Source organism: Bufo bufo, chromosome 6, assembly GCF_905171765.1.
Source record: "Bufo bufo chromosome 6, aBufBuf1.1, whole genome shotgun sequence".
NCBI lineage: Eukaryota > Metazoa > Chordata > Amphibia > Anura > Bufonidae > Bufo > Bufo bufo.
The window spans coordinates 125,328,618-125,472,796 of NC_053394.1; the positions used below are offsets into that span (position 1 = coordinate 125,328,618).

At 43.9% G+C, this 144,179-nt stretch overlaps 1 protein-coding gene across 1 annotated transcript; it reads right to left on the bottom strand.

Moving 5' to 3' along the window:
* Positions 1-34,555: 34,555 nt before the first annotated feature.
* Positions 34,556-94,543, bottom strand: TM9SF3 (transmembrane 9 superfamily member 3). The gene is made up of 15 exons (XM_040437478.1): positions 94,293-94,543; positions 80,122-80,317; positions 78,775-78,897; positions 71,415-71,575; positions 69,067-69,144; positions 68,229-68,360; positions 62,917-63,083; positions 61,414-61,508; positions 59,713-59,843; positions 49,939-50,078; positions 45,424-45,492; positions 43,638-43,784; positions 42,142-42,225; positions 41,661-41,737; positions 34,556-35,029 (listed from the first exon to the last, which is right to left on the bottom strand). The coding sequence occupies exons 1-15, from the start codon at positions 94,362-94,364 to the stop codon at positions 34,962-34,964; spliced, it is 1,740 nt and encodes a 579-aa protein (XP_040293412.1). The 5' UTR covers positions 94,365-94,543; the 3' UTR covers positions 34,556-34,961.
* Between the last annotated feature and the right edge of the window lie 49,636 nt (positions 94,544-144,179).

Consider the following 144,179-nt stretch of genomic DNA (forward strand, 5'->3'; position numbering starts at 1 on the left):
TCTCTTTTTAATGGCCATTTTGCATCAATTTTTAAATGTTGTTAGAACAGCCATTAAAAATGGATGTAGTTCATAGTTGTTGTTTTTTCGCATAAAAATGCAACTCCTGAAGTGCCCTCAGTATACCTAATGTCCCCCACTGTACTCCCTGGACATCAAATCCCCCCTTACTGCTCCCTCAGCATGAATAATGTCCCTCTTAGTGGCTCCCAGTACATATAATGCCTATGTATAATGCCCCTCTTAGTGGCCTCCAGTATATATAATGCTCCTCTTAGTGTCCCCATTTGACGTCATCACGCTGGGAGCACAGTTCCTGCTGCCACAAGAGAGGAGCAAGTGTTCCACTGTGTGCAAGTGTTTGAGGTATTTTTTTTTTTATTTGAACCCCTGAAAGGCCTTTTTTTAATTTATTTTTTTACGGCGTACCTGTTTTTAATGGCCGTTAGTGTTTCTCTTTTGTAAACATTTTCATACTCAAAAAAATAAATAAAATAAAAGTACAACCATTTACCCTTTAGCATTTGTACAAAATATGCCACCTTTTTTCTTATTGCTTTTTCTTCTGGCTCCAAGATTGTTTCCTTAAAATGTTGTGCCACCCATAGAATTCCAGAAATGCCCAAGCCTCAGATGTCCCCAAAGTTCCAGGAACCGCTCCATGCTGACCTCCTGCTCTGGATTTCTTCACAGTCTCTGAAACATGTTAAAGGGCTATTCCGATTGTTAAAAGTTATCCCCTAAACACAGGACCCCCATGATCACTAGAACTGGTACCCTGTATCTCTCGGAGCTCCCCAAAATGAACATAGCGGCAGATTGGGCATGCAAGCTGCAGCTCCATAAATTTCTCCGGAAATAACCAAGCACCGTACTCAGCTGTCTCTGAAACTCCTGCAGAGATCAATGGAGTGGCAGGGAGCATGCTCGACCTTCCACTCCTTTCATTTCAGGACACTCTAAGAGGTGCTGGGTACCCATTCTCGTGATCAGTGAGGGTCCCAGCAGTAGGATAGTTACCCTCTAGCTAGGGATGAGCGAATTGACTTCGGGAGCTCCATACAGTATTAGAATGTACTGGCTCCGATGAGCCAAAGTTAATGCTTCGCAAAGTCTCGCGAGACTTTGCGCAATAACTTCATAAATTGATTTGTACTGTAAAAAACAATTTCCCGAACTCTGTTTTGGTTCCAAAGTACCACTTGGAATCGAACCCGAGTCTGGGAAATATTTTTTACAGTACAAATTTATTTATGAAGTTATTACCTGAAGTCTTGCGAGACTTCGCTAAGCAATAACTTCGGCTCATCGGAGCCAATACTCCTGCTCCGTACAGTATTAGAACTAAGTTTTATGCGAATCGACTTTGGATGTTTCATCCGAAGTCGATTCACTCATCCCTACTTCTATCATTTGGACAGGAGATAAAGGTGTATTCTGATTGTTAAAAGTTAAAGGAGTTAACAGCTCTGAACCTGGACATAACCCCTTCTTTACCCAAGCAGCCCCTCCAAGTTAAGCATCTGCACTGAATTGTGCAGGGCAAGGGCATTTTCTTCAGATCCGGTGACGTCATGCTTATCTCAGAGGGGCTGCCTGGGTAAAAAAAGGGGATATGTCCAGGTTCAGCTCTGAACCCCTTTAAGTATGAAGTCCTCTGAAGTTTAAATAGGACTTGTCACCTCTCCTGACATGTCTGTTTTTAGCAATTTCTTGCATCATTCCCCATGTAATAACAATTCTGGAGCATTCATTCTTATGATTCTATGTTGTGCCATTCCTTTATTATTTTTTCTGGAAATTATGAATGAATTGCTAGCAATTTGCAATAAAGGTCCAGCTAAGTGTTACCAGTTGAGGTACAGTTTGACATTATCCAATCAGTGCTGCCAGACTCACATTCTGATTGCTCTCTACATTTTGTGTATATGCTGGAGAAGCCTCCTAATGTATGCTGTATGACCTACGTTACCCATAGGTTCCAGTGTCACAAATAAAAAAAATAACATGGTACAGGTTTTTTTATTTTTTATTTTTCAGTGTCCCAGTGTATAGGAAAACACAGCACACTATACAATAAGTCATTTTGTGATGGTGAATTCATAACTTGGATATGTCTGTAGTTCTCCTTTAAAAGTAAGGAGGTGGATGTTGTAAATATTTCACAGACTGAACATCTCGCCTACTATTAATAGTAATTGGTGGACATTTTTTATACTTTTTTTGATAATATACAGGGAGTGCAGAATTATTAGGCAAGTTGTATTTTTGAGGATTAATTTTATTATTGAACAACAACCATGTTCTCAATGAACCCAAAAAACTCATTAATATCAAAGCTGAATATTTTTGGAAGTAGTTTTTAGTTTGTTTTTTTGTTTTAGCTATTTTAGGGGGATATCTGTGTGTACAGGTGACTATTACTGTGCATAATTATTAGGCAACTTAACAAAAAACAAATATATACCCATTTCAATTATTTATTTTTACCAGTGAAACCAATATAATATCTCAACATTCACAAATATACATTTCTGACATTCTAAAACAAAACAAAAACAAATCAGTGACCAATATAGCCACCTTTCTTTGCAAGGACACTCAAAAGCCTGCCATCCATGGATTCTGTCAGTGTTTTGATCTGTTCACCATCAACATTGCGTGCAGCAGCAACCAAAGCCTCCCAGACACTGTTCAGAGAGGTGTACTGTTTTCCCTCCTTGTAAATCTCACATTTGATGATGGACCACAGGTTCTCAATGGGGTTCAGATCAGGTGAACAAGGAGGCCATGTCATTAGATTTTCTTCTTTTATACCCTTTCTTGCCAGCCACGCTGTGGAGTACTTGGACGCGTGTGATGGAGCATTGTCCTGCATGAAAATCATGTTTTTCTTGAAGGATGCAGACTTCTTCCTGTACCACTGCTTGAAGGTGTCTTCCAGAAACTGGCAGTAGGACTGAGAGTTGAGCTTGACTCCATCCTCAACCCGAAAAGGCCCCACAAGCTCATCTTTGATGATACCAGCCCAAACCAGTACTCCACCTCCACCTTGCTGGCGTCTGAGTCGGACTGGAGCTCTCTGCCCTTTACCAATCCAGCCACGGGCCCATCCATCTGGCCCATCAAGACTCACTCTCATTTCATCAGTCCATAAAACCTTAGAAAAATCAGTCTTGAGATATTTCTTGGCCCAGTCTTGACATTTCAGCTTGTGTGTCTTGTTCAGTGGTGGTCGTCTTTCAGCCTTTCTTACCTTGGCCATGTCTCTGAGTATTGCACACCTTGTGCTTTTGGGCACTCCAGTGATGTTGCAGCTCTGAAATATGGCCAAACTGGTGGCAAGTGGCATCTTGGCAGCTGCACGCTTGACTTTTCTCAGTTCATGGGCAGTTATTTTGCGCCTTGGTTTTTCCACACGCTTCTTGCGACCCTGTTGACTATTTTGAATGAAACGCTTGATTGTTCGATGATCACGCTTCAGAAGCTTTGCAATTTTATGAGTGCTGCATCCCTCTGCAAGATATCTCACTATTTTTGACTTTTCTGAGCCTGTCAAGTCCTTCTTTTGACCCATTTTGCCAAAGGAAAGGAAGTTGCCTAATAATTATGCACACCTGATATAGGGCGTTGATGTCATTAGACCACACCCCTTCTCATTACAGAGATGCACATCACCTAATATGCTTAATTGGTAGTAGGCTTTCGAGCCTATACAGCTTGGAGTAAGACAACATGCATAAAGAGGATGATGTGGTCAAAATACTCATTTGCCTAATAATTCTGCACGCAGTGTATTGCAGAAAATTAAAAGTAGAGAACAGAACATACAACCAAGCTAAGAGTCTCACATAGAGCTCTAAAGTGGGTCTTATCTGAGGTCTGTTATGGGGGGCTCTGACATGGAGGTGTAATGGAGATCTGATCTGAGGTCTTATATGCGGGTCTGACATGGAGGTCTAATGGGGGTCTGATATGAGGTCTGACATGGGAAGTGTTTAACATGAACGTCTGATGGGGGATCTCATTTGAGGTTTGATATGGGGGTCTGATCTGAGGATCAAATATGGAGGTATAATATGGGGGTCTGATCTGAAAGGTAAGGGGGTATTTTTTGTACTGGCGTAAAAAAAACTAAATATCCCATTTAGCTTGGACTCATTGTAAAAATTGACCTGTATTGTATTACAAATTTACCACAAACAGTGTTATAGTTCATCTATGTAAAAGGTTCACAAGCCGGCAATAAGGGTTTTACAACCTCGGGTTCAAGGGAAAAAAAATTCACAGTAACTGGTGACCTCCTTTTCTTCTGCAGATCCATCAATTCCTTGGCTCCTCTTCTGTCATCCAAGATGACTCCACTGTTTTTCAGACTATATGACATATACTGTGCATTCAGCAGAGGAAACTTCCTGCTTGTTCTGCCCTACTGATGGATGGGCCAGCACTGTTCATGTGAGCATTGTTGGCCAATCGGAGGGCAGTAGGAAGTGTCTTGAGCTACCAAGTCCACAGTATTCATCAGGTAGTCTGAGAATTAGTGCTGCCATTTTGGATGGCAGAAGAGGAGCCTGGGAATTGGTGGATCTGCAGGCGAGAAGATGAAAAGAAGGGCATCAGGTAGTTGTCCAGTTTGGGTCACTTTAATTACTTAAACAGTTTACTCCATATTTAAATTTAAAATTTAAAAACAGGCACTCACCATCTGATAAATGTTAAAAATAAATAAATTAAATTGAGAAAAATGCTGTGTTGCCCTTACAATCCTAATATACTGAGATTGTTGGACACCAGTTTCTGAACCTCACACTTCAGATGTTACAATCATGTGAGCTAAATGTGCAATAGTGCTTAAACAATGTATCTAAATTGGTTGAGTGACAGCTTTTGCAAAATACTTATTACAATATATATATTCTTTATACCCTAATATAAATCCATAGTGTATCAATAATAGTAATACAATAATAAAACCATATATTGTGATATAAATGTGAATAAAAAATGTATCCTCCCAAGGATGGTTGTCACTATTGGTATGTGACGCTGTAGAGAATTACTTGCTGAAATATAAAAATGTATAAAAACAGGTGAAATCGGTCTCTTGGGAGGCCAGGTATCGATAATAAGGCTGGCGTCTGGGGCGTCCCCCTCGCACAGCCTCTTACCTGTCACCTCCGTTCACTGATCACCAGGCTGTATCTCCTTAGCTCTATGTAGCACACGGGTGTCACACAGTCTTGCGGTCCTTCTGGTTGTTCGGTATGTTGATTACTATCACCGTAGTGTGAACTTTCCAGCTATGTTTCCAGCTATGTGGAGCGCGGACCTCAGCGTCTAACGTGGAAGAGTTTGCAGTCTTTGCCGTAGAATAGCAGCTTGGTTGTATCACGTGACGTGACGTCAGCCGGATCAGGTAATGTTTTCACTCTGTTTAAGTGTGAGTTATCTTTAAAGGGCCCAGTGCCCCAAATAAAATTCCAATTAAAGATATGAAGTACAATCTCTTTAAGATGGTTTTAGGTGGGTAGTTATAAGTCCAAGACGGCCAGACGCGTTTCGAGGTGACAACCTCTTCTTCAGTGGCCTCGGTTCCTAATACAACTACCCCCTTCTTATATAGTCAATGACCTTGAAAACCCACCTAAGACATGGTCTGGATTTTAGGGATTTTAGATACATTGTTTAAGCACTATTGCACATTTAGCTCTTGTAACATCTGAAGTGTGAGGTTTAGAAACTAGTGTCCAACAATCTCAGTATATTAGGATTGTAAGGGCAACACAGCATTTTTCTCAATTTAATTTATTTTAATAAAATTTTTAACATTTATCAGATGGTGAGTGCCTGTTTTTAAATTTTAAATTTAAATTTGCATTTTATTTGGGATGATTAGGTGAATCATCTAAAAACAGAGCACCTTAACCATAGATCGGGTTTGGGTGAGCCACTATATACCTGTTATATATCTAGTCTTTTTCACCCATATATCGTTGAGCTCCCCAATATCCGAGACTATGGACATCTGGCATTTTATAGATAATCAAAATGCTAGAATTGAGACATTCTCTTTTGATGATCAGAATCCACAAAATGAAAGTGTTGAAAAATCTGTTACAGAATCTTTTAGAGAGTTGGAATCCCTACTGATTAAAAGTGGGAAATTAAATCCCTTACTAGACATCTAGAATTGGGGATTATACCGAAAGGTCTCCAACTCTCTAAAAATCCAGCACAGGATTTAATAAATGACTCCTTTAAAGAGGAATGGGAGAATCTTTTAATCAAACAATCTACATTATTAGTACAGCTGACCATCAAGAGAAGAAAACAAATTTTGGAAGAAACCATTGAGGGAATCTCCACAATCAAGGAGACTATACAAAAATTTCCTGTTAATGAGGAGACCACGGATTAGCAGCAGAGAATCTGCAAAAATCTGGGAACAATAGAACAGTATATAATAACAAAAAAGAGTAGGAAAATTTAACTACCCGCAGAACGGGAAAACCATACATTACAATTCGAGGGAGGAGAACCATCAAAATCAGGAGAGGAGGGAAACATATACCCCAAATCGATACAAACATCAATATGCACAAGAACAAAGAGAACAAGAAGGGAAAAGGGGGGGAAGAGGAAGGAGGAAAAATTACAGAGATTAACGCAAACAAACACAGATGTAATTGTAAATTTGAGCCAGGTTGCGCTGACCCAGCACAATCTAGTCTACTAAATAACACAATAAATTCGACATTTATATGGGAGTTGAAAAATTTGTGAGGAAATTATGCCTTAAAAAATATTTTATGAGAAACCCTGTAGTAGAGAACACTACACAATATAGTGTCTATACACATACAGATTTGAAACCAAAAAGTAAAATGTATCCCCGACAACAAATAGGACAAGAAATTGCAGCCTTTAAAAAAACGGTGGAAACGGATATAAGGAAGTTAAAGATAAATTCTAGGAAGGGTAATAATCTATCAACACAAGAAATTCAAGCCATAAAACAATTACAAAAAGAGGAAAAAATTACCATTAGACCGGCAGATAAGGGGGAGGGGGAAGCGATCGTGATTTTGGAGACTGAAAAATATGAGTCAGAATGTTTGAGGCAACTATCGGATACTACAACATATCTCAAACTTGTAAGAGATCCGATAAAAGAATATAACATCGAACTACAGAACTATGCCAGAGATGGTTGGGATCGAGGAATTTTAAAGGAACATGAATTTAAATTTATTACCAACACTCAACAAAGATAACCAGTATTTTATTGTCTCCCCAAAATCCACAAAGATTTATATAACCCTCCAGGGAGACCAATCATCTCTGGCATAGATTCTCTTACATCGAATTTGTTGCAATATATCGACAACCACCTGCAACCTAGTGTAAAGAAAAATTTCTCTTACATTAGAGATACAACGCAAGTGATTAAGCTAGTGGAAGAACTTAAAGAGGACCTTTCACCGATTATTACACTATGAACTAACTATACAGACATGTAGAGCGGCGCCCGGGGATCTCACTGCACTTACTGTTATCCCCGGGCGCCGCTCCGTTCTCCTGCTATGCCCTCCGGTATCTCCGCTCACTAAGTTATAGTAGGCGGAGATTCCAGTCACTAAGTTATGGTAGGCGGAGTCTGCCCTTGTTCTGCTCTAGCGCTGGCCAATCGCAGCGCAGAGCTCACAGCCTGGGAGGTTATTTTCTCCCAGGCTGTGAGCTCTGCAATGCGATTGGCCAGCGCTACAGAAGAACAAGGGCAGACTCCGCCTACCATAACTTAGTGAACGGAGATACCGGAGGACATAGCAGGAGAACGGACCGACGCCCAGGGATAATAGTAAGTGCAGTGAGATCCCCGGGCGCCGCTCTCCATGTCTGTATAGTTAGTTCATAGTGTAATAATCGGTGAAAGGTCCTCTTTAAGTAGGAATCCAATTGGATATTGGGGACATTAGATGTAAACTCCCTGTATACGGTAATCAACCATAATCAAGGGATTCAAGCATTAAAGACACAGTTGAATATACATAGTAACTTTCCACAAGAAGAAATAGATTTTTTGGCGGAGGGTGTCAATTTTATTCTCACGCATAATTATTTCTCCTACTGTATGGATTATTATCTTCAGGTTAGGGGAACAGCTATGGGCACCAGGTTTGCCCCCAGCTATGCAAATTTATTCATGGCACAGTGGGAATGTGAGTATATCTTGCCCAGGCTGGGGGCAAGCCTGGTACTCTGGCACAGATTTATAGATGGTGTTCTATTCATCTGGAGACGTACCCAGGAAGAGTTAAATCTAACATGCAGCACATATCAAAAGCAGTCTCTAAAAACAGTTATATCCTTTTCTCCAGCTGCCAGCAGGGCAATTTAGAAGGATTAAAAGAAACTGTACAGAGGAAAACGAATTTCATATAGAAGCATTATGTATGAAAGAACAGTTTCTGGAGAAGAAATACCCTCAGGATATATTAGATAAGGCAATAACAAAAGTGGAAAATATGGAAAGAGAGGCTTTTTTTGAAGATAAAACAGTACCAAATATAAGTGAGAGTAAGGAAGACAAACTAAGAATGATACTGCCATTTAATAAGGATTATAAGAAAGTGGAGAGAATTATGGCCAAGCACTGGCACCATCTATTGAAGGACAGATTAGTGGGGCCTTTGTTGAGTGATAGTCCTACTATCACCTATACGAGGGCACCAAGTCTGTCCTTAAAAATAGCTCCAAAAATTAAGAATAAAAAGAAGAACCTAAGCATGCAGAATTGGTTGAAGCTAAGCGGTTTCTTTAGATGTGGGAAATGTAACATTTGTAAAATTACCCAATTTCCCAGGAAAACCGACAGAATTCAATCATGTAGTAACAGCTTTACATGGAAAATACAGGACTTTTTGACCTGCAGTTCAAAAACCATTCTATACATTATAGAATGTCAATGTAAAAAACTGTATATTGGAAGGACAAAGCGTTCTCTCAAAAAAAGGATTGCAGAGCACTTAACCAACATTAAAAATGGATGGGATAAACATTCGTTGTCCTTACATTACAAACAAGTCCACAACAAAGATCCGAGTAGTATGATTTTCGCAGCTTTCAAAAAAATAGATGTACACTGGAGAGGTGGAGACCATACTGCCAGAATGTCGCGCCAAGAATCTAGACGTATCTTCGACTTCGAAACACTTTCACCACGAGGCCTTAATTCAGACTTTATAGTATTTGGCTTTTTATAATTTGGGCATGGGTGCCTTTATCTGATGAGCAGGCCTTTTTTTCTGGCGGAACGCACCGGAACGGCGTTCCGCCACCTATTTTGCCGACTCGCCCCGCCCCCCTTTAGTTCGGGTTTGGCAGCCGCCCGAGGCGCTGTCAGACGGGGGGCGCCGGCAGAGCACAGCAGGAGATGAGCGCTGCGCTTCCATTGTGGAAGCGCTCACTCATCTCCAAAGTCATTGATCTCATCTGTATGGCCGTCCTCAGGACGGCAATACAAATGTCTGTATGCGGCAGGGCAGGGAGAGGTGTGTCCCCTCCCTGTACCTCTGATAGGCTGCCAGCACTAGGCCGGCAGCCTATCAGAGGCCGGTGCAGGCGGCGCGATGACGTCATCGCGCCGCCTGAGCCAGCGAGGGACACAGGCCGGAAGAGGCCTGCATCGCATCCTGGAGGAGGTAAGTATACGTTTTTTTTTTATGTGTAAAAATCTAAAATGACAATCCTGGTACATAAGGGGGGCTGCTGGCACATAAGGGGGGCTACTGGCACATAAGGGGGGTTGCTGGAACAGACATAAGGGGGGCTGCTGGAGCATAAGGGGGGTTCAGTTCTGGCACAGACATAAGGGGGGCTGCTGGCACAAAAGGGGGGCTTCTGGCACAGACAGGGGGGCTGCTGGCACAGACATAAGGGGGGCTGCTGGCACATAAGGGGGGCTACTGGCACATAAGGGGGCTTCTGGCACATAAGGGGGGCTTCTGGCACAGACAGGGGCTGCTGGCATAGACATAAGGGGGGCCACTGGCACATAAGGGATAAGGGGGGCTACTGGCACATAAGGGGGGCTACTGGCACATGATAGGAGGCTACTGGCACTTGATAGGGGGGCTACTGGCACATGATAGGGGGGCACTCAGGCTACTGCCACATGATGGTGGGGGCTCTTATTACTGGCACATGATTGGGGGGCATCTATGGGGGCACATCTTACTGGCACATAATATGGGGGCACATCTTACTGGTACATGATTGGGGGGCATCTATTGGGGCACTTATTACTGGCACATTATTGGGTGGCACTATAGGGACATCTACAGAGGCTAAAAAGAAGGGGTATTTTATATGGGGGCTCTGTATAGGGGCATTTTATACTGGGACACATTATGGTGGGTACTATGGGGAAGGGGGGAGAGGAGCACTATGGGGTCATCTACAGGGGCACTGAGAAGGGTTATTTTATATTGGCACATTATGGGAACATTAGCTCAACTGGGGGCATTACAAGGGGGTATGTTTTGCACATTATAAGGAGAATTATTACTACTGGGGGGCATTATGGTGGGCTTTATTACTCCCCCATGGTATGACCCCCTAGTAGCAGCACCAGCCTCTATCTGCTCTGCTATCCCTCTGCCCCTTAATCCTTATTATAAAATCTTTCTCATTAGGATAAAACACAACATCAGCTCCGCCGAGCCCCTGGCCAAAGTGTTGAAATGGTGGCCGAGATCCCCAAGGGCCAAGCCAAGTAATTGTAAGTTTTCATGTGAAATATGTTTATGTTATAGACATATAGCATACACTGTGCCCCACAATGTACAGTATACCCCTGTTCTCTAAAGGGGCGGTTTTAGGGGGCGGTCCTAGGGGTGGGTAGGGGCGTGGCCAGGGGAGGGGGGTGAGTTCCACCACCTTTTCTCTGAGAAAAAAAGCCCTGCTGATGAGACATCCTGAGTCTGGCTGTTTTATCAGCACCAGGATCTCTCCTCGGTTGAAGGCTCCCTCCCCTAACTCTACACATTCAACATTTATATACAATATGACTGAACATGATTCAATTAACAATACAAAAGGAGACAGCTAAAATAGAGGAGATCAAAATGTATTATAAATGTATTATAACTGTAACAAAAATGTAGGCACTCTTTTCCTCCTTGCTCTTCCTCCCCTACCCTATTGCCAATCATATATCAAAACCATCAATATTAAAATTGCATATAAAAACTAATAATATAGTGAGGGATTACCTCCTTAAACTGTCAGGATGAATAATATGGAATATCTTGTAAGGAACGAAAAAATGCATCAAAAACGCTGAGAAATCGCAGGTGCGTTTTTTGGATGTCCTCTTTCTTAGCCCTTCTTGTTTCTTTTATCCCCAAAGAGGACATTCTATTCAGCACGCATATATTGATATGAACATAAATGTAGGATATAATATAGATTTATGCATCTTATCACTTTATGGATCTAATTATATGCGTTTTTCAACTGAATAATGGGTTTTCTTTAAAAGTCTTGCCATAATCAAAGATATACTGTATGTAACAACATGAATGGAATATCGAAAGAAAATGAGAAAACGCATTACAAACGCAAAGAAACTACAGAAGTTTTTTTGCCTCTTTTTGCTCTTTTCCCTTTTAAAGATGGTCTTCTTGATTGACATGCAAGACGCAAGAGACTTAGGCATCTTGTTGCCTTGGAGAGTTAACTACATGGGTCTTGAATCTATATAATCTATATAAAAGCCCTTTTCTATAAGAGCAAAAACTTCACCATAACAGGTGGGAAATAAAATACTGGGATTGGATGGAAATCCCTAAAATCCAGACCATGTCTTAGGTGGGTTTTCAAGGTCATTGACTATATAAGAAGGGGGTAATTGTATTAGGAACCGAGGCCACTGAGGAAAAGGTTGTCACCTCGAAACGCGTCTGGCCGTCTTGTGGTGACAACCTCCTTAAAGAGACCACCTTAAAGAGATTGTACTTCATATCTATAATTGGAATTTTATTTGGGGCACTGGGCCCTTTAAAGATACCTCACACTTAAACAGAGTGAAAACATTACCTAATCCGACTGACGTCACGTGATACAACCAAGCTGCTATTCTACGACAAAGACTGCAAACTCTTCCACGTGAGACGCTGAGGTCCGCGCTCCACATAGCTGGAAACATAGCTGGAAACATAGCTGGAAACATAGCTGGAAAGTTCGCACTACGGTGATAGTAATCGACATACCGAACAACCAGAAGGACCGCAAGACTGCGTGACACCGTGTGCTACATAGAGCTAAGGAGATACAGCCTGGTGATCAGTGAACGGAGGTGACAGGTAAGAGGCTGTGCGAGGGGGTCGCCCCAGACGCCAGCCTTATTATCGATACCTGGCCTCCCAAGAGACCGATTTCACCTGTTTTTATACATTTTTATATTTCAGCAAGTAATTCTCTACAGCGTCACATACCAATAGTGACAACCATCCTTGGGAGGATACATTTTTTATTCACATTTATATCACAATATATGGTTTTATTATTGTATTACTATTATTGATACACTATGGATTTATATTAGGGTATAAAGAATATATATATTGTAATAAGTATTTTGCAAAAGCTGTCACTTAACCAATTTAGATACATTGTTTAAGCACTATTGCACATTTAGCTCACATGATTGTAACATCTGAAGTGTGAGGTTCAGAAACTGGTGTCCAACAATCTCAGTATATTAGGATTGTAAGGGCAACACGGCATTTTTCTCCATTTATTTTTATTTTAATAAAATTAATTTATTTTTAACATTTATCAGATGGTGAGTGCCTGTTTTTAAATTTTAAATTGAAATTTGCATTTTATTTGGGATGATTAGGTGAATCATCTAAAAACAGAGCACCTTAACCATAGATCGGGTTTGGGTGAGCCACTATATACCTGTTATAGTTTACTCCATAGTTTCCAGTTTTTACTAGCGATCCACTGAATCATATGCTTTCTGTATATAATGTTTATCCACTGCATCAGTGTCACGTTATTAATGTCACAGTAAATTAATTTTCCTAGCATGGGCGTCTGTAGTCCATTCAGGCAAAAAAGTTGAATGCACATTTTGCCACATTTCAACTCTCAACATGTTTCACCATGGCCTGCGTCATCAAGAGTATGACGACTGTGTGCAATCCAAGAAAAATAAGGAAAACTGGCTTACAACTATGGCATCATTCTGTTTGGCAAATGCACTTTTTGTCAATACTTATTGAATAAAGAGGAATATTAAAATCACATTGATGGTGGAATATATAGGATAATTGCTGTAGTAAAGGGATTATTTATGAAGTGATTTACCCTTGTTCAAATTATGAAGCTCAATACTATCCAGGAGTTTGTACTGAGAATCTCGAAACATATTTAATAGCTTTATAAATACAAGAGCCAATTTCACGACATGTGAGAGTTGTACAATAGAATCACACTCTCCATTTTTTACATTTTAGGGTATTAGACAAGTAAAGCTGGGTTCAAGGAAAGGCAAATTAGATAGATTTTTTCCTGAAAAAAGAGAGTTTTACAGGTTAAAGGGACTCGCCAGGGACTCAATGAAGATTACCTGCCATATTTAGTTTTATCCAGTCTTAATAAATGACCCCCTAAGTTACTAATAAGACTGGCATTTTAGACACCAGTCTTAATAACGCCCCTGCTCTGACGGTGGATCGCCGAAGTTATGTAGAGGTGCCACCCTCTATATAACTTCTTTGGATCCACCGCCGCTTCTAAATGTAAGACAGCTTCCTAGCATTTAGACCATTAGAAAATGATGAATGAGGCGGGCCTCCTGGTCCGTCCCTTTCCCCGTCCATGTCACACCCACTTTTGTAGACCTGGCATGAGCCGGGTAAAGTCACCGATCGCAGCGTAATCTGCGCCTGACATACGCCTAATATAGGCATATTTCAGGTTAATAAATGACCCCTTTAGAGTTTTACTTGAGGTCTAGAAAAGACATAGTGGGATTAATAATGTGAGTTTTATATAATTGGTATACATTAACTGACTTGTGTGATCTTCATTCTCCAGGTCAGTACGAATCTGGCAATACCACATATGTATGCTTTTCCTTGCGTTTTGATACTTAAGAAAAAAAATAAAAAATTGAAAAAAAAAAATTATTTCTTTGCTGTCATTAGAGATGGCCTTGCGGTTCGCCCGGCGGTCGTTTCGCGGCGAACTTTGCGTGTTCGCGATTCGTCGAACATATGGAGATATTCGCGCCTGCCATATTCTTTTACATTGTGAAGAACTTTGACCCATGACACATCCATCAGGTGGTACAGGACAGCCAATTGAGACGTTACAGCACATGGACATACCCCCTACCTTATAAATAAACCTGATCTGGCCACCATTTTACATTCAGTGTTTTGCCAGTGTAGGGAGAGGTTGCTGTGTGGACCAGGGACAGACTGTTAGGGACACCAAACGCTAGCTAATAGGGCCACAAAAGTCCTTTTAAGCACTAGTATAGGTGTGCTATCGATAGGTGCGATACACAGAGGGGTGCAATATACTTATAATATACTTTTATAATGAGTAAAAAACAAATAGATCTATATAGTGATCACCTGGAAGTCAGGCAGATGTTCGTCCATCATTAGCTGTCATATTCTGACCTCTAACTTTTTTGTGGTTATTTGTGCAGAACTGTGAGAGGGCTCATTTTTTGCGGGGGGTGTGTACTTTTCATTCATACCCTTCTGGGGCATGTATGGCTTTTTATTTAATTTTTTGTGGGAGGAGAAGCGACCAAAAAATGAAAAATCGGACATTTTGACCCTTTTTTCATTTCGACTTTTTCAGTATGGGATTAATACTTTTATATTTTGATAGTATGGACATTTATGCACGCGGCGATACCCATGATGTTTAATTTTTTCACATTTTTTTATTCCCATTTTGGGGAAAGGGGGGGGTGATTTGAACTTTTATATTTTTTATTTTTTTATTTGTAGGGAACAATCAACCATTTGATTGCTATTATCATAGACTCCAATGCACTTGCATTCGAGTCTATGATGATTTTACTATTTTCCTATGGAGCCCTATTACAGGCAAGGGCTCCATAGGAAAAACTATGCAGCAGCCTCTAGTCATTCATGAAGACAGGGGCTGCTGCACACAAGCTCCGACTCCTTCGATCGCCACACAGGGGAGCCGGAGCATAACTAGAAGCGCATGCGTCTGGTTTTCAGCGTGCTCAGATGCCGTGGTCAGGTTTGACCACGGCATCTGAGGGGTTAACTATCCACGATCGGCATTACCGCCAGTCACGGACATTAGCTGCCGATATCTGCTGTAGGAATGTGGAGTGGGCGCCATCTTTAAAGACCCATGTGATGTAAGAGTATGTCACATGTCGGGAAGGGGTTTTCTCATCTTGCCATCAGGTGAGATGAGACATATTCCTGACCACCAGCGCTCTGCTGTTTCAGTAGCTCTTATTGCCGTGCATGAGAGCTACAGAAAACAGCATAGCACAATGAGCTATGTGGTTTCCCTAAGGCCTCATGCACACGACCGTTCCGTTTTTTGCGGTCCGCAAAAAACGGAAGCCGCCCGTGTTGCCTTCCACAATTTGCGGAATGGCGCCGGCAATATAAATGCCTATTCTTGTCTGCAAAGCGCGGACAAGAATAGGACATGTTATATTTTTTTAGCGGGGCCGCGGAATGGAGCCTTTTGCGGCCCCATTGAAGTGAAAGGGTCTGCATCTGAGCTGCCAAAACGGCGGCTCGGATGCGGACCCAAACAACGGTCGTGTGCATGAGGCCCAACTCAGAAACAGCATAGCTTGTTGTGGTACTCTGTTTCCGTAGCTCTCATACAAGGCATGGGAGGTGGTCGGAAATATGTCTCATCTCGTAGTGGCCGGGTTTGGGGTGGCCCCAACGCTAAACTGGGTCCCCTGGACACCGTCAAGGTGTCACCGCGTGTTGCTGCTCTCCGGAAGGGATGGTAAGGCATGGTGCACCCCAATGGGAAATAAGTCAAGAGAGTCAGGGTCTGCAGTAAACCAGGGTGCTTCTTTACTGGAGGAATTCAGGTACAAAACAATACAGGGGAGGCATTGGGCTGGCTTCTCCACTCTCCTCCCTGGCAGAAGAAGCGTTTGAATCTGAGGAAAGGCCTGAGCTAGCTGTCCCTCTTTCTCTTCAGAAGGCTGGTACCCTGGTCCAAGGCTGGTGATCCAGGGTCTGTGGCAACTTATCCCCTTCTCAGCATCTTCTTCTGGTCACTCAGTAGTCTGGCAGAGTCTCCTCAAGCACTGTTCCCTAACTGCAGCACATTAGTGGCTCTGACTGCTCTCCTTATATACAGTTTTTGCTAGACTAGAACCTTCTAGTAGGAGGGGTGGAGTGGAGAAACTCAGCACAAACAGATACATTGTTTCAGTTACTGTCTGGTATAGACTTAGCTTCAATGATACTCAATGGCAATGATACAGCAGGTTTTCCAGACAAAAACAAGTTTCCAGACATAACATAGCTAAAACCAGACATTTAAAAGTTCAGACTGTCTGTCTGCTTTTTAGTGGTAAACAAGCCTGGGTTTTTCCCTCCAAAACATGTTGGTAAACAAGTCTGCATTTTTCTCTCCAAAACATGGTCTTTAAACCCTATGGCAGCTGTGGAAAATTACCAGCTTCTCAATCAAAGCCCTAACAGTCTCTCAGCATTCATGAACCCTTTCCACATAGCTATGTAAATACAGTGATAATGAACAGGAGATATAAATATATATATATATCACAACATATACAGTTGCAAGAAAAAGTTTGCTCAATGAGGTGAAGAAGAATCCTAGAGTGTCAGCTAAAGACTATCAAAAGTCTCTGGCATATGCTAACATCCCTGTTAGCGGATCTACAATACATAAAACACTAAACAAGAATGGATTTCATGGGAGGATACCACAGAGGAAGTCACTGCTGTCCAAAAAAAACATTGCTGCACGTTTACAGTTTGCACAAGAGCACCTGGATGTTCCACGGCAGTACTGCCAAAATATTCTGTGGACAGATGAAACAAAAGTTGAGTTGTTTGGAAGAAACACACAACACTGTGTGGAGAAAAAGAGGCACAGCACACCAACATCAAAACCTCATCCCAACTGTGAAGTATGGTGGTGGGGGCATCATGGTTTCGGGCTGCTTTGCTGCATCAGGGCCTGGATGGATTTCTATCATCGAAGGAAAAATGAATTCCCAAGTTTATCAAGACATTTTGCAGGAGAACTTAATGCCATCTGTCCACCAGCTGAAGCTCAACAGAAGATGGGTGTTGCAACAGGACAACGACCCAAAGCATAGAAGTAAATCAACAACAGAAGGGCTTAAAACAGAATAAAATACGCCTTCTGTAGCGGCCCAGTCAGAGTCCTGACCTCAACCCGATTGAGATGCTGTGACATGACCTCAAGAAAGCGATTCACACCAGACATCCCAAGAATATTGCTGAAATGAAACAGTTCTGTAAAGAGGAATGGTCAATATTAATCTAATGACACACAAGAAAGGTCTAATGTGTCCTGTGAAAAATAATATCAAATACATGTAGGTTGGCTCAGATATTTGTTATTTACAGTTCGGGCCATTGCTAAAACTGAAAAATCGGCCAGTGTAAGGATACTTTCACATCAGGGTTTTTCTTTTCCGGTATTGAGATCTATCATAGGATATCAATACCGGAGGAAATCACTTCCGTTTTGTCCCTATTCATTGCCAGTGGGGACAAAACTGCACTGAATGGAAGGGAGTATACCAGAATTCATTCCGTTTCATTTGGTTGCGTTTCCATGTCGGACAGAAAAACGATGCAAGCAGCATTTTTTTGTGTGTCATGGGATGTGGAGCAAGATGGATCACAAGATGAAACACAATGTAAGTCAATGGTGCCAAATCAGTTTTCTCGGATACAAAAGAAAACGGATCCGGCTCCCATTGACTTATAATAGTTTTAGTGCCAGATCCGTCATGGCGATTTTAGAGATAAAACAACTGGATCCGTTCATAATGGATGCAGCCGGTTGTATTATCCTAACGTACCCTAAACAGTCCAGTAATGAAGCCATTGCAATTAATACAGAGATCAATATCAATCTGAGATACGAACTAGAAATTCCTATTATAACCAATACCTCTACACCCAGCTGAACAGACCTATTGATATAATTGTTTGGATCTTATGGATGGGCACAGAAAAATTGCTCGTTCTGTAATTTTTTTATTGCAGTGGATTGAAGTGTGGCAATAGTGTGAACTATCAACTTCTTGGCCTGAATTGACTGCAGATACTGGGACTACAAAAATTAATTTACTGTGACATTAATAACGTGACACTGATGTAGTAGATAAACATTATATATGGAAATCATATGATTCAGTGGATCGCTAGCACAAACTGAAATTGGAAACTACTCAATAATCTGTTTCAGTAATTAAGACCCTCAGCATAGATTCACTATAGCATTTTATTTTTTTTGTTTGTTTTACTTTTAAGTTCTTGAACACTAGACTGGTATGCGGTCCTGAAAATATTCTTTACAGTATGTAAGACATCAACTGTAAGTCACAGAATATTAATTTCGATTTTGGCCATGACTGCACAGATCGTTACTAGATTCTCTTGTATGGTCCGCGGTGCTAGCATCAACAACTACCAACATATCTTCATGATTACCTATATACAGTGAAATAGTTATCAGAGCCTAAAATTTCATAAGCATCATAAAGGTATGGCTACACGACAACACGAGTTGTGAAAGCACAGCCAAGTCGTGCATCACTTCTATTAAAGTCAATGGATGAAAAGTCACGCGTGTCTTTCGATGTGCAACACAAAATTCAACATGTCTGGATTTTTTGCGACTGTCGAGTTGCGGTATGTTAAATATTGCATTGCGACACCATTGACAAACATTACGTGAAATGACACGTGTAGCTGTGCCCTAAAAGTCTTTTCAATTACATAAAAGATAAAACCAAAACCAGAGACAAAACAAATTAGACCTAAACCAAAAGCAACTATAACACGAGGATGATGTGTTTTTTGTGTTAGTTATTAAGTTATTAAAAATGAAATACATTTCACATCCAACAGTCTGGATAACTGAATATTGCACCCTCTTGACAACTATGGACATGCCAAATGATTACAATTTTCATGTAGAACAAACTCTATGGGGAAATTTATCATGAGGGGAATATTTGAAGTCCGTTTTTTTGTCTGCGTTGGTGTATTTTATGCCAAATTTATCAAAAGTTGTTGGATACATTTGTTGCATCATTAAACCTAGAGACAACACCCTCCTACTGAAGTAAGTTTTTGACTTTAAAAAAAGTTGCAGTAATCGGGGCAGACTGGCCATAGGGAAATTTCCTGGTGGACCAATGCCCTGGGTGCCATTCAAGCCCTCCTCATGGCTGGCAGCCAGGTACATAAAGATCTGATGCTCTCAGCATTAATGTAGAAGCATCAGGCACTTATGCACCTGGCCACCAGCCACACATGTCCTCCTTAACTCAACTGTATTGCTGTCCTCAGGACGATTATACAGTTTCATCAAATTCTTCAAGAATGTAAAAAATATTAAAACTATAGAGATAATAATACAGATAAAATCATTGGTAAAAATCCACTCACTTCACAGGGGGGTCGCCTCCAGGATAAACCCAAGACACCTGTGGCAAGATACCCCCCTAAGCCGGGATCGCGTGTAAGTTGTTAGAGGTTGACGTCTACGACCCGGGTGTGCAGCCTGGTTGGTAAAGCAGCAGACAAATCCAAAGGTACGTAATCAATCCTCTTTATTGGTATAATGTAAGGCTCAACGCGTTACAGGGGTCATAATACCCCCTTCATCAGGAGCAGGATATCATAATACCCTTCACTGATTTATCTTGACTTGCCTGTGATAGAGACATGATCCTAAAGGCTGTTTCACACGAGCGAGTCCATTGCGGGAATCACGCTTATTTTGTGAGTGTGATCCTCTGTTCTGGACTTGCAGGAGCGCACGGCATTATCATGATTTATAATGCTATGTGCCACTGCTTGACCTTATTTCTACAGAATCATACTGACAGCTTTATGTCACTATGATTCTGTGGAAAAAAGGCCATGCAGAGACACATAGCATTATAAATCATGATCATGCCATGCGCTCCTGCAATCCAGAGGGGAGGATCACACTCACACATGGAGAGTGATTCCCGCAATGGACTCGCTTGTGTGAAACAGCCCTAAGGTGTGCAAGAGAAGTATCTCCGATTTCTCATAAAGGGTGTAAACTTTATTTATTTTCCAGATTTCTCAAAAGAAGTTCAAGATAAGAGACGTACTTTTTTAGATGTTAAAAAACATCTTCAGGGCAAGGATGTTAAGTACTCATTTTTTGTACCCACACAAATTAAGGATGGTATATAATGAATCAGTACTCTTTTTTGACACTCCAGATATGGCCACCGACTGGTTAGGTTAGATAGGAATGATGTCTAAAATATGTTTTCTTCCTTGATATTCTCACCTTTTGTTTTGTTTTTGGTGGATGGAGCTCCGGCTGGGGGAGTGGGGAAGGGATGGTCCAAGTTAAGAGGTCTTTTTTTTTTTTACTACAGATCAAGGGGGATATGTGGTTTCTGGGTGGGGGGTGGTGGAGGGAGGGGTTGGGTGGAGTTTAGGGGTAGGATGGGGGGGCTAGAGGGGAGGGTGTCCTGCGATGCGTCCAACGTTGAAGTGGGGAACGGAGTGAAGTTTGAGGAGGATGGTACTTGGAGACTGTAGGATTAATTAATGATTACAAGAATACTGACATCAAATGTTCGGGGTCTAGGGGAGAAGGTAAAAAGACAAGCGGTATTAGATTTGATAAGGAGACATTTGCCAGCTATTGTCTGTTTGGTTGAAACTCATTTTTCACAGGAGAGGATCCCCCGACTTGGGGGGAGGTGAGCTACACAGGTATATAACTCTACATATACTACCTACTCTAGAGGAGTCACAGTATTGATTCACAAACAGATTAACTTTCTATGTTTGGCATCCTCTATCGATAAAAAGGGGAGATGTTTTTCTGCATGGTAGGCTTGATGGAAAGTTATGTATCTTGGCGTTTATCTACACTCACCTAAAGAATTATTAGGAAAACCATACTAATACGGTGTTGGACCCCCTTTTGCCTTCAGAACTGCCTTAATTCTACGTGGCATTGATTCAACAAGGTGCTGATAGCATTCTTTAGAAATGTTGGCCCATATTAATAGGATAGCATCTTGCAGTTGATGGAGATTTGAGGGATGCACATCCAGGGCACGAAGCTCCCGTTCCACCACATCCCAAAGATGCTCTATTGGGTTAAGATCTGGTGACTGTGGTGGCCATTTTAGTACAGTGAACTCATTGTCATGTTCAAGAAACCAATTTGAAATGATTCGAGCTTTGTGACATGGTGCATTATCCTGCTGGAAGTAGCCATCAGAGGATGGATACATGTTCTCATTCTGTTTACGCCAAATTCGGACTCTACCATTTGAATGTCTCGACAGAAATCGAGACTCATCAGACCAGGCAACATTTTTCCAGTCTTCAACAGTCCAATTTTGGTGAGCTCGTGCAAATTGTAGCCTCTTTTTCCTATTTGTAGTGGAGATGAGTGGTACCCGGTGGGGTCTTCTGCTGTTGTAGCCCATCCGCCTCAAGGTTGTGCATGTTGTGGCTTCACAAATGCTTTGCTGCATACCTCGGTTGTAACGAGTGGTTATTTCAGTCAACGTTTCTCTTCTATCAGCTTGAATCAGTCGGCCCATTCTCCTCTGACCTCTAGCATCCACAAGGCACTTTTGCCCACAGGACTGCCGCATACTGGATGTTTTTCCCTTTTCACACCATTCTTTGTAAACCCTAGAAATGGTTGTGCGTGAAAATCCCAGTAACTGAGCAGATTGTGAAATACTCAGACCGGCCCGTCTGGCACCAACAACCATGCCACGCTCAAAATTGCTTAAATCACCTTTCTTTCCCATTCTGACATTCAGTTTGGAGTTCAGGAGATTGTCTTGACCAGGACCACACCCCTAAATGCATTGAAGCAACTGCCATGTGATTGGTTGACTAGATAATTGCATTAATGAGAAATAGAACAGGTGTTCCTAATAATTCTTTAGGTGAGTGTATATCCCGCCTCCGTTTTCTAGGCAGGTATTGAATTGTTTGATGACCTTTGTGGATCAGTGGCCTGATTGTTTGGCGATAGTCAATGGGGATTTCAATTGTGTGATGAATCCAGAGGTAGATAGGATCTCTTCTGGAGGGAATGGGTGTTCCCCGGTCCAGGGGTCCCCCATGGCTCGTTTTTGCCAAGAGTTGGGCCTCGTGGATGTCTGGGAATATCTATTTAGAGAAAAAAGAGCTTTTTCCTGTGTTAGTAAATCTGGAAGCTCCATGTCTAGAATTGACCTGACCTTGATAAATCAAGGTTACGGTATTTAAATTGTGTTAAATGTATGAAATATGAGGCTAGATCCGTTTCAGACCACGTTCACTTTTTAATAGAGCTAGGTATTGCAGGGAATGATTCTAGAGTGAAACCCCCATTTAGATTGAATCCCCATTGGCTATTAATAATAGATAACCATAATCAGATATAAAAGGAAATTATCTCCTTTTGGGATAGGAATTATGCCTCAACTAAATCTCAATATAGTTGGGATGCGTTTAAAGCATTCATGAGAGGGATTTTTATCAGTACAATTGCAAATCTGAGTAAGTGTTATGCGATGAAGAAGAAAGAATTAGAGGAAGCAGCCGCTGAAGGAATGGCTAGGTATGCCAAGGGGAAAACTGAGGAGGGTAGAGAGATTATGCAGAGGACAAGCCAGGCTTTCTCTGACTTTCTTCTGGATAAAGCACAACAGAAACTGTTCTTTAGAGGACAAAAATATTTTTCAGAGGCAGGCCGCCCTGGGAAGATGTTGGCTAGAGTAGTAGCAAGCCAGGATTCAAAGAAAGAGATCCGTAGTATATGTATGGCTGATGGCACTACTGTAGAAGATCAGGAGGGAATATTAGAAGTATTTATAAAATATTTTAGTGAATTGTATGAATCAGAGAGTGTCCTCCCAGACGCAGCGATTGACTCATACTTGGATTCTATTTCCCTTCCGGTTTTTACAGATGGGCAAAAGGAACGCTTGGAGATGGATTTGTCTCCCCAAGAGATAGAGGAGGCAATGAAGACCTGTTCAGGTAACTCCTCCCCCGGGTTGGATGGACTCCCGTATGAGTTCTATTGTAAATATGGGGAGATTGTTTTTCCCCATTTGTGGAGAACACTCTGATTCAATAAAAGAGGGAGTCCTCCCAGAATCAATGACAGAGGCCGTGATAACAGTAATATTAAAGAAGGGTAAAGACCCCAGGGATCTGGGATCTTATAGACCTATTTCTCTCCTTAACAAAGACGTTGAACTTTAAACTTGAATCAAAAATTTTAGCTATGAGGCTATCTAGTGTTATGACAACAATTACACATCCAGACCAAAACGGCTTTATTCCGAATAAGGGGACACACTATAATCTACATAATCTTTTTTCTAATATACAGACTGCTGGAGGGCCTTCAAGATCTATCTCGTCTATACGATGAAATAAAAACAGACGGCACTCCTCTTTCCAGGGATCCCGATGCTCGCGTCAGGGTAGGAAAAACCACTTGAAACTTCAGTAAGAAAGACCGGCACTCGGGCCGGTCTTTCTTACTGAACTATCTTGTCTATAGATGCGTCTAAGGCTTTTGATAGAGTTGAGTGGGGGTTTCTATGGAGAGTGCTTCATAGGATGGGCTTTGGCCCTAGGTTTACTAATATGGTTAAACTTCTTTATAGATCTCCTACTGCAAGACTAAATATAAATGGACATCTTACAAGAAGTTTTCCCATGACCAGGGGCACTCGCCAGGGATGTCCACTTTCTCCTCTTCTATTTGATACCTATATTGAACCTTTGGCTGCCAGGGTTAGACAAGATCCTAAGATATTAGGGTTTGGGGTATTGGGAACGGATGATCGCATTTCTTTATATGCCGATGATATTATTATTTTTTTTGTCCAACAGACAAAGTCTACTTTGTTAACTATTATGCAAATTTTTATGAAGTCATGGCAGGCTATCAGACTATGGTGTGGGGTCAAAGGTTCATTAGGATGCACTCCTTTATGGTATAACCAGCATTTACAAACCTTAGATGAACTAGCTAAGGAACAATATTGGCAAAAAAGTAATATTATATATTCAACACAGGTAGTAAGTAACATAGTAACATAGTACATAAGGCCGAAAAAAGACATTTGTCCATCCAGTTCGGCCTGTTATCCTGCAAGTTGATCCAGAGGAAGGCAAAAAAAACCCTGTGAGGTAGAAGCCAATTTTCCTCACTTTAGGGGAATAAAAAATTCCTTCCCGACTCCAATCAGAATAACTCCCTGGATCAACGACCCCTCTCTAGTAGCTATAACCTGTAATATTATTACGCTCTAGAAACACATCCAGGCCCCTCTTGAATTCCTTTATTGTACTCACCATCACCACCTCCTCAGGCAGAGAGTTCCATAGTCTCACTGCTCTTACCGTAAAGAATCCTTTTCTATGTTTGTGTACAAACCTTCTTTCCTCCAAACGCAGAGGATGTCCCCTCGTCACAGTCACAGTCCTGGGGATAACTAGATGATGGGAGAGATCTCTGTACTGACCCCTGATATATTTATACATAGTAATTAGATCTCCCCTCATTTGTCTTTTTTCTAACGTGAATAACCCTAATTTTGATAATCTTTCAGGGTACTGTAGTTGCCCCATTCCAGTTATTACTTTAGTTGCCCTCCTCTGGACCTTCTCCAGCTCTGCTATGTCTGCCTTGTTCACTGGAGCCTAGAACTGTACACAGTACTCCATGTGTGGTCTGACTAATGATTTGTAAAGTAGTAGGACTATGTTCTCATCACGGGCATCTATGCCCCTTTTGATGCAACTCATTATCTTATTGGCCTTGGCAGCAGCTGCCTGACACTGTTTTTTGCAGCTTAGTTTGCTGTTTATTAAAATTCCTAGATCCTTTTCCATGTCAGTGTTACCGAGTGTTTTACCATTTAGTATGTACGGGTGACTTGCATTATTTCTTCCCATGTGCATAACCTTACATTTGTCAGTGTTAAACCTCATCTGCCACTTATCTGCCCAAGCCTCCAATCTATCCAGATCCCTCTGTAGTAGTATACTGTCCTCTTCAGTGTTAATTACTTTACACAGTTTAGTGTCATCTGCGAAAATTGATATTTTACTATGCAAGCCTTCTACAAGATCATTAATAAATATATTGAAGAGAATAGGGCCCAATACTGACCCCTGAGGTACTCCACTAGTGACAGTGACCTAATCTGAGTATGTACCGTTAATAACCACCCTCTGTTTTCTATCATTGAGCCAGTTACTTACCCACTTACAGACGTTTTCTCCCAGTCCGAGCATTCTCATTTTATATACTAACCTTTTATGAGGTACAGTGTCAAATGCTTTGGAGAAGTCCAGATATACGACATACATTGATTCGCCGCTGTCAAGTCTAGAACTTACCTCCTCATAGAAACTGATTAAATTAGTTTGACATGACCGATCCCTCACGAAGCCATGCTGATATGGCGTTATTTGCTTATTTCCGTTAAGATGCTCTAAGATAGCATCTCTCAGAAAACCTTCAAACAGTTTACCCACAACAGATGTTAAACTTACCGGCCTATAGTTTCCAGGCTCTGTTTTTGGACCCTTTTTGAATATCGGCACCACATTTGTCATGCGCCAATCCTGTGGGACATTCCCTGTCAGTATAGAGTCCGCAAATATCAGAAATAAGGGTCTGGCTATGACATTACTTAATTCCCTTAGGATACGGGGGTGTATGCCATCCGGTCCTGGCGATTTGTCTATTTTGATCTTTTTAAGTCGCTGTTGTACTTCTTCCTGGGTCAGACAGGACACTTTTAATGGCGAATTTATTTCAACATTCAGCATTTCATCTGACAGTTTATATTCCTCAGTGAATACATTGGAGAAAAAAATATTTAACAGCTTTGCTTTCTCCTCGTCGCTCTCTGCGACTCCCCCCTCATTACTCTTTAAAGGGCCGACACCTTCAGATTTATACTTTTTAACATTTATATAATTGAAGAACATTTTAGGGTTAGTTTTACTCTCTTTGGCAATTAATCTCTCGGTCTCTAGTTTGGCCGCTTTTATTTGTTTTTTTACATGTTCTGTTTTTTTCCTTATAGTTTTTCAGTGCTTCCGTGCTACCCTCCTGTTTTAGTGTTTTATATGCTTTCTTTTTGTCATTTATTGCTTTCTTTACAGTTCTGTTTATCCACATTGGTTTCTTTTTGTTCCTTAACCTTTTATTCCCATACGGTATGTACCTCTCACAATGAGATTTTAGGATGTTTTTAAAGATGTCCCATTTTGTGGCTGTATTTTTATTTTTGAGGACTTTGTCCCAGTTAGTTAGGCCTATGGCCTCTCTTAGTTGGCTAAATTTAGCTTTTTTGAAGTTTGGTATTTTTGTTCCTCCCTGTAGAAACGCTCTTTTGAATGATAATTGGAAGGTTATTACTTTATGGTCACTATTTCCCAGGTGTCCCCCAACCTGCACGTCTGTTGTTCTGTCAGGTCTATTGGTTAATACTAAGTCCAGTATGGCCGTCCCTCTAGTCGGGTCCTGAACCAGTTGGGAGAGGTAATTGTCTTTGGCTATTGCCAAGAATCTGTTTCCTTTATGAGATATACAAGTTTCAGTTTCCCAGTCTATATCTGGGTAGTTGAAGTCCCCAATAATAAGCACCTCATTATGATTTGCCGCCTTGTCTATCTCGTTTAGTAGTAGATTTTCTGTGGACTCTGGTATATTAGGTGGTTTATAGTAAACTCCTATTAGTAATTTATTGTTGTTTTTAGCTCCATGTATCTCTACCCACAGTGACTCCACATGTTCATGTCCCTCACTTATATCTTCACGGAATGTGGGCTTTAGACAGGACTTTACATAAAGGCAAACCCCTCCCCCTCTCCGGTTTTGAGATTGAGATATTATTTCATTTGTAGAACTATCAGAGAGAAGAAGCACAGAAATTATTATGGTTTCGGTATTTACCGTTAAAATAGTCACTTTTGAGTATACAAGAAAAAAATAGGCTGCAAATACACACTTCAATACAATTTAATGAGTGGATTGGGAATCTGGAACAGAAGATGAAGCTCTCGCATCTCTATAAAATTTTATTAATAACTCGATTTGGAGGTGTTTCCTCTGCTGGTCAGAGTACTTGGCAAAATGAGTGTCCAATGACCCATTTGGATGACCAGCAGACGGTAACTTTAAAATTGGTTTCACATCATTTTAATCACGTGGTGGTGCAGTTTAATATTCTACATAAAGTCTATGTTACACCCCTCTGGCTTAATAAATGTGGGATTAGGAAAGACTAAACTGTCCTAGGTGCAATGTCCCTGAAGCAGATTATTTGCATATCTTCTGGTCTTGTCCAGAGTTGAAACATTATTGGGGGGGGGGGGGGGCTATCCATAAACACATTGAGGGAAAACTGAAGGTGCAGATCCCTTTCTCTGCTGAATGTTGGGTACTGTGTGAGTTGGCCAAGGTGAGTTGTCAACAACATAAAAAAAATCTTTTATTTAAGATAATGTTTTTGGCACGACTTTTGATAGCACGCTCTTGGTTCTCACGAAACAGTCCCACTATGAATACATGGTAAACCTGGTGAATACTACTAAGAGGTATGAATATATCCTGTATAGGCAGAGAATAAATGGATTGGAATTTGGGTAGACTGGAATTTATAGAACTTCTTGGCTCCTCACTCGTCACCACTACACCTCGGTCTTGATCGGAGTGGTGGTGAAGGAAGATATGACCATAAATGTTGATAAGATGTTTACATAATCTTTATTGTTGGATGAATAATAAAGTGTTTAAAAAAAATATATGAAAAATGAAAAAATAAAATATGGCACCCGTCGGAGTTGAGTGGGCATCATAGCTGCCAAGTGCTTGCTGTTTTAACCCTTTAGGTGCTGTGGGCAATTGCAACCATGGCATCGGAGAGTTTATTTACCAGGAGTGCGGCACTGTGGCAAGACCTAATAGGAATGCAGTGATTTTCCCATAGCCTGCATTAGTAAGTTATAGCAGTCTATGGAATAAGTGATCAGAAAAGTCTGCTAGAGCAGGGTTCCTCAACTCCAGTCCTCAGGGCGCACCTGACAGTCATATTTTTATGATTTCCTTAGGCTGAGTTCACACGAGCGTGTCCGGATAAGGTCCGGATGCGTTGCGGCAAACCTGCGCGAGTAGGTACCCAATTGCAGTCAGTTTTGACTGCGATTGCATTCCGTTGTTCAGTTTTTATCGCGCGGGTGCAATGCGTTTTGCACACGCGTGATAAACTGACTGTGGTACCGACCCGAACTTCTTCACTGATGTTCAGGTTTGGGTTCAAGGTTGTGTAGATGTAATTATTTTCCCTTATAACCATGTTATAAGGGAAAATAATACAGTGAATAGACTGTCATCTTAGCAACCATGCGTGAAAACCGCACCGCATCCGCACTTGATTGCGGATGCTTGCGATTTTCACTCAGCCCCATTCACTTCTATGGGGCCTGCGTTGCGTGAAAATCACAGCTCATGTGCACAGCCCCATAGAAATGAATGGGTCCAGATTCAGTGCGGGTGCAATGCGTTCGCCTCCCGCATTGCACCCGCGCGGAAATCTCGCCCGTATGAACATCATGAGCGGCAGGTGGGCCCTGGGGACTGGAGTTGAGGAACCCTGTGCTAGAGGGACTGAAAATAAATGAAAAAAAAATATGAAAAAAGGTTTTTAAAAATATATTTTTTTAAAATCTATAAATATTCAATCACTCCTTTACCCATTTTACAAATAAAATAAACAATAAAAAAATAAAGATTAGCATCACTGCATCCAAAATGCCCAAACTATTAAAATATAAAAGTATTTCTCCCATACAGTGAACGAGATTATGAAAAATGGTCAATTTGCAATTTTTTGGTTGCTTCACATCCCAAAAAAATTGAATTAAAAGGTTATCAAAAAGTTATACACCCCAAGATGGTATCAATGAAAAAAACTGATTGCCTTGCACAAAGTCAGCCCTCACACAGCCCTGTAGACTTCATTATAAAAAAAATTAAGTTATGGGGGTCAGAATATGGTGATGCGAAGCAGTACATTTTGAAAGTATTGTTTTTTAAGTATTAAAACACTTAGGAAAACTATAAAAATGTGGTATTGCTGTAATCCTACTGACCTTGAGAGTGATGTTAACATGTTAATGCTACTGCTTAGGCAATGCGTAGTTTTTGCCCCAATTCCATTTAATTTTTTTCTTCAACTTCCCATGACATAGGCAATAATATATGGTGCCATTAGAAAGTACAGCTTATGGCTCGTAGAAGGCAGGGAGTAAAAAACTAACACGAAAAAAACTTTAAGAAGCCACTGCATCAGGAAGGGGCTATACATAGAAACAGACACCAAACAGATAATCTGGATCAGGGAACAAGACATTTTTTTTTAACAGAGTAGATCAGGTGTCTGTTCAGATACCAGGTTAGCAAGAAGAGATACAAGGGGCTAAGAGATGACTGCAGAAACATACTATGCACAAAGTTTGTAAGCAATAATCATAGAAGCTGAGGCGTGTGCAGTAGCAGGAGGTGCAGCTGTCCATATGTTACATGGACAGACTGGATCCATCAGTGATGGACACATTGCTTGTTAGTGGCTTGCAGTTCTGGGTATATGGAAAGAGGTTGTCAAGATGAGCTAATTCTTAGGCCCGATTCACTTGACCGTGCTTGGTCCTGGAAACACGGTCCATGTGTTGCTGCATCTCCCGAACCAACTGCATCATAGTGAGTTGATCCAGTCAGTTCCTATTCAACTGTATTAACTCACTATTGTACTGTATTCACATGATGAATATAGGAACTGACTGTATCAAATCACTATGATGCAGTCTGTTCGGACCAGGAGATGTGGCCAACACATGGGCAATGTTTCTCAGACCAAGCACAGTCATGTGAATCAGCCTAAAATGCTGTATGTGAAAATCCTACAGTATACGAATAGTCAGAAATGATCTCGTTTCAGTAAAAACATTTTCTCACACAGAAATGGCCAAACTTGCTTACACCACTGATCATTTTTTCCCCCTGATATAGCTGCCGTTCTAAATAGAATATACAGTATATTATCAATGGGATAGCTATTTGTACATTCCTGGTTTAGGCAGTGGAATGTTCTCCCAGTAAATCCATAAAAATAAAAAAATATATCTGTGAAAGGAAGCTTTAGCGCCTGGACCTACTGTAAAACATTTCAGGGCACGTTTTATTGACTTGTCTTAACATTCTTCAGGTGGATAGTCAATTGGCCCTGGAATTTAACAAGGTAAAAACTAACCACGGTCCCATAAAACATTTATTATCTTCTTTTCAATACCATTTCCTGTTGTAGTGGTCTTAAATGTATCATTAGTACTACAGCAGTAAAATATTCAAACTACTTGGGTCCACCCCATTAACATGGCCAAAGCAAATCACCTAGCTGCAGTTATTTTCTGTGCACTTTTTCACCATGATTAGGTTTCAAATAAATGTAGTTGTGTTTGGTATAAAAGGTCTTTTATGCAGACCGATGATCACCCGAGTGGTTACTTGTAAGAACCTTCTTTCCTGATCATCGCCCTGAGTAAACATGTTCAGGAACAGCAAATAATAATTCACAATTTTTATCTCTTAAAAACAAGTCAAAAACAGGGGAGGCCACATGGTCATCAATGGTACATAGAGGAAACATGCCTTAACGTCTTCCCGATGCAGCCATTTTTCTTTGTGTTCGTATATATTCGCAAAGTAATAACTTCGGCTCACCTGAGCCAATACATTCTAATACTGTACGGAACGCTTGCTTCGTACAGTATTCAAAGTTTTATGTGAATCGACTTCGGATGTTTCATCCAAAGTAGATTCGCTCATCCCTAATTGTAGCGATACCAAATTTATATAGTATTTCTTATGTTTTTGTACTTTAAAAAAAAAAATTATATAAACTTTGCAAAAGAAACCTTTTGTATTACCATATTCTGACACGCAAAAGATATAATATTTCTGTCTACAGAGCTGTGTAAAGACTCTTTTGCAGGGTTATCTATCTCCGGAATTCCCATAGAAATGAATGGACCAGCTGCACGCGCGCCCCGTCAGGCCGCGCCATTCATTTCAGGGTTAGGATACAGGGGTTAAAGGAGCCCCCATTCTCATGATTGGTGGAGGTCCCAGTGGCAGGACCCCCACCGATCTAATAGTGATAATAATGGGCTATCCTGAGAATAATTAATCCTTATCACATCGGCGGGGGTCCAAATCCTAGCATCCCATCCGATCAGCTGTTTCGGGGAGCCGCTGCACTCACCAGAGCTTTGGTGAGCGATGCAGGCTGCAAGCATCTTTCCAAGGACAGTGGCATACATCGTATAGTGGCAATGCTTGAACGGGGCTAAGCTGTAACCAGGCCATTTCACCAATGTACAGCGATGTCACTGGCCTAGCAGCTGCGGCGCTCAAAGCCTCTGGTAACAGCTGATCGGCGCGGCTCCAGGGGTTGCCGTGCAAATCTGATACAGATGACCAATCTTAAGAATAAGTCAAAGTCTTTTCCTGGATAACCCCTTTAACTGTAGTGCTTAAATGGTCCTCAGCTTTTGCTCAGTTTACCTAAGAGCTTTCTTTCTTCGATCTATGCATTGGGATGGCTCTAGAAGGAATGACAGAGTTCTAAGAAAATGTGTGCCAGCATTATTTAAAGAGGAATATAAATATATAGTAATACAGTCATCTCAGGAAAGGGGACTGGCCCAAAATGTAAATTTATACCATATCGACCACTGACCTACACGGGTTATGTGTTTGCAAATATGATTGGAGCAGCTGTTAAACCTGCACTCTACTGCTTTAGTCCCTCTAATAATCAGTGGGGATCCCACCAATTCCAGTTTATTAAATAGGAAAAACTAAAATTTTGCATGGACATAAGGATTACATCTCTTTGCCACGACACTTGAAATTTAGCTCCGTGGGTCTAGCTTTTCTCCTGATCATCTTTGATATGTTTCCACACCTTGATTGAAGTCTACCTGTGGTAAATTCAGTTGACTGGATATAATTTGGAAAGACCCACGTCTGTCTATATAAGGTTTCAATGCATATCAGAGCAAAAACCAAGCCATGAGGAAGACACGACTGTGTGAAGGAACAGGTTTTGAGAAGGGAACAAAAAAAAATAAAAAAATGTATGCAGCAGTGACCTCCATAATTCTTAAATGGAAGACGACCTGCACCTACCTCAAGAACAGGACAACAGAAAAGGGCAGCGTAAGATAATTCTATTTACCTGCTCCCGCCGCTGGGTTCTGGCTCCATCGCTGCCGCACCAGCTCTGCAAGTCCCAGGTCTCCCTGCATCAACATCCAACATTGACTGCTGCAGTAAATGACTGGTGTCAAAATGGATGTTGACATGGGGAGACCCTAGATCTGCAAAGCCAGCAGAACCAAAACCCAGCAGGGAGCTCAAGTAAGTAAGTATGATTACCACTGCAGGTCCAGCCAAGCTGTGGGGTCTGTAGAAGAGCTCTACAAAAAGGTAAGCAACCCCTTTTGAAGGGGTGCTTTCAGCTCACCGGAGAGGACACGTTCCTGACCACCTCCCGGCTGGGAAACAGCAGAGCGCTCCGGCGTTTCAGTTGCTCTCATTGTGGTGCACAGGAAGCTATGCTGTTTCCATAACTCTATAAACTTCTTGTGCTACACTGTTTCCATAGCTCTCATGGACGGCAATGAGAGCTACTGAAACATAGCGACCAGAGCGCTCTGCTGTTTCCCAGCCAAGAGGTGGTTGGAACCGTCTCATCTCTTAAGTAATGGACAGAAGAGACAACCCATTAAGTCCAGTCTCTCATAATCAGCTTTATGTGAACCAACGCAAACTGCCTTTTATGATGAAAAATAGGAAATAGAATGATTTTTTTTTATTTAGAAAGGATGCCGCATTAATTACAATTGTAATTCACCAGTTTAAAATCACTTTATTTCCCAACCTGCTCTTCATTATACAGAAAGTGAGGAAACACATAATAAAGAATAAATATAGCAAAGGTTTTAGCAATGCTATTGTTCTGCAATCAGTGCAAACATTTCAAATATGAAAATGTGCTGTAAAAGTGCCACCTTTTGTTCCCTGGAACATCAAGTGCTGTACTGTAAAACATGGCCACTGTGTGGGGACGGCCAATGCAACACAATCTGCTGTTTCCAAGGCCGAGATGAAATCCCCCCAAAAAAACTAAAACAACGATTCCATCCAGAATGGTTTTGTCTGAAAATTTTATTTCAGTTTTCTGAACACTCTAAAGCCACAATGCTTCAGATGTTACACAAGTGTCCAGACAGGATTAACAAAAAAATTTAAATGTTCTAAATTACAAATCTTTCCTGTGTAAGATCTTCAGAGAGGAAACAGAGAAAAGGAAAAAAAACAAAAAACAAAGAAAAAACAAACCAAACCTGACATACACACGTCATGTAAGAAAACTAATGTCTCATGCAATGGCAGGCAAGATGTGAAAAGCCACCCGACGCCACAGATTTTTGTACATCGAATCATCTTCAGAAAAAGAAAGAAAAAAATAAAAATAGGGAAAAATATCTGTAATAAACCTGTACATCCAAATACAATTGGGATCTAAACCTAAGTTACATTATTTAATGTTATATACACATGTATTTCCCCTTTCATATTTTAAGTAAAGCCTTCATTGTGCCCCCCAAACAAAATATAAAAAAAAATTAGAAAGCATTAATTTCAAGACATGGAACAAGCCCCTCCCAAAAAAAAAAAAAAAATAAAAAAAAAATCAACATTGGAAAGAAAGAGGTTACTACGACAGAGTTAAAATGTCTTATGCAGACCACAAAGGGGCCATAAAAACAGATTCTATTCCTTTAAATGATTTTACAATTTACAGTAGACTGCAGGGCGGAGAACATTTCCTTTCAGTCCTTCTTGTATGGATTCTTAAAATGCAGTTCTCATTGTGTTCGTCCACAGATAAATAAGTGGGAAATTGGTCCAAATGCGTGAGAAACCTATAGTACATGCAGATTTCTTTATTTTCTGGGGTGCAGATGTTAATAAACACAAAAAAAAATACGTAAAGACACCCACAGGCAAAATATCGACATACATTTCTAAAGTGGCAATAGAAAGAGGAGAAAAAGAAGTTTTCTGGAACAGCGATATTAGAGAGTTTAGAAGAGACCAAGAAGACTACTAATCAACTAGTCGGAGCAGCCAAGATTCCCCTCATTTATTGAATGGAACAAATGCATTAAATAAACTGCGAGTACTCTTCACTGAAGAGAGCTAGTCTATTCATCTTTCATCAGCTAGTCGATTTTTTTAATTCTTTTTTGGGAAGATTAGCCACGTACTGCTTACTGTATATCATCCAAGCGTTTTGCTGTGACTTGTTGGAAAGAGCAGTCTGTAAGAAAACCAGGATCAATGAAATAGATGCCATTTTAAGCCATCCACAGAACAGAGACCAACACAGTTCCCAGTGTTAAAACCCAATCTCTTCTGGCACTAGTGTGCATGTTTCACCCCCCCGAGACCCAGGAAAAAAAAAAAAAGTAACTGATCCACAGTTCCCATTTCCGCTGGTTCCCTCAGTCAATTTTCACATTAGTGTAAATTTTCCGGACAAAGGCACTTGTTCCCATGTAACCAATTGCTCCTAGAAGAGAAAAATGAAAGATATCAGAAGGTGACGAATGGACTGTGAAAATAATGTAGCAGCTTCCTCCAGTCACTGACAAATGAGCGACCCGTCATCTGACCTCATTTACTACTGAGCAACACCGAGTACAGTTAGCCCAGGCTCGTGTAGCTGAAGTCCAAAAGCCGTCCCCCCTTTACTTTCATTCGAATCCTGTTGGACTTATTATTCTTGGACTTATTCTCACCCAACTAAAACTTCCTTTAAAAAATGTCGGGGGCAAGGGAGTTTTATTCGGAAACGGTTGGCCCACTTAAATTTCTAAAAATGCCATAAACAGTTATGTCTGCTCAATGCATGCATACAAGACTTTGTACTATCCCCTGCTGTAATACCCTGGTATCAGCGGTGTAAACATACAGACCGGGCATCCTCTGCAAGATAACGTCAACAGGTCATGTGACAGTCGCCATCTTGCATCCTATGGATACAGAGGATGCGCCTTCTGTATGCTTATACCGCCGACACTGGAGCAGCCTTCACGATCACAGCTGAGGGACAGTACAACGTCATATGCTTGCACTGAACAAACATGACTGTGGCATTTTTAAAAAGGCAAGTCTAAATTATCCAACCCCCTTAAAGGGAATCCATCACCAGCAGCCTCCCTAACCAGCTGTTTGCATAGATACATAGCTGTAGTTCACCTGATTAACCCCTTAACGACCAGCGTGGTACATGTCCGAGTCTTTAAAGATGGCACCCGCTTCTGAGCAGTAATGCCGATCGCGGACATTTAACCCCTCAGATGCCGTGGTGAATCCTGACCACGGCATCTCAGCGCGCTTCCGGCTATGCTCCGGCTCCCCCATGCGGCGATCGGAAGAGCCGGAGCTTGTGTGCAGCAGCCCCTGTCTTGTGAATGACAGGAGGATGCTGCATAATATTTGCTATGGGGCCCTTGCCTGTAATAGGGCTTTATAGGATAGCAGTAAAATCTTCATAGATTCCAATGCAAGTGCATTGGAGTCTATGATAATAGCAATCAGATGATTGATTGTTATAGTTCCCTATAGGAACAATAAAAAAAAAAAGTGTAAAAAAAAAAAGTGTAAAAAAAAAAAGTTAAAAAATAAATAAAAAGCAAAATAAAAACAACAATTCTTTTAAAAAAAATACACATCATGGGGTGTCGCAATGTGCGAAAACGTCCATAGTATAAATATATATTCCCCATATGGCAAACAGCAAAACGGAAAAAAAAAAGGAGTCCAAATGGTCGTTTTTGGACGCTTCATTTTCTACAAAGAAAATAAAAAGTGATCAAAAAGTCACACACCCCCCAGAGTGGTATCAATGAAAAGTTCAGATCGCCCTACAAAAAATGGGCCCCCATACAGCTCCACACACATAATTACAAAAAAGTTATAGGGGTCAAAATATGGAGACAAACTATACATATAAAAAGGTATCACCGGATTCTTACTGACCTGTAGAATAAAAGTAACCAGTCAGTTTTATTGCACATCGAACATCGTAAATAAAAAAAATAAAAAAAATAAAAATGTAAAACTGTGGCGGAATTGCTTTATTTTTTTTTAAATTTCATCCCATTTTTTATATTTTTTTCCCGCTTCCCACTACATCATATGCAATATTAAATGGTGGTGTTGGAAAGTACAACTTGTCCCGCAGAAATCAAGCCCTCATATGACTATGTGGACCCCCCCCCCCCCCCCCCCCCACCCAAAAAAAACCACCTCTGGGGCTTAAAGGGTTAAAACGCTGTTCATCTTTTGTTGATCCAAGGCTCGGTTCCCAAGTTATACTTCTTTCTAATATGCAAATTAGGCCTATGGTGCAATGAGGGCATCACCATTGCTCCTGTTGCACCAAAGCTCCACTTCTTCCGGACTGCCTGGCCTGTCGGTCAGTCAACGAGGGAGGGGCTGGCCACCGAAAGAAGTGAGAAAGGGGCTGGCAACAAAAATTAGCTGACTTTGGCTGTAACAAAAGCAAAAGTGACTCCCTCATTGCACCTGATGACTAATTTGCATATTTAGAAAAACAATGAAGCCACAGAAACAAGAGAAACTGTGCTTTAGAGCTATTTTGCGTTCCGTATACGGGCTGTTTTCTGCGTTCCGCATATGGTCCGTATACGGAACCATTCATTTCAATGGGTCCGCAAAAGATGCGGACAGCACTCTGTGTGCTGTCCGCATCCGTTCCGTGGCCCTGCAAAAATTATGAGTCCTGTCCTATTCTTGTCAGTTTTGCAGACAAGAATAGGCATTTCTATAATGGGCCTCCTGTTCAGTTCCGCATACTGAGACTGCAAAAAACGGCATGGTCTTGTGAATGAGCCCTTAATCAGATGAACCACAGCTATGTGTCTATGCAAACAGTTTAATAGGGAGGTCGCTGGTGAGAGATTCCCTTTAAATACATGTGCATTCCTGGAATAAATAAGCTAAAATTAAAAACTGTGGGAAGATTAATCAAGTGTTAGGCCTCATGCACACGGATGTTTTTTTTTGCGGTCCGCAAAACGGATTTCCGTTATGTGATCCGTGACCGTTTTTTCGTTCATGGGTCTTCCTTGATTTTTGGAGGATCCACGGACATGAAAAAAAAGTCGTTTTGGTGTCCGCCTGGCCGTGCGGAGCCAAACGGATCTGTCCTGACTTACAATGCAAGTCAATGGGGATGGATCCGTTTGACGTTGACACAATATGGTGCAATTGCAAACGGATCCGTCCCCATTGACTTTCAATGTAAAGTCAGGAGTCTCTATTATACCATCGGATCGGAGTTTTCTCCAATCCGATGGTATATTTTAACTTGAAGCGTCCCCATCACCATGGGAACGCCTCTATGTTAGAATATACCATCGGATTTGAGTTAGATCGTGAAACTCAGATCCGACAGTATATTCTAACACCGAGGCGTTCCCATGGTGATGGGGACGCTTCAAGTTAGAATATACTGAGAACTGTGTAATAACTGCCCCCTGCTGTCTGGCAGCACCTGATCTCTTACAGGGGGCTGTGATCCGCACAATTAACCCCTCAGGTGCCACACCGGATCTCAGCCCCCTGTAACAGATCAGGTGCTGCCAGGCAGGAGGGGGCACATCCCCCTCCCTCCCCAGTTTTAAATTCATTGGTGGCCAGTGCGGCCCCCCCTCCCTCCCCTGTATTACAGTACATTCATTGGTGGCCAGTGCGGCCCCCCTCCCTCCCCCTCCTAATTAACAAACCCCCCCCCAATCATTGGTGGCAGCGGAGAGTTCCGATCGGAGTCCGTTTAACAGCTGGGACTCCGATTGGTAACCATGGCAACCAGGATGCTACTGCAGTCCTGGTTGCCATGGTTACTTAGCAATTTGTAGAAGCATTATACTTACCTGCGAGCTACGATGTCTGTGACTGGCCGGGCGCTCCTCCTACTGGTAAGTGAAAGGTCTGTGCGGCGCATTGCTTATAGCACAGACCTGTCACTTACCAGTAGAAGGAGTGCCCGGCAGGTCACAGACATCGCAGCTAAGTATAATGCTTCTAAAACTTAAAAGTAACCATGGCAACTGCAGTAGCGTCCTGGTTACCGATCGGAGTCCCAGCAATTAAACTGGAACTCCGATCGGAACTCTCCACTGCCACCAATGATGGGGGGGGGATTTTAATTAGGAAGGGGGGGCGCACTGGCCACCAATAAATGTACTGTAATACTGGGGAGGGAGGGGGGGCCCACTGGCCACCAATGAATGTACTGTAATACAGGGGAGGGGGGGAGCCGCAGTGGCCACCAATGAATTTAAAACTGGGGAGGGAGGGGGGTGTGCCCCCTCCTGCCTGGCAGCACCTGATCTCTTACAGGGGGCTGAGATCCGGTGTGGCACCTGAGGGGTTAATTGTGCGGATCACAGCCCCCTGTAAGAGATCGGGTGCTGCCAGGCAGCAGGGGGCAGTCATGTACACAGTTCGTAGTATATTCTAACTTGAAGCGTCCCCATCACTATGGGAACGCCTCGGTGTTAGAATATACTGTTGGATCTGAGTTTTCACAAAGTGAAAACTCAGCTCTGAAAAACCTTTTATGCAGACGGATCTGCGGATCCGTCTGTGTGAAAGTAGCCTACGGCCACGGATGCCAATCTTGTGTGCATCCGTGTTTTTTCACGGACCCATTGACTTGAATGGGTCCGTGAACCGTTGTCCGTCAAAAAAATAGGACAGGTCTAATTTTTTTTTGACGGACAGGAATCACGCCGCGGATAAACAACGGTGCATTTTCCGAGTTTTCAACGGACCACCCATTGAAAGTCAACGGGTCCGCAGAAAATCACGGAAAACGGAACAACGCCCACGGATGCACACAATGGTCGTGTGCATGAGGCCTTATAGGATACATTCATTTATGAAAACCATTGAACAAAAAAATAAATAAATCTGTTGCCCATATCAACCAAACAGTACAGGTTTTATTTCAGTGAAGTTTAATGAGGTTTTCCAGGATTTTGATATTGATGGCCTATTCTCAGGATAGGGGGGGGTCAGACATGTATTTTCATGCTGCCCCGGGGTCCTTAGTTACAATGCCTGACACTGCACATGCTCAGTAGTGAAGACCAGAGGAGGAAGCTCACTACTGGGCATGCCTGCAGTCATCTCAGAACTGCTAGACCGAGCAGGAAGACAGCAATAAACGGGCTGGCTGGGAATAAGTAACTTTTCATAGGTGCCCGGCTCTGCTATGGAATGAATTCTACTCACCTACTGCCCGCCACTTTGGTCCTGCGAGCCGGCTCCTCTGTGTTTATCTTCTGGTCCGTTAATCCGTCCCTGGAGCGATCATCTGCTCTGCTGCAGCCAATAACTGGATTCTGCTGTGAAGTGTCGACACCGGACATTGGATGCAGTAGAGCAGACGATCATACCCACGCTGGAGAGGAAGTAAACAAGCTGCGAACCGGAAGATGGACACATAGGGGTCAGTGCTGCGGATAGCAGGTAAGTATGAATCTCTCCATAGCAGAGGCAGGCTGCTCGCACCTAGGAAAAGTTACCCCCAGAAAACCCTTTCATGGCGAGCACTGAATATAGAATACCTCAGCTCCACTCTTTACATGTTTCTTTTATTCCCAATTACATGATTCTCTGCATTTCCAGGATATACATACATACTAGGGATCGACCGATTATCGGTTTGGCCGATATTATCGGCCGATATTGAGGATTTTGAACGTTATCGGTATCGGCATCTATTTTGCCGATATACCGATAACATATGGGGAACACAGAACGCGCTGCTCTCAGCGCGTTCTGTGTTCCCTCCGCAGCACAGGGGAGAAGGAAGCAGTGTCTCCTCCCCCCTGTGATGCTGCTGCTGCCGCCAATAGCAGGAGAGGAGACAAGAGGAGGGGAGGGGCTGTGGCCGCTGCGCCACCAATGAAGATAAGCCTTTCATTCATTCATATACAGGAGGCGGGAGCTGGCTGCAGAATCACATAGCCGGCTCCCGACCTCTATGAACGGCAGCTGCGGTCCGCGGTAGTTAACTCCTCAGGTGCCGCGGATCGCAGCCACCGCTCATAGAGGTCGGGAGCCGGCTATGTGATTCTGCAGCCAGCTCCCGCCTCCTGTATATGAATGAATGAAAGACTCCTCTTCATTGGTGGCGCAGTGCGCCCCCCCCCCCCGAGCCCCCCAGTATTAATCATTGGTGGCGCAGTGCGCCCCCCACCCCAATGCCGGCCAATAGTAAAAACATTGGTGGCGCAGTGCGCCCCTCCCCCCCACCCAGTATTACTCATTGGTGGCAGTGGCCACAGGATCCCCTCTCCCCTGCTCCTCCGATCGGAGCCCCAGCAGTGTAAGCCTGGGGCTCCGATCGGTTACCATGGCAGCCAGGACGCTATTGAAGCCCTGGCTGCCATGATAAGCTCCATGCTGCTGTGTGCACAAAGCACAGAGCAGCAGGGACAGTGTGAGCTCCTATTCACTCTGATAGAGATCTATCAGGGGGAATAGGACAAGGGTTCTAGTCCCTAAGGGGGCTAAAAGTTAGTAAAAAAGATTTGTGTATGAATTTTTTTTTTTTCTCAAAAATGAAAATTCCCAGAATATCGGTATAAATTATCGGCTATCGGCCTGAAAGTTCACAAATTATCGGTATCGGTATCGGCCCTAAAAAATCAATATCGGTCGATCCCTAATACATACATATACAGCTTTTCTAAGGAAAATTTCATAGATTTATTTTTTAATTAAGTGTATAACAGTGTCTATTTTCCAGTCATTAAATGCATATTGCAATGCAGGTTTACTTTAGAAATGTAGAAAATGTTGGTTAAGATCTAAGTGTTACCGCTTTACTACAGTAAACCTGCTATTACTAAATTATTGGCCATTTAAGAAGGAGTCGCAGCTGAAGTCGGAGTGTAAAATGACAGGAGTTGGAGTCAGAACTTTGGCTGATGGACTCCACAGCCCTGGAGAGGTGACCGGTAAGTGACCAGACAACCCTTTTAATAAGAATGTACCTCATCTCTCCATGTGAAACAGATTACATTCATGCATTTTCCGTAGTAGCCGATCAAGAAAAACTACATAGGTCAAACTTGTTGGACCAGCGGCTAAATACTCACCGCACATAATTCCCAAGGTTGTGCTAAATACTGCCATATATCCAAAGTAAAATGACGTCTGAAACAATCCATACATTCTGGTGGAAGGAAAAAAAGAGGAAAAAGAAAATAAAAATGATTATTTAAAGTATATTTAAAATGCAGTATACTATTTAGCGCCCATTGACATGATATGAAACAGTCTCTGCCCAGAGGTCACCGATAACCAGCTCCCCGCTCTGGACCATGCGGCAGCCATCTCGGAAACTGCGAATCGCCTGGACACTAAGGCCTGTATTACACCGACAGATTATCTGACCAATAATTGGTCAGATGGCCTATTACACACACAGATCTTTTGTTATACACACCAACGATTGGTCTGATTACAGCTCTATGTTTAGGAGCCACCCAGAACTGGTCCCTAATGACAGGCTTTAATTCAAAATATACGTAATTTCACATTACAGTGATATAAACAGACATCAGAAAAGGCACTCACTTTGTTTTGAAAAAGTAATAGTAAAAGGAGTACATGTAAACATAAATAGCGGTGGAGGCGGCAGAAAGAAAACTTGTCCATTGCCTGAAAATAAAAGTTAGGAAATAGTTAATCCCCATGGCCACATTACAAACAAAGCTAAACAAACAATATGCACAAACCCCTAACAAAATGTAATTTCTTCCTTTAAACGCAGTGCACCGTACAGTATATAAATGTACAAATTAAAGTTTCAGACTTTTCCCACAAAACTATATATATCAATCTGCTCAGCTCCTCCTGCTCTATAACGTACTGTATTTCATAGCGACAGGTTCAATGAGAATAGGTTACTGTTAATATTTACATAAATAACTGGCACTGCTGTTATTATATTTGCTTGACTATTAGACGCACTTTTTCTCCTCCATCTTATGCTGCCATCTCTTGGTGCGTCTAATAGTCCAAATGTCGGCATTAGGAGCAGGAGTCTGAGCTCCGTTATGGACGGGTCACACATCGGGTACTGTGCTCTGGGCGCATAAACGGGATGTTATCTGCTCACTGAACTGTCAAATATATTTCACATATGGGGAGAAATATCAAAACTGATGCAAAGGAAAGCTGGCTTAGTTGCCCTATCAGATCCCACCTTAAATTTTTTACAGCTCCTTTAGAAAATGAATGGCTCAATCTGGTTGCTATGGGCAACTAAACCAGTAAATCTCCCCCATATTTCTGGCAAGTGTTAGTGTTCAGTGTGTACACACATCAGAGTAAACGTGTGCAGCGTCTGTCCTGCCAGGATCTTTGTTGTCATGTTCCCCTCCATGCTCCAGACTACTACAACTGCATCTGGCTGAGAAAGCTTAGACTAATTTCACATTTGCGGCTGCCGGAGTTCTCCCCAATTCAGTATTGCCGAATGTAACTGAAATGCCCCACGGCCCAATTAACTATAATGCGGCCTGGGGGAGATAAGGCTGCTACCCGGAAAATATGCTGGGATTCGGCCACACAAATACCTCGGAAACGCAATTGTGTGCACGCTAATTTTGTCCGTGCCAGAACAGCCTGCCGGAGAGCACAGGCACACATGTGAAAGCCTTAGGCAGCAAGCAGTGACAGTGCTCTGTGCCTGGCACAGTCAGGGGGCACTGTGATGAAATACTGTGGTTTGCCATTTGATGAGGCACTGTGACTGCTAATGTGATGAGGCATTGTGGATGGCACAGTCAAGGGGGCATTATGGCTGCAAACGTGATGAGGCACTTTTGCTGGCAATGTTATGTGGCATTGGCTTTTGTACTGTGTCTGAACCATATCAACTGGTATGTCACCCATAGGATATATACAGTAAAAACTGTATTTTCTATTTTATGCATTTAATTGTGGGGGCGTCTTAGTCCCAAAAATATGGCAAGTTATTCATTTAGTAGCGTGTACCCTCTAAGCCACCCCGCAATCTGGTAACACATATGTACACAAAGGTTTCCGGCTCGAGTTTAATAACTTACCACCTATAGTCTTCGGCGTTTAGCAGGAAGTATGTGCATACAATAGTTACACAGACGGTCACAATGCAGAGAATGACCAGTACCAACATCATAAAACCATACACATAGTAGATCTTATATGCCCAGAAGGAAGTGAAGATGAAATACCTGCAAGTAAAAAATAAAAAATGTCCCATTACTCAATGAACTCGAAACTGTAAAACTACTTAAAAATTCACACTCGGCTATCTGCCACCATCAGCCTATCAATGACTGAGGTATGCAAGTATGAAGGCGCTGCAGCACTTAAAGGAGTTCTTCAGCTTTTTCTTACTGATGATCTATCTCTGGATTGATCATCAGTAAGAAAAAGCTACAGAGTGCCTTCAAGTACAGCATATGAATTAGACTCAAAACAGTAATCAAAGCAATCAATACTACAAGCTCTAGGAAGACTAGAAAGTACTATGATCTGGGATCCAGTCTCACTGCTTGGAGACAAACATTTGCATGCCAGACAAACAGGAGATTTAAAGGGGTTGTCTCACTACAGCAAATGGCATTTATCATTTAGAGAAAGTTAATACAAGGCACTTACTAATATATTGTGATTGTCCATATTGTCTTCTTTGCTGGCTGGATTCATTTTTCCATCACAATATACACTGCTCATTTCCAATGCAACAAAGATACAAGGTGGCCTAGAAGAGAGCTGATGCATGTGTGTACCTAAGGGCTTTCCCATGGTCCCGGCCACTAAAGATGCAGTCACTTTTTCCTATTGTGTACGAGCACGTCCACCACTACTGGATTGCAGGGTGGTCGTAACCATGGAAACTAGCAGTGTATAAGGTGATGGAAAAATGAATACAGCCAGCAGAGGAGACAATATGGAGAATCACAATACATGAGTAAGTCCTTGTATTAACTCTCTACATGATAAATGCCATTTGCTGAAGTGAGAGTTGAAGGGGTTGTCCGGGTTCAGAGCTGAATCCAGATATACCCATATTTTCTCCCAGGCAGCACCCACTAAGATGAGCATCGGAGCATTTAATTTAATGCTCTCTTTTGCCCTGCGTTAAATCGCGCAGGGCAAAGGCATTTTCAAGAGATCCGGTGACGTACCAGGCTCTCAGAGCTGCCAGGCGGAGGCTTCCGCCCAGCAGTGAGCCTGGTGAAGTCACCGGCACTGATGAGAGGGCTTTAGCACTGCCCTAGCCTGTAAAACGGCTAGGGCAGCGCTAAAGCCGGCCCATCAGAGCCGGTGACGTCACCGAACACACTGCTGGGCGGAAGCCTCCGCCTGGCAGTGCGCCAAGGTAAACAAACCAGGCCCTTTCCCTGCATGATCCAACGTAGGACAAGGGAGAGCATCGGAGCATGAAATGCTCCGATGCTCATCTTAGTCGGACTGTCTGGGTGAAAATATGGGTATATCTGGATTCAGCTCTGAACCCGGACAACCACTTTAACCATTATACTCTCAAAAGCTTTGTACGGCTGTTTTCCACACTCTAAACACTATTTTCCAATAGGTAAGTAAATGTATTAACTATTACAAAATCAAGCACTACAGTACATATGCATCATTTATTATTATTATTATTATAATAATAATAATAATAATAAACGGGGCGACTTATTCTTGATCCGAGTATCCTTTTTATCGTTTGCTGTACAAGTTTGTACAGACTCTTTCCACTTATTCATAGCATCATTGCAATGGAGAAAAAATAATAATGCAAACTATGGAGTGTATGACAGACACAAAATGGCGATATTGGAATATGCAAACACCACTTACATTTCAATAAAAATGGATCCAAATGGTAGTATTCCACCCAGGCACACAATGACAGCCGGCTCCATGAACCTGTGAAGACCATAAACATTTTAATTCTTCTGCATCTGGTTAAGAATCAAGCTGCACAAGCTTAGGCCCAGATCACATTCCTATCAAAGCATGGAGTATTCCTGACAAGTGTTGAGCAAACCCGAACTTTGCCGGAAAAGTTTGGGTTCGAGTTCAGTGTTCGGGCATTTAATAAAGCTTGTTGAAAGGCTGCAGGGCAGCCAATCAACAAGCTTTTAAAGGGAACGTGTCACTGGGATTTTGGGTATAGAGCTGAGGACATGGGTTGCTAGATGGCCGCTAGCACATCCGCAATATCCAGTCCCCATAGTTCTGTGTGCTTTTGTGTAAAAAAAACAATTTGATACATATGAAAATTAACCTGAGATGAGTCCCGGTGACAGATTCCCTTAAGCTGTGTGCCCTTAGAAGTCATCTCAGCCATGCCTACTAATGGCATGGCTGTGATTGGCCGGTGCATCATGTGACCCAGCCTCTATATAAACTGGATCACGTGTAGCACTGCCCATCAGCTCTCAGTAGTGAAGGGACAGAAAGCAAGGAGCTGAAGTGAGGGACAGTGTTAGTATGATTTTTTGTGGGTGCAATACACCATCTTTGCACCCGACACAGAAAGCTAATCATAAATCTGTCTGTTAATTCTGTGGGTGACCTACAGCGATTATTTTTTTTTTTTTGAGGGTGCAATGCAACATTGTACTTTGTACCCCTGACACACAAATATAATAGTTAATCTGTTAGGTGCACGTCACATACCCATTTATTGCGTGAAGTTCCACCTGCACTACATACGTTCAGTAGGTGACCTCAAAGAATGAGGAGAGCCTCAAATAAAAGACGTGGCCCTGGTCGTGGTGCTGCTGGGGTTGGTGGAGCTCCTGTTTCAGGGAGAGGACGTGGTCGATCTGTGCCAGCTACACACCCAAAGGAAACACCTTCCACAGGTGCACATAGGCGACAGAACGTTCAGCGTTATTTTGTAGGCCCGAATACCGGTGTACGAATGGTGAGGCCAGAACAAGTAGAGGCGGTAGTAGATTGGGTGGCAGACAGTGCCTCCAGTTCATTCACATTGTCTACCACCCAGTTCCCTGCTGAAAGCGCAGAATTGGCACCTGCAGCCCATGGGCATCTGTCTTTCACCTCACCACCTTCCAAATCAGCCAAGCAGTCTGAACCCAAAGTCATGCAGCAGTCTCTTATTCTTTTTGATGACTCTGCTAGCAGGGTTTCCGAGGGCCGTCCACATAGCCCTGCTCCAGAAGTAGAAGAGATTAAGTGCACTGATGCCCAACCACTTATGTTTTAGGATGTAGACATGGGAGGACCACCGAAGCACAGCACCAGCCGCACAGCAAAAGAGGGAGCATTGTGCAAAAGCAGAGTGGCCGTCCCCTAGCTAGTACGCCCGCTACTGCCCACCGCACCCAGGGACTAAGCACACCAAAGCCAGTTCCAATGAGTTTCCTGGCGTGGTTGTTCTTCAGACAATGTGTTGACGACAAAACGCAAGTGGTTTGCACGCTGTGCAATCGGAGCCTGAAAAGAGGCATAAACGCTCTCAAGCCGAGCACAACCTGCATGACCAGGCATCTAAGTGCAAAGCACAAGCTACAGTGGAGTAGACACCTTAAAAACCACGAAAGATCTCAGGCTCCTCCTGGTCCCTCTTCTGCTGCAGTCTCAGCCTCTTCCTCCCCCTCTGGAGTGACAGTGGCACCTGCCACCCCGCAAACAGAGGATGCCCAAGCATCACAAAGCTTCCGCAAACAGAGGATGCCCAAGCATCACAAAGCTTCTCCACAATGTCCCATGGAAGCGTTCAGCTGTCCATCTCCCAAACACTGGAGAGAAAAAGGAAGTACCCCCCTACCCACCCGCCATCCCCGGCCCTAAATGCAAGCATTTCAAAATTCCTGGCCTTTGAAATGCTGTCATTCCGTCTGGTGGAGACAGACTTAAAAAAAAAAAAAAACTTATGGCAGTGGCTGTCCCACGCTACGTTTCCAGGCGAGCCATCCCCGCCCTGCACAACAAAGTGGCGGACAAAAATTAGAAGTGCACTGCACAACACCATCTGTGGCAAGGTCCACATAACCACCGATACATGGACCAGTAAGCACGGGCAGGGACGTTATATCTCCCTAACTGCACACTGGGTTAATGCAGTGGAGGCTGGGCCTGAGACAGATAGCAGTTCAGCACATGTCCTTCCGCCACCGAGGATTGCAGGACGTTTCTTTTTGCCTCCTGTTGCCTCCTCCTCATCTGGTCAGCGTAACACCTTCACCACCAACTTCAGCACAGCCAGGGATACCCATATTTTGCTTCCTTTGGCAGCCCTTAGCCCTTTCTATGACTTTTTTTGAGCCATTTTAGTGCCCCAAAGTTTGGGTCCCCATTGACTTCAATGGGGTTCGGGGTCAAGTTCGGGTCTCAAACCTGAACTTTGCAGCGAAGTTCGGACGAACCCAAACTTCCAGGTGTTCGCTCAAACCTATTCCTGACGTAAACCTTTGACAGAAGGTTCCATAATCATACAGTCACATGTCTGCAGCACAGTATACATTATTTTGCAGTATCTCACTGTACAGGAAAAAGTGCAATCGCACAATTCTCAGAGAGCAACGTAATCTCAGTTTATGACTATTGCACAGGGAAGGGTTTACCTGCAACTACTCATTATAATAGGTGAAGGACTGCAACAACTGACAGTATGACTGTCCTATTATTCTCTACATACAGTCATGTGAAAAAATTAGGACACCCTTTGAAAGCATGTGGTTTTTTGTAACATTTTTAATAAATGGTTATTTCATCTCCGTTTCAACAATACAGAGAGATTAAAGTAATCCGACTAAACAAAGAAAACTGAAGAAAAGTCTTTTCAAGATCTTCTGTAAATGTCATTCTACAAAAATGCCTATTCTAACTGAGGAAAAAGATAGGACACCCTTGCCCCTAATAGCGAGTGTTACCTCCTTTGGCTGAAATAACTGCAGTGAGACGGTTCTTGTAGCCATCTACCAGTCTTCGACATCGGTCTGAGGAAATTTTACCCCACTCCTCAATGCAGAACTTTTTCAGCTGTGAGATGTTTGAGGGGTTTCTTGCACGTACAGCCCTTTTCAAGTCACCCCACAGCATCTCAATGGGATTCAAATCTGGACTTTGACTTGGCCATTCCAGGACTCTCCATTTCTTCTTTTTCAGCCAATCTTTGGTTGATTTACTAGTATGTTTTGGGTCATTGTCATGTTGCATGGTCCAGTTCCGCTTCAGCTTTAATTTTCTAACTGATGGTCTCACATGTTCTTCAAGCACCTTCTGATACACAGTAGAATTCATCGTGGATTCTATGATGGTGAGCTGACCAGGTCCTGCTGCAGCAAAGCAGCCCCAAACCATGACACTTCCACCTCCATGCTTCACAGTTGGTATGAGGTTCTTTTCTTGGAATGCTGTGTTTGGTTTACGCCAAACATGTCCTCTGCTGTTGTGTCCAAATAATTCAATTTTGGACTCATCTGTCCAAAGAACATTATTCCAGAAGTCCTGGTCTTTGTCAACTTTATCGCTGGCAAATGTCAGTCTGGCCTCGATGTTTCTCTTGGAAAGCAAAGGTTTCCTCCTTGCACACCTCCCATGCAAGTTAAACTTGTACAGTCTCTTTCTGATTGTAGAGGCATGTACTTCTACATCAACAGTAGCCAGAGCCTGCTGTAGTTCTCGAGATGACACTTTAGGGTTTTTGGATACCTCTTTTAGCATCTTGCGGTCTGCTCTTGGGGTGAACTTGCTGGGGCGACCAGTCCTGGGCATGTTGGCAGTTGTTTTGAAAGCCCTCCACTTGTGGACTATCTTCCGGACAGTGGAATGGCTGATTTCAAAATCTTTTGAGATCTTTTTAAATCCCTTCCCAGACTCATAGGCTGCTACAATCTTTTTTCTGAAGTCCTCTGACAGCTCTTTTGCTCTCACCATGGTGCTCACTCTCACTTCAACAGTCAGGAGCACACCAAACTAAATGTCTGAGGTTTAAATAGGGCAAGCCTCATTCAACATGCAGAGTAACGATCTACTAATTATGTGCACCTGGTGTGATATACCTGTGTGAGATCTGAGCCAATTTAAGAGGGAATACATGTGAGGGTGTCCTATCTTTTTCCTCAGTTAGAATAGGCATTTTTGTAGAATGACATTTACAGAAGATCTTGAAAAGACTTTTCTTCAGTTTTCTTTGTTTAGTTGGATTACTTTAATCTCTCTGTATTGTTGAAACGGAGATGAAATAACCATTTATTAAAAATGTTACAAAAAACCACATGCTTTCAAAGGGTGTCCTAATTTTTTCACATGACTGTAGGCCGAGAAAACATGGCCACAGAGGAGCAAGAAGCCCTGACCAGCCATACTACTTGGATGGCATAGAGGTGTGGTGCTCACCATTTCTTCTCTGGAATAGGCCGGGGCACTGCATTGACACGACAGGGAAAGTTAGGCTGTCCTGCCAGATTTCGACCAAGGATTGTGCCCACCAGGTTCAGTGGAAGAATCACAAAGAAACAAATGCAGCACACAGCGACCTAAGATAGCAGAATTCAGAGAATTAGTGGACGCTCATTTACAACAGACATTTGGTATCAAATATTCATTCCCTGCAGGTCAATCTGAGTAGTAAACTTAGAATAACTACATGATGGAATTTCTGTATACAGTAATAATAGCAAGGCTGTGAATGGCAGAGTACATGACATGTCTCTTTGCTATCTGAAAGGAAATACATGGGAGAATATGAAAGATCAAGAAGCATATAAAAGATATAAAAGACCTAGAGCCAGTGCAAAAATTGCAGGATTATATACTTTTTTGTTATGTAGTGACATTGAAAATTCTTAAAGGGGTTCTCTGGGCTTTTAATACTGATGACTTATCCTCAGAATAGATCCTTATTATCAGACCGGCGGGGGTCCGACATCAGCTGTATTATCAGACCGGCGGGGGTCCGACATCAGCTGTATGAAGGGAAGGCGCGCGTGTGGAGTCTCTCTTCCTGCTAGTCAAAGACATAGCAGCAGCGAGCAGGAAGAGACAAGGTAGATGGCACGCGCCGCCATCCCTTCATACAGCTGATTGGTGGAGGCCCGGCACCTCCACCTCTGATATTGATGACCTATCCTGAGGATAAGTTATCAATATTAAAACCCAGGAGAACCCCTTTAAAAATGTGTTTAACATAGGTTATTTTCTGATGACACATTCCCTTTAATTTTTAAAAGGGCCTGCTAATAGGAGGCTGAATTATAAGGGGCCATTTAGCTCCTAGTTCTTTTGACCGTTTACATATGCATTTCATTCCGCTGGCCTGTTTGTTTTTTTAAACTGAGTCTGTCACCAGCATTTCACTTTTTTAACCCTTCCCACAGCTCCCTAGCATGCTTACAGTTAATAAAAACATTACCTCTGCCATCAATCCTGGACTTATAGAACCCTCAAAAACGATCTTTATAAGATATGCAAATGAGGGCTCGCAAGTGCCCAGGGCGGTGTTTCTCTCTTAGGTGCCCTGCTTGCTCAGCCTTCTAATTGCGTCCCTCCGCCCCTTCCTACCCTCTGCCCGCCCATCCTTTCCCTCTGACCGCCTTTGTACTAACTTGTTATGCTGCCGATATCCCGCACCGGCGCACTCATTCCGTTGGCCAGCGCATGTGCACTGCGATGCCCATTCCTTGTACGGCATCACAGTAACTATTGCGCATGCGCCGGCTAACGACGTGAAAATCGGTGTCGTTAGCCGGCGCATGCGCAATAGTTACTGTGATGCCGTACAAGGAATGGGCATCGCATGCGCCGGCCAAAGGAATGAGTGCGCCGGCGCGGGATATCGGCAGCATAACAAGTTAGTAGAAAGGCGGTCAGAGGGAAAGGATGGGCGGGCCGAGGGTAGGAAGGGGCTGGGGGACGGCAATGAGAAGGCTGAGCAAGCAGGGCACCTAAGAGAGTAACGCCGCCCTGGGCACTTGCGAGCCCTTATTTGCATATCTTATAAAGATCGTTTTTGAGGGTTCTATAAGTCCAGGATTGATGCCAGATGTAATGTTTTTATTAACTGTAAGCATGCTAGGGAGCTGTGGGAAGGGTTAAAAAAGTGAAATGCTGGTGACAGACTCCCTTTAAGTATCTTTTCTATAACAGTGTCTTAGATTTCCGGTTTAAAGGCATAATGTGCCATATACATCGCCCTAGTGTTCCCTACACAGCTAAAAAAAAGTTATGCAGAAACCACCCTGATGTGGGCTAAACGTACAATCTTTTTGCCTCCATTGTTTTTTGTTTTTTACACAGACCCATAGAAATGAGTGGCTCTGTGCAATACACCAAAAATCTGGATTGGCTGTGGACCCAAACAATGGTCATGTGCATGAGGACGAAACAAATTGCCATATGGTTCATAATGCAAAAAGAAACACAGGAAACTGTAAAAGGGACTGTAAATATAACGCTGCAGTTCACAGCTCACAAAGTCATTGCAAGCTTCATTATACACACAATGGCTTTGGACAAAATAAAAAATAAAAATAAATATCCTTAGGTGACCCTCATCACCATGCAAAATAAAGAACGGTGCACACTAGGTCAAACATGATCTTGTGTACTGTGCAAATGAAGAGCAGGATTATACAGAGTCATAAAACCAAACCGCAATATTTAATGCAGGGGAAAGCCGTGCTGCGAGCGCTCCTGATCTGTGAATCAGATTACCGTACTAGCAAGGAATGGAGCATTGGTAAGGCTTAGATTCAGCACGTATCACAAGTAGTCTTTAGCAGCTTTCCTGCAATGAATAGCGATGTTTGCGTGTATTATCAAGAATATTAAACTCATGTATAAGAGGAAAAAAAAAGAAAAAATAATTAAAAAGAAAAAACCTAATAACCCTTCAGCCATATACAGGGGGGAGAATTTTCATTCCCTACCTTCATAATGACAGATCTACTTTGTGATTAGAAGGAGCCCTTCTCGTTTCCAGTCTGCTGGCTTGAGGCCGCAATGTGTTCACAATGGACACAGCGCCACCTCATGGAGAAGATAAAGTCTGAACTCAGGGGTCATCTAGTTATACTCTAACTAGTGCACAAGCCACTTCTAAATTAATGTAAAATAAAGCGACATTTCAATCTTACAAAGTCTAGTGTCAGGAGTCTCAAACCATGAGGGAAAAAACATGATAGGCAATAGATGCTCCATAACAGGTAATATACACAATTACTCTATGTTTCGCTGCTACTGTAAAAAAAAATAAAAAAGGTAAAAAAATTTACTGCACAGAAAAGGCATCATAAGTTATGTGACACTATCTATTCATTAACAGTACTTAAAGGGGTTGAGCAGTGTGATGACCGATTGCCAAGCCTAAACAAAGGTGATCAATATATCAGCAGTCTGACTCCTGACATTGATTACCTTTCCTGAGGATTGGTCATCAATATCATCACACTGCACAACCCCTTTAAATTACTGCCATCAGGTTATAGAGCAGGAGGAGCTGAGCAGAGTTATATATAGTGTTAGGGAAAAGAATCAGTATAATTTGCAACCTATTCATGTAAATCTCTGCTCATTCTACAGTCCAGTGGTGGTCTAACCTAAAGGGGTTGTCCGGGTTCAGAGCTGAACCCGGACATACCCTTATTTTCACCCAGGCAGCCCCCCTGAGGCTAGCATCGGATCATCTCATGCTCCGATGCGCTCCCTTGCCCTACGCTAGATCGCGCAGGGCAAGGGCTCTTTTATTATCAACAACACACTGCCGGGCGGAAACTTCCGCCCGGCAGTGTGTTCGGTGACGTCACCGGCTCTGATGGGCGGGCTTTAGAGCTGCCCTGGCTGTTTTACTGGCTAGGGCAGCGCTAAATCCCGCCCATCAGTGACAGTGACATCACCGAGGTTCCTAGCAGCCCCATGGAGAGCACCGGTACGTCACCAAATCTCCAAGAAATGCCTTTGCCCGGGGGGTGCCGGGGTGAAAATGGAGGTATGTCCGGGTTCAGCTCTGAACCCGGACAACCCCTTTAAATGATTTATCGCTTGGATATGCCACCAATTTCTGATAGATGCAGGTCCCAGAGGTGGGGCACACACCTATCTTTAGAACTGAGCCCACAAAGTGAAGGAGAACGGACCGCACATGAGCAACCACCCTCCGTTCATTTCTAAGGGAGTGCTAAAATTAGCGGCGCAGCCGGCTATTTTTTGGAAGTCCCATAAACTTCAGTTTCCGGGCTCTGTTCTATAGAGATATGTGCAGGTCACTAGCGGTATGCCACCAATGTCTGAGATGGGTAAACCCCTTTAACAGCCTAACGTGTGCATGCAGATATAGCTAAAAATAACTGCCCAATGGACTCCAATGTGCAGAATGAGTAGTGATTTATATGAAATATAAAAAATTAGAGGTTATACGGAATTATAATATATCAGTGTGCTCAGCGCATCCTGCCGGCAGATCAGACACTATGTTAAGGATCCCTTTAAAGAGGACCAGCTAGGGGGGGCGTGGCCTGTGAGCGCATGGAGTGAGACGCACCGTTCACTGCTCCTGCCGATATCCTGGACTAAACTGGTGGTAGCACGCTTCGGTTTCTTAGAAAAACCTTATCTGGTGTGAGGGAAGTGTCCGGTAGCTGCGGTGACAAAGTTTGAAGCCTGAACATGCCGAGGAAATCGAGCAAAGTCATGAAACATGACAGGCTGGAGGCGGGCAAATATGGCGCCGATGGAGGTGAGGAGACGGCGCTGCAGGAGGCTGTCAGCCAGAGTGTGGCTGCTAAACTTAGCAAATACGCCCGTACAGAAAGTGGAGTGGGTGACTGGGCCTCTGATAAAGGGACTGAAACACTTACCTCTTCTGATCAAGAGGACGGTTCCATGGATGGCAACGGCTTGGATATAGCCGATCAACCTGCACCAGTTCCTGCAGTACCTGCTAAGGATTCTAGAGGCCTTCGGGCCGTGTCTACAGAGGAGCCCACTCTGAAGGACATAATGACGGCTGTGGCAAGCTGTAATAGCACCCTTAAAGTGCTTACAGTACAGGTTGGCAGTTTGAGATCGGATGTCTCCATAATAAGGCATGATTTGCATAAGATATCTGAACGAACCTCTGAACTGGAGAAGAGGGTGTCATCATTAGAGGATGCAGTCCAGCCTTTGCAGATGGCGTCCAAGACGTCTTTGAGAGATATTGCTGCCTTGTATGCCAAGACAGACGATTTAGAAAACAGATCAAGAAGGAACAATCTAAGAATTGTAGGAGTGCCGGAGAAGACAGAGGGGGCTAATGCCACTGAATATGTGGAGAAATGGTTGTACCAATTATTTCATGAGAAAGGCCTATCTACCTTGTATGCGGTGGAGCAGGCGCACAGAGTGCCCACGCGGCCGCTTCCACCAGGTAGACCTCCTCGTCCTATTCTTGCGAAGATATTACATTTTAAGGATCGGGACACTATTTTGCGTCAATCTAGAGATAATGAAGAGATGGTCCTGAACGGGGTCAAGGTGTCTATTTTCCCGGACTACTCAAATGAAGTGCAGCGGCGGAGGAGTCGTTTTATGGATGTCAAGAAAAGGCTTAGAGGGTTACAGGTTCCGTATGCCATGTTGTTTCCTGCGAAATTACGTGTTGTGGCACTCGGATCCACCAGATTCTTTGAGGATCCGGAGGAGGCGGCACAGTGGCTGGACGTCCACGAAAGACAACTGAGAAATGGGGCCCCGGACACTTGAAGGAGACAGATGTGTTGCCTGGTTTAATCTCTATATATGTTTGCATTTTATTGTCACTTTAATGTTACACCAGTTAAGAAGTGTACTTTACAATGCTACCACATGTTAGATTTTGAAGTGGGAGTAGGCGGTTAGGGGAGAAAATGAAGTGTTTCCCTACTGTGGAGAGGATTCTCTGCTTAAGGGAGGGTTCTGATAGAGTTAAGGATGACTGTGATTCACTTGAGGGCAAGTTGCTCAGTGAGCGCCCGGTTTTTGGGTTTAGGGGTGAAACAGTGGAGGTAGTTGTCTCCATTTGTAGTATTCTGATAATGGGGGGGTGGGAGGGTAGGGAGTTAGTTAGGAGTAAGATAAGGGGTGAGAAATCTGAATGGATGAGGTTTGAGTGGGGTGTGAGATGCAGATATGTCATTATGTTCTACCATGACACAGGTGATTAAAGTTTTGAGCTGGAATGTGAGGGGTATGGCTGATGCAAGAAAAAGATTGAGCATTTTTCACTATTTAGGGCGTTTTCAGCCTGCCATCTTTTGCCTGCAGGAAACGCATCTGACTAGTGACACTGTACAATGGTTGAGCAAAAACTGGGTGGGTCAGGTGGTACATGCAACGCATTCCTCACATTCCAGGGGAGTGAGTGTCTTAGTACACAAGAGTATCAGGTATGAACATATGCAGCAGTGTGTAGATGATGAGGGCAGGTATGTCTGTATAGTATGTAAGATTGATGGGATTCAGATGGTGTTGGTGTCAGTTTATGTGCCACCGCCATTTGCTTCTCCTTTGGTGCGTGCAATTATGTCGTTTGTGGCGGACTTCCCTGGGTTGCCGTGGCTACTAGTGGGGGATTTTAATTGCACGCCGGATGATTGTTTGGATAGATGTCGGGTGGAGGGATCTGGTGGATCGCCTGGAAGTGCAGCTTTGAAGAATATTATGACTGAAACTGGTTTGGTGGATGTGTGGAGAGTGCCCAACCCTAGTAGGCGCGAATATTCGTGCAGATCTGCTACGCATCACTCATTGTCACGCATAGATCTGGCACTTGTTAATGACTCTATGCTGCCCCTGATCCGGGGAATTGTTTATCATCCTCGGTCGTTGTCTGACCACTCCTTGGTACAGATTGATGTGTGCTTGGGGGAGCTTAGACAGGGACCGAGGTTGTGGAAATGCAACCCACATTGGCTGAATGTTTTGGGAGATTTATCTGAGGTATCTCTGGCAGTTAGAGAATACTTTACAGTTAATGCAGGGACGGCCTCAATCCATGGTGTCTGGGATGCTATGAAAGCGTTCTTGAGGGGAGTATTAATAAAAGAAATCAGTAAACACAAATCCAAGTCTAGAGAAGCGGATGTTAAGGCGCATTTACAAGTTGCTGAAGCTGAAAGGGTGTTTGGTAGGTTGCCCTCCATGGTTAATAGTGAGATGTTGGCGGTTGCTCAGGAGCAGTTGTGATGTCACTTAATTCAGGCCGCGGAGCGGAAGCGTAGTTTTTACCGCCAAAGATCTTTTGAGGAGGGTGAGAAGGTAGGTCATCTGCTGTCTGTAGTTTCCCAGGCTTAACAGGGTTCCTCCTGCATACAGGAACTGAGGGACGGAATCGGAAATAGTAGGCAAGATACAAAAGGAATACTGGATATATTGAAGGGTTTCTATGTATCCCTGTATGAATCTACTGTCCCTAGTTCTGGGGACGCTCTGTCTGTCTTTTTAGAAGGGGCGCAGCTGCCGGTGTTGTCTGATGAGGACAGGGAGAGACTGGAAGAGCCGATTACACTTGAGGAACTGGAAGCTGCACTGGGTGGTATGGCGAATGGTAAGGCCCCCGGGGCTGATAGATTACCTGTAGAGATATATAAGAAATTACAGGGGGTGCTTCTTCCTGAACTGCTTAAGGTACTGGAACACTCACTGGAGACGGGTTCGCTACCACACTCGATGCAGGAGGCTATAATTGTAGTTATTCCCAAACCTGGGAAAGATCCCAAGTTTCCTGACTAATATAGGCCGATTTTCACTTTTTTGGAGCTCGGTTCATACAGTGGGTACAGGTATTATATTCAAGTCCCAGAGCCCGCATTAGAGCCAATGGGGGATTGTCAGACAATTTTAATTTGGCCAGAGGTACCAGGCAGGGATGCCCACTGTCGCCCTTATTGTTTGCATTGGCCATTGAGCCATTAGCAGCCCTAATACGCCTGTCACCTCATATTGTGGGGTTCAGATATGGTGAGGTTCAGAACAAGGTGGCTATGTATGCTGACGATACCTTGCTTTTCTTGGGCGATACTGGGTCATCCTTGGATGCTGCCATGTCACTTATAGATAGATTTGGAAATTTCTCTGGACTAAGGATTAATTGGCAAAAATCTGCTTTGATGCCGGTGGATGGACAGGACTTTTCAGTGGAGAGAGTGGATGATAGAATTCCCTGGGTGAACAAGTTCAAATATTTAGGGCTATACATGACGCCTAGATTGCTGGACTTTGAAGAACTAAATCTGACCCCCATGCTTGCTACTTTCAGACTCAAGGTGAGAACTTGGTGTAGACTATTTCTGTCAGTAGTGGGAAGAGTGAACCTTTTAAAAATGGTAGTATTGCCTCAGCTGCTGTATGTACTTAATAATGCTCCTGTCTGGATCCCGCTAGACAGATTCAAGAAAATACATTCCATATTTAGAGATCTTATATGGAAGTATGGTCAAGCAAGGATCAAATTAGAGACGCTGCAATACCCTAAGACAGAAGGGGGTTTGGCAGTCCCTAATGCTTGGATTTATTTTCTGGCATCTCAGTGCCAGCACTTTAAGGGCTGGATGGATCTTCAGGTTCCAGATGTGACAGGCAAGATACTGCAGCATTGGTTGGGCAGTAGAGACCTTATGTGTATTCTGGAGGGGGCGGGAATGCATGGAGGGAGAGAGAAAGTTTTACTTATTGAACTTATAAAGAAAGTATGGGCGAAGGTGAAGCAGCTCAGAGGTGTGGGAGGAGTTGGAGAGCTTTCCCCAATATGGAATAATAATCTATTGCCAGAATTCATGTCCTTGTCAGGATATAGGAATTGGGAATCCCATGAGGTACTGAGGATAGGTCAACTAATCGAGGGTAATGTTTTTAAATCTTTCCAGGGAATACAACAAGAGTTTAAGGTCCCCACGAGATGGTTTTATCAGTATTTGCAACTGAGGCATGCCTATGAGGCCACGGTAAGGAAAGGGTGTAATATAGCTAAAATGGATGCGGTACAGAAACTTATTCTTCCCAAGAGCGTTAATTGGATATGCTTTGTGCCATAAAAAGTGTTTGGGTATATATCTTGTATTGATGCTGTATATTGTATACACTTTCAGGTACCCATGATCGATTATTCCTTACTGCTGTAGTTGGCATTTTGCCTGAAGATGCAATTTATTATTGTCTTTTGTATTTTATTTTTGTATGTTCCATGGTAAAATGTATAAGTGTCTACAGAAAATGATTATATCATAAAAACAATAAAAACGATTTGATTAAAAAAAAAAAAAAAAAAGAGGACCAGCTAGGAATTTTATAAATGCATAGCTTTTACTGTTACAATGAGAAGAGAGCTTTTTTTTCAATCTGATCTTTACACCCCACTGCATAGCTATGGCCCCCGATCCCTTTTGTGAGAACATGGTATGCTTCTGCTTTAGGCCTCATGCATACGAACGGATGTATTTTGCGGTCCGCAAAAAACTGATCTGCAATACGGATGACATCCGTGTGCATTCCGTATTTTGTAGAAAGGAACTGCTGGCCCCTAATAGAACAGTACTATCCTTGTCCCCTTGTCCGTAATGCGGACAATAGGACATGTTCTATATTTTTGCGGAATGGAAATACGGAAACGTAATGCACACGGCGTAACTTCCGTATTTTTTTTGCGGACCCATTGAAATGAACGGTTCAGTATACGGTTCGCAAAAAAGGGAACGGAAACAGAATGAAAATACGTTTGTGTGCAAGAGGCCTTACTCGGAGGCTGCCCAGTATGCTTGGAGAGCACCAGAGCAATTCTGTAGATTCCTCCTAGAGAGAAGAGAGAGGTGGTTTCCGCCCAGTTGGACGATCACTCAATTAGTATAGGGCGCCAAATAGGGTTGGAGGCTATAGCTATGCAAAGAAAATACATAAAAGGAAGATTTTTAAATGCCACTATACTCAGGGGGACTGCGCTAATGAGGACAGGTAAAACATTTGCATTTTAAAACTTACGACAGGTCCTCTTTAAGATATGTGACATACTATATGGCATCTACCAGATCAGCTGTTAGACCCAGACTAACAAAATGTCTGACTCTAAAATGCTGCTCTCTCGAAATTTCACTGTGTGAATGTTTACCACAGACCTTACCCGTCTACATATGAACAGATTATACGAAGATACTAGTGACTTACCATTGTTCCAAATGGGATTGCTCTGGAAGCATGGTAATAGATGGCAATGAAGTTGATGAAGAATGCGGTCCCACAAACCATGGCTGGTATCAGGAAAGCTCCGATGAACATTTGCTTTATCCACCTCCGTCCTAACAAAGAGTGAACAATCTTTCTTATTGTAACATGAAAGAGACACCACCTGAGTGCATTTCATCTTGTTGTACCAAAAGAGGTAAAGGTTTTCCTGCGTTTCATTTCATAACACAAACTATAATTAATCTGCACTTTTACTTTGATTTTTACATAAATGAAATTAAAATAAAATTTTACCAAACGGGACCACTTAAGGAGTTGGTCACGCTGTGGCTGGAGCAACCAAAAGCAGATTAACATATAAAAAGGGATCTAATGGTAGCACTAGCGCGTCTGATCCCAAAGAGGGGTGCTCACAGCAAACAGATTCACCCAACCTATAGTATATGCAACAAAATAAGTAAAAAGCTGGGCGCTCACACTTATCTGGAGTAGGTGGTCATTTATTTCAACATAAAATACAGATAAAATGACAAACTTTAAAATGCATGCATTTGCATAAAAAAGCCCTTAATAAAAAGAGGATCTGATAGTAGTCTGACCAGACTTAAAAGGGCTATCGATCCACCAAAAACAGAGAGACAATTGTATGACCAAACCAGTCCACCGTATGGCGAATTACACTGATCTAAAATCGAAATGCTTCATATAGTTCGTCCATCCGACTATTATAAAATCGCAACCCTGAACATATAACCACATGGGGTGAGTCAGTTTATCTATTATGTTTCCACAATGCTTGCAACAGGGAATTGTCCATAGTTGAATACCTTGGAACTTTAATCACACAATAGTAGACTCGGTGCCGAATTGGCAAGGACGTTTAAAAAATCGAGAGTCACAACCAGCAGATTACGGCTACAATTATCACAAAAGCAGATTAACGCCAACTACTGTGCTACATCTGTACTGGTAAGGGTTCCACGGTGCAAGTACAGGAGAAGCAATTAGCTGTACTCCAAGAGGATGCCACAGCTCAGCCGCAGTGCATACAGGCGCCTTAAAACAGTTGTCATGGCAGTATATGTGACCTATCCTGAGGATGGGTCATCAATATCCGATTGGCAGGGGTTCGACACCCGGCAGTCAGCTGCTTGAAGAGGTGGCACTCCGTCTCCCTTGCAGCCTGAGTGAAGTGAAACGACAGGCAGTGTAATGAAAAGGAAGTAGCGCTGATTGCGATCAGATATTGATGACCTATCCTATGGATAGGTCATCGATATAAACTGCTTCCACAACCCCTTTAAGGTCTCTGAATGCAAAATAATGTTCGCATTCACCGACTACAAACAAATATCTTATAAACGGTGAGGGACCAAAGTGAAATACATGAAAAAATTGCAGAAAATATTCTACATTGATTACACTCCATTTACATAGAACCAGAATGCCCCAGCTTCTCTCCGTGGACGCGTTAGCACAATTAGTATGATTTGCAGAACACAAAAATATCTTTTTGCAAGCAGCAGCCCTGATGGATATCTACAGTCAGTGTATAAAGGGGTTAAACAGTCTCCATTTTTTTTTTTTTTAGGAGTTCTCCTTTTCACAGATATTGTACTGCATGTAAAGCATTGTTAATGACAGCAGTAAATGTGCGTTACAAGATCATGTCAATAGCATTACCTCCTTGCCTAGCATACAGACTTCCTCCAAAGTAACCATTGACTGGTGATGTGGCAGCATAGACAAATATAGCCGTGCTCAACATTGAACCCCTCCTGCAAAAGATAAATAAAAGAAGTTTAAAAAAAATACTGAGTAATACTAGTGTAACCTTCACGGCAAGCAACAGAAGCATTCCGATGAATATTCTTAAGAAGAGGCCATCTCTACATCTCCAATACTACATGCCAGACATGGTAAAGCAAGTGCCTTACAACAATACAATCTACAGCCGATTGGGTCCTTCCGGTACCTTGATACTATGCTCATCATAGTCCACCGATATCAGAGCAGCCCCCACTGTGTCTTTTGAACAAGCGAGGGCGTGCAGCATTCACTGGAGCGCCACATCGCCTCAAATCAGCCGATCACATGGGGTGGTGGAAGTTGGACCCCCCAGTCCAACTTCCACCACCCCAAGTGATCGGCTGATTTGAGGCGATGTGGCGCTCCAGTGAATGCTGCAAGCCCTCGCTTGTTCAAAAGACACAGCTCAGTGCTATTCACTCCTTTTAAAGATGATCTTCATTTGGAAGATGACTTTCCATAGTAGCCCTCCACCCATCCACACAATCACAGTGTCTACTACAGGAGTTTAATATTAGAGGCATCCCCAACGATCAATGAAGAGAAGTGCTGCGTCCCCTTCATTGCTTCGTAAAGCACCGCCCTGTACTTTTAGTAGTGGCTATGCCTGATATTACAGCTCAGTGCCACTCTTAGGATGGGGCCAATGGGACAAGGCTGTAAAATTGTAAGACTAGGCACAGCCACTACTAAAACTATGGGGCTATGCTAGGTAAAATGATAAATAAGGCACAACTGTGACCGAAGAGCTATGCCCCCCCCCCCCCCCAGGCAGGTGATAGGTGGGGTGCTGAAAGAAGGGCCTCCACCAATCTAATACTGATTGACTATGCTAAAGCTAGGCCATCAGTTTAAAAGAACCAAAATCTTTAAAGGGGTAAGCTCATCTCAAACATTTATGGCATGTCCACAGAATACACAATAAATGCCTGATGGATGTGGGTCCCACCTCAGAGACCTATATCTAAGTCTAGAAGGAAGCACCTCCAATACTCACAGCGGCAAGATGAGGTCAGAACTACAGAAACAGCCCAGCGCACTACACAGTTTCCAATGCTCCTATTCGTCACGTGAGTAAACTGCAGCATGTTGTAGTTTTATTCCGGCCCGCTCCCATTATAGTGAATGGGGCTGGAGCGGACTTCCGGCAGCATGGTGCACTAGCGGTAGCACGGATCCGGCAGGCTGTTCCCCCGCCAGAACAGCCTTCTGGAGAAGGCTGCCGCTAGTGTGAAAGAAGCCTTGCAGGAGTTTCTGCTGTTTCCCCCATCACCCCTCCTACCCACATGAGAGCCTTCATTTCTGGCTGGAATTTCCCTTTAACAAGTGCTGGACACACTGAATGTGGCAGGATAACTGTGGCATGGTAATACTCACTCTGTATACAAATCCTCAATCATGGCTACAATTATCACAATAAGAGACACTGCAAAAATCTGACAGCCTGATCCAATGAGTGATGAAAAAATCAGCGGGTGGCTTGACGGTCTGAAAACATCTCCATGGACCTGCTTCCAGCCATACTCGTCTCCTAGGTCCCTATCCTGCATTTGAAAGAAATGAACAGAGAATTCCTTTTAAACTTTTTTGTACAACAGCAGTGAAATGAAATTCCGACCTGTAAAAATCTTCAGGATTTGTTCTTATTACATCAGCTCGATGGAGTACAGATTAGTAATATCGGGCTTAGGTTAAAGGGGTTATCCAATGTCTAAAACATGCCCCCCAATGACCGGGCCACTTGTATGGATCATACTTACCCCACTCCCCGGCACTGCTCCGGATGTCCGCGCGGCCACCGCTGCATCTCCCCGTCGCACGGATCAAAACATCTAGCAACAAGGGGGGCAGTCAATAGCAGGCCGCGACGGGGACGAGCATCGCGGGTACTAGCATCGCGGGTAACACTAGGGAGGCTCGTCCCCATCATGAGTAAAGTATAATTATATCGTGGCTCACCCTTATCTGTTAGCGTGGTTAAGGTGCTCTGTTTTTTGGATGTCTCACCCGTTCATCCAATGTAACAAATGTACTTCAAATGCAAAAATAAAAATAAAAATAAAAACAGGCACTCACCAGCTGGTATGTCTATAGTAGAATGTTTATATAAAATATCACATAAAATACAAAATAAAATGCAATGTATCATAATATGCACTGGGGTTGGCACATATATTATATCACATCCGCTCTGTTGCGCAAAATACAAATATTATAGCGATATATTTCAGAAGAGTTGCTTCAATATGATGGAAAAAGAAAAAGAAAAAAAGTGATACTATGTATGATAAATAAGATCAAAAATCTGTGACAGAAATGTCCCGTATAAGGATTAATACCTGTGAATGAAGGGTTATTCAAAAGAGAAAAAAACTGCTGAATGAGCAGCTGTAAAGAACTTGCATGTGTCTTCTTAGGTGATAATTGTGTCCATGTAGATTGATTTAGCAACTAATGTAGCGCTAATATAGAGATGTGAACCATCCGGTTTCACCAGCATACAAAGTCCGCACTCAGGGTTCAGTATATATTGAAGTAGACGGGTTTTATGAATGGGGCGTCCCCCTATCCGTGAACCCTCTTACCTTGACCTTTTAGAATGCCTGTGTGATTTATGCTGCCAATGGTCGCTGGATCCTTTATGTCACGATGTGGGATCCGGTACTTTAAATTCACTGCTTACTGCCCTCCGGTCTCGGCGTTCCACGTGATGTCTTTGCGTGTCGCCTTCCAGGAAGTGATGTGCAGGGATCGCGTAGTCTCGCGATAAGTCTAACCAGTTTCGCTTTCACTGGTATCCAGATCACCAACAATGTGCTTGTATTGACCAACGATGTATAGGTCTCTTTCCTCGGGTTAGGGTGGGTAATTTGTAGCTTGCAGGACCAGCCAGACGCGTTTCGAGGGGTCTCCCTCTTCCTCAGTGGCTATATTGCAAGTGCTACTACCCTCTTCTTTATATGCTCCAGTGTTCACAAACCCCACCCCACACCCAGCATGAATGAATTATCCTCTAATTGGGCAATTTGCCTTATCCTCAGTGCATAGTGTTACATATATATCTCTATAGACAGTTTTACTTTTATTACAACTTATATTCTTAATAAAGTTAAAATAATGCATTAAAATATTTAATTTAAGGCACAAAAAGTCAGTATTCCTTATTTTCAGACAACCTTTATTTTTATATATATGTATATATATATTTTTATATGTTTTCTTATTGTTTTAAAATCTTCCTGTTATTTAAAATTTCATATTCATATTGTATAATGTTCCCATATATAGGGTTCCTCCAATCGTATCAAAAAAACAAAAAAACGCATATGCGTTTTTAATGCGTTTTTAATGCGTTTTGGTGCGTTTTTTGCAAAAATTTATTATTATTTTTTTTTTTTGCAGATTCCACTTTCTCATGTCTATTCCTGTTATCCCTCATCACTTGGGAACAAAATTCATCAATCTTAAAGGATATTGTTGAATAATTCAATTTTTGTTCTTATTATTTTTATTTTATTTTTATGGGATATTTGCCTCTTCTATCCATTAAGTTATTCGGTATTCTGGAGTATTAATGGATAGAAGAGGCAAATATCCCATAAAAATAAAATAAAAATAAAAATAATAAGAACAAAAATTGAATTATTCAACAATATCCTTTAAGATTGATGAATTTTGTTCCCAAGTGATGAGGGATAACAGGAATAGACATGAGAAAGTGGAATCTGCAAAAAAAAAAAAAAATAATAAATTTTTGCGTTTTTTTGGAGTTAGATGCGTTTTTTTGTTTTTTTGATACGATTGGAGGAACCCTATATATGGGAACATTATACAATATGAATATGAAATTTTAAATAACAGGAAGATTTTAAAACAATAAGAAAACATATAAAAATATATATATACATATATATAAAAATAAAGGTTGTCTGAAAATAAGGAATACTGACTTTTTGTGCCTTAAATTAAATATTTTAATGCATTATTTTAACTTTATTAAGAATATAAGTTGTAATAAAAGTAAAACTGTCTATAGAGATATATATGTAACACTATGCACTGAGGATAAGGCAAATTGCCCAATTAGAGGATAATTCATTCATGCTGGGTGTAGGGTGGGGTTTGTGAACACTGGAGCATATAAAGAAGAGGGTAGTAGCACTTGCAATATAGCCACTGAGGAAGAGGGAGACCCCTCGAAACGCGTCTGGCTGGTCCTGCAAGCTACAAATTACCCACCCTAACCCGAGGAAAGAGACCTATACATCGTTGGTCAATACAAGCACATTGTTGGTGATCTGGATACCAGTGAAAGCGAAACTGGTTAGACTTATCGCGAGACTACGCGATCCCTGCACATTACTTCCTGGAAGGCGACACGCAAAGACATCACGTGGAACGCCGAGACCGGAGGGCAGTAAGCAGTGAATTTAAAGTACCGGATCCCACATCGTGACATAAAGGATCCAGCGACCATTGGCAGCATAAATCACACAGGCATTCTAAAAGGGCAAGGTAAGAGGGTTCACGGATAGGGGGACGCCCCATTCATAAAACCCGTCTACTTCAATATATACTGAACCCTGAGTGCGGACTTTGTATGCTGGTGAAACCGGATGGTTCACATCTCTATATTAGCGCTACATTAGTTGCTAAATCAATCTACATGGACACAATTATCACCTAAGAAGACACATGCAAGTTCTTTACAGCTGCTCATTCAGCAGTTTTTTTCACTTTTGAATAACCCTTCATTCACAGGTATTAATCCTTATACGGGACATTTCTGTCACAGATTTTTGATCTTATTTATCATACATAGTATCACTTTTTTTCTTTTTCTTTTTCCATCATATTGAAGCAACTCTTCTGAAATATATCGCTATAATATTTGTATTTTGCGCAACAGAGCGGATGTGATATAATATATGTGCCAACCCCAGTGCATATTATGATACATTGCATTTTATTTTGTATTTTATATTTTATGTGATATTTTATGTGATATTTTATATAAACATTCTACTATATAGACATACCAGCTGGTGAGTGCCTGTTTTTATTTTTATTTTCGTCCCCATCATGGCCTGCTGTTGGCTGCTCCCCCCCGTCGCCAGATGTTTTGATCCACACGCCAGATATGCAGCGGCGGCCATCTGAAGCGACGCCGGTGTCGAGAGCGGGATAAGTATAATCTGAGGGGCACGGGCATGGGGGGGCATGTTTTAGACATTGGATAACCCCTTTAACTTGTATGTGTCATGTAGCTCTGTGATGCCATTTTTGTGTCAGTATAAAAAATGCTTACTGTGGAACGCTCTGTTGAATGCAATATGGAGGCTGATGTAATCTGATAGTCAGTGAAGAATGTGAAAATGGATTTGTTAATATGGTCCCACATCCAAGGAAATCTCCGCACTTGTATGTAATGTTTTTGACCCCTAAACTACAGGTGTGCACATTAGCCTGTTTTCACACAAGCATGTTCATTCTGATGCCTGCATTTCTCAGATTGGGTCATATGAGAAGTAACCAATCTCACCGAATTAAAATAATATAGGATGCTGTGAGTTACAGCTAAGATTGCGGGTCTACCATCCTCAAAGCATCGTGTGAGTATAGTACATTAGACCTGCGCTCAGGAAACACCGTTGTCACAAGGAGCATATTTCCTAGGCCCAACACGCTCATGTCTAACTGGCCTTAGAAAAATATCTGGAAAACATTAGTAAGAGAAGAATATTGGAGCACTCCATGTCTTCAAAGATACTTGAGGTTTATTAACCAAGATATGTGCACATGCTTGCAGTATTCTTCTCTTACTTGTGTACAAGGGGCTCAAAGGCTAGGTCCCAACACTGCTGGCACTGCTACCTTATGGACTATGAAATCAAGAGAAGTCAGTAGTGCTGTTTTAATTCTGGATATCTTGAAAATATTAGTTCACGCCATCTGTTTTCATAAAGAACAAAAAAAGGTAATCATACTGAACACATTACAGAAACATATGGAAAAAATAAGGTGCATGTGCAACCGGAGAGTGCCATAAGGAATATTTTACTGTCATGCACATAAATTCTTATTCTAGTCTCAATTATTACACATACATAGTTATTTTAAACCATTTTCTTCCACTAAATCAATACTCTTTGGGATCACTATCCACTTCAAGTACTACGTCCTTAATGAGTACATAACTACTCATTTCTGACAAACCTGTAGGAGGGAATGTGGGTATAAAAGGTCCCTAATCATAAGAATAATGACCTTCTGAAGGGTCACTGTACTGTTACACAATTTAATTGAGAATGGTGTACTTAACAAATTTCTAAAATCACTTAAATTTAAAAAATGTCCCTGCATCCACCTGAAAAAAGCTGTAAAGTAATGGCCACTTGGGGTCTCAATTTCACCTAAGTTGCAGTCCACTACCTTTTGTTAGGCAAGATCCGCCCCTGGCCTAACAAACTCAAAATACGGCTGAGGGGAAGTGGAGGTGTGTCAGAGCCAGCTGAGCCTGATAAAACAACTGTTTGTTGTACATCAGTGTTGACAGAAGTTTGACGCCCCCTGCTTCTGAGTGAAATGCATCTAGCTGTGAAGCTAGAACAGGGAATAATATGGCTTTAAAGATCACAGAATACGTGAAGCCAATCTGTGGCGGTGCAGACATTTGTAAACATGCATACCATGTCATCCATTTCTTCTTCCTTGCTGTATCGGGCATAATCTTTCCTCAAGGTTCTCATGAGAATCATGGACACCAATCCCACCAAGAAAATAACCATCATGAAAGAATTGAAGATTGAAAACCAGTGTATCTAGGGGGGAAAAAAAATGTATAGTTAATATACCTGAGAAAAAATTAATATTCCTACTCCCCAATTTAAGATGTGTGAAATCAAAATGTTCCTTTTACTTTCAATGAATGTTCATTCTAATTGCCATAATAATGTATATGTTCAAAGTACGGCTCTGTTCGCATCCTGCCTGAAGCCTACCATACGCACCGACCGAGCATGTGACATAGGAGAAACGGTAAGGGTCTTAAACTATCACCACTCACTCAAACCTGAATGCAACTTCCAATTAAAGGCTACAAGTTGAGCACAAACAGAAATTTTTAGGCCAGTGCCATGCAGTCGTGTCAGCTTTTCATTACACCTACATTTGGTGTACACACCAGGCAAAGTTCCTGACATATACAGCAAACGTATTCATCAGGCTCCAGTCATCCAACAGAGGTCAATATCTGGCCCATTAAGCCTGTCGGGCCAGTATGAGTTGATACGCCTTTTTTTGTGATATTTGTGTTAGTATTGTAGGTGACACTATTCCATACAAAGGTATACAGCAGGCTTCCAATGTAGACCTCAGACACGGGTTCTAAACATGATGTGAACAGAGCGTAAAAAAAAATTAAAATAAATAATATGATCTAACTTTTAGATTGAAACTACAAAGTTGTGGACTTTGTTTATTCACAAGGAAACCATATGATTATTTGATCAGCTGGAAGATACGTACTCTGTGCTGGAAGAACGAGGGATCAAGGTACTTGTCAAATCTATCTTCGAATCGAACATCAGACCTTTTCCACTTAACCTAAAAGAGAAGTGGAATATCCATTTAGCATTTGCATAAAGATGGGTTAATCTCAATAATCTGTACAACTGCATCAAATGGTAAAACCCAGGGGGCAACTCATTAATCTAGAACATTACTTTTTTTGTTGCACAAATGGGTCCAGTATATCTAATCACTACAAATGTTCCCTCTCTATTGTCTTTGACAACACTAAAAAGAACACAGTACAAAACAGGAAGCCAATCCTTGTCTATTTGCTGACAATAGTGGAAACAAGTTCCTAGGTACAAACTGAAAGGGCATCTGTCAGCAGATTTGTACCCATGAAACTGGCTGACCTGTTACATGTGCACTTGGCAGCTGAAGGCATCCGTGTCAGCCCCATGTTCATATGTGCTTGCATTGCAGAGAAAAGTGCTTTAATATATGCAAATGAGCCTTTAGGAGCAAGGGGGGCGTTGCCATTGCTCCTAGAGGCTTTGTTTGCTCTGCAACTGCCGCACCCTCTGCACTTTGACAGGGCCAGGTGCAGTGTAAACACGATCACACCAGGCCCTGACCGCTGCTAAAGTGCAGAGAGCGCTGCAGTTAAACATTTTTCTCAGCAATGTGGGCACATTTGAATATTGTACCAACACAGATGCCTTCAGCTGCCAAGCGCAGAAGTAACAGGTCAGCCAGTGTCATAGGTACAAATCTGCTGACAGATGCCCTTTAAAGGAAATCTGTCACCAGCGACCTCACTATCCAACTGCTTGCATAGACATATAGCTAAGGGTTTACCCGATTAAAGCTTTTGTTGATCTGATGCTCTATTCCCCAGTTATCAAGTTTATTAATATGCAAATTAGTCCTTTGGTGCAATGAGGGCATCACCGTTGCTCCAAGCTCCACTCCTTTCTGTGGCTAGCCTCTCCCTCGTTGGTTGCTTGACAGGATAATGTAGTGGCAGAGAAGAGAGACAGCAAGTGGTGCTTGGGTGCAACAACTGCAATGGTGAAACTAGCGAAGAGAGCTTCGGATGTTACATCCGAAGTCTTTCTTTCATAACTTCAGATTAATACTGTACAGAGATCTGCATGGGCCAGTTAGTTATTCGCAAAGTTGAATAACTTCTGTAATTGATTGAAGTGGAAAACCACTTTAAAACTTGGAACAGAACTCGGGTTCGTTCCGAGGTACTAGTTGGAACTGAACCAGAGGTGGCGGGGAGAAGGGGTCTATGATACCCCCTGTTCTGCTGGAGGATGCACCTAATTTACGACAAGGCGCATATGCATCCTCCAGCAGTCCATGTGCCTTAAGCAAAATCTACGCCAGCTTCGAGCTGGTGTGGATATCATTCTTTTACGCCAGAAAACGCTTTGCACTCTCAGGGAAAGAAAATCACGCATCTTTTCCCGCACGTCTCCCGCAACTCCTGTGTGAAAGAGGCCTAAAGGAGACCTCTACTATTACATCAAACAATCTCCTCCACAGTATGAGAATGAGAAATAGTCGCTTGTCCTCATTATAGCTCCATTGTTTTTGGGTAGCTGGTCACTGTTTAGACAGCACAATCTGCCACTGAGAAACCATAATTTTGGTGCCTGCTCAAATGACATGTTCACCCGATTAGCAAGAGTTTCGCTCGTTCATCGGGTGATCTGCTGCACCTTCAGACGGGCAGATTTTTTGGAACGAGCGTTTGCAGGATAATCTGCCAATGTAAGGCTACTTTCACACTCGCGTTTTGGGCGGATCCGTCATGGATCTGCAAAAACAGATCCGTTACAATAATATAACCGCATGCATCCATCATGAACCGATCTGTTTGCATTAGGTCTTCTATAGCCATGACAGATCCATCATGAACTCCATTGAAAGTCAATGGGAGACGGATCCGTTTTCTATTGAGCCAGATTGTGTCAGAGAAAACGGATCCGTCCCCATTGACTTACATTGTGTGCCAGGACGTTTGGCTCTGCGTCATCAGGCGGACAGCAAAACGCTGCAGGCAGCGTTTTGGTGTCCGCCTCCAGAGCGGAATGGAGACTGAATGGAGGAAACTGATGCATTCTGAGCGGATCCTTTTACATTCAGAATGCATTAGGACAAAACTCAGTTTTGGACCGCTTGTGAGAGCTCTGAACAGATCGCACAAACGGAAAGCCAAAACGCGGAGTGTGAAAGTAGCCTTAATCCACCTTTAGTGTCAGGTCAGGCCCCTATTGAGTAACACAATGAAGTTCTCTGTCAAGCCGGGAAAAGAAACATGTGATAAGAACTGGAGGATTCTGCTAACTCACTGAGTAGGACATTGGAACCTTGGTGTTTGGGACCAACTTGACTTTTCCTTCACTTGTGAGATTGACATCCACAATTCGGTTTCCATTATATCCAATCTCAAGCTTTTTATATGTGAAAAGATAGTAATCTTCTCCATTTTCATCAGCTTCACCTACAATTCCTGAAGTAAAAAAAAAAAAAAAAAAAAAGATATTAGTTTAAAAAAAATATGTATGGCTTCTGAGAGTTCATTATATATTGTAATATATATTATATATATTTAGAACAGATCACCACGACTGAGCCCCACAGCGGACACTACTGTAATACCCTAATGTATTTGATCATAGAACCAGACAGCAGATTATTGAATGGTCGGTTACATCCTAAAAAGTGGTTGTCGTTGTCAGATAACCCCTCTACCATTTCTATCCTTACACACAGCAGTGCCAGTTATCAGCTACACAAGTAGCGCAATTAGAAAACGGAGCCCAATGTGTGAAATTCTTTATTGAAATAAGATCTTTTTTTGCACTGTGTTCTGCAGTGTACCCCAAGTGTGTGCATCTATATATCTATAACGAATGATGGATTCCACTGTCTAGGCAAACAATGCCATATCTCCTGTCTAGGCTTCCAATGTAAAAATGTATGCTATGCTTTTTTATTTTACTGGGCACCTCTATATGGAATAGTGCTGGCTGCTGCACTATTCCAAATAAGAAGAACCATGTATACCGGCGTATACCAAATTATGGCTTCCTTTTGGGTATTAGGGAGACAATGGATTTATGCGATAAGTGCGCTGCAAACGCACTTATCTCACAGGCCGGAAGCTGTATGAGTAATACACACAGTATTACTCATACAGCCAATGCATTCCAATACAGAAGTATTGGAATGCATTGTAAAGGATTAGACCCCCAAAAGTTCAAGTCCCAAAGTGGGACAAAAAATAAAGTGAAAAACAAAGTTTTCCCCAAATTTTTTTTAAAAAGTTTCAAGTAAAAACAAACAAAAACATCATTTTCCCCAAATAAAGTTACATCACAAAAAGTACAACAGCAAGCGATCAAAAAGACGTTTGCCCACCAAAATAGTACCAGTCACCTCATCCCGCAAAAAATTAGCCCCTACCTGAGACAATCGCCCAAAAATTAAAAAAAACTATGGCTCAGAATATGGAGACAAACATTTTTTTTGTTTAAAAAAAAGCTGCTATTGTGTAAAACTTACATAAATAAATAAAAAGTATACATATTTGGTATCGCCGGGTTCGTATCGACCGGTTCTATAAAAATATCACATGACCTAACCCCTCAGATGAACACCGTAAAAAATAAAAACTGTGCCAAATAAACCATTTTTTGTCACCTTACATTACAAAAAGTGTAATAGCAAGCGATCAAAAAGTCATATGCACCCCAAAATAGTGCCAGTCATCTCTACCCGCAAAAAATGAGACCCTACCTAAGATAATCGTCCAAAAACTAAAAATTATGGCTCTCAGACTATGGAAACACTAAAACATGATTTTTTTTGCTTCAAAAAAGAAATCAGTGTATAACTTACATAAATAAAAAATAGTATACATATTCAGTATCGCCGCATCCGTGACAACTTGGCCTATAAAAATATCACATGATCTAACCTGTCAGGTGAATGTTGTAAATAGCAAAAAAATAAAAACGGTGCCAAAACAGCCCTTTCTTGTTATATTGCCTCACAAAAAGTGTAATATAGAGCAACCAAAAATCATATGTACCCTAAACTAGTACCAACAATACTGCCACCCTATCCCGTAGTTTCTAAAATGGGGCCACTTTCTTGGAGTTTCTACTCTAGGGGTGCATCAGGGGGACTTCAAATGGGACATGGTGTAAAAAAAAACAGCAAAATCTGCCTTCCAAAAACCGTATGGCGTTCCTTTCCTTCTGCGCCCTGCCGTGTGCCCGTACAGTAGTTTACGACCACATATGGGGTGTTTCTGTAAACTACAGAATCAGGGCCATAAATATTGAGTTTGGTTTGGCTGTTAACCCTTGCTTTGTAACTGGAAAAAAATTATTAAAATGGAAAATCTGCCAAAAAAGTGAAATTTTGAAATTGTATCTCTATTTTTCATTAATTCTTGTGGAACACCTAAAGGGTTAACAAAGTTTGTAAAATCATTTTGAATACCTTGAGGGGTGTAGTTTCTAGAATGGGGTCATTTTTGGGTGGTTTCCATTATGTAAGCCTCGCAAAGTGACTTCAGACCTGAACTGGTCCCTAAAAATTGGGTTTTTGAAGATTTGTTTCTAAACTTCTAAGCCTTGTAACATCCCCAAAAAAATTCATTACATTTCCCATATGTCTACTTCATGTTTTGGATCATTTTGGGAATGATAAGTAATAACTATTTTTGGAGGTATTACTATGTATTATAGAAGTAGAGAAATTGAAACTTGGAAATTTGCAATTAAAAAAAAATAATAATAATTTGGTCAATTTGGTATTTTTTTATAAATAAAAATGAATTTTGTTGACTTCATTTTACCAGTGTCATGAAGTACAATATGTGATGAAAAAAGCGTTTTAAAAGTTATCAGCACTTAAAGTGACACTGGTCAGATTTGCAAAAAATGGCCAAGTCCGTAAGGTGAAATAGGGCCAAGTCCTTAAGGGGTTAATCACCATTTCTCTTTTGAGGAATGCCCAGACATTAGCCTGGATGCTACAAACACTTTACAGGGGTTGTACAGCGTTTTTTTTATTTATTCCTGGGACGCTGCTATGTACAATCTAAAATCTAACATAGCTGCTACCTCCGTAGCCAGGTCCATGTTTGTAAGGCTTTCAGAGTTAGAAAATCGAGTCTCTAATAATGAAGTTCTAAATGCGCTCCCCCTTTTAAAACTCGCCACGGCATTCCTAGCGGATGTCTCCGCAGAATCCGTACGTTTTGCGGCCAAGGACGCGGGACTCTCAAATGCGGCTCGGAGAGCCCTTTGGGTAAAATGTTGGTCTGGAGACAATCAAAACTCTGTTCTATTCCTTTCTCAGGTGAATATATATTCGGACCTGAATTAGATCAAATCCTTGAGAAGGCTTCTGATAAAAAGAAAGGGTTTCTAGAGGAAAAAGTCTACAAAAGGAAATATCCCTTTCGTGCCTCCTCTAATCAGAACAGACCCTACAGTGGTAAAGGGAAAACGGGGTGTTATAGCTACCCTAAAGGAGGGAGAGGAAGGGGTTTCCTCATTTCAGAAGGGAAACGAAAATCAGTGACGCCAGGGTGGGGGGGGGGGGGGTAAGGCTGAAGACGTTTTTTCCTTTCTGGGAAGAAATATCTTCAAACCCATGGGCTCTAAGAATTATCAAATCGGGCTACATGATTCAATTCTCGGCCCTTCCCCCAAGAAGATTTATAGTTTCAAAACTCTCTGCTCCAATGTATCAAAGCCCAATTTGGAATATCCAAACAGGTGATAACAGAAGTACCCACATTGGACCATTATAAACCTGAAGATCTTAAATTAATTTCCTACCGGAAATTTCGTATGGAGACCCTAACATCAATCATTCCCCTGTTACAGGAAGATTCAGTTATGTGCACGGTAGATTTAGGCGACGCATACTACCATGTCCCAATACATCACAGTTCCCAGCAATTCCTGAGATTTGTAATAAAAGATTACAAGGGCGGAATTCACCATTACCAATTTACCTCTCTCCCTTTCGGCATATCTTCGGCCTCGCGAGTGTTTACAAAACTGATAGAGGTAGAAGCATATCTGAGAAAAAAGGGATTGACAATCTTCCCTTACCTGGACGATTTCTTAATAACCAACAACTCTGCCTCCCAACTACAAAAGGACCTGGACGTTTTTCTACTGACCTTGGACAGACTGGGATGGATGGTCAACAGAGGGAAGTCGAACCTAGTACAATCAACCAAAATCAAGTTTCTAGGAGTTATCCTGGACTCTCAGAAACAGTTAACCAGTCTACCTCGGGACAAGATATCAGATATTCAAAAGAAGGTCACAGTAATTTTCTTCCAGAAGGACCTATTCCATCAGAGACTCAATGAGTCTTCTAGGTATCTTCACTTCTTGCATCCCATCAGTCCAATGGTGTCAGATTCACTTTAGACTTCTTCAAATGTGGATACTCAGAGTATGGGACAAACAAGTTTCCTCTCTAGATCAGAGTTACCATACCTCAGAGATCAAAATCCTCACTTCAGTGGTGGAGGATCCAGGGAAATATGTCCAGATGAGTAACATGGAAGAAGATACCTCACACCCAGATTACCACAGATGCAAGCCAGTGGAGCTGGGGATCGAAAGTCGGAGATTATCGTATTGTCGTATATTATCAGGGTCCAGTTGTCCAACTATCGGGAGCCGAGGGTGGTATGTTAAACTCTAAAGATTGCAGAGTCACAAGTCCGGGGCCGTCACTTAAAAATGATTTCAGACAACACGACAAGAATAAAGTACCTAAATCATCAAGGAGGTACGAAATCCATAAGCCTGCTAAAACTATCCACAAAAATATTCAGTTGGGCAGAAATAAACATAGAATCTATTTCAGCGGTTCATCTGAAAGGATCACTAAATATAGAAGCCGACTACCTGAGCCGGAAGAAGATAGACCAATCGGAATGGTCTTTGAATAAAGAGATCTTCCATACGATAACGAACAAATGTGGCATATCGGAGGTGGACCTGTTCACCTCTCTGGAAAATTTAAAAGGTTCCAACATTTTGCTCCCTAGACCCCAGGGACAACTCGTGGATTCTAGACGCCTTCTCCATCACATGGGACCAAGCACTGTACTATGCCTTCCCACCTCTTCCGATAATACCAAGAGTGATACAGAAGATTCACCAGGACAGAACAAACATCATTCTAATAACGCCTTGTTGGCCGAAAAAGAGCTGGTTTCCCGTTATTCGGAAGATGGCAGTCGAAGGTCCTTGGCTCCTCTCAAGGAGGAAGGACCTTCTACATCAGGGTCCAATTTTTCATCCGGACCTTCTAAATTTGACAGCTTTGATACTGAAACCCAAATCTTGAAATTTCAAGGTCTTTCGGATTTGGCGATTTCTACTCTCAAGGCCTCCAGAAAGAAGGTTACCTTCGCCATTTATATGAAGATCTGGAAGAAATGTTGTTCTTGGTCGGAATTATCTTCTCCTAATAAATCCGCTCCCAATATACAATTGATTATGGACTTCTTGCAGAATGGCTTCGATATGGGTTTAAGACCTTCTACCCTCAGAGATCAAGTGTTAGCGTTAATTTGTTTCTATGACACTGATTTAGCAAGTCATAAATTGATCAAGAGATTTATGAGGGCGCTTACCAGAATACGTCCAACATTAAAATCTCGTATTCCTACCTGGGATTTAAATATTGTTCTCACAGGATTATCGCGTCCCCCCTTTAGAACAATTGAGTGACTGTTCTTTAAAATTTAAATCGTTCAAGACTGCATTCCTGGTGGCCATTACCACTGCCTGAAGAATTAGCGAACTACAGGCGTTATCCATGAGGGAACCTTATCTTCAAATCAAAGATGATAGAATAATTCTGAAGCTAGACCCGGGGTTCATGCCGAAAGTAGTTTCTAAAATCCACAAGGATCAGGAGATCACGCTCCAATCTTTCTATGATAACCCCTTCAGATGACAGGGAATTCACCTTTTATTCCCTAGATGTCAGACGTGCCGTACTTGACTACATAGATTCTACAAAAGATCTTAGGAGGTCTGACTGTCTCTTTGTTCAATTCGGGGGGAGAAACAAAGGGCAGAAGATTTCTAGATCTTCCATCGCTAGATGGATTAAGAATGCCATTTCAACCTGTTATACTATTCAGAATATCTCTTGTCCAGAAAATCTGAAGGCTCACTCTACCAGAGCGATGTCTTCCTCTCAGGCAGAGAGAGCAGGTGTTTCCTTAGAAGAAATTTGTAAAGCCGCTACTTGGTCTAGTATCAATACTTTTGTTAAGCACTATAGACTAGACCTTTTAAAAAAATCCAACATGCCTTTTGGACAAAAAGTCCTTCAGGCTGTTATCCCCCCTTGATCATATTTTGTATATCTCCTTGTGTTGCCGTCGTGGCGATGCTATGGAAAACCGGAATTAGTACTCACCGGTAATTCTTTTTCCAATGAGATCACAACAACGGCATATATTTTCCCTCCCATTATGCTTTTTTCTTTTTTGGGATGCTATGAAGTAATATCTTCCCTTCTGTTGGTTTCAATACTGATAATATAAAATTACTTGTTTTCCACCACCTTTCTACTCTTGTATTTTGGAATCACTGGTGTTGGTGGTGGGAAGGGGGGGATGGGTATTTAAACCTTGCTCTGCAGAGAGGTCAGGGGTCAATCTCCTTGTGTTGCCGTTGTGGTGATCTCATGGAAAAAGAATTACCGGTGAGAATTACCGGTGAGTACTAATTCAGTTTTTTTGCGGACTGCAAAATACATACGGTCGTGTGCATGAGCCCTAAGGCAAGAACTTGGTGAGGTCCAGATACATTAGATTGGCCCATCTCACATATTGGCGGCATAATCACATTGCTAGGATATGCCCCCTACATCTGACCTCTCTCTAAAATGGTGTCCATAAAGAGAAGGTGAGCAGACTGCGTAAGTACAGCCGTCCTCCATTCATTTTTTAAGGGAGTGCCGAAAACAGCAGAGTGCCGTGTTTAGCTATTTTCGGTAGGCCCATAGAAATGAATGGGAATCGCGCGGCCACCGCTCCATTCAAATGCTATGAGCAGCTATTTTCATCAGTCCCTTAAAAATTAATTAATTGAGGGCTCCATTTGCAGCCTCCATTTTAGAGATAGATGCGTGTTCCAGAGGTGGGACCCACACCTATCAAACATTGGGGGCATATTCTAACTATATACCCTCAATGTATGGAATGACAGCCCCTTTAAGCACCCAACACTATCATTGCCTCTTAACAAATTTGGCACATTTCTAGGGAGTCTATGCTCCACTTTCTGGTGTAAATAATATAGTAAACCCTGCGGCCAGGGCCCTCCGCTAAGCCCCACCCACTTTCACACCACTTTTAAAGTGATGACAAGTGAAAAATCGCAAATTATGGCACAATTGTAGCATGTGCCATAATCTGCAACTTTTTTACTCCACAGTAGTGGCGTAAACACTTTATTAAATGCCCCTCGGTCTGTAAAACTATAGACAAGTGTAAAATACATGGTTTTCAATGACAGTCACACAGATAACATATACATTTCAGCGCACAATTTGTGAATTGCCGATTTAAAAACATGAACCCAGTGGAACAGAACAATGTATGCAGAATGTACATACTTAAACATTATGAAAAATTCTTACCCCATATTGGCAAGTCATCAATGTACATCTGATACCAGTAATGGTTCTTTATCGCATATACAAAGGCATCCTTCTTTTCTTTGTCCAGTTCAATTTCACAATAGGATGCCTGCATGACATCCACTGTGTATAAAAAAAAAAAAAAAAACACGACTTTAGGCACCAGGCATGTTAAAGAGTGTGGTTACTCTCAAGCTAAAAATCAAAAGGGGGCATCCGTACATTTTAGAACTAAAGCAGAGACAAAAGTACTTGAAGATTGGAAGAAAGAGGTCCCTCGGAACAGGTTTTGTTGTCTGGGGCCATAGGAAGGGAATAGTGTATAGTTTATACCAGGGATGCCCAACCTGCGGCCCTCCAACTCTTGCAAAACTACAACTCTCATCAGCCTACAGAAGGGCATGGTGGGAGTTGTAGTTTTACAACAGCTGGAGGGCCGTAAGTTGGGCATCCATGGTCCATACAAACAATATTGGAACCAGGTTCAGATCTATTGTGATATTGCAAAAAAATAAAAAATAAATAGAAAGAATTTCAGTTATTCCAGGATTGACATTATCGGACCTGTGAGGAAAGGCACACTTACCTGATCCCTACCACTTGGCTCTGTTTCTGGGGGTTCCAGGCTGTCTTCAACGTATTTCGGTTCCTGCATGTAAACTTCCAGCAATGATGGTGTCAACAGCTCTGCTGCAGTCACAGATTGCAAATTTACATGTAGGGACCGGAGTGCAGTGAAGAACGCCCAGGACCCACAGTGTCGGGACCACGTGGTGGGGTATAGGCAAGCATGCTTCCCTTTACAGGTTTGGTGGTGTGGAGGTGAGATTTAAAAAAATATCAACCCTTGAATAACACTAAGTGGGCAAAACAATAATTTGATCATCTACAAGCAGGAATTGGGATGGCAGCTACCTTCCAACACGTTATTCACATTGTTTCTTGATGTAGAGGAGGGAGAGCAGTGACATTCAGTTCAGGAAGGGCTCCGATAAGTGCCTCTACAATGTCAAGCCAGAGCAGCACAAGAGATCCCCCACAAACTCTGCTGCTGGTGCAGAGGCACACAATTGGGTAGAAATTAGAAAGTTGCACCTCATCTCAGTCCCTGCCGAGGTTTTCTCAGATACCCTTCTGGTAGATTAGGACCAGCCTTGCAGCTATTGTTATTTATAATAATAAATAATAATAATAATAATAATAATAATAACAACTGGTCACTTCTATGGATCATACTCATTGGCTCCATCTGGATGTACTCTCCACATTATATCCTAAATTGTCAATAAGGGCTAATAATAAAGTACAGAAAAACAAAAAAAAAACAACACTGGATGAAATACGCACCTTTAAATCTAATATCTAAGCCGCTAAACTCTAATTCAACGCCTTGAAGAGCCTCTCCTAAGGTTTCGTGATAGTGGCCAATATCTTTCTTCTTTCCAACACAGAAGGGCAGCGAGAAATATTTATACGTCTCTTGCCTATTGTGGTATGGTCCTACTGTGTTCATCCATAAAACCACCTCTTCTTTCTCATTATACTGCAGAAAGCAAAAAAGAAGCATTAATACAATACACGGCCGAACCATTCAGGAGACGTACACAGAAAATCAACCACTTTTAGCCCAACCCTAATATACTCCTATGTAGGGAATACAGAGAAGGTTGACATGTCGTTATTTGTACACTTATAGATATATATAGATATATATAGATATATATAGATATAGATATATATATAGTAAAAAACCACTGGCAGCACCACCCTAGGAAGTGTGGAAAAATAGACGGGTGCAATGTCCAAGTACGGTAAAAGGTGCTTACCCACTTATAGAAGACAAAAATCGGACTGCACTCCAAGCATTTCTTCAAAAAAGTGTGTTTTTATTCACCCATATGGTGGCAAAAGCGACGTTTCGGCTCAAGCATGAGCCTTTCTATATATAATCTCTATCTATTAGGGCTGCACGATATGGGAATTTTGTGCGATTGCGATTAGGGCCCTAAAAATTGCGATACAATATTTTAAGGGAATTGTGCTAGAGATTTTCAAGGCAAAAGCACACACAAATTACTGATAATGCTGAAATGTAGTTATGCTTAACTCCAGAACTGAAATGCACAGTGTTTTTCAAAATAAAACATCTTTTACTAAATTAAATAACATATTTGCTTTACTGCAAAAGTACAAAATACAAAACTTGCCATTTTCTTAATAGCACTGCACAGAACAGATAAATAGAATAATTTGTTCATTAAAATAACGACTTGCCTCCAGCCCCTCCTCCCTCCCTGCACTGTAACTCATGTATCGCCGGCCGCACTGTGCAGCATAGCGGCCGGCGATACATCCGTGTCAGCCACGTAAAAAGTCAACCATCGCTTTTTGGGGGAAAAAGTTTGTCTTATAAAGCGAAAAATATGGTAATACAATTGCAGCATTTTTGGGTCGGCCAATTGGCGATTGCGATATGGCGATTTATTGCGATTGCTTTGGCGATATATTGTGCAGGCCATATATATCCATATCTATATATACACACACACACATATATATATATATTATATTGATCGTCCTTTACGTTCAGGGAACCAAAACGACAAAGTTTGTGCCTCTAAATTCTTACTAAAATACTCCAGAGTGGTTTTGTAAAATATCAGCAGTCTGACGTCTTTCTGGTTTGCCCATGAGATCAGTTGCCGGTCATAAAGCACAAAGATGAAGATATACACACAAACAGAGAAACGTTATTTTTGTTTTATCTCCATAACCCGATGGGGGTCCAGCTCCCACAATCACAGATCTAGCGAGTGCTGTATTTACACCGCGCTGACAAGCAGATGATTGTCAGGAAGAAAAAGAGTTCCTTCCTCACAATTGCTGACTCTTCAGTGGAGGAGAAGAGCTGTACGTGCATGCAGTGGCCGCCTCCACAGTAGGAGGGTGAACAACGGCAGCAGAGTGCGGTTTAGACGGCATGTAATTTAGGTGTCTGCATGAATGACTTTCCCCCGATGTATGATTGTTTCTCTCATTCATTTGCTGATATACGCACCTTTAGATGAGAAAATTATTAGGAACGAGCGTTCGCTGGCCATGTAAAGTCCAGCATTAGCCTAAACCACAGTACAAATAGGTCAGCAATAGTGTTGAGCGAACTTGTGTTTTAAGTTCGGCGTCTAAAGTTCGGGTTCTCGAAGATTCGCGTTATGGATTCCGCTACTACGGACCATAACGGAATTTAGAATCCATAACAGGATTCTTCGATAACCCGAACCTGAACTTTAGACGCCGAACTTAAAACACAAGTTCGCTCAACACTAGACAGCAACTCACCAGCATCCTCTGCTCACAAATGATATGTCAGTACATGAAGGCTGTGCCACGCTGCTGTATTTAGAGGTTTGTTCCGATTTGGGTTGGGCATTATATTTACTCCTACATTTTATACTCTAAAGGCCTTTTATTATGTATCGAACTGACAAGCTGAGGGTTAGCAAGTTGAGTGGAGTCAAGGGTTTGTATGGGTTTCTATAGGGACCTTACAGACAGCAATGATAATGTCGGTAAAGCGCTACGGAATACAGCGCTCGCTATGCGAGTAAAATAAACAGAAAGGGTACCAGAAAGTAGAGATTGGTGGTAAATGTCAGGGAATCAGGCGCATTTTATCAGTAGTCATTTAGACTAGTAATTGCCTTATTGTAACATATGTCTATTTTCACTAATCATAAAACTTAACTTTTAATAGTGAGTTTGTAAAATGTCTTAATTAGACCAAATAAATCTGATTAAAACTATCAGTTGTATGGCTTTCTTTGTTGCTGTGCGAGTTTAGATATATAAACACTGTTATTTGCAACTGTGACGCACACTGGGGACAAAGCAAATTCTCATTTATTACAGACATCAGAGGGGCATTCCCCTGAGGCTAGAAAATGAAAATATGAAAAGAGATGACACTTGGCATCTGCGCATTGTGTTACCAACTCTGGTAGGCGACCTATGTAAATATCTGAGTGTCAGCGCCATATTGTAATGGCTTCACTAACAGCTGGACAGCATACATGACACATCAGGGAAGAGGGTCCTCTTGGAATAAGGCATTATTGAGAGCTGGAGGATATGGGGGCCATCTTATGCTACTTTCACACTCGCGCTTTGGCTTTCTGTTTGTGAGATCCGTTCAGGGCTCTCACAAGCGGTCCAAAACGGATCAGTTTTGCCCTAATGCATTCTGAATGGAAAAGGATCCGCTCAGAATGGATCAGTTTGCCTCCGATCAGTCTCCATTCCGCGTTGGAGACGGACACCAAAACGCTGCCTGCAGCGTTCTGCTGTCGCCTGACGAAACTGAGCCAAACGGATCCGTCCTGGCACACAATGTAAGTCAATGGGGACGGATCCATTTTTACTGAAACAATCTGGCACAATAGAAAATGGATCCGTCCTCCATTGACTTTCAATGGTGTTCAAGACGGATCCGTTCTGGCTATGTTAAAGATAATGCAAACGGATCCGTTCTGAACGGATGCAGACGGTTGTATTATCTGAACGGATCCGCACCAAGAATTATATCCACACCTCTATCAATGCTGTAGCAGTGGACTAAGGGAGGCAGGTAATTGCACGTTAGTTTCAGCCCCCCTCTCTTTTAGATCTGTCCCTAGCTACTATAGTTACATTTGGTATTTTCTTATAACCCTCAAGAAGCGTCACTCCTATTGTAAAAATCCCTCAAGCGCTGCCCCCCATGTTTCGCCAGTTGCTCTGGCGTCTTTAAGGAAACGGGCAGAGAACCCCTTTAAAACCTCCTAACAGAGCAACAGCAATTCAATAAGCCAATGGAATGAACATTTATGGCTCTACAGGTTCTACAGCTATCAGTGTGAAAACCGCACAGATCTGCAGGTTGGCATGATTTCTGCCACATCCTGGCATTGACGTGCCAGCCCGGAGAGAGAGAGTGACTGAGCTGGCATGAAGTAACTCATTGCAGAGTGTACTAGGCCATGACCACCCCACAGCCAAGAACCAGAAAAGCTCTGTTTACAGAGCAATACCTGAACATTTACTATAAAGGCAAACTAATCCCAAAGTAAAACCAGGCATAAAACGATTATAATATGGTGCCAGCGGGCATTATGTCCTAGCAGTTAATGTTTTACATCTGGGGCACTGTACATATGTAATAATCAGACCAGTAAGGCTCTGTGCACACTCAGAGTGCGATGACTGGTATACAGAACAGGAAAAGCTCCTGGCAGGTGCATCTTAAAGGGAACCTATCTCCGTGAAAATGTAGGCAATCTGCAGGAAGCCGGTTATAGAGCAGGAGGAGCTGAGCAGATTGAGGAGTAGTTTTCTGGGGGGAAAAAAGATTCAATAAAATGTGCAAATTTATTTATTTATAGAGTGATGGCCTAGCCTGTGGTCTGACAGCCTGCACCCCCGCTGAGCAGCTGGAAGTCAGCGCCAGCACTACACAGCCAACCTGTCACTGCAGCGCTACTACCACTGCAGTGACAAGCAAAATAATTAGTGATCAGTCGACCAATGTAAATGTATCCTTAAAGGGGTATTCCGGTTATAACACGTTATCCCCTATCCACAGAATTACTATCAGACCGGTGGTGGTCCTACCTTTGAGGCCCCATACACCGTGGAGCCCCCCTAAAAGCACACTGCATTAATTTCTTTGGGGGCGCCGGAGATTACAACGCTCGGCTATCTCCGACGCTCCAATAGAAAAGAATAGAGCGGCGGTGTGCATTTGCGACCTGCTGCTCTGGCCATTTAAGGGGGCTCTACAGGTTACAGGGCCCCGTTCCATGATCGGTGGAGGTGCCAGTGGTAGGACCTCCACGATCTGATAGTTATACCCTATCCTGTGAATAGGGGATAACTTGTTACAGTTGGAATACTCCTTTAAGGCTCCACTCACCAAACAGTGTATGAAAGCAGATTTTGCCTCATGGCGTCCGCAAACTTTTTTTTTTTTTTTTCTCCTCAACTGTATAGGAAGGTGCAGCAGATTGCCTTTCTTTATATAATGGGACTCTATAGGCAAGGTATGTCACTGTATAGCACTACGCTGCCGTACATCAAGGAATTTTCCCAATATATACCGCCAACATAAGGCTCAGAAACGTCTCCAGACGCCGCATTACACCCCTGCTGAGCTCATTCAGTGTCAATATTTAATCAGCACCGCCCTCCTTGTACAATTATTCTTCTCTCATCTGTCGCTAGAAGGACGACCGCAACATCCTCACCAAGAACGGCCCTGTGTATTCTCAAACTCCATTAATAAGAAGTCCTGAAAAGACCGGTAAAGCAAACACATTTCACCTGTGAAGGGCAATGACTAATAGAAAATCCACCGCCTCGCCCCCACTACAGGAGCAGAATTCAGACCATGCCAGAGAAGTAAAAAAAAAGAAAGAAATGAAGGAAAAAGATAAGGTAAAGGTTACCAATTCCATCTAGAACCAACCATACAGTAACCATATTCCAACAATGAGCAACTAACTTCATTCCTCCAGAGGGAGGCTTCTGGCACTGAGTGGACCTGTCGGGTCACTTAGGCTCTGTAGACAGTCCTGTCACATCGGACGAACAGCGTCGCACAGATCCAGAACTGGGTTGCTGGGACTGTTAGAAACTAAAGTGCAAACACAGCCTTAGGCCTCATGCACACGGCCGTGTTCCGCGGTAACCCGGCCGGGATGCCTTCTGACAGCAGGAGCGCACGGCGTCATTGGTTGCTATGACGCCGCTGCTGTACAGTGATACACTCGTAGCAACCAATGATGCCGTGCGCTCCTGCTGTCAGAAGGAATCCCGGCCGGGTTACCGCGGACCGCTCTCAGCCGCGGAATACGGCCGTGTGCATGAGGCCTCACCTGGAAATAATGCTGGGGCTGTATAACGTGCATCAGGCCTTATGGACACAGCATCTGGCTCCACATTAAGGGTTGTCCAAGTTATTTTTATTGATGATTTATCTTCAGGAATAGGTTATCAATAGGGATGAGCGAATAGACTTCGGGTGAAACATCCAAAGTCAATTCGCATAATACTTTGTTTGAATACTGTACGGAGCGAGCGCTCCGTACAGTATTAGAATGTATTGGCTCCTATGAGCCGAAGTTATTACTTTGCGAAGTCTCACGTGACTTCGCATAACTTCATGAATTAATTTCTACTGTAAAAACTTTCTACTTGGAACCAAACCCGAAATGTTTTTTTTTTACAGTAGAAATTAATTTATGCAATTATGCGAAGTCTCATGAGACTTTGCGAAGTAATAACTTCGGCTCATAGGAGCCAATACATTCTAATACTGTACGGAGCGCTCGCTCCTTACAGTATTCAAACGAAGTATTAGGCTACTTTCACATTAGCGTTTTTTGTGGATCCTTCATGGATTTGCAAAAACGCTTTGGTTACTGTAATACAAACGCATGCATCCGTAATGAACGGATCCGGTTGTATTATGTCTTCAATAGCCATGACGGATGAGTCTTGAACACCACTGAAAGTCAATGGTGGACGGGTCCGTTTTCTATTGTGTCAGAGAAAACAGATCCGTCCCCATTGACTTACATTGTGAGTCATGATGGATCCGTCTTGCTCCTCCCCACATCGCGGACAGAAAAACGCTGCTTGCAGAGTAATTCTGTCTGCGATGGGAGTGCAACCAAACGGAACAGAATGCGTTCTGGTGCACTCCATTTCGTTCAGTTGAGTTTTGTCCCTATTGACAATGAATGGGGACAAAACAGAAGCGTTTTCTTCCGCTATTGAGATCCTATGACGGATCTCAATAGCGGAATTGAAAACGCTAATGTGAAAGTAGCCTTATTCGAATCGACTTCGGATGTTTCAGGCGAAGTCGATTCGCTCATCCCTAGTTATCAACATCAGATAAGCGGAGATCCGAAACCCAGCGCCACCACCCATTAGCTGGTTGAAGAGAAGGTGCGTGTCGCGAGAGCACAGCCTTACCTTCATTGTTTACCTGCTCGCAGTCGACAGCGCCGTCCCATTCAAGTATATACTACAGAGCAGTCACATAGAAGTGAATGGTGCGGCCTGCAATTATACCTGCTCACCGCTATGCTGTCAATGGCAAGCAGCTAAACAATGAAGGGAAGGCTGCGATCACACTCTTCAACCAGCTGATCGCCAGGGGTGCCGGACTAGGGTTGGGTGATATACCAGTATTTATGATATACCGCGGTATTAAGAAAAGGCCATGTCGCCGTTTCTTAATTACCTCTGTATTTTAGTGACGTCACAGTGCTGACTGCTTCTGAACGTCCAGCGCACATTACACCAGAGCTCCTAGGGCCTCCTCTTCCCTCCAGTACATGCTTTTGGGGGGAGAGTTGGGAGACTGCTATGCACATTAGATGGGCGGCCAGTGCTACCGAAATCAGACGGTGAGGGCAACAGTCATTTTTAGGAACTGGTGACATTATCTAAACTTTACTACTAGTATTCAAAAGAAACTTAGAGAACGGCTTAACTGGTGATTTATTAAAAAGCAATAAAAGAGGCCAACAACCTCAGCAAGGAGAGGAAGAGTTCCAGGAGCTCTGCAGACGCCAACACAAGAACAATGACTGAGACTTGTGCATGTGGCAGAATACACCCGGAAGCAGCTCAGGTGTGTACAGGTAGGCAGGGAACAAGGCCACAGGTTAATATGTATGTGGAACGCGCACCAAATCATAAGACCTGTTTTACGACACGCAGGACATCCTTAGTTAATCTATACGGTAATCATCCCATTGTTTGGGAGGTTAAATGTATGGTCTTGTGTTCTGCGTGCTAGCATTACCACTGAGACCAGTGACTAGCTGCAGAGGTCATGAGGAAATACCTGCTGCAATTACACAAAGCCCAACGGGACTTAAAGGGGCATTTCAGGATTTTAATATGGATGGCCGATTCTCAAGACAGACCATCAATATTTGATCAGTGGGGGCCCTACACCCCACGCTATCAGCTGGTTCAGAGTCGCTTCAGCGCAGGCGCTACGCATCTGTCTGTAGTGTAGTGGTTGGAGCTGGTAACTGCAGCACTGCCTCCATGGAATTGAATGGGACAGAGATGTGTAGCTCCTGCGATGAAGCGACTCTGAACCAGCTGAACAGTGGGGACGTGCGGTGTAGGACCCCCACTAATCAGATATTGATGGTCTATCTTGAGGATAACAGGATAACACCAACAATATTAAGACCCTGGAATACCCCTCAAACAGGTGGGTAATAGGTATATTATTTTATAACATTTGCTGCTCTTAGGTTCATTTATTAAAGGGAATCTGCCACTACAATCTTAAGGTGAATAATTATCGGGCAGATTATCGGGAATGACTGTTCCTGCAAATGGTCGCTCCCGATAACCTACCCGTCTGAATGTAGCGTGGATCACCCGATGAAAGCCCAAAACGCCTGTGCATCGGGTGATCATGTCGCATGTGCAGGCACCACTGATCATGGCTTCTGGGCAGCACATCATGTGTTCTAAACAGCGATCTGCTGCTCAGAAACCATGAATCTGTATGAGGACGAGGGAAACCGTGAAGGAGATCACTGCATGTCGTCTTCACTGGACGAGCAGCCGACTGTCCTGACAATTGGCCGCAGCATCGCCCCATGTAAACCCAGCTTTAGACTATTAAATGCAGTAATACATGAGTACCACTGCTGATAAGGAGTCCAGATCACTATTTTTTATTTTCCTACTGCCCCTGTCAGTGCTCAGAGCAGCACTAAGTCCTGCATTATGTCAGCACAGCAGTCCGGACTGTTGAGAGCTGGAAAAACAAGGGCAGTAAGAAAATAAAAAATAGTGACCTGGACCCTGTATCTGATGTACTAATCATGTATTACTGCAGTAAATAGGCCAAGACCATAATAAGACGTTCCCTTTAAATGTGCTCCAAAAGCTTTCTACTTTCCGCTTAAAAGGATCTATTCCAGTTTTGAAGGAAACAGATTAACAAAATCTGGAGCCTGTAAGAACAAAAAAAACATGTCACTAGAAGCAAGCACAAAGGTGTGCAGGCTGCCGGGCTCCTACTGGTTACACCCTATAGATTTCAGATTGGGTGAAGACCCACAGGAAGAGTCACATTTGTGACACCTGCCACGCTGGATTTTCTGGTGCCGAAACCCGCACCAATGATACGAGGTAGAGGAGTCCAACAACGGCAGCTAACCCCACCCTCCCCCGCCTCTGGACGACAACTGACATTGCGTAACAAAAAATAAACCTGTCCATCATCGTCTGAAGGTGGGGAGGGCAGCAAGCAGCATTCGACTCATCTCTCTCACAGCGCTGGTGCAGGCAGGTCATTACTGTGAAGGTATTGAAAGCCTTCCCAGACCGCTGAAACCAGCGAGGCCAGTATACTGGTTCCCTATAACTTACAGCATTATTGTCTGTATGGATGATGACTCACAACTGGACTGCCAGAAAACGGCACCAAGCAGATACTGTACATATTGTATTGTTATTGGATATAAAATATACATATTTTATCAAATATATTATATATCTGCAGCTTAATGTTGTACACTATGGATTATCGCATTAAGGCACAACCAGCAATCGCACATCAGATACACGCTACCGAATCCTTTGAATGGTAGGGATCGTATAGGGGACAGTGCACACGGATATGTGACCTAAGGAGCTGGAACACAGATTAACACAAGGATACGTTTATAGAATCGTTTTCTGGCCGCACGGTCAAAAACCCCATTACGGAGGACAGAAGCCCCCGTCATGTTTGTTTCAGTAACTACTTGCATTCCCTTGTTATACTTCTGGACCATCTAATCGGATGACTGTGTTGAGCCATTCCTTTATTATTCCTGCTGGAATAATAAAGCAGTCTTCAATAAGGGTATATGCACGTAATTTATGCTGAATTTCGGCACAGATTTTCATACATATCTGATGCCTTTTTGCACCAAAATCCGCATGCGTTACAGATTTGTCCCAGATCCCACCCTTTGCACTGAACAGGGTGACATATCCACTGTAAATCTGCACAAGTAGTTGACACGTTGGAGGTCAATTTCTGCTCTGTGTACGTGAGATGTTGAAAACCTTATTTACTTAGCTGTACTTAGCGGTACTGTATTGGGGTCCATTCACACGTCCGCATCCTTTCCACAATTTTGCGGAACAGGTGCGGGCGGACCCATTTACTTTCAATAGGGCCGGAATGCGCTGTCCGCATGCGCACTTCCGTTCTGCAAACAAATAGAACATGTCCTATTCTTGTCCGCAGTTGCGGACAAGAAAAGTCATTTTGATATTACATGGGGAATGCAAGTAGTTAGACATGTCAGGAGAGGTGGCAGGTCCTTTTTTTATGACAAATTGCTGAGGTCTTGCCTTGCGGTAAACACAAGAAATCATAATGAAACCGCAGGTGCTTTTTAATGCGCTTTCAACTGTTCGGTCAAAAAAAAAGTCTCATCTAAAAAGTACCAGAAAGTTGGAAACCTCACACGCCAGAAGTAGATGAAGGGGAAAGACGTGCAAGTCCTTTCTTTACATTTCCCATTCTTTCCGAACCCACTGTAGCTTAAAAAAGACTGCAGCTTCATTTACAGCAATGAGAACCGCCATCTAGTCCCCGAGACCATCGCCTATAGATGGCATCTGCAGACAGACATCTCAGGAGCGCAGAGTACGGATTTAGGGTACTTTCACACCAGCGTTGTTAGAATCCAACAGGCAGTTCCGGCAAACCATATACGAACGGATATTCTTTTTTTTCCAGGTCCGGTGAAATACCAAATCCGTCTCATCCGGAATAACGGATCCGGTAATAATTTTTTTTTTTTCAAAGATCAAAAGCAAAACCCGCTCCGACTATATACCGGATGCAGCGATACGACAATTTCCGGAACACTTGGTACCGGATCCGGCATTAATACATCTCTATGGAAATGAATACCGGATCCAGCAAGTGCGGTATTTTCTGCAGTCAAATACCGTACAAGGGACGGGACGGAAGACATCCTGATGCATACTGAACGGATTGCTCTCCATTCAGAATGCATTAGGACAAAACTGATGCGTTTTTTTCCTGTATTGAGACCCTTTACCGAATTTCAATACCGGAAAAGAATAAGACTAGTGTGAAAGTACCCCAAGACCCATACAGTCCTATAGTACATAGATAAGCATCAACAAAGGAGTATGTAAATGCTCATCACCACGCACACTGGAAGCACGGTTACCCACTGGGTGCATCCCGCGTTTTCCCTTTCCGCAGGTCCCACACTCTGTAGCAAATGCATATTCTTACCCATAAAAAGGGCAAGAATAGGACACGTTCTATTTTTTTTCTTGGGACCAACAAACAGACGTACAGATGGAGAGAGCGTGCGATAACTCTGCATCCGATCTGCAAAGAATGTGTCCCGAAAATACAGCCATGTGCATGAGGCCTTAGAGGACGGGATTGTGATCTACCCCATAGGGGGTCATTTATGAAGCAAAGTCCGCCAGTTTTTGGCGTACTTTTGTCGCAGATTCGGTCGCAAAAGGAATTTGCAGCCGAATCTGCGACTTTTCCCCACTCACGACACTTTTCCGAGGTGGCGGAAAAAGGGGGAGTGGTTTCGGTGGGTAAGGGGGCGGGGCCGGCCAGCCACTCATTTATAATTTTTTATGCCTGTTTTTGGCATAGAAAAGGGCTTAAATCTACGTCAGCAAGGGAGCTGCGTACACGTAAAGGGAACCTGTCCTCAACTTTATGTTGCCCATACTAACAGCATAAAGTAGAGACCGGTGAGTTGATTTCAGCGGTCGGTCATTTAAAAAAGTTAAAAAGTAAGTGGTTGCCGAGAACCAACATCCCAAACATTGCAGACTGGGCCTGGAAAAGAGTCACGGCCACCTGAGAAGAGTCCTGGTTATTCATAGGCTCCAGCTCTACCTGCTGATGTCTGACAGTCTTCTACCTAGTTGTCTCCCTTTCTCTCTAGGAGAGAACTGCCAATCATCAGCAGATGGAGAGAGCAGGAGATTATAATAACCAGGACTCTTCTCGGGTAGATTTGACTCTTTTCAAGGCCTGCGCTGCAATGATTATGCTGCTGGTTCTCAGCAACCACTTACTTTTAGCTCATGAGTGACACACCGCTGACATCAGCATTTCTGTCACTATTTTAGGTCGCCCTCAGTACGGTCAGCATAAAGTTGATGACAGATTCCCTTTAAGCAAGTTGCAAGGCCAATGCCTCAGTTATGTAGAAACCTGTGCCTATACATAACTTAGGCGCATCAAGTGCCAGTGCAAGGGGAATTAAGACCAGCTTCTAAAACGTACCGCGCGGCTGTGCTGGTCGCAGCTTGTTAACTTATGAAGACTGCACTGTTTCGTCGGTCTGGATTGTTAAAGGGTTTTGCACGGTTTTCTATATGGATGACCTATCCTCAGGATCGGTCATTAATAACAGATCAGCGGGGGGCCGACTTCCGACACCCCCACCGATCAGCTATTTGAAGAGAATGCAGCGCTCGTGCAAGCGCAGTACTCTCCTCACTGTGTACCTGCTCGCCATCAGCATCACAGAAAGCGAGCAGTGCAATCACAGCATCTCCACCATATTCTATATCAACGGCAAGCAGGTAACAGTGAAGAGAATCGCTGCCTTCTCTTCAAACAGCCGAGCGGCGGAGTTAGGCTACTCACACCAGCATTTTAGTTTTCCGGTATTGAGATCCATCATAGGGGCTCAATACCCAGTTTTGTCCCCATTCATTGTCAATGGAGACAAAACGGAGTGTTCCAAAATACATTCCGTTTAGTTGCGTTCCCATACCGGAGAGCAAACCGCAGCATGTTGTAGTTTGCTTTCCGTCCTGGGATGCGGAGCAAGACAATGGGGACGGATTGTCCCCCATTGGAGTTCATGACGGATCCATCTTGGCTATGTTAAAGATGATACAACCAGATCCGTTCATAACAGACGTAGATGGTTGTATTAGCATTAACGGAAGCGTTTTTGCTGAACCTGGCCGGTTCCAGCAAAGACGCTTGTGTGAAAGTAGCTTTACCGGGAGCCGGCCCCCCACCTGAGGACAGGTCAACCCCTTCAACAATGCAGTCGTCCTAAGTTAAAGGGGTTGTCCTGACATTTATATTGATGACCTGTCATCTGGATGGGTCATCAATATCTGATCTGCAGGGGTCCGACACCCCCACCGATCAGCGGTTTGAAGAGGAGGTGACGCTCATCATTACACTGTCTGTCGTCTCAGAAGATTCGGCAGTGCAGTGTAATGGCAAGTACTCCCTCCATTCACTTGAATGGAGTAGGCGCTCGTAATTACACTACGCCACTGATGCACAGGAGACGACATGTATTGTGATTAACAGGAAGTGGTGCCCGCGCGGAGTGCCGCCTCCTCTTCAACCAGCTGATTGGCGGAAGTGTCAGCTTCCCCCCCCCCCAACAGATATTGATGAATATGTCATCGATATAAATGAAAGGACAATCCCTTTAACAAGATCCAGCTGTGACCAGTACGAGAGTGCGGTACTCGACCACAGCGCAGCTACACAACCGTGCCGTGGGGTCCTACCCTTAGTATCATTTACGCCAGACAATTGGAATAAATTACAACTGAGCTCCGGGGTCCAGGTCCTAGCTGACACCGGTTTCAGTTCCTCACCGACGAGGCCTGCACCTGGTGGCTTCTAACCAAGACTTCAGTAGACGGGCCCCATGGACTAACTGCAGTCAGAAAGCCAGGAACCACATTAATGAGAATCCCTCTTTAAAGGGGTTATCCAAGACGTGTGATAAAATATTCGGAAAAATCTCTGCCCCACCACTACCACCGATCTGTGTTGCTGTCCCGCAGCCATGACGTTGTGACAGCCCCCACATTACTGCAGGAATTGCCCGAGTTGTCGCAACATAATCACTGCAGGACGGCAACAGCCCCGAGATCTCCCGGATGAGCCATCATTATTTGAGCCCGTCCCCGGCGGTTTTTACGCATCCTGGACAACCCCTTTAAGCAGAACACGATGCAATCATTTGGACTCTATAAACACCAGCACGGCTCTATTCTATAGACTGAGGGATTCTTACACTGACAACCCGAGGCTTTACTTGTTGCCAACAACTGACAACCACCCTGAGGAGGTCTCATAGCCGCTGCTGGCTCTCATGTATGTGATGTCATTGGAGATGCAGTAGTGCAGACAGGGCTCGGGCCTTCCTATCACTAGTGTCTGCCTCAACTGGCTGCTAACAGGTAACAATAGCCTGCATTACCTATCCAGTGCACAGGCAGGCTCTGTGCGGTCCGGGCCCTGGAGCCTGCATCATGTAATCGCGCACAGGCCTGAGGGACAGGAGGAAGCCGTGAGGCCGCGACCAGGAGCACGACAGCGGCCTACACGAGCCGGGCGCCGCCGGCCAGCCCCCCTCCTCCCCGCATCTTATGAGCGGACATCTCACCGTGTGTTCGTGTTCATCCGCCCGGGCGCACAGCGCCGACAAGCAGAGGAGCAGCAGCCTCAGCGCTCTCATCCTTGTCCTGACGGCCGGGGACGCACAGCGGTCAATGTCTCGGTAAAGCCGCCGTCCTCCTCCTCCAGCCGCTGCAGGTTCTGCCCCTGTACTGACACCCGCCGCTTCCTCAGCGGCCGCTCAGCCACGTCATCCGGCCACGGAGCTGAAAACCGGAAGTGCCTCACCTCCTGCCAGCATCCCGGAAGTGCACGGAGCGAGTGTGAGGGCTGGGGGCGGGGCTACCTGCGCTGACACCTCCACTGAGCGCACTTCTCACCTGTCAGGCGGGCGGTGGAGACGTGTAGACCGCGTGACGTCACACCCGGGCTCTGCTGCTGCTGACAACTTCCAGCTTCAGTCCCTTGTATAAAAAAATGAATTTACCTTATTAAGGATCCCGTGTGTGCGATCCGCAGCGGCAATAAGAGCCAAGCCGCGCTCCGGACAGCAGTAACATGACTGATAATGCTCCGTGCCGCTCTGTGATCTTTATACTACAACATCACCGTGAGATAAAGTTGTCACCGTGATTTTGTAGTAAAAAGATCACAGAGGCACGGAGCTTTATCAATCCTGTTAGGGCTCTTTCACACTTGCGTTCTTTTCTTCCGGCATAGAGTTCCGTCGTCGGCCTGATCAGGATTATCCTAATGCATTCTGAATGGAGAGAAATCCGTTCAGGCTGCATCAGGATGTCTTCAGTTCCGGACCGGAACGTTTTTTGGCCGGAGAAAATACCGCAGCATGCTGCGCTTTTTGCTCCGGCCAAAAATCCTGAACATTTGCCGCAAGGCCGGATCCGGAATTAATGCCCATTGAAAGGCATTAATCCGGATCCGGCCTTAAGCTAAACGTCGTTTCGGCGCATTGCCGGAGCCGACGTTTAGCTTTTTCTGAATGGTTACCATGGCTGCCGGGACGCTAAAGTCCTGGCAGCCATGGTAAAGTGTAGTGGGGAGTGGGGGAGCAGCATACTTACCGTCCGTGCGGCTCCCGGGCGCTTCAGAGTGACGTCAGGGCGCCCCACGCTCATGGATGACGTGATCACATGGACACGTCATCCATGCGCATGGGGCGCTCTGACGTCATTCTGGAGCGCCCGGGGAGCCGCACGGACTGTAAGTATACCGCTCCCCACTACTACTATGGCAACCAGGACTTTAATAGCGTCCTGGTTGCCATAGTAACACTGAACGCATTTTGAAGACGGATCCATCTTCAAATGCTTTCAGTACACTTGCGTTTTTCCGGATCCGGAGTGTAATTCCGGCAAATGGAGTACACGCTGGATCCGGACAACGCAAGTGTGAAAGAGCCCTTACTGCTCCATGTCTCTGCTGTCCGGAGCGGGGTTTGGCTCTTATTCACGCTGCGGATGACACGCACGGGATCCTCTAGTGCAGGGATGGGCAAACTCGGCCCTCCAGCTGTTGTAAAACTACAAATCCCATCATTCCCAGTCTGCCTACAGCTATCAGACTACAGCAGGGCATGATAGGATTTGTAGTTTTAAAACAGCTGGAGGGCCGTGTTTGCCCATCTCTGCTCTAGTGTGAAACAGTAGGACTGGGTGATTTAGTAAAAAAAATAAAAATAATCTGCATTGTTTTCAATTAAAATGGGTTGTGTCACTTCAGCAAATGGCATTTATCACGTAGAGAAAGCTAATAGAAGGCACTTACTAATGTATTGTGATTGTCCATATTGCTTCCTTTCATTTTAACCATCACATTATACGCTGATCATTACCATGGTTACGACCACCCTGTGGTGGTCGTGCTTGTACAGTATAGAAAGAAGCACCAATTCACATTCCCACAGTCCTGGGCACGAGAGAGAACGGCGCCTTTTCCTATACTATGCAAGCCCGGCCACCAATGCTGGATTACAGGGTGGTCGTAACCTCTGGACATCATTTTGGAGTATGTATATATAACTCATTGCTGGCCGCAGTGGTGACCTGCTCCCCTATGGCCAGCAATTTGCTGCAGCGGTAAGTATGACCACCACTGTGGGACGGCCACTCTCGGAGCTCTGTTACAGTCTTGGGCAACCCCTTTAAAGGCTTTTTCTATTGACCTATCCTGAGGACCGATATCCATCACCCCCACAGATCAGCTGCATGAGGAGACGGCACGCGCAGTGCGCATGAGCCGTCTCCCCTTCTCTCTTCTGTCTGCTGTTCCATAGACATACAGGAAGGGAGACAGTACATGCGCACTGCACGTGCCATCTCCTCATCCAGCTGATCTGTGGGGGTGCCGAATATCGGACCCCCGCCGATCTGATATTGATCTATCCTGAGGATAGGTCATCAGTAGAAAAAGCCCGGAATACGCCTTTAAGCGTAGTGTATCTTGCTGTCAATCTTGATGCAACCCCTCTTATATATGTATTTTTGAAGATGCTATTGTTTGGATATTTTAGAGGGGTTTTTAGTGAGGGTCCGACACCAGTGACCCCCGCTGATCAGCTGTTTGAGAATGCACCGGCACTCGCAGTCGCGCAGCAGCCTTCTCACAGCTATTCCTAGGCCACTGAAGTCATGTTCATCGGTCACGTGGCCTAGGAGCAGATGAGCCCTATAGAAGTGAATGGGACTGAGCGCGATGACAAGAACAGCCGCTATACAACGTACGGTACGGTGCTTGGTAAGCAGAGAGAAGGCCACAGAGCTTGCAAAAAAACGGATCTGAAAAAATATACGGATGACGTCCGTGTGCATTCCGTTTTTTTTGCGGAACGGAACAGCTGGCCTCTGATAGAACAGTACTATCCTTGTCCGTTATGCGGACAATAATAGGACATGTTCTATCTTTGAACGGAACGGAAATATGGAAACGGAAGGCATATGGAGTACCTTGCATTTTTTTTTTTTTGCGGATCAATTGAAATGAATGGTTCCGTATATGAAATGCCCAAAAAACGGAACGGAAACGAAAAAAAAAAAAAACGTTTGTGCACAAGAGGCCTAAAACAGATCCCCACCAATCAGAGGATGGGTCATCAGCAGTGAAATCTTGGAAAAGCCTTTTAATGCTCTCTGCGTACATATACATATATATATATATATATATATATATATATATATAACCACTCAAACTGACCACGTCCTATACCCTGCAGAGTCTATGCATTGTACTAAAGCACATTCAATACCGGACTAAATCATGGAGGCCAAATTCATGTTTATTCTTCCCAGGACTCCCGCCAATCAGCTGTTTGTGAAGGCAGAGGTGCTCCAGCAGCGCCGCGGCCTTCTTGCTGTTTACCGCTGGCCCAGTGACGTCACTACTTGTATCAACTAGCTAAGCTCTGTTCACTTGAATGGAGCTTAGCCGCGCCCACGCTAGTTGGTACTAGTGGTGACGTCTCAGGGCCAGCGGTAAACAGTGAGAAGGCCGCGGCGCTACCGGAGCGCTGCTGCCTTCTCAAACAGCTGATCGGCGGGGGTCCCAGGTGTCGGACCCCCACCGATCAGATGCTGATTATCTATCCAGAGGATAGATCATCAGTTAAAACAAACTGCAGAACCCCTTTAACACAAGGCTCTTGCCAGTCATGTCTCAAGGACTTTTAAAAGATGAAACATTGACTTATATCTGGTAGCATAAGGCTACTTTCACACTGGTGTTAGGCTTTTCCCCTGCCGGATGCATACTACCGTTTGCCCACATGTGCTGCCGGAAGTCCGGCCCCATTCACTATAATGGAGATCCAGCCACAGCAGGCAAACAAGCCGAGAGGTGGCCGGACAAAAAACGTAGCGTGCAGCGGTTTATGTCCAGCCGCCTCTCGGCATGTTTGCCATCTCCGTATCTCTTAATGCCAGTGTGAAAGTAGCCTTATAGACAGGGCTTATTAAGAGCTCATTTGCATATATTCTGGCCTGTAAGAGTCCTCGTGCCATTTAAGGCGATATTATATTCCCCAAATACAGGGCTCTTACTAATGTATTGTGATTGTCCATATTGCCTCCTTTGCTGGCTTCGATAATTTTTCCATCGCATTATACACTGCTTGTTTCCAGGACTTAGGACCACCGCTGCAGCGCAGATACGAGGTGGCTGGGACGGGAGCTGCTGCACATGTGTGCCTATGTGTGATCTCACGGTCCCGGCCACCAGAACAGCCGGCGCTTATTTCTATGGTGTGCAGGCACGACCACCGCTGCTGGATTGCAGGTGGGTCGTAACCATGGCAACAAGCAGCGTATAATGTGAAGTATTTATGGAGAATCACAATACATTAGCAAGTGCCTTGTATTAACTTTGTCTACATTGCTCAAGTGACACAACCCCTTTAAGGCTACTTTACTTCTATATTATTTTATGACTTTGCCAATGAATGTTCTTAAGACTGTTGTGTATGCCGGTCTTAGTTTGTCCTGCACTGGCGTGAAATGGGCCACAATTGTGGGGGCGCATATTGGGTTTTCCGTATGCCAGAACTGACATCTACTCCAGCCAGGAGCTTTAGTAGATATCAGACTGGGGTCTGCATACCGGAGTAAGACGTGCCTAATTTATTAAGAGGCACTCCGTGCATCAGAAACTCAAATGTATGCAAGCCAAGAGCTGGCGTAGACTCCAGCTCTAACTTGGATAAGTGGCACAAAGCCCACCTCTCCTGATTAGCCCTCCCCCTTTTCACACCAGTTTAGAAGCTGAAAAAGTCCCATATTATGGCACCAACATGGCTTGCCCCATGAGTTGCAACTTTTAAGCATTAAAGAGATTGTGCCACGAAACACATTCTACATTTTTCAAACTAATACCTGGATCTGGATTCTTTAGTAATTAAAAATTATAGCATAGCCACTACATAAATGTATCTGTATAGCGCCGCCTGCTGTTTCTTCTGTTCCTTATTTCTTGTCCACCTCATTGAGGTGGTCGCACGCGCTCAATTTAAATCTGTCAACAATCATATGTTCTGTGGGAGTTACAGGGAGAGAGCTGCAGCAGAAAGGACACATTCATTGAGAAAGGACATGACCACTGAGCCTCAAGCCTGAAATAAATCTGGCAGGGGAAATGGAGCAATGAATGGGGAGATCTCTGGATCCATGTGAGGGACAGGGCTGGTTCTAGCTTTGTTAGAAAGAGGTTATCATGTACTGTATGATGTCTGATTTTCATTTTTTACATCAAGCATGTCAAACATGGAGGCCCCCCTCCCCCCGAAGGCTGTGCACCTCCTGCCCACACCTCATCTAGTGTTAGAAAGGGGAAGCTCTTCTACACTCAACTGGCATATAAGCTTAATAAATTTCTTCTAAACCGTCCACTATTTCAAGTCATAAACCAGAAATACGCCTATATTAGGCGTATTTCTGGTGCAGATTGCCTTTGCGTTGCAATCTGTGACTTTTCCCAACTCACGCCAGGTCTAAAAAAGTAGGCATGGTGGGGAAGAGTACAGGCCGGCACGCCCCATCTCTTTTACCATTTTCTATGCCTGGTTTAGGCGTTGACCGCATGGAAGCTATCTTACATTAAGAAGCGGTGGTGGATCAACCAAAGTTATGTAGAGGCCGGCGCCTCAGCTATAGGGGATATTAAAACCGTCATCTATAATGCCAGTCTTAATAAATGACCCCCATAGTTTAAAATGTGCCCAGCATGAAAACAAGTGCCTGCTGGGCGGCTCCATACCAGCTTTTGATGTCCAGCTCGGCTTGATTTACAGGTTTCTTCTTATTTGCATATAGAGTGAGACTTGTTAATCTAGGTAGACCGGGCAGAAAGAAACCTGAGTGTTTCCGAGTAAATCATAGGGGAACATTTGTTAGGATTATCAAGTAGTGGACGGAGGTCATCACTGCATCTCTGCTCCTATTGTCTTCAAGGTTGACAAAGCTGTGTAATTCCAACATCAAGTTCTGATGAAGGAGCTACACCCAAAGAGCTGACAGTGGGGGTTTGGGGTGTTGGCCCTCTAATGATCAAATAGTCATGGCCACTCATGAAGGTAGGCCATCACTTAGTAAATGCTGGGCAACTCCTTTAATTCACATGCAGTTTTCCAGTGTGGATTTCCACTAAATGCACAAGTATCCCAAGATTGGAATGTGTGAACCCTATAGAGTAAGGCCCCTTTCACACGAACCATACGGATTAGGTCCGGATGCGCTCAGGGTGGATTCAGTGAAACTCGCACCATTTTGCAAGCAAGTTCAGTCAGTTTTGTCTGAGATTGCGTTCAGTTTGTTCAGCGCAGGTGCAATGCGTTTTGATGCGTTTTTTACGCGCGTGATAAAAAACTGAGGGTTTACAAACAACATCTCCTAGCAACGATCAGTGAAAAACGCATTGCATCCGCACTTGCTTCCGGATGCAATGCGTTTTTCACTGAAGCCCCATTCACTTCTATGGGGCCAGGGCTGCATGAAAAACGCAGAATATAGAACATGCTGTGTTTTTCACCCAACGCAGAACTGATGCGTAAAAAAAAACGATCATGTACACAGACCCATCGTGTGAAAGGGGCCTAAAACTGATGAACTATACCTAGTCAAGTAATATTTGTTAGGGTCCATTCACACGTCCGTAATTCTGTTCCGCATTTTGCGGAACGTAATTGCGGACCCATTCATTTCTATGGGGCCACACTATGTGCTGTCCGGATATGCATTTCCGGATCCGCACTTCCAGGTCCGCAATTCAGTTTCCGAAAAAAATAGAACATGTCCTATTCTTGTCCGCAATTGCGGACAAGATTAGGCATTTTCTATTATAGTGCCGGCGATGTGCGGTCTGCAAAATGCGGAACGCACATTGCCGGTGTCCGTGTTTTGCGGATTCGTGGATTCGTAAAACACATACGGATGTGTGAATGGACACTTAGAATGACTTTTAAAGCGAACCTGTCATCAACTTTATGCTGCCCATACTAACAGCAGTATAAAGTGGGGACTAATGAGTTAATTTCAGCGGTCTATCATTTCTAAGTTAAAAGCAAGTGGTTGCCGAGAACCAACATCACAAACATTGCAAACTGGGCCTGGAAAAGAGTCACAGCCACCTGAGAAGAGTCCTGGTTATTCATAGGCTCCAGCTCTCCTGCTGATGTCTGACAGTCTTCTACCTAGTTGTCTCCCTTTCTCTCTAGGAGAGAACTGCCAATCATCAGCAGACGGGCGAGAGAGCAGGAGATTATAATAACCAGGACTCTTCTCAGGTAGATTTGACTCTTTTCAAGGCCTGGGCTGCAGTGATTATGATGTTGGTTCTCTGCAACCACTTACTTTTAGCTCATGAGTGACACATCGCTGACATCAGCATTTCTGTCACTATTTTATGTGGCCCTAAGTGAGGTCCGTATAAAGTTGATGACAGGTTCCCTTTAATTTGTCACACATGATAGCAAACATAAAAATATGTGGTTAGCAATCCAAATATTGCTGATGCTCTTGTGGTTGTCCATTCTTTCCCCAGCTTTATCTGATCAGCGGTGGTCTGACACCCTGTACCCCTTGCCGATCAGCTGTTCTGCAGTAGCTCTAGAAGTCAGCACAGGAGCTGCAGTAGAACAGCTGACCAGTGGGAATGCGGGGTGTCAGACCGCCGCCATTCTGATACTGATGGTCTATCCTGAGGACAGGCCGTTAGTAGTAACATCCTGGATACTTTGCAGGGAATGGCCGACTCTCAGAACCTCTGCCAATCTGCTGTTTGAAGGGTGAACACTACAGAACACAATACTTTTCATAGAGGCTGTTCTGGGTATTGTCCTGTTCACTTTGACACCCTCAAACAGATGATCAGTGGAGAGGCTGAGAGTCGGACTGCCACCAGTCTAAGGCTACTTTCACATCTGCGCTTTCCCTTTCCGCTATTGAGATCCGTCATAGGATCTCAATAGCGGGGGGAAAACGCCTCCATTTTGTCCCCATTCATTGTCAATGGGGGCAAAACTGAACTGAACGAAACCGAGTGCACCAGAATGCATTCCTTTCCGTTTGGTTGCGTCCCCATCGCGGACAGAATAACGCTGCAAGCGGCATTTTTCTGTCTGTGATGTGGTGTGGAGCAAGACGCGTCTGTCATGACTCACAATGTAAGTCAATAGGGACGGATCCGTTTTCTCTGACACAATAGAAAACGGATCCTTCCTCCATTGATTTTCAATGGAGTTCATGACGGATACGTCATGGCTATGTTAAAGATAATACAACCGGATCCGTTCATAACGGATGCAGACGGTTGTATTATCATGACGGATGTGTTTTTGCTGATCCATGACGGATCCAGCAAGAACGGTGGTGTGAAAGTAGCCTAATATTTATGGCCTATCATGAAAGCCTGTTTATGCCTTCAGATGATCTGGCCAATTATCCAGAACAAACATTTGTAAGAGCACCGGAAAAATACCTTGTGTGTCGGGTGATTGTATCTTTCATGTGGCACGAAAAATCATCATGCAAACTGTCCTGACAAAACTTACCCGGGGTGACCGATTGTAATAATGATCATTCTTCCCCTATTCACTTTGCAACAGGCTACATGAGAGGACTTTTAAACATGCACCAATCGGCTTTTATATCTTTGATCGGCACTCATTTGGAGCTGTAATTGGCTTGTGCAAAAGGATCTTAAAGGGGTTATCCCATGATTAATATAAAAAATTAAAATCAGACATCGTATAGTACATGACAACCTCTTTCTAACAAAGCTAGAACCAGCCCTGTACCTCACATGGATCCAAAGATCTTCCTATTCATTGCTCTGCTGGATTTATATCAAGCTGGAAGCTCAAGGGGAGTGTCTTTTCTGCTACAGCTCAGGGTGCGTGTCCATGCTCTCCCTATCAGAGCTCAGGGGGCGTGTCCATGCTCTCTCTATCACAGCTCAGGGTGCGTGTCCATGCTCTCCCTATCAGAGCTCAGGGGGCGTGTCCATGCTCTCCCTATCACAGCTCAGGGTGCGTGTCCATGCTCTCCCTATCAGAGCTCAGGGGGCGTGTCCATGCTCTACCTATCACAGCTCAGGAGGCAGTTGAATAATGAAACTGAGCATGTGCGGCCTTCTCAGTGAGCCAGAAAAAGAACAAAGAGCAGTTGGTGCTATACAGATACATTATATAGCTCAGTGGCTATACTGAATTTTTAATTACAGTACATGCAATTACAAAAGTGTTCAGATCCAGGTGCTGGTTTGAAAACGGTAGAATATTTTTCATGGAACAACCCCTTTAAGGCTAGTTTCACATCTCTGGCAACAATTCCAGCAGGCTATTCTTGATCCGGCACTGCCAGATGCATCCGGAATGCCCGCCAGCCCCATTAACTATACTTTTTCTCCCATCTAAGGCTGGGTTCACATCTGTGTCGGAGGAACAGACTACCGGAATTCACTGTATCCAGCGGACATGCCAGCACACGGTCGGACAAAAAATGCTACATGCAGCATTTTTGGTCCCCCCGAAAGCCGCCGGTTCCCCCCAGATCCTATTACAGTGAATGGGGATCCGGCTGTGCATGGTGGTATCCGGATGTGCTGGATATTGGTAAACTCCGGCAGTCAGTTCCTCCAGAATACTGGAGACAAAACCACAGATATGAACTCATCCCAAAAAAAACTGATCTGTAGCGGAACTAACAAAAACGGATGCAAACTGATCATAACTGATGCTAATAAAAAGACGAATCAGTTATTTTTAGTGCAAACTGATGCTCAAAATAATTGATCCATTTGTTTCTATGTTTTTTTCTGTTCTTTTGACGGATCAGAAGAACGGAAAACCAAACAGGGATGTGAATGCACCCTTATCTTGAAAGAGTGTTCATAGGAATGTTTATTCCTAATAATTGGCCTGATCCTCAGCCCATGTGAAAGGGCCCAAAGAATAGGCCACCAGTTTTACAAAGATGGAAAACCCTTTTAATTATAGACAACTTTGGATATAAGTAGAGTGGTTAGGTGTGTCTAATTTACTGTCTAATTTCCAAGCTGTGTGTAAGTTACAGATCCTTATCTTTGTGGTAGAACTAGACTATTGCATTTTAGAATTAGGTTAATTTCTTTAGTATTTGTGATAGGAATCAGGAATCTCAAGAGATACATTGCAGATTATGTCTTTAGGATATTTTACTAATCTGCACATAAGCAGCTTCTCTTCCTGGCTCTAGGGATGTGATATCTTGATGATGGCATTTTTCACAGCAGTGAACTGTAAAGCTGGACAGCAATACAAACCCCAGATCAGTCAGTGCATTTTAATTGTGTTAGTTACCTTCTATTAAGGTTTTACTTGTTGCTGATGATTCAAAAATAACATATTATCAGATATTGAGTCTTTTTGAGTCAATTGAATAAAGAACCAAATGAGGAAGAAAATAAAACATACAGTTGTGTATATAGTATGTGAATAAGTAATATAAGTAATAAAATTATCTATTCACAATATATTACATAAAATAAACAAAATGACAGTTAGGTGTACTTTCACACTTGCGTTAGAGGATTCCGGCAGGCAGTTCCGTCGCCGGAACTGCCTGCCGGATCCTGAAATCCGTATGCAAACGGATAGCATTTGTTTCCGGATCCGGCTGACAAATGCATTGAAATACCAGATTCATCTCTCCGCTGTCATCCGGAAAAACGGATCCGGTATTTATTGTTTTCTCACAGATTTAAAGGTCTGCGCATGGATACATTTCAATGGAATTTAATGCCAGATCCGGCATTCCGGCAAGTGTTCCGGAATTTTGGCTGGAGAAAATACCACTAGAGGGACTGAACTGAAGACATCTTGATGCATACTGAACCGAATGCTTTCCATTCAGAATGCATTAGGATAAAACTGAAGCGCTTTTTTCCGGTATTGAGCCCTTGTGGCGGAACTCAATACAGGAAAACTTTAAAGGGAACCTGTCATCAACGTTATACTGACTGTACTGAGGGCAGCATAAAATAGTGACAGAAATGCTGATTTCAACGGTGTGTCACTCATGAGCTAAAAGTAAGTGGTCGCTGAGAACCAGCATCATAATCATTGCAGCCCAGGCCTTGAAAAAGAGTCAAATCTACCTGAGAAGAGTCCTGGTTATTATAATCTCCTGCTCTCTCCCCATCTGCTGATGATTGGCAGTTCTCTCCTAGAGAGAAAGGGAGACAACTAGGTAGAAGACTGTCAGACATCAGCAGGTGGGCAGGAGATCATGAATAACCAGGACTCTTCTCAGGTGGCTGTGACTCTTTTCCAGGCCCAGTCTGCAATGATTGTGATGTTGGTTCTCGGCAACCACTCACTTTTAACTTTTTAATGACAGACCGCTGAAATCAACTCACCGGTCTCTACTTTATGCTGCCGTTAGTATGGGCAGCACAAAGTTGAATGCTAGTGTGAAAGTACCCTAAATCAGATTCATACACTGCAATGTATACAACTAATTGTTACTCACCTTACCCGGTCCCAGTGACTGCAGCTCCAACTCCACCTCCTCTCCTGCTCCTGTCTCCAGAGATAGCTCTTCTGGATTCGGAAGGGCTGTCCTTCTTTGCCATATTCTGACTCCCATAACTTTTGTATAATTATGTCTACAGAGCTGTGTGGGGGCTCATGTTTTGCGGGATGATCTTTAGTTTTTATTGATACCATTTTGGAGTGTGTGTCTTTTTTATCACATTTTATTCAATTTTTTGGGATAAGAGAAGCAATGAAAAAATGGCAAATAGGCCATTTTGATGCTTTTTTCCACTACGCCATTTACCATGTTGGAAAATATTTTTATATTTTAATAGTAGAGGTAAATGCAACTTTTTTTGGGTGGACGTGATGACGTGAGGACATGACGTCGCACCCTCCTCCTCCCCTAGCCTACCTCCCACAATCCTGGTGCTGCGTGCTCATGCGCCCCTCCGCAAAATGACATTCCCCGGGACGCGCCTGGTGGCCCTTGCCGTGGAGCGGTGGTACCGTCTGGACTGCTGTGTGTCTCGTAGGTCTGATTTTTTTTCTCCCCTCTGTCCTCCCACGTGAGCCTCCTGGGCTATTGGCTCTCCTGCACCTCTGTTGGAAGTTTGTTGCCGCGTGCGGCTGCATCAGAGCTTGCTGGAGGTAGGTGAGACGCCTGGCACGCCTGCTCTGTTCTGCTGTGCTACGGCCCTGTTTTGACCAGCTGTGTGCTTCCCGTGGATGTCCTCTCTCCCCCTCTCCTTGTGAATCTGGAACCTGGTCATGGAAAAAATCTCCAGATCCCCTTTCCTCCATTAAGATTTCTTCATGTCGGTGAGATCTCTCCATGTGGTTGTGTGCTCTTTTCCCCTGTGTCTATTATCCCTCTGCCCTCCCTAGATGTTTTATTTTTGATGTGTGACAACAGGGAAGGAGGGAGAAAGCAGAAAGAACTGAGAAGAGAGTGGAAAGAGGGAATTTAAGAGGGAAAACATAGATTAAAGAAAAGGAAAAAAATAATTAATTAAATTAAACAAAAAAACGGAGAAAAAACCCCCCACAAAACATGGAACTGGTTTCCCCTTAAAAGAGTAAGAACTATTTGACGTCAAAATAAAGAGAAAAGAGATGAAATAAAAGAGAGGGAGAAGTTAGAAAGAGAGGGGAGAAGGAGGGAAACAAAAATGGGGAAAGAAAAATTAAGTAGGAAAAAAAAAGGGGAGAGGAAAAAAAAAAAAAAAGAAGGGAAGCAGAAGAAAATGGGCCCTAAGCAAAATAGGCGATCAATAGATACCTCTAAAACGTCAGAGACCGGTAGAATCCCCAAAAATTGATCAGTTTCCAAAATCGCCTATTGTAAATACAAGAACAGGACAAAAAGGAAAGCAGGATACAAGATGTTGCGTGTCAGCTGGAGGTAGTCCAGTCAGACATGTCCTTAATAAGAGATGATTTAACTAAGATACAAGATAGAGTAACGGACATAGAAAAATCTGTCAGCTCCTTGGATCATGAATTAAAACTAATTAAATCTGAAACTGCCATCTTGAAAAAGGACTATAACTTACAAAAAAAAGTCGTGGACTTGGAGGACAGGTAAAGGCGATCTAATGTTAGAATTTTGGGACTTCCTGAGGGAGCAGAGGAAAAAAATCCTATTAGACTTATTCAGTCCTTGATTTTTGAGAATTTTGGAAAAGAACATTTCTCGCCTTTGTTCCTAATAGAGAGGGCTCATCGAATTCCTGGGGGAAAACCAAATCCTGGAATGCCACCCTGGGTACTTCTGGAAAAAATCTTAGTCTCCCAGGATAGACACATGATCCTAAAGATGGCCAGGGAGTGCCCCCCTATTGTTTATAATGACAGCAGACTTCCCTTCTTTCCGGATTTCTCAAAAGAGTTCCAAGAAAAGAGACGTAATTTTTTTTGCTGTAAAAAAGCGTCTACAGGCCAGAGACATTAAGTATTCTTTTCTTTATCCAGCTAAACTCCGGATAATTTTTAATGGGGCAACTCATATTTTTGATAATCCAGCCCTCGTCATGGATTGGTTGGATCGGAATAATGTCTAATTTGCAGTGTTTTTTCTTCTCCTTTGAACATTTACAGTGGGGGCAGGACTAGGGCAGGGGGAGGGAGGGTCTATGACGAGAGATCTGCTTTGGAAAGTGGCGGATCATGTGGGGAGGTTCTTTCTTTTTTTTTTTGGGTGGGTTGCGATGCGCCTCTTTGGAAAGTGTGGGGATGGGGCTCCTTATTTTTGAATTTTAGTAGCTGACTATATGTCTGTTAGTAGTGGCGTACCTACCATACAGGCAGACCACGCAGCTGCTATGGGGCCCATGAGGAAGGGGTCCCACAGTGGAGGAGATGCCCCACCCCCTAATTGCTCCCATCTATCAGGTCCTGCAGGATCTAGCAAAAGAACAGCACCAAAAATTGTGTCGTTTCCAGGTTTGAAAGGTACATCTGCCAGTAACTGTGATAACATCATCACAGGTCCTTCAACCCCTAATAGCAATTATTAGAAGTTGACAATCAGCTCTGCATTGATCCATACAGACTGGAATGGAGTGGTAAGAGGAGGTCCTCCACATTTCTCTTCATTTGCTCCCCACCCATGCCCTGTTTTTACTCATTGCTCACTCATTGAAATATATATATATATATATATATATATATATATACAGTCCTGATCAAAAGTTTAAGACCACTTGAAAAATGGCAAAAAATCATATTTAGCATGGCTGGATCTTAACAAGGTTCCAAGTAGAGCTTCAACGTGCAACAAGAAGAAATGGGGAGTGAGACAAAACATTTTTTGAGCATTCAATTTAATGAAAACAACGAATAAACTGAAACAGGCTGTTTTTCAGCTGATCAAAAGTTTAGGACCACACCTCCAAAAAAAAACTAAACCCCCCCAAAAACAGAAATCTAACTTCCAAGCATGAACTCAGTAATGAGTAGCTCCGCCGTTATTGTTTATCACTTCCAAAATTCGTTTCGCCATGCTTGATGCAAGCGTTTCCATGAGGTGAGTGGGAACATTTCTCCAAGTGGTGAAGACGGTCGCACGAAGGCCATCTACTGTGTGGAACTGTTGTCCATTTTTGTAAACTTCCCTTGCCATCCATCCCCAAAGGTTCTCAATTGGATTTAGATCAGGGGAACATGCAGGATGGGCCAAAAGAGTGATGTTATTCTCCTGGAAGAAGTCCCTTGTCCTGCCGGCATTGTGTACTGTAGCGTTGTCCTGTTGAAAAACCCAGTCGTTACCACACAGACGAGGGCCCTAAGTCATGAGGAATGCTCTCTGCAACATCTGGACATAGCCAGCGGCCGTTTGACGCCCCTGCACTTCCTGAAGCTCCATTGTTCCACTGAAGGAAAAAGCACCCCAGACCATTATGGCGCACCCTCCACTGTGGCGCGTAGAAAACATCTCAGGTGGGATCTGCTTGTCATGCCAGTAACGTTGGAAACCATCAGGACCATCAAGGTTAAATTTTTTCTCATCAGAGAAAAAAAAAATTCTTCCACCTTTGAATGTCCCATGTTTGGTGCTCTCTTGCAAAGTCCAAACGAGCAGTTCTGTGGCTTTCAAGGAGACGAGGTCTTTGATGACGTTTTTTGTTTTTGAAGCCCTTCAGTCTCAGATGCCGTCTGACAGGGCCGGCGCTACCATAGAGGCAAGGGGGGCAATTGCCCCCGGGCCCCCGACTCCTTAGGGGCCCCCAGCGCCGGCCCGGCCACAACTACTATTATATCCATAATTCTATTGTGTGCCTGTGTGGCGCCGTGCCGCAGTAATGTAATTAAAACTGGGCTGGAGGCTGGAGTGGAGGGGCCCCCCGCCGGACGCCGGCGGCTGCTGTGGCTGCGCTGCGCTGCTTGTCTCTTTAAGAGATCCGAGACTGGAGCAGCGGCATGCACAGCACAGGCAAGGCAGGCACGTCTAGCTGACGTATGTTATGTTGCCACAGGCTCCGCCCCCCCCCTGCCCAGAGCAGAGAACTTGTATTGAAGGAGAAGCAAAGCAGTGGCGTACCTACCATAGGCAGACCACACAGCTGCTATGGGGCCCGTGAGGAAGGTGGGCCCCCAGTGGAGGAGAGTCCCCCCCCCCATCTATCTTCCTTTCTCCCGTCTGCTAGCCCCGCCTCCTAGCTTCGCCTCCCGCCTCCTAGCTCCGCCTCCCGCCTGATTCCTCTGGATTGCCACAAGCCCACCAGTAAGGAAGTGACGACTTGTAGGTGAGGACTGTGCAGAGGTGTATGTGTGTGAAAGGGGGCAAGGTCACTCAGCTTTCCCAGGCTATTCCTCTGCACATATGCCATTCAGAACAGGAGGAAAGCTGGGTGCTATTATGTAATGTGACTCAGCTTTCCTGATGTCCTGTATGGCACAAGTGCAGAGGTAGGAGAAGATATGAGGGGAGGTGGGAGTTGTAAGGCTACTTTCACACCTGCGTTCGGGGTTCCGCTTGTGAGCTCCGTTTGAAGGGGCTCACAAGCGGCTCCGAACGCATCCGTACGGCCCCAATGCATTCTGAGTGGACGCGGATCCGCTGAGAATGCATCCGTCTGCCAGCGTTCGGGTGTCCGCCTGGCCGTGCGGAGGCAAGCGGATCCGTCCTGATATACAATGTAAGTCAATGGGGACGGATCCATTTGAAGATGACACAATATGGCTCAATCTTCAAACAGATCCGTCCCCCATTGACTTTCAATGTAAAGTCTGGACGTATCCGTCTGACTAACTTTCACACTTAGATTTTTTTCTGAAATACAATGCAGACGGATCCGTTCTGAACGGATCCCATCGTCTGCATTATAGGAGCGGATCCGTCTGGGCAGACATCAGACGGACCCGCTCTGAACGCTAGTGTGAAAGTAGCCCTTTATACTCAGCTTTCTCAGACTATTCTCATGTCTCTCCACATGTGCCATGCAGGACAGCAGAAAAGCTGGGTGCTATTACATCATGTAATGTCACTCAGATTTCCTGCTATCCTGCAAGGCATAAATGCAGATAATAAGAACATGGAAAGGCAGGGGGGAGGGGGTCACCCAGCTTTCCCAGAGACTCCTGTCTCTGCACATGTGTCATGCAGGATAGCAAGTAGAGATGAGCGAACTTCTGTTTTAAGTTCGGCATCTAAAGTTCGGCTTCCGGTTAGCAGAGGATCCCGATATGGATTCCGAATTCCGTTGTGGTCCGTGGTAGCGGAATCAATAATGGCCATTATTGATTCCGCTACCACGGACCACAACGGAATTCGGAATCCATATCGGGATCCTCCGCTAACCGGAAGCCGAACTTTAGACGGCGAACTTAAAACAGAAGTTCGCTCATCTCTAATAGCAAGTAATGTCAGTGTCTCCCAGCTGTCCTGCATGACACAGGGGATGGGGGAGGGGGGGCACTCACTTCCTCACACTTTTCTCATGTCTCTGCGCATGTGCAATGCTGGACAGTAGGAAAGTTGGGTGGTATTACATCATGTAATGCCCCAGATTCTTGTCAATATATGCTGAACACCGCCGGGAGCCAGGGTTGGCGGGGCATACTGGCACTGGGACGGGTGAGATGGTGCCTGGGATGGATAGATCCGACCCAGTTTAATCAACCAACCTACCAGTAACTGGTTGATTAAAATGGATCGGGATCCATCCCAGTCTGGTAGGTTGGTTGATTAAACTGGGTCGGATCCATCCCAGGCACCATCTCACCCGTGCCAGTGTACTAGCCCGCCCTGGTTCTGTTTGGAGTCAGTTGGACTGGAGAAATGTGCATTTAGGGGGATTTTTACTTGTACATCTTGCTTTGCCACTTGCATTTGTTTACAATAAGGGACGTTAAAGTCAGCAAGTGTAATGTGGGGGGGGGGGGGCCCTTATTGTTTTCCGCCCCAGGGCCCCATTTCACCTAGAACCGGCCCTGCCGTCTGATGGTTATGGGGCTGCAGTCAGCACCAGTAAGGGCCTTAATTTGGGTCGAGGATCGTCCAGTGTCTTTACAGACAGCCAATTGGATCCTCCGGCTCAGTGCTGATGAAATTTTTTTGGGTCTTCCACTTGACTTTTTTGTTCCATAACCCTCAGGATCATTTAAGAAATTCCAAATTACTGTCTTACTGCATCCCACCTCAGCAGCGGTGGCGCGCTGTGAGAGACCCTGCTTATGCAGTTCAACAACCCGACCACGTTCAAAAAGGGAGAGTTTTTTTGCCTTTGCCATCACAACGTGTGACTACCTGACAGAAAATCACAATGAATCCACATCTTTGCACAGATTTGGCCTTTTAAAGGCATGTGGTCCTAAAATTTGCAAGGTATAATAGATGCAGTGTGTATAGATATATGGTATATACAGCAGTGTACTGAAATGTGAGGTACGGGGTATATTAGATGCAGTGTGTACAGGTATATTGTATATACAGCAGTGTGCTGATATGTGAGGTACGATGTATAATAGATGCAGTGTGTACAGGTATATAGTATATTCAGTAGTGGGGGCCCAATTTAGCTTCTTGCTATGGGGCCCAGTTATTTCTATGTATGCCCCTGTCTGTTAGAATTCTTACCTGGAATGTAAGGGGTCTTGGAGATAAGCTAAAAAGACAAGCATTGTTTGACCTAGTTAAGAGGCATTTACCAGCGGTGGTTTGCTTATTGGAAACCCATTTCACTGAAGAAGCTGCGATGCAGATTAGTAGAGGATGGGTCTCGCAGGCATTTCATTCAACTTTCACTAGTCATTCCAGAGGAGTGACGGTATTTATGCATAAAAAGTTGGAGTACCCTGTATTTTAGCTTCTATTTATATTCCTTCCCCTTTCTCTTTTCATGTACTTAATAGTTTATTATTGTTTATGGAACAACATCCAGATTGTCTCACTTTAGTAAATGGGGACTTTAATTGTGTGATCAACCCCAAGATAGATCGGATTTCTACGGACGGAGATACCAATCGTTGTAAAGCTACTCAGGGGTCACCCTTGGCACAATTTTGCCAAGAGTTTGGTTTCCTAGGACGGGGGAAAAGAATGTACTCCTGTGTGTCTAAATCTGGGAATTGCATGTCCAGGATCAATCTGGCTTTAATAAATGAAAAATATTGTAAATATATCAAACGAATGAAATATGAAGCCAGGTCGCTCTCGGATCATGTTCCAGTATCCCTTGAGCTCTGTTTGTATGATGATAGGCAGGGGGTAGTACCTCCCTTTAGACTGAATCCCTATTGGCTCTTGGTAATAGACAATCACGATTGGTTGAAACAGGAGATGGTGTATTTTTGGGATGTTAATTATAAATCAGCTAAAATTAAACTGGTTTGGGATGCCTTTAAGGCATTTGTTAGGGGGCTATTTGTCAGTAACATCTTAAATTTAAGAAAAGGCTATGGGATGAAAGAAAGGACTTTAAAAGTAGTGGCGGTATCGGTGATGACTCAGTTCTCCAGGAATAAAACGGAAGAGAATAGAAGGGTGATGCAAAATGCAACTCAGCTCAATTTCTTCTAGATAAGGCCCAGCAGAGACTCTTCTTTAAGGGACAAAAACAGTTTTGTGAATCTGGCCATCCAGGAAAGCTTCTTGCTAAGGTGATATCTAACCAGGAAAAAAAGAAAATAAATACTTAGTCTCCGTTTAACCGAGGGTATAGTTACCGATAATCAAGAGAAAATAAAGTGAGCCTTTCTAAAACACTTTGAGGAAATCTATCAAACTAGGAATAATATTTTGGATGAACTGATGGATGAATATTTGGATTCCATCAATTTCCCTGTCCTTACTGATGTACAGAGAGAATCCCTGGAAGTAAATTTTTCACTTTAGGAGCTTGAGGCAGCAATAAAAGCCTGTTCTGAAAATCCTTCTCCCGGATCAGATGGCTTTCCATACGAGCTCTATCGAAAGTACGGTGATGTTATTCTACCATGCTTTTTGAAGGTAATTGATGAGTCTTTGGAGGAGGGTATTCTTCCCGAATCCATGACAGAAGCTATAATCGTACTGATTTTGAAAAAGGGGAAAGATTCTTTAGACCTGGAGTCATATAGACTGATATCGCTCTTAAATACAGACGTTAAGTAATCTGAGTTGGCTTAATAGATGTGGATTAAGAGAGTCTTCGAACTGCCCACGGTGTGATGAACAGCAGGCAGATTTTGTACACATGTTTTGGTTATGTCCTGGTCTTAAAGCTTACTGGGATTCAATTCAGAACTTTATCACCCAAAAATTGACGGTAGTAATTCCCGAATGTTGGATATTGGTAGTATGTACCCGAATGTTGGATATTGAGAGATTTAAGTAGGGTAAACTGCCAAAAGGATAAAAAGATTCTTTTGATTAGAATTATGTTTCTAGCCAGATTGTTGATTGTTTGAGTTTAGATCTCACAAAATATTCCTAAATTCAATGAATGGTTGTACCTGGTTAATAAAGTGAAGAGATATCAGAAGGTCTTATATAAGCAAAGAAATTCTGAGGATAAATGGCCCAAGATATGGGGAGGTTGGAAGTGGTAGCTCTCTTCCACTGCTTTTTCCCTCCCACACTTTCCATGTATGTATTGATTTTCCTTTTTTTTTTATAGGAAGGTTCAGAGACGCATCGCAAGATAGGGTGGGTAGGTTGGGGTAGATTAGTATGGGAAGGGGGGAAATTATGATTTTATTGATTAAATATGTATTTGTTTTGGTGTTTTCTAAATAAAAATGTTAAAAAAAAAATTGTACGGGCGTTTTCAGACGCGGTGATGTCCATGATGTTTATATTTTTTATTATATTTTTTTTCATTGTAAGGAAAGGGGGGTGATTTACATTTTTATATTTTTTTATATTATTTAACATTTTTTTTACTTCTTTTTTTGTAGCCTCTTTAAGAGGCTACAAAATCCACTACTTAGTTTTTTATAGAATATACTCCCATAGAAAGGGGCCACCTGATGGCCAACATAGCAGCTCTAATAGGCTGGGTCTTTTCAGAGAGACCTAGTCTTTTAGAATTAATGACTAGCATCTACGATTCTCTGCATTGCCTGTATTAATGCGCTCTTCTGGGTTTTTCACCCTTTAGATGCCGACATTATTGCTGGTCATGGACATTAGCAGTGGGCCTCTGCTGTTTAAGGACCACACCAGCGCTGTATATGTATGGAGCTAGTAGCAAAAAAGTTACATACAGCATAAATCTCACTGAATTGCTCTCAAGCCAATAATCTCTGCTCCAGAACTGCTATACCCTTTGTCTGACTTCTGGAGCAGAGACTGTTACCAGGGCAATCGGCACTCTTAAATTACATGTGCCCTGGCAACATATTTAACACCGTCCCAACATCCACTGTACATGTAGGGTAGATGTTGGATCTTTAAAGATGACGCCTGCTCCAGGGCGCAGAAGGTGTCATAACCACCAGGTTTCTGCTGTTTTAAACAGCAGACTCCCAGGTTTAATGTCTGTAATCGGCAATGACGCTACTCACGCCCTTTTGATCCCTCAGATGCTGTAGTCAGTTGTGAACGGTGAACGGTGTAATGGGAAAAAAATAATCGCTTTACCTCCCCAAGAAATTGAATAAAAAGCTATCAAAAAAGACACAGACACTCCAAAATGGCATCATTGAATACTACAGATCGCCCTGCAAAAAAATTAGCCCTCACACAGCTCTGTAGATGTAACTATAAGAAGTTATGGTGGTCACAATATGGCAATGCAAAAAAATAATAAGTTTTTACACAGTTTTTTTTTCAGTATTTAAAAAAGAAAAGTTATATAAATGTGGTATCACTGTAATCTTACTGACCCGGAGAATGAAGGGAACAGTCCAGTTTTACTATACAGGGAAAGCCGTAAAGACAAAACCCAGAAAACTGTAGCAGAATTGCATTTTCTTCCAGTTTCACCCATAAGAGAATTTTTTACAGCTTCCCACTACCTTGTATGCAATATAAAATGGTGCCATTAGAAAGTACAACTTGTCCTGCAGAAAATAAGCCCTCATTCAGCTATATTAACAACAACAAAAAGGTATGGCTCCAGGAAGGCAGGGAGTGAAAAATAAAAACGCAAAAAAATGGAAAATTGCCATGTTAGGAAGGGACTGCAGATTTCACATCTTACCTAAGGTCATGGTACAGTCTTTCCTTGGCTATTGCTCCCTTTGATACTTTTTCCTTATTCCTTGTTCCCGGATTATGCTCCTGCATTATCTTTTAGACTTGTTGCCTAGTTCTTAAAGGTTTCACTCCTGGTATCAACTCCTGGCCTGCTGATCTTCTGCATTCAAATCCATCTCATCCGAAGGCTTGCTGATTTCTGGATATGGCTACCCATGGCTACATTCCTGACTTTGCCACATGGATGTTATGATTTTATGACATATTGCTCTATACTATTTTAGCCGTGCCATTTGCAGATATACAGGTGGGTAGAAAGAAGTAACGTGTGCCCATCAGCTAGGCTTCATATCTTTTACTGCTTATCATCTCTGATCTCTATCCTCCTCTTTAATATCCTCAACCATTTACACTCACGACCAGTGGATTTGCGCCACCTCTGTGGTTATATACACTTTTTATTCTCCTCATGTTTTGTAGGGCCCCAGAGCAACAGCAAGGTCGGATGATACTGTATGTGAGTTATTCTGCTTTTATTTTTATTGTGCAGCAGCTATAAAGTTGATTCTTGTAGTCAGCTTGCATAGTAGGTCTAAAATTCAATATTATTTTTAAAATGTTGTTCAACCTGTTTACTTTTTTTAAGGGCTCATCAAGACAACCTCTGCCTATATGTCCTCTCCTGTCAACTTCTTTGGTGCAGTGATCATTATTGACTGCAGAATTTCAGCTTTTTCCAATGCCTGCTGATACCTGGAGATCATGTATTAGTATTTGGAAGAACATGCACATACAAATGTAGTAAGGGATAATGGATCTGTAATCTCCTACCTTATCCTTAGCAGGTAGAATTTTATCATTTTAGTTTTTTTTACATAATAACAGTACATGAAATGTAAGGCATTTATGCAATGAACAGGACCGTGGTACGGTTACACGGACGCCAAATTATGCAGTGGGTCAGGATATGGGTGTAATAGTCTATAGTTTTTGTTCGTGATGCCAATTGCAGCGTGCGCTGGGTACTAACGCAGGGCCCTTTAAAGTGTTGTAACTCACGTACCAGGTTAGGAATGCCAGAGTGGTGTAATGCCTCTGTATGGTAGTGGGTATAGTGTCAACGGTACGGCTGGACTCCTGAATCCTGGCTCACTTGCAATAAAATGAGTTTGTTGCTAGTAGGAGTAATTGAGGAATTTAGCCGCAGTAAATGAGATCCAGACCTTTGGTAAAGTTCAAACTGGTCTTTACTTGTTGAGGCATTAATCCACGTGAGATACAGCATTAGTCTGAAGTCCCAGCAGGTATTGCCAATGTGTGGCCGGAATCTGGCTTCTGCTCTATCATGTGCCTGGAGCTCTTTGCAGGAAAAGTCATCTGCTTGTGGCTCTGTAATGTGGCAGGAATTTATCTTCTGCGCTTACTATCTTCTGCTATCTTGAGGACTGACTAGCTGAGGAGGAATTTGGCTTCTCCTGGTCTCTGGACGGTACTCACAGTTGTGCTCACAGGTATGCTTCTTCCTGGAATACTGGAAGTGGCTGCTTGCTTCTATCAACTGAGGCTGCAAGGCTCAGGCTGGGAATGATGATCATTTGTCTCCGCTGAGACAAGATCCTGGCTTTAGATCCCTAAATCTGGGAGCTCCTACTTGCACAACCTTCCCCTAACAGGGGTGGCTGGCACACTAACTCTAACTTCCTCCTCTCCCCATGAGGCAGGACATGGGCGAGCCCACTTCTGCTCATAGAGGAGGGGGGGGGGGGGGGGGGCTGAACTGGAATGTACTATTCCAGCTCAGAAATACTAAACTGAACTAAGTCCCTGCTAAACACATTGCTGCCACCTGCTGGTAAACATGAAAATTACAGCAATATACATTTACAAGGCTTAGACTGCACATTTGTGAGGAAATTATATGAAATTACACAAGATGACAATGTAAATACACTTAACAGGTTGTAGCGGGGTAGAAAAGTTTCGTAACATAACTCTGGGATGTTACATTCCCCCTTACTTCGAGTAACACTGCCCTCGGCTTATGCTTAGGAGGGAGAGGAACCAGCTCTGGGTACCCATATAAATACAAAGTGCTGCATGTATTACACATAAAGACATTCATAGACAAACATGAAACGGCTATCCCAAGGTTCCTGCCCGCATGAGTAGGGTGTCCTAAGTAACAGTTTCCCTCTCTCAGTATAACCAGTGAACCAAGTACTGCACTAAGCAAATACTACTGACTGACTTTGTAGTGTTCTGGATCCTTTAAACACCAAAGAAAGCATGGGGGTGTCTTTACTTCGTAATCCCACCATTATGTAATGGAATGCCCGCAAATGGAAGGATGGCTTTATCCTGTATTCCCTTCCCTGCACCAAAGTCTGAAAATATGGCTTATAGCACGATCACTATGGTGACTAAGGGTAGCTAAATGTGGCTCTAAGGTTTGAGGGCCCATACCTTAGGCAAAGGCTCAGAAGGGGAGGTATTTAGCGTCTCCATGCACTTCTGGCAATGTCACAGGAGGAGGGTAGTATAATCCCATGGAACTCCTGGAAGAAACACCTCAGGATGGGAGCAATCCTGAACATATAACAAGCGGGAAGGAGGGGTCTACGACTTCTAACCATTCCCGAAGCAGCGGGGTTACCAGTGTAGTTACTAGACCTGCCTGGACTGACCACTTGGTTCTCCATGGATACCCGGGATATATGACTCCAGATGTAGGCCATTAGTATCAATAGAGATGTCCCGAATAGTTTGCCGGCGAATAGTTCCCGGCGAACATAGCTTGTTCGCGTTCGCCGCGGCGGGCGAACATATGCGATGTTCGGTTCGCCCCCTATTCATCATCATTGAGTAAACTTTGACCCTGTACCTCACAGTCAGCAGACACATTCCAGCCAATCAGCAGCAGACCCTCCCTCCCAGACCCTCCCACCTCCTGGACAGCATCCATTTTAGATTTATTCGGAAGCTGCATTCTTAGTGAGAGGAGGGACAGTGCTGCTGCTGCTGATTTAATAGGGAAATCGATAGCTAGGCTAGTGCATTCAGTGTCCACTACAGTCCTGAAGGACTCATCTGATCTCTGCTGTAAGAACAGCACCCCAAAAAGCCCTTTTTAGGGCTAGAACATCAGTCTGCTTTTTTTTTTTTTTCCTGTGTAATCTAATTGCAGTTGCCTGCCTGCCAGCGTGTGTGTCAGGCTCACAGCGTATACTGTGCCCACTTGCCCAGTGCCACCACTCATATCTGGTGTCACAATAGCTTGCATTTAAAAAAAAAAACTTTTTTGACTGTAATATAATAGCAGTCAGTTGCCTGCACGTGTGTGCGTTTCAGGGACTGCCAGGGCACAGTGTCACACCAGTGCAACTCATATCTGGTGTAACAGTAGTGCACATTAAAAAAAAAACAACACTTTTTTGACTGTGAAATAATATCAGTCAGTTCCCTTCACACGTGTGCGTTTCAGGGCCTGCCAGGGCACAGTGTCACACCAGTGCAACTCATATCTGGTGTAACAGTAGTGTACATTTTTAAAAAAAAAACACTTTTTGGACTGAAATAATAGCAGTCAGTTTCCTTCACACGTGTGCATTTCAGGGCCTGCCATGGCACAGTGTCACACCAGTGCAACTCATATCTGGTGTAACAGTGGTGTACATTTAAAAAAAAATAAAAAATTTGGACTGTAATAGATTGAATAGCAGTTAGTTGTCTGCAAGCGTGTGTGTCAGGCCTACAGCGTCTACTCTGCCAACTTCTGCCAGTGCACAGTGCCACTCATATCTGGTGTCACAGTAGCTTGCACGCATAGTACAACTTAACTAATCTAAAAAAAAATGACAGGCAGAGGCAGGCCACCCCGCAGGGGCCGTCGTGGTCGTGGTGCTGTGATTCCCTTTGGCCCTAGAATAATGCCCAGTGTTCAGAGGCCACGTACCCTGAACTCGAAAAGTTCTGAGGACATAGTTGACTGGCTAATAGGGATGAGCGAACCCGAACTGTATAGTTCGGGTTCGTACTGAATTTTGGGGTGTCCGTGACACGGACCCGAACCCGAACATTTTCGTAAAAGTCTGGGTTCGGGTTCAGTGTTCGGCGTTTTCTTGGCGCTTTTTGAAAGGCTGCAAAGCAGCCAATCAACAAGCGTCATACTACTTGCCCCAAGAGGCCATCACAGCCTTGCCTACTATTGGCATGGCTGTGATTGGCCAGTGCAGCATGTGACCCAGCCTCTATATAAGCTTGGGTCACGTAGCGCTGCACGTCACTCTGCTGATTCAAGCATAGGGAGAGGTTGCTGCTGCGACGTTAGGGCGAGATTAGGCAGATTAACTCCTCCAAAAGACTTAATTCAGTGATCGATCTCCAGCTGTGGATCATTGAAGTGCTGATATTGAATTGCTCACTTTTTTTAGGCTGCCCAGAGCGTTTTTATATCACTTTTTTCTGGGGTGATCGACGGCCATTTTGTGGCTTGTGGTGCGCCAGCACAAGCTACCACCAAGTGCATTTAACCATCAACAGTGTGGTTATTTTTTGCTATATCCTACATCAGGTGCAGGCTGAGCCTGTGTCACCCAAGTGCATTTAACCATCAATAGTGTGGTTATTTTTTGGCCATATACTACATCAGGGGCAAGTTGAGCCTGTCACTCAGCGCCTAAAAAATAGCCCTGACATTTATATTCCTCCAAATCAGTACTGTTTTAGCTGGTCAAGTTATTTGTAGTGACCGTAAAAGCACAGTTTTTGTTCTGGGTTGAAAAACTATTCCCAAATTTGCCTGTAACGGTCACGTCCACACACACACAGGGGGAAGGGTAGTGACCACTGCGCTCCACCCTCACCCCTGGCCCTGCCTACTTGCCTCACGAGTCCTGATGACAGGGGACAACTGGACGGCAGTCCCTAACTTAGGATATGTGCAGGGAAGACAGACAAGACAAAATACGGAACATGAACGGACCGGGTCAGAACCAAGAGAGCTACGGAGTACAACGGATTAAGCAAAGAATGGTCAGGAGAAGCCGGGGTCAAATACCAGGAGAGTAGCGAAGTACAAGAGGAGTCCTAGGAGAGTAGTCAGGTGGGAGCCGAGGTCACAATACCAGGATGTATGCGCAGTACAGGAGGAGCAGGCAGAGGATCGTCAGGGAACAGGATCAGGTAAATATTCAGTAGTCCAACAAATAGCCAGGAAACTAGAAATTAACAGGCAACCTGTAGCCAGCAGGCTGCCTGTATTTATAGTGGGGAGTGAGGGTCATGTGACGTGGCCAGCGTCACATGACCGACAGACCAACCAGTCGAGCACTGAGTGATCAGCTCGGCGCTCAAGGCAGACTAGGAGCAGGGAGCCACCCAGCTAGTAAAGCCGCCCTGGGAATGAGGTCAAACACAGAACCTCATTCCAAAAGCTAAGCAACAGTTCTGCGGGCAATGGGGGACCGAGTGCACCTTCGGAACCCCGTGACAGTACCCCCCCCTTTTACGAGGGGCCACCGGACCCAAGACTTCAGGCGATGGCTTTTCAGGGTGTTCTAAATAAAATTTACGAACCAGTCTAGGAGCATGAACCTCCTTGGCAGGTACCCAACATCTCTCTTCAGGTCCATACCCCTTCCAGTGAATCAGATACTGCAAGGAGTTATGCACCTTCCTGACATCCACTATTTTAGACACGACATACTCGACAGCATCATTAACAAGAACCGGCGGAGGCGAGGCTTTCGATGGTACTACCGGTTCAAAATATTTTTTAAGTAGAGATTTATGGAACACATTATGAATGTGGAATGACTCGGGCAGCTCCAACCTAAATGATACCGGGTTAATCACCTCCGTGATCTTATATGGACCAATAAAACGAGGAGCAAATTTTCTAGAAGCTACCTTGAGAGATAGATTCTTAGAGGACAACCATACTTTATCCCCAACCTGAAAGTTCACCCCCCTTGAACGTCTCCTATCGGCCTTGAGTTTTTGAGAACTTTGAGCCTTTTCTAGGTTCGATTGAACCCGGGCCCAAACTGTGCACAGTTCGGAGGAGAGTTTATCAGCTTCAGGGTTAGAGGAGGAGACGGACGACCCAGAATGAAAACGGGGATGAAAACCATGGTTACAAAAGAAAGGGGAGAAGAATTGACACGGTTATTCAGAGCAAATTCAGCCAACGGAAGGAATTTGACCCATAATTGCTGGTCATCAGCAACATACAACCTCAGGAATTGTTCCACAGACTGATTAAGGCGTTCAGTCTGCCCATTACTCTCAGGATGGTAGGCGGAAGAAAAAGACAACGAAATTTTACATCTTTGACAGAAGGCCCTCCAGAATTTGGACACAAACTGCACACCCCTGTCCGAAACAATATTTTCCGGGATGCCATGTAAACGAACAATCTCTCTCACAAAAATAGACGCCAGGGTTTTAGCATTTGGAAGTTTAGACAGGGGAATGAAATGAACCATCTTGCTAAACCTATCGACCACTACCCAAACCACAGTCTTACCCTCCGCCAGCGGTAGGTCAGTTATAAAGTCCATCGGCAAAAGAGTGAAAATAAAAGAGTCCAATTGCCCCCCGAAACAATGCCAGAACAGGCCAGAAGCACTGAGGTTAAGAAATGATAAGCTCAGAGTCCTGTCTACAAATGCTCGCAGTTTAGGTAAAAAAATCAATGAACTTGGGTCAATAATGGCATCTGAGAATGTAGATTTAGTGGCTGTTACGGAGACATGGTTTAATGAAAGAAATGACTGGGACATAACCATACCAGGGTACTCTTTATACAGAAGAGACAGAGACAAGTGGTTGAGGAGCCAACCCGGAGGGAGGCCATTTTGGATTTGGTATTCACAAACGGGGATTCGGTATATGATGTCATTGTAGGCGAAACCTTGGGATCTAGTGATCACCAGTCAGTGTGGTTTAATATAAGAACTGTGAAAGAGTCCCACCACACAAAAACAAAAGTTTTAGATTTTAGAAAAACAGACTTTTCAAAAATGAAATTAGTCATAAATGAGTCCTTATCAGACTGGAACGGATTACATGGAGTCCAGGAGAAATGGGACTACTTAAAAGGTGCATTATTGAAGGCAACAGAAAATTGCATTAGACTTGTCAGTAAAAGCAAAAAAAGGAGGAGACCAATGTGGTACTCAGCAGAAGTGGCCCAAATCATTAAAAATAAAAAGCTAGCATTTTGTAATTATAAAAAAACCCAGAGCAATGAAGATAAGGAAATCTACAAGATTAGGCAGAGAGAGGCCAAGCAAGTTATAAGAACTTCTAAAGCGCAGGCAGAAGAAAAACTAGCTCAGTCTATGAAAAAAGGGGATAAGACATTCTTCAGATATATAAATGAAAAAAGGAAATTAAAACAAGGAATAACTAAATTAAAAACAAAGGACGGAAGGTATGTAGAAGAGAATAAAGGGCTAGCCGACTGCCTTAATGAATACTTCTGTTCAGTTTTTACAAAAGAAAAAGGAGAAGGACCTCCACTAGAAAGAATGACTATTAAATCGTTTGATGCATGTATCTTTACAGAGGAAGATGTTCTAAGTTTGCTGTCTAAGGTGAAGACAGATAAGTCACAGGGGCCTGATGAGATACACCCAAAATTATTAAAAGAGCTTAGTGGTGAGCTGGCAAAACCGTTAACAGATTTATTTAACCAATCATTAGTAACAGGAGTCGTCCCGGAAGATTGGAAATTGGCAATTGTCGTGCCCATTCACAAGAAAGGTAGTAGGGAGGAATCGAGCAACTATAGACCAGTGAGTCTGACATCAATAGTAGGCAAATTAATGGAAACCCTATTAAAGGATAGGATTGTGGAACATCTAAAATCCCATGGATTGCAAGATGAAAAACAACATGGGTTTACTTCAGGGAGATCATGTCAAACAAATCTTATAGATTTTTTTGACTGGGTGAATAAAATAATAGACGGTGGAGGTGCAGTAGACATCGCATATCTAGATTTTAGTAAGGCTTTTGACACTGTCCCACATAGAAGACTTATCAATAAACTGCAGTCATTGAGCATGGACTCCCATATTGTTGAGTGGATTAGGCAGTGGCTGAGTGACAGACAACAGAGGGTTGTAGTCAATGGAGAACATTCAAAACAAGGTAATGTTACCAGTGGGGTTCCACAGGGATCTGTACTGGGACCGATTTTGTTTAATATCTTCATAAGTGATATTGCAAAAGGCCTCGCTGGTAAGGTTTGTCTTTTTGCTGATGACACAAAGATATGTAACAGGGTTGATGTTCCTGGAGGGAAACGCCAAATGGAAAAGGATTTAGGAAAACTAGAAGAATGGTCAGAACTCTGGAAACTGAAATTTAATGTGGATAAGTGCAAGATAATGCACCTGGGGCGTAAAAACCCAAGGGCAGAATATAGAATATTTGACACAGTCCTGACCTCAGTATCTGAGGAAAAGGATTTAGGAGTAATTATTTCAGAAGACTTAAAGGTGGGAAGACAATGTAATAGAGCAGCACGAAATGCCAGCAGAATGCTTGGATGTATAGGGAGAGGTATAAGCAGTAGAAAGAGTGAAGTGCTTATGCCGCTGTACAGAACACTGGTGAGACCTCACTTGGAGTATTGTGCGCAGTACTGGAGGCCATATCTCCAGAAGGATATAGATACTCTAGAGAGAGTTCAGAGAAGAGCTACTAAACTAGTACATGGATTGCAGGATAAAACTTACCAGGAAAGGTTAAAGGACCTTAATATGTATAGCTTGGAAGAAAGAAGAGACAGAGGGGATATGATAAAAAACTTTTAAATACATAAAGGGAATCAACTCGGTAAAGGAAGAGAGCATATTTAAAAGAAGAAAAACTACCACAAGAGGACACAGTTTTAAATTAGAGGGGCAAAGGTTTAAAAGTAATATAAGGAAGTATTACTTTACTGAGAGAGTAGTGGATGCATGGATAGCCTTCCTGCAGAAGTGGTAGCTGCAAATACAGTGAAGGGGTTTAAGCATGCATGGGATAGGCATAAGGCCATCCTTCATATAAGATAGGGCCGGGGCATAGTATTCAGTATATTGGGCAGACTAGATGGGCCAAATGGTTCTTATCTGCCGACACATTCTATGTTTCTATGTTTCTATGTTTCTATGAGATATGGGACCAGGGTCTACTGGGAATGGGTAGGGGTCAGATAACTTTTGTAAACTGGGACTCATTAAAACGTAACCTTTACTAGGTCATTTAAAATATTGATTCACATTTGGTGGGAGACAGCAATAACAGTAAATTACCTCCACTATATCACATTATATATGGTTATAGAAAAAATGAAAAAAGGGTAGATCTCACCTCGTCTGAGCAGGATCCACAACCGTGGAGGTAGGTCCTGGCAGTTAATGGTGCCTATGACCGGTGTGACCGGGGTGCTTGTGTTGTATTGGCATTACATCCACTCCTACGCCACCCTATTTAGCTTTCCTGCCTGTCCAGGGGTAGGGGGCTGTAAAGTGGACCTGCCTACCACACATGGAGCACCCGCGCCGACAGGGGCGACCCCACACACCGAACCTTCCCTGGGGTATGGGTCTAGTGTTCTATAAGCCCTAATTACAATGCCCTACATGCCATGTTTCTGTCTTCTTGACATCATCAGGGGCTTCACATATGTATTCAAGGACAAACTACAAAAAAAGTTACAGACATACACTCAATATAGGTCACAAATGGTACAGAGTACCGCAAACGCACAAACTTTTAAGCAGACTCAATGTACTTACTAGAGATCAAGGTGGTTTTAGCCTCGTCTCATCACACGGATAGTGGGTAATTCTTATCCTCACTGTATCATGGGAAGTGTCCCATGTCAGTCTGTGGTCTCACCACAATAACAATGATTTGGGTGAGCACTGCATACTTGTCAAACCGCCTCCTCATATACCTCTCCTCCCGGTGAGTGTACGCCCCCCTTGATAACTTGCCTCACCTGTCCGGAATCCATCCGAATGCATGTTACTCCATGTGGAACGCACGCTGCTCGCGTGCGTTCCACCGGACCGGAAGTTCAAGTCACATGGTGCGGGCTAACCGAAGTGAGGTCATGGCCTGCGTCGGAGCGTTGCCAGTTGCATAGCAACCTCCAAGCTCATGACGCACAGCCAGATCACAGGGCAAATGATGACTTGCCTCCTCTTTGAATATGCACAATCGCATTACGGATTTAAAATTGACAGGACAGCCAAACACCTGCCATGACACTAAAAGTGCCAGTTAGTAAGAGAACCAAGGGCACAAGTATATGTATGCAAAAGTATGATAGCATGGTACATTTAATACACTTGCCCTCATTAGCATTATACTTCCATCAGAGGGTCCCACGGGCATCAGCACATGGGATCCGAGGGGGGCCTAAGTTATATTAAATAGAGTCACCCCATATGTCATTTAACCAGAGTCAACCATCGGGTCCCATACGCCCACATTTTAGATGAGAGCACATGAGACCCAAGGGAGAGACTCCAGCAGTCACCGTCCTTATCTTGCACCTGAGATCATCCAATGCAGCAATTATTTACATGTCACAGTAAATGAAATCTGAGGTGGCCTGGACCAACATCATATTGGCTACAAGCGCCCCCATCTCTAGACTGGTCAGATTCCACCATCAGGTCCCACATGCTCGCATAAAAAACGGGAGCACATGAGATCCAAGGGAAAGAATCCCCCAGACACCCTCCTGGCATTACAGCTTCAATCAAATAAAGCAACAATAGTTTTGTTGTTCATTTAAGCCGGATGGGTGGACCGTTCTAAGATAGAAGATCCATTTCGCCTCGCATTGCAGGATCCTCTTATCAAAGTCTCCCCGTCTAGTGCCTGGCTTTATTTGTTCAATTCCCATAAAGGAAAGGCAGTTCATTCTGCCGTCATGTTCGGTGTTCACGTGCCGTGCCACCGATGTGTCTCTCCCATTTCTTATATCACTCAGATGCTCTCCTATTCTTCTCCTCAATTCTCTACTTGTCTTCCCAATGTATTCCTTTCCGCATTCACATGTGATTTTGTAAACTAATCCGACACTCTTACAGTTTAATGAAATCCTTCCCTGTGTAGGTTTTTGCCGGTATTGTTGCTCCTGAATGACCCCGCTTTGGTCATAAAGGGCACGCCACACAATGACCGCATTTGAAATTGCCACTGATGCCTCTCTCTAGCCATGTCTTTTTCTGGGGTATTGATGTATAGTGGCTATGTACCATCATATCACGGATGCTTCTGCCCCGTCTGTATGTAATGCTGGGGCGCCCCTTTATGACCCTACAAATGTCAGGGTCCATCAGGAGCACATGCCAATGTGTAGATATGATGTCTCTGATAGCAGAGGAACATCCGTTATATGTGCTGATCAGGCGGATCTCCCTATTCTCACTGGAGCCACTCGGCCCAGGGGTATCCACCTGTGGGGTCAGTAGAGACACTCTATCTTTATTCAAGGCCATTTGATATGCTGGTGTGAGTACACCTGGTGGATATCCACGTTCTAGAAATCGAGTTTTTAAATTCTCGTCGCTTGTTTGATGAACTCTGATCGCCTGGAGCAATTCCTCCTCAGTCGCAAGTAATGGCCTCTCGGTATTCCCTTCCTGAGTGGGTACGGATGGCTACTTTCCCATCCCAGGAGGGAATTTGTCGAGGTAGGGCTTGCGATATATGGATGTCTCCAAGCGACCTGTGTGGTTTATGCTCACTCTGATGTCAAGGAAGGGAAGTTTAGATGGATCACATTCAGATGGTGAAATGGAGACCTATTTCGTTTGGTTTAGGTTGTTGAACCCCAACCCGAAAAAGACTCCATACTTCCCTTCCAAGTGACAAAAACATCGTCGATAAAGCGCGCCCATTTTTGGACGCACTGTAGCTCGATTGTGGACTCATCCTTGAATACTAGAGTGTTTTCCCACCAGCCCAGGAACTGATTTGCATACGATGGGGCGCAGGGCTCCCCATCGCAGTGCCCCTGAGCTGGTGGAAAAAACGCCCATTGAATAAGATATAGTTTCTCTTCAATGAAAATTCCAGCAATTCTAGAACAAACGCACTATGGTGCCTGGAAGTGTCTCCCTCTTGAAGACAGGAAGTATGACACTGCATATAGACCCCATTTGTGTTGGGATGGATGAGTATAGTGCTTCAACATCTACACTCCCAAGTATGGCAGTCTTGATCTAACTGGATACCCTCTAACTGTCTAAGGAGGTCCCAGTGTCTTTCACATGGGATTGATAAGGAGAGGACAAATGGTGCCAGGATCTTGTCTATATATATTCCTAAGTTTTTGCTCAGGTCTATCGATGCCCGAAACGATCGGGCGCCCCTTTTCAAGGGCTCGTAGCCTTGTGTACTTTTTGGAAGACTATAAAAGGTAACAATCTGAGGATGTTCTGGGTACATAAAATCTAATTCTTCCTGGCTGATGAGCTTTGGCAAGTTTTGCCCTATCTAGTATATTTTTAAGCTCTTTTTTGTAGACGGAGGTCGGATCACTCTGTAGGATTTCGTAGCAGTCTCGTGGGGCTAGCAAGTTCTCACACATCTCTTCATAGTGCTTTGTATTTAAGATGACTGTATTCCCGCCTTTGTCCGAAGGCTTAATGACAATACTTTTATTTTTGGACAGATTGTCCAATGCACTCAGTTCGTCCTGAGTACAATTTTGGGGTGCTGCGTATAGGTGGGTGGTCTCCAGATCTTTACTGACCAGTTTCAGAAATACGTCCACGCATCAGGGAGCAGCAACAGTGCCGGCCCCAAAATAATCAATTTGTCAGTTTATCCCCTGTCGAGTACAGAAACTAAGGTCCTTGAGAAGGGTCTCTCCTTTGTCCCAACACCCAAATATAATCCATTCAAAACTGTCGTAGACTTGAACCTTTTTGCGCGCAAACTGCGCTGGTACAAGCACTTCTGCAACATCGAGAAAAAACAAAGTGCAGAATGGGTATCCCTAGAGAAATGATACCTGATGTAAAACTGCTAGAAAGCTTAACAGCAACTAATGAACCAATTTTGGGTGAAGGACCCTTCACTCCTTTTAAAATAAAAGATAGGAGGGCAACCCCCAATAGGCGAAACAAATTGCGTGGACGTATTTTCTGAAACTGGTCAGTAAAGATCTGGAGACCACCCACCTATACGCAGCACCCCAAAATTGTACTCAGGGACGAACTGAGTGCATTGGACAATCTGTCCAAAAATAAAAGTATTGTCATTAAGCCTTCGGACAAAGGCGGGAATACAGTCATCTTAAATACAAAGCACTATGAAGAGAGATGTGTGAGAACTTGCTAGCCCCACGAGACTGCTACGAAATCCTACAGAGTGATCCGACCTCCGTCTACAAAAAAAGAGCTTAAAATATACTAGATAGGGCAAAACTTGCCAAGCTCATCAGCCAGGAAGAATTTGATTTCATGTACCCAGAACATCCTCAGATTGCTACCTTTTATAGTCTTCCAAAAGTACACAAGGCTACGAGCCCTTGAAAGGGCACCCGATCGTTTCGGGCATCGATAGCCTGAGCCAAAACTTAGGAATATATATAGACAAGATCCTGGCACCATTTGTCCTCGTCCTTATCATCCCATGTGAAAGACACTGGGGGACCCTCCTTAGACAGTTAGAGGGTATCCAGTTAGATCAAGACTGCATACTTGGGAGTGAGATGTTGAAGCACTATACTCAATCATCCCACACAAATGGGGTCTATATGCAGTGTCATACTTCCTGTCTTCAAGAGGGAGACACTTCCAGGCACATAGTGCGTTTGTTCTAGAATTGCTGGAATTTTCATTGAAGAGAAACTATTTCTTATTCAATGGACGTTTTTTCCACCAGCTCAGGGGCACTGCGATGGGGAGCCCCTGCGCCCCATCGTATGCAAATCTGTTCCTGGGCTGGTGGGAAAACACTCTAGTATTCAAGGATGAGTCCACAATCGAGCTACAGTGCGTCCAAAAATGGGGCGCGCTTTATCGACGATGTTTTTGTCATTTGGAAGGGAAGTATGGAGTCTTTTTCGGGTTGGGTTTCAACAACTAAACCAAAACGAATAGGTCTCCATTTCACATCTGAATGTGATCCATCTAAACTTCCCTTCCTTGACATCAGAGTGAGCATAAACCACACAGGTCGCTTGGAGACATCCATATATCGCAAGCCTACCTCGACAAATTCCCTCCTGAGATGGGAAAGTAGCCATCCGTACCCACTCAGGAAGGGAATACCGAGAGGCCAATACTTGCGACTGAGGAGGAATTGCTACAGGCGATCAGAGTTCATCAAACAAGCGAGAGAATTAAAAACTCGATTTCTAGAACGTGGATATCCACCAGGTGTACTCACACCAGCATATCAAATGGCCTTGAATAAAGATAGAGTGTCTCTACTGACCCCACAGGTGGATACCCCTGGGCCGAGGTGGCTCCAGTGAGAATAGGGAAGATCCGCCTGATCAGCACATATAACGGATGTTCCTCTGCTATCAGAGACATCATATACTACACATTGGCATGTGCTCTGATGGACCCTGACATTTGTAGGGTCATAAAGGGGCGCCCCAGCATTACATACAGACGGGGCAGAAGCATCCGTGATATGATGGTACATAGCCACTATACATCAATACCACAGAAAAAGACATGCTAAAGAGAGGGCATCAGTGGCAATTTCAAATGCGGTCATTGTGTGCGTGCCCCTTTATGACCAAAGCGGGGTCATTCAGGAGCAACAATACCGGCAAAACCTACACAGTGAAGTGATTTCATTAACTGTAAGAGTGTCGGATTAGTTTACAAAATCACATGTGAATGCGGAAAGGAATACATTGGGAAGACAAGTAGAGAATTGAGGAGAAGAATAGGAGAGCATCTGAGTGATATAAGAATGGGAGAGACACATCGGTGGCACGGCACGTGAACACCGAACATGACGGCAGAATGAACTGCCTTTCCTTTATGGGAATTGAACAAATAAAGCCAGGCACTAGACGGGAGACTTTGATAAGAGGATCCTGCAATGCGAGCGCGAAATGGATCTTCTATCTTAGAGACGGTCCACCCATCCGCTTAAATGAACAACAAAACTATAGTTGCTTATTTGATTGAAGCTGTAATGCCAGGAGGGTGTCTGGGGGATTCTTTCCCTTGGATCTCATGTGCTCCCGTATTTTTATGCGAGCATGTGGGGACCTGATGGTGGAATCTGACCAGTCTAGAGATGGGGGCGCTTGTAGCCAATATGATGTTGGTCCAGGCCACCTCAGATTTCATTTACTGTGACATGTAAATAATTGCTGCATTGGATGATCTCAGGTGCAAGATAAGGACGGTGACTGCTGGAGTCTCTCCCTTGGGTCTCATGTGCTCTCATCTAAAATGTGGGCGTATGGGACCCGATGGTTGACTCTGGTTAAATGACAGTATGGGGGGTGACTCTATTTAATAAACTTAGGCCCCTCGGATCCCATGTGCTGATGCCCGTGGGACCCTCTGATGGAAGTATAATGCTAATGAGGGCAAGTGTATTAAATGTACCATGCTATCATACTTATTGCATACATATACTTGTGCCCTTGGTTCTCTTACTAACTGGCACTTTTAGTGTCATGGCAGGTGTTTGGCTGTCCGTCTATTTTTAAATCCGTAATGCGATTGTGCATATTCAAAGAGGAGGCAAGTCATCATTTGCCTGTGATCTGGCTGTGCGTCAGAGCTTGGAGGTTGCTATGCAACTGGCAACGCTCCGACGCAGGCCATGACCTCACTTCCGGTTAGCCCGCACCAGTGTGACTTGAACTTCCGGTCCGGTGGAACGCACGCGAGCAGCGTGCGTTCCACATGGAGTAACATGCATTCGGATGGATCCGGACAGGTGAGGCAAGTTTATCAAGGGGGGCGTACACTCACCGGAGGAGAGGTATATGAGGGAGGCGTTGACAAGTAATGCAGTGCTCACCAAATCATTGTATTTGTGGTGAGACACAGACTGACATGGGACACTTCCCATGATACAGTGAGGATAAGAATTACCCACTATCCCGTGTGATGAGACGAGGCTAAAACCACCTTGATCTCTAGTAAGTACATTGAGTCTGCTTAAAAGTTTGTGCGTTTGCGGTACTCTGTACCATTTGTGACCTATATTGAGTGTATGTCTGTAACTTTTTTTGTAGTTTGTCCTTGAAATACATATGTAAAGCCCCTGATGATGTCAAGAAAGACAGAAACATGGCATGTAGGGCATTGTAATTAGGGCTCTTTATAGAACACTAGACCCATACCCCAGGGAAAGGTTCGGTGTGGGGGTCGCCCCTGTCGGGGGCGGGGGTGCTCCATGTGTGGTAGGCAGGTCCACTTTACAGCCCCCTACCCCTAGACAGGGCCAGGAAAGCTAAAATAGGGTGCGTAGGATGTGATGTAATGCCAATACAACACAAGCACCCCCGGTCACACCGGTCATAGGCACCATTAACTGCCAGGACCTACCTCCACGGTATGTGGATCCTGCGCAGACGAGGTGAGATCTACCCTTTTTTCATTTTTTCTATAACCATATATAATGTGATATAGTGGACGGTAATTTACTGTTATTGCTGTCTCCACCAAATGTGAATCAATATTTTAAATGACCTAGTAAAGGCTTACGTTTTAATGAGTCCCAGTTTACAAAAGTTATCTGTTAGATTTGGGTGTAATCAGATACCACTGCATATACACTATTAGTGGTGGTATAATTAATTTTATTATTTCAATGGGTAGGGGTCGTAGGTTACCAGCAGGGCGAGTCCTAGGTGTCTTAGACCTGGCACAAACCTCACAGGCTGACACGTAGGACTTGACATCCCTGGTCAGAGTGGGCCACCAATAAGATCTAGAAACCAGATCCTTAGTGCCCTCAATACCCGGATGTCCACAAAAGGCAGAATCGTGACACTCACCCAACAGCTGGAGACGAAATTGTACGGGAACAAACAACTTATCTGTTGGGGTGGATGCCGGTGCCAGATGTTGTTCAGCCTTAATGCGAGCCGAGATATCCTGGGTTAGAGCCGCTAAGAAGATGTTTGCTGGTAGGATGGATTCAGGCGGCGTCTCAGTGGGTTGAAAAGCATGGAAGCTCCGAGATAATGCGTCTGCCTTCACATTTTTACTTCCCGGCCTGAACGTAATGGAGAAATCAAAACGGGTAAAAAACAGAGCCCATCGGGCTTGTCGGGGATTCAACCTCTTAGCGGACTCGAGAAACATTAGGTTTTTATGGTCAGTGACAACAGTTACTCGATGCCTTGCCCCATCCAAAAAACGTCTCCACTCCTCAAATGCCCATTTAATGGCCAACAGCTCCCTATTCCCTATGTCGTAGTTTCTCTCCGTGGGAGAGAATTTCCTAGAGACGAAGGCACACGGTCTCTGGTTAGTGAGGCTAGCAGGACCTTGTGAAAGGACTGCTCCTGCGCCGTCCTCGGACGCATCCACCTCCACAATAAAGGGTCTCTCCTGATCAGGCTGGATCAGAATGGGAGCGCTACTAAATGCCTTTTTTAATGTTTCAAATGAAGAAATGGCCTTGGTAGACCAATTCTCCAAATCCGCCCCTTTCTTAGTAAGGTCGGTCAATGGCTTAGCAATTACAGAAAAATTCATGATAAATTTACGGTAGTAATTAGCGAAACCCAAAAACCGTTGTAAAGCCTTTAAGGATGAAGGCCTTACCCATTCCTTAATTGCTAAAACCTTACCAGGATCCATCTTAAAGGCGTGAGGAGTCAAAACATGCCCTAGAAACAGTATCTTCTGTACACCAAAGACACATTTCTCTTGCTTAGCGGATAGCTGGTTCTCCCTCAACACCTCTAATACTTGTTTGACATGGGACACATGAGATTCGAAATCAGGAGAGAATATCAAAATGTCGTCAAGATAGACAATAATAAATTTACCTAAGAACTCCCTAAGAATATCGTTTATTAAGTTTTGGAACACAGCTGGGGCATTGCTGAGTCCAAAAGGCATCACCTGATATTCAAAGTGTCCTATCGGAGTATTGAACGCTGTCTTCCATTAGTCTCCCTCCTTGATTCGGATTAGATTGTATGCCCCTTTCAGGTCAATCTTGGAAAACCAGGTTGCCCCCAGAACCTGGTTAAATAAATCCGGGATCAATGGGAGAGAGTATCTATTTTGGACAGTGATTTTATTTAATCTCCGGTAATCAATACAAGGCCTAAGACCACCATCCTTCTTTTTAACAAAGAAAAACCCTGCTCCCATAGGAGAGACTGAAGGTCTAATATGCCCTTTAGCAAGGCTCTCCTTAATATAATCTTCCATAGCCTTGCGTTCGGGCCCTGAAAGATTATAAATTCGACCTTTAGGAAATTCGGCACCCTCAATTAGCTCTATGGCGCAATCATAAGGTCTATGGGGGGGTAGAACCTCTGGAGTAAGGGATGAGAACACATCAGAATATTCCTTAATAACAGAGGGTAATGTATTAGACCTTACTGAAACCCCAGCCTGGACCACGGACAAGCATGAGTCACACTTAGGTCCCCATTTCACCAACTCTCCTTTGGACCAATCAATTGTGGGGTTATGTAAACGGAGCCAAGGCAACCCTAGTACCACCTCAACCGGTAGGTTCTCCAGGACTAGAAGAGAACATCTCTCAGAGTGGCACACACCCACGGACAGAGAAATTTCAGAGGTACATGACCTCACCGTACCACCAATCAGGGGAGTAGCATCAATAGCCATGACATGGATAGGTGTAGGTAAAGCAAACATTGGAATACCCAATTTACAAGCAAACTCAAAGTCAATAAAGCTGGCCGCTGAACCGGAGTCAATAAAGGCCTTACCCAGCCACTTATTAACCCCCAGAGAAATTGTTATGGGTACCAAAAGCTTACCTTTAGAAAAATCAGGGTGTACCTGGTCTTTAGGTTGTCTTGCCTTAGAAGACTTGTCAGAGAGGTCCCTCTTAGGACACTTGTTGATCCAATGGCCAGGATCTCCACAGTAGAAGCACTCTCCGCGTCTGCGACGAAGATTACCCCGGGTCATGCCAACCTGCATGGGTTCCTCGGTGGAGACCTCAGTGTTGTCCCTGGAAAAGGCCTCTGGCTGGACCACCATCTGAGAACAGAACTGTCGTTCTTGTCGTCTCTCTCTAACTCGTCTGTCAAGTCGGACAACTAGGGTCATCATCTCCTCTAAGGTCTCAGGAATTTGGTAATTGACCAATAGATCTTTTAAATTATCAGATAGACCAGACCTAAACTGACTCTTCAGGGCTGGTTCATTCCATCCTGAGGGGACACACCACCGTCTGAATTGGGTGCAATACTCCTCCGCAGGGAGATGGCCCTGAACCAGTGCCCTAAGAGCTGTCTCGGCTACCAGGGCCCTGTCTGGTTCGTCATAGAGGGTACCCAGGGCCTGAAAAAACCCCTCCACAGAAGTTAGACAACTGGCCCCAGGAGGTAACGAAAATGCCCAGTCCTGGGGATCACCCTGTAGTAGAGAAATGATAATCCCCACGCGTTAGCTCTCGGGACCGGAGGACACGGGGCGCAAACGGAAGTAGAGTTTGCAATTCTCCTTAAAGGAGAGAAACCTCTTCCGGTCTCCAGAAAAGGGTTCTGGGAGCTTGATCTGGGGTTCAAAATATGGACTGGAGGACAGAGGAGTGGAAGAACCTTGCCCTAACTCACAAGAACGGAGTTTCTCTCCTAGCTCCTGCACCCTCTGTGTCAAGTTAGAGACATGGTCAGTCAGGGTAGTAAGAGGATTCATGATACAGTGGTTATTGGGCCTGTTAATCTGTAACGGTCACGTCCACACACACACAGGGGGAAGGGTAGTGACCACTGCGCTCCACCCTCACCCCTGGCCCTGCCTACTTGCCTCACGAGTCCTGATGACAGGGGACAACTGGACGGCAGTCCCTAACTTAGGATATGTGCAGGGAAGACAGACAAGACAAAATACGGAACATGAACGGACCGGGTCAGAACCAAGAGAGCTACGCAGTACAACGGATTAAGCAAAGAATGGTCAGGAGAAGCCGGGGTCAAATACCAGGAGAGTAGCGAAGTACAAGAGGAGTCCTAAGAGAGTAGTCAGGTGGGAGCCGAGGTCACAATACCAGGATGTATGCGCAGTACAGGAGGAGCAGGCAGAGGATCGTCAGGGAACAGGATCAGGTAAATATTCAGTTGTCCAACAAATAGCCAGGAACCTAGAAATTAACAGGCAACCTGTAGCCAGCAGGCTGCCTGTATTTATAGTGGGGAGTGAGGGTCATGTGACGTGGCCAGCGTCACATGACCGACAGACCAACCAGTCGAGCACCGAGTGATCAGCTCGGCGCTCAAGGCAGACTAGGAGCAGGGAGCCACCCAGCTAGTAAACCCGCCCTGGGAATGAGGTCAAACACAGAACCTCATTCCAAAAGCTAAGCAACAGTTCTGCGGGCAATGGGGGACCGAGTGCACCTTCGGAACCCCGTGACATTGCCATTCTCCAAATTAGTAGTTTCTGCTATATCAGGCCTACTTTAAATCTATCCCAAAAAGGGTATATTAGATTCAAGGTGCTGATAGTGTCATTCTGAAAAACTTAACACACACGCTACAGTGCAGATACAAGTCTAATTCTGTGATTAAAGGTATACCTGTCACACAGCACCTAAAAAATAGCCCTGACATTTATATTCCTCCAAATCAGTACTGTTTTAGCTGGTCAAATTATTTGTAGTGACCGTAAAAGCACAGTTTTTGTTCTGGGTTGAAAAACTGTTCCCAAATTTGCCATTTTCAAAATTGTGGTGAACGGGAACAATGAGGAAAACATCTAGTAAGGGACGCGGACGTGGACATGGTCGTGGTGGTGTTAGTGGACCCTCTGGTGCTGGGAGAGGACGTGGCCGTTCTGCCACAGCCACACGTCCTAGTGTACCAACTACCTCAGGTCCCAGTAGCCGCCAGAATTTACAGGGATATTTGGTGGGGGCCAATGCCGTTCTAAGGATGGTAAGGCCTGAGCAGGTACAGGCATTAGTCAATTGGGTGGCCGACAGTGCATCCAGCACGTTCACATTATCTCCCACCCAGTCTTCTGCAGAAAGCGCACAGATGGCGCATGAAAACCAAGCCCATCAGTCTGTCACATCACCCCCATGCATATCAGGGAAACTGTCTGAGCCTCAAGTTATGCAGCAGTCTCTTATGCTGTTTGAAGACTCTGCTGCCAGGGTTTCCCAAGGGCATCCACCTAGCCCTTCCCCAGGGGTGGAAGAGATAGAATGCACTAACGCACAACCACTTATGTTTCCTGATGATGAGGACATGGGAATACCACCTCAGCACGTCTCTGATGATGACGAAACACAGGTGCCAACTGCTGCGTCTTTCTGCAGTGTGCAGACTGAACAGGAGGTCAGGGATCAAGACTGGGTGGAAGACGATGCAGGGGACGATGAGGTCCTAGACCTCACATGGAATGAAGGTCGTGCCACTGACTTTCACAGTTCGGAGGAAGACGCAGTGGTGAGACCGAGCCAACAGCGTAGCAAAAGAGGGAGCAGTGGGCAAAATCAGAACACCCGCCGCCAAGAGACTCCGCCTGCTACTGACCGCCGCCATCTGGGACCGAGCACCCCAAAGGCAGCTTCAAGGAGTTCCCTGGCATGGCACTTCTTCAAACAATGTGCTGACGACAAGACCCGAGTGGTTTGCACGCTGTGCCATCAGAGCCTGAAGCGAGGCATTAACGTTCTGAACCTTAGCACAACCTGCATGACCAGGCACCTGCATGCAAAGCATGAACTGCAGTGGAGTAAACACCTTAAAAACAAGGAAGTCATATGCCGGGGTTGGTGTCTCCATCCCAGTCGGGCTTTGTCAAGGGTAGAGCAGCTGTTTCCAACATCAGAAAAGTGCTGGCGGTACTGGATGTGGTTCAGTGGAACACTTGTCCTTCTCCGTGTCCGTCGCTTTTGGCGATCGACGCGGAGAAGGCATTTGATAGTGTTAGGTGGGATTGGATGGATGAGATACTAGATAGGATGGGTTTTGGTGGCCCAGTTAGAACCTTTATTTCAGCGCTTTATACTTCCCCTAGGGTGAGGATTGCTATTCCTGGCTTTTTGTCTCCTTCATTCCCGTTGAGCAGGGGGACACGTCAGGGGTGTCCGCTTTCCCCGCTATTATTTAATCTCACTTTAGAACCCTTGGCTCGTATGTTAGAAGGGGGAGAGGTCTTTAGAGGGATCAAGGTGGGGCAGAAGGAATTATTCACGTCACTTTTCGCTGATGATGTTCTCCTGTTCATGGCCACTCCTTTGGAGGACATGGAGAATGTTGTCCGTCTCCTGGACTCCTTTGAGCTAGTGTCGGGGTTTAAAATAAACCGTGACAAATGTGTTCTAATGCCACTAAAACCAGTGATGGCTGGAGGCAGATTTCCCAGTGTATGCGAGGGTATCGGGGTTAGTGATTCCCAAATCACCTACTTAGGCATAAAAATAGGAAAATCTCCTTCTTCTCTTTATAGTTTGAATTATCTCCCCTTGTTTAAAAAAATTAAATCTGATCTCAGCAGGTGGCAGAGCCTCCCCTTGTCTTTGTCTGGAAGATGTCATCTACTGAAGATGATATTTTTTCCTAGATTACTCTACCCTCTACAAACGATACCAGTACTTTTGAAACACTTTGATGTGCGCGACCTTCAGTCAGTAATCACTAGATTCATTTGGGCAGGTAAAAGACCCCGTATAGCCTTAACCAAGTTAATGTTACCTAGATAGTTGGGTGGCCTTAACGTACCTAACATTAGATTGTACAACTTGGCATGCCTTACTAGGCATGGTTTAGATTGGGTGCACGAGACTAGCCATTTTTCCAATTTTGATCTGGAGACACAGCTGTCTCACCCTTGGCCTTTAGTGAATCTACTGCACTCTAGGAGACAGGCACTACCCCAGCTTATGAAACACTCATTGATAATCCGTGATACTATGGTGGCATGGAAGGAGGTCCTTAAACTATCCAAAAAACCTTATCTAGCCTCTAGAGTAATGGGTATTTGGCAACATCCCGAATTTCCGCAGGGAGTGACGAACAAGATGTTCCAGGTCTGGAGATCTAGGGGCATTAAAACTTTACTTGACCTTCTACAAGTTGAAGATAAAAGATATCTCACTTTTCCAGAACTCTGCCAAAAATATAGTCTAGATAAACATCATATGTTACCCTTTCAGCAGGTGTATCTGTTTTGCAGGGATAGGTTAAGAGATGTAGCAAGTGAATGTGCAGGGGCCTCATTGATTTTCTCCCTGGGAGCGGACAAGTCCAGGCTCTCTATATCTTATATATATAAAGTGTTAAGGGAGTCAGGTAACAAAGCCTCAGCCCAGTTTCTCTTTAAAAAATGGGAAAAGACGTTAAGTGTTGCAGTCGCACCCGAAAAAGTTCTTCAGGGTTGGCTCAGAGTGTGCAAGGCGGTGCCTTGTGAGGTGTGGAGGGAATCTCATTTGCGTTTAATGCACTCAGCCATTTATGCTTTCACTTTCCCTAAAAAGCCAAATAAGACAGATTTTCTTACTGCATGTCCGAAGTGTGGGGTGGATAAAGCAGATCTGGCTCATTGTGTATGGTTGTGCCCTCAAGTGCAGGTTTTCTGGAGTCAGGTCAGATGTTGGCTTGGGGAAATTTGGAAAGTGGATCTGAATCTAACACCTGAAATTATGCTCTTCCATGATTTTGAAGACTCTCAAAATCATACCCCTTTGATAGTGGACGTGGTTTGTTGGTTTCACTGCGTTGTCTTCTTCAGAGGTGGCTGAAACCCGAGGTTCCTGTGATTCAGGAGTTTAAGTCACAGTTGGTGCGTTGCATGTATATTGATAAACTTGACACAGAATCAAATAAAGATAAGAAAACTAAAGGGTTTTTTAAAAAATTGAAAACTTTTATTGCAAACAACTTCAAACAAGAGGTTATTGGCGAGATTATGCAGTCATTCAAGTATACAGAATGGTACAACTTGGAAGCCCTCAAAGGCACTTTGGGAAAACTGGCCATTTGACTATGCAGGGTCCTATAGTAAACGTCTAAGATGATGGGGAAAATCATTAACAATCTGTTGGAATTATAGAGAGGTGGGCATGTGCTGATGTGACTTAGTTGTTTGGGGGAGGGGGGTGGGTGTGGGGTCTTGTATTAAAATTAAAATGTGTATTGCCATATTGCTCATGTAACCGAAAGTATTGTAAACTTTATATGTTGGTGACACCAATAAAAATATTTGCAAAAAAAAAAAAACAAGGAAGTCACTCAGACTCCCCCTGCTACCTCTTCTGCTGCTGCCGCCTCGGCCTCTTCTGCTGCTGCAGCCTCGGCCTCTTCCTCCGCCTCTGGAGGAACGTTGGCACCTGCCGCCCAGCAAACATGGGATGTACCACCAACACCACCACCTGCGTCACCAAGCATCTCAACCATGTCACACGGCAGCGTTCAGCTCTCCATCTCACAAACATTTGAGAGAAAGCGTAAATTCCCACCTAGCCACCCTCGATCCCTGGCCCTGAATGCCAGCATTTCTAAACTACTGGCCTATGAAATGCTGTCATTTAGGCTGGTGGACACAGACAGCTTCAAACAGCTCATGTCGCTTGCTGTCCCACAGTATGTTGTTCCCAGCTGCCACTACTTCTCCAAGTGTCCGATAAAATCAAGTGTGCACTGCGCAACGCCATCTGTGGCAAGGTCCACCTAACCACAGATACGTGGACCAGTAAGCACGGCCAGGGACGCTATATCTCCCTAACTGCACACTGGGTAAATGTAGTGGCGGCTGGGCCTCAGGCGGAGAGCTGTTTGGCGCACGTCCTTCCGCCGCCAAGGATCGCAGGGCAACATTCTTTGCCTCCTGTCTCCTCCTCCTCCTACTCAGCTTCCTCCTCCTCTTCTTCCACCTGCTCATCCAGTCAGCCACACACCTTCACCACCAACTTCAGCACAGCCCGGGGTAAACGTCAGCAGGCCGTTCTGAAACTCATATGTTTGGGGGACAGACCCCACACCGCACAGGAGTTGTGGCAGGGTATAGAACAACAGACCGACGAGTGGTTGCTGCCGGTGAGCCTCAAGCCCGGCCTGGTGGTGTGCGATAATGGGTGAAATCTCGTTGCAGCTCTGGGACTAGCTGGTTTGACGCACATCCCTTGCCTGGCGCATGTGCTGAATTTGGTGGTGCAGAAGTTCATTCGCAACTACCCCGACATGTCAGAGCTGCTGCATAAAGTGCGGGCCGTCTGTTCGCGCTTCCGACGTTCACACCCTGCCGCTGCTCGCCTGTCTGCGCTACAGCGTAACTTCGGCCTTCCCGCTCACCGCCTCATATGCGACGTGCCCACCAGGTGGAACTCCACCTTGCACATGCTGGACAGACTGTGCGAGCAGCAGCAGGCCATAGTGGAGTTTCAGCTGCAGCACGCACGGGTCAGTCGCACTGCGGAACAGCACCACTTCACCACCAATGACTGGGCCTCCATGCGAGACCTGTGTGCCCTGTTGCGCTGTTTCGAGTACTCCACCAACATGGCCAGTGGCGATGACGCCGTTATCAGCGTTACAATACCACTTCTATGTCTCCTTGAGAAAACACTTAGGGCGATGATAGAAGAGGAGGTGGCCCAGGAGGAAGAGGAGGAAGAGGGGTCATTTTTAGCACTTTCAGGCCAGTCTCTTCTAAGTGACTCAGAGGGAGGTTTTTTGCAACAGCAGAGGCCAGGTACAAATGTGGCCAGACAGGGCCCACTACTGGAGGACGAGGAGGACGAAGATGAGGAGAAGGTGGAGGAGGATGAGGATGAAGCATGTTCACAGTGGGGTGGCACCCAAAGCAGCTCGGGCCCATCACTGGTGCGTGGCTGGGGGGAAACACAGGACGATGACGATACGCCTCCCACAGAGGACAGCTTGTAAGGGCAGCCTCTGGGCAGCCTGGCACACATGAGCGACTACATGCTGCAGTGCCTGCGCAACGACAGCAGAGTTGCCCACATTTTAACGTGTGCGGACTACTGGGTTGCCACCCTGCTGGATCCCCGGTACAAAGACAATGTGCCCACCTTACTTCCTACACTGGAGCGTGATAGGAAGATGCGCGAGTACAAGCGCACGTTGGTAGACGCGCTACTGAGAGCATTCCCAAATGTCACAGGGGAATCAGTGGAAGCCCAAGGCGAAGGCAGAGGAGGAGCAAGAGGTCGCCAACGCAGCTGTGTCACGGCCAGCTCTTCTGAGGGCAGGGTTAACATGGCAGAGATGTGGAAAAGTTTTGTCACCACGCCACAGCTAACTGCACCACCACCTGATACGGAACGTGTTAGCAGGAGGCAACATTTCACTAACATGGTGGAACAGTACCTGTGCACACCCCTCCACGTACTGACTGATGGTTCGGCCCCATTCAACTTCTGGGTCTCCAAATTGTCCACGTGGCCAGAGCTAGCCTTTTATGCCTTGGAGGTGCTGGCCTGCCCGGCAGCCAGCGTTTTGTCTGAACGTGTATTCAGCACGGCAGGGGGCGTCATTACAGACAAACGCAGCCGCCTGTCTACAGCCAATGTGGACAAGCTGACGTTCATAAAAATGAACCAGGCATGGATCCCACAGGACCTGTCCATCCCTTGTGCAGATTAGACATTAACTACCTCCCCTTAACAATATATTATTGTACTCCAGGGCACTTCCTCATTCAATCCTATTTTTATTTTCATTTTACCATTATATTGCGGGGCAACCCAAAGTTGAATGAACCTCTCCTCTGTCTGGGTGACGGGGCCTAAATATGTGACAGTGGCCTGTTCCAGTGGTGGGTGACGTGAAGCCTGATTCTCTGCTATAACATGAAGACTGATTCTGTGCTGACATGAAGCCAGATTCTCTGTTACGGGACCTCTCTCCTCTGCCTGGGTGCCTGGGCCTAAATATGTGACAGTGGCCTGTTCCAGTGGTGGGTGACGTGAAGCCTGATTCTCTGCTATGACATGAAGACTGATTCTGTGCTGACATGAAGCCAGATTCTCTGTTACGGGACCTCTCTCCTCTGTCTGGGTGCCGGGGGCTAAATATGTGACAGTGGCCTGTTCCAGTGGTGGGTGACGTGAAGCCTGATTCTCTGCTATAACATGAAGACTGATTCTGTGCTGACATGAAGCCAGATTCTCTGTTACGGGACCTCTCTCCTCTGCCTGGGTGCCGGGGCCTAAATATGTGACAGTGGCCTGTTCCAGTGGTGGGTGACGTGAAGCCTGATTCTCTGCTATAACATGAAGACTGATTCTGCGCTGACATGAAGCCAGATTCTCTGTTATGGGACCTCTCTCCTCTGTCTGGGTGCCGGGGCCTAAATATGTGACAGTGGCCTGTTCCAGTGGTGGGTGACGTGAAGCCTGATTCTCTGCTATGACATGAAGACTGATTCTGTCCTGACATGAAGCCAGATTCTCTGTTACGGGACCTCTCTCCTCTGTCTGGGTGCCGGGGCCTAAATATGTGACAGTGGCCTGTTCCAGTGGTGGGTGATGTGAAGCCTGATTCTCTGCTATGACATGAAAACTGATTCTGTGCTGACATGAAGCCAGATTCTCTGTTACGGGACCTCTCTCCTGTGTCTGGGTGCCGGGGCCTAAATATGTGACAGTGGCCTGTTCCAGTGGTGGGTGACGTGAAGCCTGATTCTCTGCTATAACATGAAGACTGATTCTGTGCTGACATGAAGCCAGATTCTCTGTTACGGGACCTCTCTCCTCTGCCTGGGTGCCTGGGCCTAAATATGTGACAGTGGCCTTTTCCAGTGGTGGGTGACGTGAAGCCTGATTCTCTGCTATGACATGAAGACTGATTCTGTGCTGACATGAAGCCAGATTCTCTGTTACGGGACCTCTCTCCTGTGTCTGGGTGCCGGGGCCTAAATATGTGACAGTGGCCTGTTCCAGTGGTGGGTGACGTGAAGCCTGATTCTCTGCTATAACATGAAGACTGATTCTGTGCTGACATGAAGCCAGATTCTCTGTTACGGGACCTCTCTCCTCTGCCTGGGTGCCTGGGCCTAAATATGTTCCAGTGGCCTGTTCCAGTGGTGGGTGACGTGAAGCCTGATTCTCTGCTATGACATGAAGACTGATTCTGTGCTGACATGAAGCCAGATTCTCTG

What these genes read in the sequence shown, in the direction of transcription:
- TM9SF3 (XM_040437478.1), bottom strand. Translation starts at nt 94,364, where the DNA reads ATGAGAGCGCTGAGGCTGCTGCTCCTCTGCTTGTCGGCGCTGTGCGCC. An exon ending in TCTGTATGCTAGGCAAGGAG is followed by an intron (nt 59,844 to 61,413) that starts GTAATGCTATTG and finishes ACTCTTTGTTAG; the next exon opens with GACGGAGGTGGATAAAGCAA. An exon ending in GGATCCATTTTTATTGAAAT is followed by an intron (nt 43,785 to 45,423) that starts GTAAGTGGTGTT and finishes TTTTACTTGCAG; the next exon opens with GTATTTCATCTTCACTTCCT.